A 127,010-nucleotide genomic window follows, 5' to 3' on the forward strand; every position below is an offset into this window, starting at 1 on the left:
AGAGTAAGGCAAGTGGCAGAAGCGGGTTTAGAACCGGGTCTCCTGACTCTAGTCCTGTGCTCTATCTGCTAGGCCACACTGCTTCTCGTGATACTTAACTGCCATACTCACTGTTTAAAATCTGGGTCAGGTCCAAGAAAATCAGATCCCACAAAGTCACTGTCTGAAATGGCTCTCTAGAACAGTGTGAAATTTAGTTCGGGCAATGCAAGGTAAGTATACCTAAGGACAAAAACAAACATCGGCTAGGCACCAGCTGAGGAGAAAATGAGGAGAGATCGTAGCTGGGATTTAGAGGATCTGGGTTCTAATCCCAGTCCCACCCCTTGGCTGTTGTGTGACAACGGGCAAATCACCGAATTTTCCTATGCCTTAGTTTCCTCATCTATAAAAGAGGATTTAAATACCTGTCCTGTTTCCTATCCTACTTAGTGAGCCCTATGCGGAAATGGGACTGAGCCTGGATATCTTAGTACAGGGCATGGTACATAGTAAGTGCCTAACAAATGTTATTATCATTATTATTGTAAGTAGAAGCAACATATGAGCCAGGAGTGAAGGGCAGGAAGGCAAAAAAAATAAACATAAAGGAAACATGGCGATATATGAAAAGGAGCGGGATATGCAAGATGCAGTGTATCATTCTTCCTCTCCACCCAGCCGATCCTTATTAGACTCCTGACTTCAGCAGTGTCATCTCACTTTAGTAGAGACACTAGAATGTGTCCAGAGCAAAATGGGTGGCTTTGATGAAAGAGGCAGCAGGTATTGTAAAAGATGTAAAATTGATTGTGGTTTTGACTTGGGCAAAAGCTATAGGCTAGTTTGGTTTTTCCTGGTCTTTCTTTCAGGGGCTTCGCTTCCTCTCTCCCTGGTTCCATTAAGGAAAAACAAGCCTCCCAATCAATTGTGTTGATCCAGTTTCTTTGGTTAGTGCTGATGTAATGAAGAATGTAAATGCAGATCAGGCACTGCGAGAAATGCTAATGATGAAAGGCTTGCATGCTCTTTCCCGGGAAAATCTGGGTTCACGTTCATTTCTTTAAATCAGTTCCCGTCTTCATGTTTGTAAATTTGACCAACAGTGCTTGCCATCTAGTAAGCACTTAATAGATATGGTCGTTATTATTATTATCAGAAACTCTTGCGAAGAGTAAGGGTTTTTGACCAGGCATCCTCCAGGAGCAATAGAAGCAGCCGGGCCTAGTGGAAAGAACACAGGGCTGGGAGTCAAAAATCTATATATGGTTGTACATATTTATTACTCTATTTATTTATTTATGTATTTTACTTGTACATTTCTATCCTATTTATTTTATTTTGTTGGTATGTTTGGTTCTGTTCTCTGTCTCCCCCTTTTAGACTGTGAGCCCACTGTTGGGTAGGGACTGTCTCTATGTGTTGCCAATTTGTACTTCCCAAGCGCTTAGTACAGTGCTCTGCACGTAGTAAGCGCTCAATAAATACGATTGATTGATTGATTGAGTCAGAGGACCTTGCCCTGCTGTGTGGCTTGGGGCGAGTCACTTAACTCAGCTATTCCTCAGTTCTTTCATCTGTTAAATTCATTCATTCATTCAGTCGTATTTATTGAACACTTAACTGCGTGCAGAGTACTGTACTGAGTGCTTGGGAAAGTACAACACAACAATGAACAGTGACATTCCAGTCCCACAGAGCAAATGAGGATTAAGATTGTGAGTCCCATGTGGGACATGGACTGAGTCCAACCTGATTAGCTAGTGCTTAGTACAGTTCCTGGCACGTAAAAAGTTCTTAAGAAATCCCTTTTTAAAAAAGAAAAAGAGCGAGTGAGAGATCTGGCTCGGGGGGAGGATTCAGGGAGGAGCAGAGGGAGAGATGTGGCCATGGGAGGCTTGCTCCTTCTCTCCCCCCAGGGCTGAGTCTCTTACTTCTTCTATCCCAAACTCCCCTGGTCCATTTTGCTCTGGTTCTTTTTAATAATAATAATAATAATAAAAATAATATTTGTTAAGCACTTAATCAGCACCTGTATATATGTATATATGTTTAATAATAATAATGGTATTTGTTAAGCACTTAATCAGCACCTCTATATATGTATATGTTTGTACGTATTTATTACTCTATTTTATTTGTACATATTTATTCTATTTATTTTATGTTGTTAAAATGTTTTGTTTTGTTCTCTGTCTCCCCCTTCTAGACTGCGAGCCCACTGCTGGGTAGGGACTGTCTCTATATGTTGCCAAATTGTACTTCCCAAGCGCTTAGGACAGTGCTCTGCACACAGTAAGCACTCAATAAATACGATTGAATGAATGAATGAATGCCAAGCACTGTTCTAAGTGCTGGGGGAGATACAAGGTAATCAGGTTGTCCCACGTGGGGCTCTCAGTCTTAATCCCCACTATACAGATGGGGTAACTGAGGCACAGAGAAGTTGTGACTTGCCTGCCTCCTCCTCCTCATTCCTTCTACCCATCTCTTTCTTCCCATTATTCCTTTCCCCTAATAATAACAATAATAATAGCATTTATTAAGCACTTACTATGTGCAAAGCACTGTTCTAAGTACTGGGGAGGTACAAGGTGATCAGATTGTCCCTCGGGGGGCTCACAGTCTTAATCCCCATTTTACAGATGAGGTAACTGAGGCCCAGAGAAGGGCCAGAGAACTCCCCACTGAGGTCCATCCATTAGTGGTATATATTGATCACCTTGCAAGTGTTTGGGCAAATAGAGTACCACCAAGTTGCATCTTTCCTCCCCTCACTGGGTTTACAATCTGATGGACCCTTATGTGTCTATTACAACCTAATGGACTTTATGTGTTTTTTGTCATATTGTACTCTCCCAAGTGCTTGGAACAGTGCTCTGCATACAATAAGCGCTCATTAAATACTATTGAATGAATTAAGTGTCTAATAATAATAATAATAGTGATGGTATTTGTTAAGCGCTTACTATGTGCAAAGCACTGTTCTAAGCACTGGGGTAGATACAAGGTGATCAGGTTGTCCCACGTGGGGCTCACAGTCTTAATCCCCATTTTACAGATGAGTAACTGAGACCTAGAGAAGTTAAATGACCGGCCCAAAGTCACACAGCTGACAAGCGGCGGAGCCGGGATTAGAACCCGTGACCTCTGACAACCAAGCCCGGGTTCTTTCCACTGAGCCACGCTGCTTCTCTGTTGTCCTCTCCCAATGGCTAAGTTTAGTGCTCTGAACACAGTAAGCATTCAAGAAATGTGAGTGACTGATATTTGCTTTGGACCCGGCAGCTGATGAGCACTTAGTACAGTGCTCTGCACACAGTAAGCGCTCAATAAATACGATTGAATGAATGAAAAGGTCAATGGACAGTGGTTTCCAAGGACTACCGATGCCCATTGTTCTTGTACTGCAGGTGGCAGTGCTTCATTGTTTAATCTGCAACTGAAAACTTTTTGATGGGGGGAAAAGTAGGAAAATCCACAATTTGCCGAGTGTAAATTCTGTTTTCCGGTATCATATCTGAGCTGCCGACTCGCACAATTAGCGCAAAGACTGCCATCCTTGCTGCTAACTTGCTTGGTGCCTTGAAAGGAAGCAACGTGGTCTGGTAGAAAGAGCACACGAGGTCAGAGAACCTGGGTTCTACTCCCAGCTCTGCTACTGCCTGTTGTGTGACATTGGGTAAATCACTTAACTTTTCTGTGCCTCAGTTTCCTCATCTTCATTCAATATCTGTTAATAATAATAATAATAATGATGGCATTTATTAAGCGCTTACTATGCGCAAAGCACTGTTCTAAGCACTGGGGAGGTTCCAAGGTGATCAGGTTGTCCCACAGGGGGGCTCACAGGCTTAATCCCCATTTTACAGATGAGGGAACTGAGGCCCAGAGAAGTGAAGTGACTCGCCCAAAGTCACACAGCTGTTCTCCTTCCTACTTAGAGAAGCAGCGTGGCTCAGTGGAAAGAGCCTGGGCTTTGGAGTCAGAGGTCATGGGTTCAAATCCCAGCTCTGCCAATGGTCAGCTGGGTGACTTTGGGCAAGTCACTTCACTTCTCTGGGCCTCAGTTCCCTCATCTGGAAAATGGGGATTAAGACTGTGAGCCCCACATGGGACAACCCGATCACCTTGTATCCTCCCCAGCGCTTAGAACAGTGCTTTGCACATAGTAAGCGCTTAACAAATACCAAAATTATTATTATTATTATTACTTAGACTGTGAGCCCTATGTGGGACAGGGACCTGGTTATCCTGTATCTACCCCAGAATTTAGTACAGTGCTTGGCATATACTAAGTGCTTAAGTTCCAAAATTATTATTATTACTACTATTATTATTATTATTGAATATAGTGTCCAAGACTGTGTGCAAAGCATTGCAATAAGTGCCAGGGAGAGTACAGTGCAACAGAGTTGACAGACCTGTTCCCTACCCATATGTTACAGTCTAGTGGGGGAGACAGACACTAATATAAACAAATAATTTACAGTTCAATCAATCAATCAATCGTATTTATTGAGCGCTTACTGTGTGCAGAGCACTGTACTAAGCGCTTGGGAAGTCCAAGTTGGCAACATATAGAGACTCCCTAACAGTGGGCTCGCAGTCTAAAAGGGGGAGACAGAGAACAAAACCAAACATACTAACAAAATATAATAAATAGAATAGATATGTACAAGTAAAATAAATAGAGTAATAAATATGTACAACCATATATACATATATATATGTATATAAGGGAAGGGGACATTGGATGCATCCATTAGAGGGTAAGTTCCCCGTGGGCAGGGAATGCGCTTTATGCCTCTTTTCTCTCTTTTTCCAAGCTTTTCATGGTAGCAATAGCATTTATGAAGCGCCTTCTGCCTCCAGCGTACTGTACTAAGCACCAGTGAGTGAGAGTTAGACACCGACCCTGGCCTTCCAGGAACTCATAATCTAAAAAATCAGATGGGGAAGGGTTTGGCAACATACCCAATAGGAAAGATGAAATAATAAATACATTTAAAAACAATATAAAAGACAAAGTTTGAGTCCAACCAGTCTGGTGGTAAAGGGGACTTACAGGGTTATCTAGCATCCAGGCACAACCAAATTTCCCACTATTCCTGCTTTTTGAATCCCTCACAGTCCAGGATGCTCAGAGCGTGTCGGGAACGAGCTGCGTACAGTACATTACACCCTGTAAGCACTCAGTAAATACCTTTGCTCCGGGTATGACTACCGGTCAAATCTGGACTCACATCATGCTTCAGTCAGTCTCTTAGCTGAGTCGACCACCCCAAATTCTCCTTCACCACCTTCAAGCCTCAGGAAGGTTGCAGGATTATCCCAAAACCTCATCCCCACAATCCGTTCCTAACTTCCAGCCCCTCCTCTGTCCGATAGACTACCCCGTGGTATTATAAAGGCCTCATGAAATCGCAATTTTAACGAGACGTCCATCTAGAAAAGGCACAGATCCGCCTTTCGGTCCTTAAATCGAATCGTCGGCGGTTAAGATGCTCTTTGTAATGTCGAAAGATGCCTTGGAAATAAGTCTGATGACACCGTCGCAGCTGCTTGTTTTAAAAATAGCTCTGGGATTTGTTCCAGAGAATCCGCAGGGACTTGATTTATCGTTACTGCGGCGGCTGCTGCTCTGTGGATGTGTCCCTCGGCCCAACTGTCTAAAGTCGCTTTGACAAGGAATTTAACGAGGTCGAGGCAGCTGGTTTTCTCAGTTGAAAGCAGGTGTTGGCAGCCTTTAAGCTCCTTGAGGGCAAGAATCACGTCAATCTAATAATAATAATAAAGATGGTATTTGTTAAGCGCATACTATGTGCAAAGCCCTGTTCTAAGCGCTGGGGGAGATACAAGGTGATCAGGTTGTCCCACGGGGAGCTCACAGTCTTCATCCCCATTTTACAGATGTGGTAACAGAGGCACAGAGAAGTTAAGTGACTTGTCCAAAGTCACACAGCTAAGTGGCAGAGCCAGGATTTGATACCAAGCCTTCTGACTCCAAAACCTGTGCTCTTTTCACTGTGCCAAGCTGCTTCTACTCTATTGTACCGCTCTCTCCCAAACACTTAGGTCCTCTGCGCGTAGCAAGCGCTCAATAAATGTAGATGGTAAGTGTCTATCGACTCTGCTATGTTGTCCTCTCCCGAGCGCTTAGTACAGTGCTGTGCACTCGGTGCTCAATAAATACAACTGATTGATCGACTCAGTCCCTGTCCTACATGGGGCTCTCAGTCTAAGTAGGACGAAGATTAGGTCTTGAATCCCCATTTTACAGATGGGGAAGCAAAGGCCAAGAGAAGCTGTGAGTTGCCCAGGATCACAAAGCAGGCAAATGGCGGAACTGGGGCTGGAACCCAGGTCCTCTGACTCCCAGGGCCTTGCTCTTTCTACTAGGCCATGTTGCTTTTCTTGGTATAATAGGGTTTGAATTTGAGCTCAGTCAATGGTATTCACTGAGTGCTAACTGTTTTTGTTAAGCTCTTACCAAGGGCCGAGCACTGAGCTAAGGCGAATAAATAAATCGTTCCGACAGACACTATCCCTGTCCCCCAAGAGCTCAGATCGAAATGAGGGAGGACAGGCACCTAGAAAACAAGGATAAATGACCAACGATGGAGGTAGTTAAAAAATATAACCATCAGAAGCTGAGAATATTAAATAAGTAGAAAAATTGACTTTGGAAGGGCCAGTCTTCAATCACTCACTCATATTGAGCTCTTACTGTGTGCAGGGCACTGTACTGAGCACTCGGACGAATACAGCAGCTAGTTCCTGGCTGCTCCGGCCCTCAGTCCGAAGTAACGGAATAGCGGAGACTTTCCAGAGACTGTGAGAAGCAGCGTGGCTCAGTGGAAAGAGCCTGGGTTTTGGGGTCAGAGGTCATGGGTTCAAATCCCAGCTCCGCCAATTGTCAGCTGGGTGACTTTGGGCAAGTCGCTTAACTTCTCTGGGCCTCAGTTACCTCATCTGTAAAATGGGGATTAAGACTGTGAGGTCCACGTGGGACAACCTGATCACCCTGTAACCTCCCCAATCAATCAATCGTATTTATTGAGCGCTTACTGTGTGCAGAGCACTGTACTAAGCGCTTGGGAAGTGCAAGTTGGCAACATATAGAGACAGTCCCTACCCAACAGTGGGCTCACAGTCTAAAAGGACGTAGAGCAGCTTAGAGCACTTAGAGCAGTGCTTTGCACATAGAAAGCGCTTAATAAATGCCATCATTATTATTTCCAGCATTCTAATGTCCTTGAGCCTCAGAGTGTTGACTTCCTGAAAAGGTAGCTTTGTCTTTTGGTTTGCCTTGAACAGAATTAGGAATTGTTCTTCCAACAACATGAGCCTGACCGGACCCAGTAATGATAATGGCCCTTCTTTAGCGCTGACTATGTGCAAAGCACTGTACGATGGAAGGGTGAGCCCACTGTTGGGTAGGGACTGTCTCTATATGTTGCCAATTTGTGCTTCCCAAGCGCTTAGTACGGTGCTCTGCACATAGTAAGCGCTCAATAAATACGATTGATGATGGCGTTGGGCACGCTGTGTACCAGCACTTTTTTATGGCATTTGTTCAGCGCTTCCTCTGTGCCAAGCACTGTTCTAAGCGCTGGAATAGATACAAGTTAATCAGGCTGAATACAGTCTCTGTCCCATATGGGGCTCACAGTTGAAATAAGAGGGAGAACAGATATTGAACCCCCATTTTGAAGTTGAGGAAACTGAGGCACAGAGAAGTGAAGTGACTTGCCCAGGGTCACACAGAGCACGCAAGTGGTGGAGCTGGGATTCACAGGTCCCCTGGCTCCCAGGCTTGTGCTTTCTCCATTAGAGCATGCTGCTTCTCTGTCCCTTAGCAGAGGGCCCTGCATGCAGTGGGCTTTCAATAAATGACACAACTACAACACTCCCAATTTTCTTTAATCTGGGGGTGGGGATGGCATTCAATCCTGGAAATGGCTGTCTGCTGCAGAAGAAGAGACGGCAACCGCCTGTTCCAATGGATAAGCGTCGTAAAAGCCTTGCGCTGATGCCTCCCGATTCCCTGGGGTGAACGAAAAGCTGGTCAACACATTGTAGGTGAGAGTTGAAACCGCGCGTGTCTCTTTTGGTGCTGCCAAGGTGACAGTCTGCCCCCAAATCCACTATGATAACTAGAGACAGCTTGTTCCCCGTGCTGGCGTTTGACAGCTAATATCACCCGTCCCCATACGAAGCGGCCCCACAGTTAGATTCTGCTGATATTTTAGTCTGGCTCAAGTTAAAACAAACCAGCTCAGAGCTACTTGAATTTTCGATGAAAAAAATCTGTGGGCAGAATCTATTTCTAGCGGTAATTATGAATAATATGTTGTCCTAACATGACAGATTCCATCACTGGAGATAAGAGCAGAGAACAGACGCGCTTATTTGCTAGAAACAAATTCGCTCGCAGTTCTGCGAAAACAAATAAAACACAACCGAAAATCTTTCTTTATAAAGGCAAATTCGAGTCCCTTGTGCTCTTTCATTAATTACAATATTTACAAGGAAAAAAGACTGTTGTGGGAATGTTTAACAAGCTTTTCATTTGAACACAATGGTCCCTTTAGCTGAACAAAGCGGAAATGGAAAGGATTACGTCCTTAATATTTGTGTATTTGTTAAGCACTTACTATGGGCCAAGAACTGTGCTAAGTACTGTGGTAGATACAGTGTAAATAGATCGGACAGAGTCCTTCTCCCAAATGGGGCATCCTTACTGAAAGGTCTCCAATGTTGAGTGGTGTTGTGGTATTTACCAAGTATTTGTGATTAAATGTTCACCAGTCTAGCTTATATCTAGTCTAATCCTGGCTCCGCCATGTGTCTGCTGTGTGACCTTGGGCAAGTCACTTAACTTCTTTGAGCCTCAGTTACCCCATCTGTAAAATGAGGATTAAGACTGTGAGCCCCACGGGGGACAACCTTGTATCACCTTGTATCCCCCCCAGCGCTTAGAACAGTGCTTTGCACATAGTAAGCACTTAACAAATGCTATTATTATTATTATTATTATTATTATTATTGTATGGAGGCAGAGAACAGGTTAGACTATCCATGTTCTAATTTATTGTGAGATAGTCAAGAGATGATTTTCTTCCAGGGGACACCAATTGAAGTTTAAGTATGTTGGAGAAGAATCATGGCCTAGCGGATACGGCATGGGCATGAGAGTCAGAAGGACCAGAGTTCACTTCTCTATGCCTCAGTTTCCTCAACTGTAAAATGGGGATTCAATATCTGTTCTCCCTCTTACTTAGACTGTGAGCCCCGTGTGGGATAGGGACTGTATTCAGCCTGATTAACTTGTATCCATCACAGTGCTTGAAACGGTAAGTGCTGAACAAATGCCATAAAAAAGCACTGGCACACAGATGGCTAAGATCGCTACTCGAACATTCAGGTGGTGGTGTCCATTGTTGTTCTTGAGGAATTTTATAACCATGAAGTCAAAGGCTCCACACAATGCCTCGAGATGGCCCATAATCCTGTAGATGTGCTTTTAGATTCGGGTCAGGCAGGGCAGAATTGGGCAGTTGTTTGTTACCGTTGCACTGAAAAACAAAATTTGGAAGAATGAAAATTAGTTTGACCTTGCCACTGATAGCTATCCAGAAGATCCTATTGAGATTTCTATCTCAGAGTCTAAGATTCCCAAAGCAAACCCCAAATTATCACAAGTGCCAGTGTATAACAAAGAGCAATGAATTTCAGAAGGGTAGGAATAATTGCAAAACTGGAAAACTGGTCATGGGTTCGAATAAGGAGCTTGTACTTCCCAAGCGCTTAGTACAGTGCTCTGCACACAGTAAGCGCTCAATAAATACGATTGATTGATTGAATACCAGCTCTGCCACTTATCAGCTGTGTGACTTTGGGCAAGCCACTTAACTTCTCTGTGCCTGTTACCTCATCTGTAAAATGGGGACTAAGACTGTGAACCCCATGTGGGATAATCTCATAACCTTCTATCCACCCCAGCACTTAGGACAGTGGTTGGCACATAAGTAAGCACTTTTCAAATGCCTTCATCGTCAAAACAACATCCCTTTGAGGGAAAGCTGAAAGGCCTGAAGTGATTTGGTTTGGAAAGAGAGAAGGAAGCCTGGGGAAGTTTGTATTGAGGGGACACCTTTGACATTCTAATAGGTTCTCCACCCTGAGGAAATGAGGAATCTCACACAGTTGGTTTTCTCAAGCCATTAGAAAGACAGAAACCTCAGCGTCCAGAGCCAGCACCTTTCCTAGCTTTATTTTACTTTATAGCTTCTCCATGTACTGATCTTCTCCAACCCCACTTCTTTCCATGCAGAGCCCAGGCACATCCCTTCCCAAACATGACACATCACTGTTCCTGTTGCATCGTTAAACAGACACTTCAACTCAAACCAAGCTGACCTTCTAAAAACAAACTAGTAACCCTCACTAAACACATATAATCAACTTCCAGGTCTGTATGAGTTCACTCTAATCTACTCCGGATCCTCTGAAGCCAACCAGGTCACCTTCATTCAAGAGTTCTGGAGAACAGGAGCCTTGTCTTTCACATCTACTGGGCTCTCCCAAGTACCTAACAGAGCTCTGCACACATTAGGAGCTAAGTGAATATTGGTGGTGAATAGAACCTACACATTAGGTGTATTAAATTATTGACCGATTAGGCTAATCTATTGTTTTGCATTGTGCCTGTTGCTTTAACCCCACAACACCAGTGTATTTATACCCAACTTCAATATTGATACATTTTTGTAGATTCAGTTGTGCATTCAATAATTCTGACATATCATCCTTTCATTCACATTACCTATATGATCCCTTTCTCCCTCCTGTTCCCACTCTTTGAAAATCATTTTTTGTCAGTCTCCCCCATCACATTGTCATCTCTTTGTGGATAGGGGATGAGTGCTTTACTCTGGCTGGACTTTCCTATGTCTTAGCTCAGTGCCTCCCACTCTTTAAGTGCTCAGTGAGTAGCGATTCTCAGTGGTTTAGTGGTGCTTATCCCTCCAGAGGCAGGAAAATGAACAAGGAAAATGAACCAGAACTAGCTCTATAATTTCATGATTCATGTCCTGCAGAGACACGCAATACTCACACTCATTTTACAGCTGTGGTGAAGATGGAAGATAAGGAGGGTCCCTGCAGAGATCTTTTGTAGCAGTGAAGAAAGTAGAGTCCAAAACGAGTCAAGGGAGTTTGAGATATTTCCTAGCAGAAAGAGACCCTGGGGAAAGTCAAAAAGAATCTCCCTGGGCAAACCTGTTCTACCCCAATCTGGAACATCATCCCTGTTCATAACCGACAGACACTCATCCTCCCCACCTTCAAAGCCTTACTGAAGGCACGTCTTCTTCCAAGAGGCCTTCCCTGACTAGGCCCTCATTTCCTCTTTTCCCACTCCCATTTGCATCACCCATGCACTTGGATTTGCACCCTTTATTCATCCCTCTATCCGCTCCACAGCACTTATGTAAATACCCGTAATTTATTTATATTAATGTCTACCTCACCCTCTCACGCTCATTGTGGGCAGGGAACGGGTCTACCAACTCTGTTATATTGTACTCTACCAAGTGCTTAGTACCACACTTAACCCTTAGTACCAAGTGCTCTGCACACAATAAGCGCTCATTAAATATGATTGATCTGTAATTTATTTTAATGTCTGTCTCCCTCACTAGATTTTAAGCTCCTGGAGGGCAGGGGGGAAGCAGCGTGGCTCAGTGGAAAAAGCCCGGGTTTGGGAGTCAGAGGTCGTGGGTTCTAATCCCGGCTCTGACGCTTCTTAGCTGTGTGACTTTGGGCAAGTCACTCAACTTCTCTGGGCCTCAGTTTCTTCATCTGTAAAATGTGGGTTAAGATTGTGAGCCTCACGTGGGGTAACCTTGGTTATCTTATATCCCCCCAGCACTTAGAACAGTGCTTGACACATAGTAAGCGCTTAACAAATACCAACATTATTTTATTATTATTATCATCATCATTACCAACTGTATGGTATTGTTCTTGCCCAAGTCCTTAGAACTGTGCTCTGCTCATAGCGCTCAATAAGTATCATTGATTCCTGCTCCTTGTGTACAGTTGATTGCATTCCCTCTCTGGGTGTGTTGTGTCTGGGCTTGCTACCAAACTTCCTCTTCAATGTCAGGAAAGATAAGAGGAGAGAGACGGGGAGTTCCAGCAGACTTCAAAAAAAAAAATGTTTGGCTTAACAAGGGATTGAAAATTTCCTCCTGCCATTTAGAAGTGAATTAAGAAGTTGCCAGAGGGAATTCCAGTGAATGTGTGACCACTCCAGAAATGGAAGAGCCACATAACTAGATCGAGCAAACTACCGCTTCCGAGACCTCCGAGGCTGCAGGCTCCCGTTAAGATTCTGATGAAGCTCCTAATTAACCCTCTTCCGACTATCACTCGCCAAATTATTGCAGAACCTCTGTCCCAGGAGTGACCTCACCCACTAGGAGATTTTTATCATCTCTCTGAGCCTATGATATAAGGAAACATGATGGCCACGTGGAATAGAGCTATTCCCGTGCAGCTCTTGAACTGGCCTACTCAGAGTCATTAAGAGGTTCCATCTGTCAGGAGAGCTGAGAAAATTGATGTTTTTGAGGAGGTGCCCAATTGAGTACCATTAATCACTCAGATTGATTGAAGCAATGTGGTCTAGTGGATAGAGCATGAGCCCATTTGTCAGAAGGACCTGGGTCCTTAATCTTGGCTCCGCCATTTGTCTCCTGTGTGACCCTTCTAGACTGTGAGCCCACTTTTGGGTAGGGACTGTCTCTATATGTTGCCAACTTGTAATAATAATAATGGCATTTATTAAACGCTTACTATGTGCAAAGCACTGTTCTAAGCGCTGGGGAGGTTACAAGGTGATCAGATTGTCCCATGGGGGGCTCACAGTCTTCATCCCCATTTTACAGATGAGGTCACTGAGGCACAGAGAAATGAAGTGACTTGCCCAAAGTCACACAGCTGACAATTGGCAGAGCCGGAATTTGAACCCATGACCTCTGACTCCAAAGCCTGGGCTCTTTCCACTGAGCCAGGCTCCTTCCCCTACAAGTTCCCCTTGGGAACTTGTACTTCCCAAGCGCTTAGTACAGTGCTCTGCACACAGTAAGTGCTCAATAAATACGATTGATTGATTGATTGACCCTAAGCGAAAGCCACTTCTCCTTGCCTCAGTTACCACACCTGTAAAATATGGATTCAGATTGTGAGTCTCAAGAGGAACAGGGGCAGTATCCAACTTGATTAGCTTGTATCTACCCCGCGCCTAGTACAGTGCCTGGCACATAGTAAGAGTTTAACAAATACCTTAAAAAGATCAATAGAATTTGAATACTTACTCTTTGTAGAGCGCTTAGAGTTAGTAGACATAATCCCTGCCCTCATTTAGCAGTACTGAGCAGGTTAGTTTTTTCCCAACTTCATTTTCCTCCTGTCAGTCAGTCATATTTATTGAGTGCTTACTGTGCGCAGAGCGCTGTGTTAAGCCCTTGATGACAGGACCCCTTGGCCAAATTATCAGGGATGTATTGCCAGCAGGACTCGGCAAGGGTAACCAGCTTTCTAACTCTGTCCCAGCCCAAACACTTGGCCACAGCCTCTGTGAGGTGTTGTGTTGTGGGGGCAACTCTCTCAGGCTGGAGAAACTGGGAACTCGCTGGGAAGCGACTCCCTGAAAATAAACTAAGCCCATCCAGGGGGTCTGTCAGAGCAGTAACTTAGCAATTGTACCTTCCTGACTTGAAAATGTTAGTGGGCTTGCAGTCATGCTTTATTCACACCGAAGGGAGTTTGTTACCTCTCTAATCCCAGCTCTTCCAGTAACCTGCTCTGTGACCAAGGGCAAGTCACTTAATATCACTGTGCCTCAGTTTCCTTATCTGTAAAGGAAACTGTTCTCCCTCCTTCTTAGACTGTGAGCATCATGTAAGTAAAGGGGGCTGTGTCAGACCTGGTTATCTTGTATCTACCCCACCGCTTAGTATTGTACTTGGCACATTGTAAGTGCCTAACAAATATTATTATAAATAGTATGAGATAGTGCCACTGTTTCAAAACCCTCTCCTCCTTCATATATTTTTAACCCCTGAGCCCCAACACCGGTCCAAAAATTATTTTTGAAAACTGATGAAAAATCTGAAACCTCAAGACCCTAACCTCACGATTCCCACTGTTGCAGGGATTCAGGAAAAACAATTTCCTAAGACATGGCATTTTCACAAACATAATTATCGTACTAGCCGTATGGGTTAGCTGTAAGCACAGCATCAGAATGGCTTCAGAAAAACTTATCTATCTAGTGAAAATCATCACTAGAAAGCCAAATGAAAACGGAACGGGAAGCCACTTTAATGATTTCTCTCACGCTTTATTTTATTTGCCAACCACCAGATGGTTTTAAACATTGAGTTTGAATAGCTCTTTTCTGTAAATCATGTGAGCTGAGGCCCTTTTTGATGCAAAGAGCCTCTTAGGAAGGTTGTTATTTCTGAGAAGATTAGGTATAAATACTGTGAGCAGAAATCTTGCATTAGATGAGATGGTCACTAATTTTGTTTGCCGTTTCACCTTCTGCCTCCAGAAAAACTTCCCAAGGAGATGAGCTGGAGGCAGGGAGAAGTGTGAGATGGTAAGGCAGGTGAAAGGTTGGGACTGGTAAGGTAAATCTGAGAGTCTTCCCATAGAGGTGGAAGCTGAGGCCTAGTGAGAGGGTGACTTTCCTGAGAGAATGAGTGTAGAGCGAGAATTGGATATGGAGCCAGAACTGAGCTCTAGGGAACCCTCACAAAGAAAGGACGAAGAAAGCAAAGAAAACTGGCACAAGAGTCTGAGAAGGAGCAGTCACAGAGGTAGGAAAGAGTTCCAGGAGAGAACTGTGTCAGTGAAGCTGAGTCTGGAGAGATTTTCTAGGGGAACGAAGTGGTCACCGGCATCAAAAACACCTGAGAGGTTAGGAGGATTAAGACAGATTGGGACCCTCCTTCGGTCAGAGTGTGGGACTGTGTTCCTCGGAAGAACTTTATGGTATATTTACTCTTCATGAAGAAACAGCTGGCATGGGTACACTTAATGCTCAATTGCTGCACACCCACAGTTTATACAGCGCCTGTTGCTGCGTTTTGTCAGCATTTGGGGGTGGTGTCGGTAAACAAGGTAATTTGCTTAAAAATAAGGCACTGATCGTTTTGATTATAACCTTCTCACCCTTGGAATTGAACAAGAGCCTAAGGGATGATAGGATGCACCATGGCCTAGTGAAAAGAGCACAGGATTGAGCCAGGAGACCCTGGTTTTCATGCTGACTCTGGGCAAATTGCTTAATCTCTATGCGTCTGTAAAATGGGAATAAAATACCTCTTCTCCCTCTCTCTTAAACTGTAAGCCTCACATGGGACAGGGACCGTTTCTGATCTGATTACCCAGTATCTAGACCTCGGAGCTTAGCATAGTGGACAGTTCATAGGGAGTGCTTACCACATTAAGTAATTAACCGAGGAGTAAATTAATTAACTGAGGAGTAACTCCTAGGCTTGGGATCAGGGATTCACCCACCTCCTCAGGAGGACACCCTCCCCATAAAATTCCTTCAGTTGGCCTGATTGAGGACAGAAAAGCAAGTGGCCTGGAGTTTGGAAAAGCAGTTTCTACGTAAATCCAGTTATTCCTTTGATCACAATCCCTCTACAGAGGTTTAGGTCTGAAAGAAAGAAGTAGGAGCTGGGTTTGGCCGGGATATTAACATGTATCCCTAGGGGAGAGGAAAGGAGAAGGATCACTGGAAACCTTTCAGGGTTAAGGAACCCAGTCAGCCCTGCCCAAGCTCCTTCAGCACCTCGTCTCACATTCATTATGCCCAGAACCGGGCAATACTAAGTTCTGGGAGACGAGATGGGATAAAACGGAATTGTTTGAACAGTCACGCCCCATGTAGGTGATACCACATATAACCAGAGATTAGCCTGAACCCCGGAGATCCTGTGCGAGAGCAAAGGAAGGTATGTTTGGGAAAACTGCCACCCAGACCTGGCTGAAGTAGACGGAGAACGATGGAGAAACCATCTAAGGCAAAGTAATGTATCTCCTGCCCCAGGGCCCAGAAAACAGATGAAGGAGGGAGCGGAGAGGAGGGGAAAGGCCACAGAAAGGAAAAAGAAACCTCAGGGATTTTATTTAAAAGTGTTAAGGGTTTTTTTTAATTCATTAATGAAACATTCTTCTTCCCTGGGGAAGGAGAGCCCTCTGCACTGACCTTCTAGACACTGGGACATTTCATTGCAATGAACTACAGACATAGGATTCTCATCACTTACAAGGCTTTGATTTTAAATAAAAGATCTTTCTGTATCCCAAGGACTGCCCTTGCTGATTTGGACATGTGTTTCTCCCTGATTGAGCTGGAGGGTGGATGGTTGGGGGGGCGGTTGCTGGGGCGGGGAGTAGTGGGAAAGATGAAAAGGAGGAGAGAAGGAGAAAGAGAGGATCTGCTATTTAAGGCAAGAAGGACAGAGATTTGATTACATATTATGTATATTTTGGAGTAAATTTAACTTTTGATTTATATTTCCCGGAGGTATGAATCCACCTAGGTTTGTTCCAAAAGAAGGAAGAAGGGGCTTGGGAAAGATTGTGGAGAATTAATGCTTCATCCAGTTCAGCTTTGTATGCAGGGGGAAGGCTTGGGTGTGGTCTCTGGGTTAACCTGTTCCTTGATTTTCTACAGGAATGTTTGAGGCTGCCAGTGATATCTCTGTTTAACCTGACAGACTCCCTTCTGGTTACAATCTTTTTGTTTTTGATCTTTTGGATCCTGGTAGCTAAAAGTATTCAGGACCTTCTGTGCGTTTGCCCAGCTCCCCTAACCCCATGCTGACTATCCAAATCCTTTTCAGAAGAGGATAATGGGCATTTTAATTTGATCTGTTTTTGCATGTTAGATTTAAAGGAAGTTTTTTTTCCAGTGTTGTTTTGTGGCATTTGTTAAGTGCTTACTACATGCCAGGCATTGTACTAAGCTCTGGGGTAGATGCAAACTAATCAGTTTGACACAGTCTCCGTCCCACATGGGGCTCACAGACTTAATCGCCATTTTACAGATGAGGGAACGGAGGCCCAGTGAAGTGACTTGCCCAAGGTCACATGGGAGACACGTGGCAGAGCCAGGATTAGAACACAGGTCCTTCTGTCTCCCAGGCCAGGGGTCTATCCACTAGACCATGCTGTTTCTCTCATCAGTATCCGACTAATTAGAAATGACAGGGTTGTAATGACAGGGATGCTCACTTCTTTCAGTCTGCTTAAAAACTTCCAAGAAGGATGCTGCCTTTAATGAGATGAGAGCTGCTAGTTAAACACACAGCACTTTGACATGTAACTTTATACTCAGTTGCTTCCCGCTACCTGTAACTTATTTAGTGTCTGTCTCTCCCACTAGATTGTAGGGTAGGGATTCATTTATTCATTCATTCAGTCATATTTATTGAGTGCTTACTGTGTGCAGAGCACTGTACTAAGCTCTTGGAAAGTACAATTCAGCAACAAATAGAGAAAATCCCTACCCAGCAACAGGCTCATAGTCTAGAAGGGGGAGACAGCAACAAAACAAGTAAACAGGCATCAATAGCATCAATATAGATGAGTAGAATTATATATACATACACATCAGCTCAGTTCTCTCCCAAGCTTGAAAGTTTTGAGGTGAATTCCTCCAGGTGGGTTTCCCAGGGAGGTGGTTGAATTGTCTTCACTGAAGTCTTTAAAGATGGGACAGAGAGGTGTGAGGAGCAGAAATTGGGGCAAACATAGACTTGATCTTGATTCAACATAAAATGATCAATCAATCAATCAACAGTATTGAGCGATTATTATGTGTGTCACCCTTGCACTTAGTAGTAATAATTATAGTATTAAATGCTTACAATCTGCCAAGTACTGTATTAAGCACTGGGGTGGATACAAGCAAATTGAGTTGGACACAGTCCCTGCCCCACCTGGGGCTCAAATTCTTAATCCCCATTTTACAGATGAGTAACTGAGGTCCAGGAAGTGAAATGACTTTCTTAAGGTCACACAGCAGAGAGGTGGAGGAGCTGGGATTAGAACCCAGGTCCTTTCTGACTCCCAAGCCCATGCTCTATCCCCTAGGTCACATTGCTTCTCTGATTTGGATTTGCCCCCTTTACTCACCTCTCCTTCAGCCCCAAAGCACTTATGTGCACATCTGTAATTTATTTATATTAATGCCTGTCTCCACCTCTAGACTGTAAGCTCATTTTGGTCAGGGAACATGTGTAGTGATTCTGTTAAAATGTACTCTCCAAAGCACTTGGTATAGTGCTCTGCACACAGTAAACTAAATAAATGATTGATTATTTGTGCAGAGCACTGTACTAAGCACTTGGGAGAGTACAATCCCTCAGAGTTGGTAGACTCAGAGCCCCACCTTTTTCTTCTCCTCCTCCTCCCCATCACCCCCTCCACCCTACCTCCATCCCTTCCCCATAGCACTTGTGTATATTTGTACATATTTATTACTCTATTTTATTAATGATGTGTGTGTATACAGCTATAATTCTATTTATTCCGTTGGTATTGATACCTGTCTACTTGCTCTGTTTTGTTGCCTGTCTCCCCCTTCTAGACTGTGAGCCGATTGTTGGGTAGGGATCGTCTCGATATGTTGCCGATTTGTACTTCCCAAGCACTTAGTACAGTGCTCTGCACACAGTAAGCAATTGAATGAATGAATGAATGAATTTCCACAAGGAGTTTACAGTTTAGAGGGAGAGACAGACAAAACTATGAGCTCATTGTGGGCAGGGAATGTATCTATTTATTGTTATATTGTACTCTCCCAAATGCTTAGTACAGTGCTCTGCGCACAGTAAGTGCTCAATAAAAACAATTGCCTGACTGACTGACAATAAATTTCTGCAAGGACCTCACAGTCTAGAGGGAGAAACAGACTAGACTAAATGATGAGTTCATTGTGGGCAGGGAATGTATCTATTTATTGTTATATTGTACTCTCCCAAATGCTTAGTACAGTGCTCTGCACACAGTAAGTGCTCAATAAATACAATTGCCTGACTGACTGACAATAAATTTCTGCAAGGACCTCACAGTCTAGAGGGAGAAACAGACTAGACTAAACTATGAGCTCATTGTGGGCAGGGATTGTATCTGTTTATTGTTATATGGTACTCTCCCAAATGCTTAGTACAGTGCTCTGCACACAGTAAGTGCTCAATAAATGCAATTGCCTGACTGACTGACAATATATTTCTTACCAAAAGGAATCCAGCAGTTGTCAGAGGAAACAGAGCAGCTGGTGGAGTAAATAAATGCAGTGAGCTGGTGGTTTCTGGCTCCTGGGCCCTCCCAGACCTAAATCTACTAAGAGGGAATTGGTAGTTCTGAAACCCTAAAATGCCATTTGGTGGTATCCGCCCCTGGCCTTTGCTTTGTTTGAGAGAGGCTTTGGGGCAGGTGGAATAGTGAGGGGATGGAGGAAGGGTTGCCTTGGACTGTACTTCCCAAGCGCTTAGTACAGTGCTCTGCACACAGTAAGCACTCAATAAATACAATTGATGATGACGATGAAGAAAAAGACAGACTGGTGTAACGTGAGAGATGGGTTATGGTACCCATAGGAAGGCTAAGAGCGAGACATTCTGGGAGGAGATTCCTTGCTCTAGAGCCGAGTTCCCTAGTCCAGAATGTATCCAGGGTTTTCTCGAGTTTTGAATAGTTTTAAGGGAGTGGCTGCAAACCGATATCTGTGGCTGCTGTGAGCCATCTTGCAGTTTGAGCGTAAGATGCTTACTTAGTGACAACAGGCAGTCTGTTGTCCCTCCCACAGTTGAGCAATGGGAGTAACCTCGTATCCTGCTTCAGGTCGGGCAGGGTCCAAGTGAGTATTTTCAGTGTCTGGAGGATAATCCTGGTGATCCCACCTTCTTTCTGGGTGGGGCTAGCTAGGGTGAGAGGGGACTAGAGGAGTGGGCTTTCTAGAAAGTGGCCTGTGTAGCCAAGAGGGGAACAGAGCTTTCTCCCCACTCTTCTTCTCTCTACCCTGATCTGCTGGGACCAAAAGCCTAGCAGCTTCACCAGGCTTGTCAGTCAAGCAATGATATTTATTGAGCACTCTAAGTGTACAGAACACCCTACCAAACGCTTGGGAGAGTACAGTAGAGTAGGGAGACTCAGATCTCCCTGCCCACAGGGAGCTTACAGAATAAAGGGCAATGCCAATTTGAGTGACCACAGGCAGCAGTGACCTTCCCTAACCCCCCAGGCCTGCCTCAACAGAGGATGGGAGGAATGGAGGGCCCCGCTTCCACTCCCTCCCATCTTGCCTCAGCTCTGCAACTGGGGCAGGAAGAATCAATCAATCAATCGTATTTATTGAGCGCTTACTATGTGCAGAGCACTGTACTAAGCGCTTGGGAAGTACAAGTCTGTTTGGATCCACCCTCCTTAAATACATAATCAGCCCAGGTGAGGGGCATTTCCAGAGAATTTTTTTTTAAGTCTTTGCAGTTGATACCGCTCTGAATGTGTGGATCACATTATAAGAGGGAAAACTTCATCCAAGAACACGAGAGGGAGGAGTCAAGGGAATCATTTTCAGGAGAATCTGACTCACAGCTATGATTACGTTAATCTCACTGCTCTCTCTCCTTATAGAAACTGTCCCTTTGCTTTCAATAGCTCCAGGACACAAGTGCTAATAAAATTCTCATTAAGGAACATTTTAAAATTCATAAAAATGAATTTTTATCAGTGGGGACAAAAATCAGTGGGGACAATGAGAATGAGAAGCAGCAGGTGTAGCAGCATGGCTCAGTGGAAAGAGCCCGGGTTTGGGAGTCAGAGGTCATGGGTTCTAATCCCGGCTCCACCACTTGTCAGCTGTGTAACTTTGGGCAAGTAACTTAAAAATAATAATGGCATTTATTAAGCGCTTACTATGTGCAAAGCACTGTTCTAAGCGCTGGGAAGGTTACAAGGTGATCAGGTTGTCCCACGGGGGGCTCACAGTCTTAACCCCCATTTTACAGATGAGGTAACTGAGGCACAGAGAAGTTAAGCGACTTGCCCAAAGTCACACAGCTGACAATTGGCAGAGCCAGGATTTGAACCCATGACCTCTGACTCCAAAGCCCGTGCTCTTTTCCACTGAGCCACGCTGCTTCTCACTTCTCACTTCTCAGATAACTTAACTTCTCTGTGCCTCAGTTCTCTCATCTGTAAAATGGGGATTAAGACTGTGAGCCCCACGTGGGACAATTTTGATTACCTTGTATCCCCTCCAGTGCTTAGAACAGTGCTTGGCACATAGTAAGCACTTAATAAATACCAATATTATTATTATTTGGGATCAAAGTGGAAAGCAGCTCGGAATTGAGTGGAAAGCACAGCCTAGGGTTATTACTGGAAAACAAAGCCTGACATCTTACCTGTTTTTTAACATGTTTTTTTTTTCGGGTGGAGAAGGGGATTATTCCTTATGACTTCAAGATGGAACCTGCTATGAATTTCTTATGAATGACCAATTATAGTTACGTCATTATAAGTACTCAGTGCCATGTCTTTTTATATTGATACTTCACTTGAGTGAGTTTTTACTGTGGTAAATAATGATTATAATCAATTTTGTACTGTAATACACACATGCACACACACACACACACACCCCCATACCCCAGAAAGGTGGCATCATTTTCATTCACAGTAAGTGCTCAATAAGTGCCATGAATCGATGAAGGTCGAACCACTTGTGGACTCTTGGGCCTCCTTTCCTTCCTGCATTGATTTCAGTCAGTCAGTCATATTTATTGAGCACTTACTGTGTGCAGAGCACTGTACTAAGTGCTTGGAAGAGTACAATATAACAGACTCATTGCCTGCCCACAATGACCTTACAGTCTAGAAGGGGAGACAGACAGTCCTCCCACTTTCCAGAGAGCTATTTGAATGAATGCTCTCTTCCTACAGATTTTGCTCCCTTCTTTCTTGTCATATTTCTTGGCCTCTTCTGTATATGTCTAGAGATTTTAATTCATTAGTATTCTATTGTTGTCCTTATCGCTTTCTCGGCAGCTAGGGCATGACTGAAAGCTGCTCAGAATTTCTGATCATTCTCTCATATTCTATTCCACGCTTCAAGAGTCTGAGGTTCAACTATCCTAGGGTGGTCTGCTTGCCTGCTCATTTCTTGGGTCTCTGGGCTGTTGCCCCTCTAAGGGAAAGAAATCGAATGGTTTTCTTTGCAGGTCCTTCAGTTGTCACTGGATTTTCAGGAGAGTTTATTTCCAGTTTCTGACAGCTATTAAGCAAAGGGAGCTGTCTCCCTTCTACATTTAGCTTATCTCCATCAAAGCTGCCCTGAGCACTTCTACATCATGGCTAATGGAAATGGCATAGAATTTGGAGTCAGGAAACCTGGGTTCTAATTGTGGCCCTGCCACTTTTCTGCTCTGTGAACTTGGATAAGTCACAACTTCTCTGGGCCTCAGTTTTCTTGCTGTAAAATGATGATTAAATTATCTCCTCGGCCTCTCGCTTAGCCCACGAGCCCTGTGCCTGACAGGTAGTGTCCCACCTACCTTCAGTGTGTTTACCCCAGCATTCAGTGCAGGACTTGGCACATAGTGAGCGCTTAACAAATACCAGTTATTATTGCAAGAACATGTTTGGGGAGGAAAATCGACTGTGATCTTAAGTCCGGCCAGGACAAAGTTAGGATTGTGACAGTCTGCAGTTGGCAGACAAAAGGATCCTCGTGCAATCCCCTGTTCTCTCACCCAACTTTTTCCATCTCTGGCTCTTTCCCTTCATGACCTTGTCATTGCAGGTAGACTCAGGGAGTCTGCAGCGTTTAGACTAAAGTAGCCCACCAATGCACTCAGTATATCAGACAATTACTCTCCTCCTCTTCAAAACCTTATTGAAGGCACTTCTCCCCCAAGAGGCCTTCCTTAAGCCCCCTGCCCCTCCATTTCTCTTCTCTCACTCCCTTCTACATTGCCCTGACTTGGTCCCTTTATTCATTTCCCCTCCCATCCCCAGAGCATTTATGCACCTATCTGTAATTTATTTATATTAATATCTGTCTCCCCCTCTAGACTATAAACTCATTGTGGGCAGGGATTATGTGTTATATTGTACTACTGGACTCTCCCAAATGCTGAACACAGTGTTCAGTAAATACGATTGACTGTCTGACCTGGGTTATCGTCATCATCATCAATCGTATTTATTGAGCGCTTACTATGTGCAGAGCACTGTACTAAGCGCTTGGGAAGTACAAATTGGCAACGTATAGAGACAGTCCCTACCCAACAGTGGGCTCACAGTCTAAAAGGGGGAGACAGAGAACAAAACCAAACATACTAACAAAATAAAATAAATAGAATAGATATGTTATAATCCTGACTCCCAGTGGGCACTCAACAAATACTATTATTGCTATAGCTACAAAGTCTAGGGTGGCTGCTGTCAGATCAGGGGAGGAAATGCCAAATCACCGTCCCTCTCAGACAGCAGATGTGTACTGAGCAAGACTTCTTGGCCAGTGTAGGAGGTAGCCTCAGAACACGATCTCACAGTAAAAAATAGTACAACTGAAGAAGTTTAGGCTAATGACACATGCTGATAACAAATCCTCCTACCTTTCATCAGCTAGAATTTAGACTTTTTTAAGTGGGTCAGTAGATTCTGAGAATGTTTTTCAGCCCAGTGTACTGTATGTCTCACACAGGCTCAGTCTCAATCTCTCTCTAAGAGAAGCAATGTGGCCTTGTAGAAAGGGCACCCACCTGGGAGCCGGAGGACCTGAGTTCTAATCCCAACTCTGCCACGAGTCTGTTGTGTGACCTTGGGAATGTCACTGCACTTCTCTGTGCCTCAGTTTCCTCATCTGTAAAATGGGGATTCAGTCCTACTCCCTCTTACTTAGGCTGAGCCCCACGTGGGACAGGGACTGTGTCCTACCTGATTAGCTTCTATCTACCCCAGCTCTTAAAACAGTATTTGGCACATACTAAGCACTTAACAAATACCATAATTATTATCATTTTGTTAGGAGAAAGTGACCATGGGCAACCCACTTGATATCCAACTACTCCCATGGACAGGTCGAATGAACATTTTTTTGCTCGTGCTGTCATTGCTAACTCTCTTCATCCTCTTTGCAGAAAGGGAGTGCTCACTGGACTTAAACTGAAGAAGAAGAAGAAGAACAAAGGCGAGAAGGGGTTAACCCTAACAAATAAAGGCGCCCAAGGTAAAGCCCAGTAAATCAACATTTCTCCTGGCCCTGTTGAACAGGGAACAGGGCAAAGTCTTTTGTGTCTCCTTCCCCACCCTTATAGAGAAGGCACAGTAAGTGAGCCTATGATGGGTTATTGACATTAATTAACACTTAATAGAAGCAGGGCTTACACAAGCCTAATGGTCTTGAAATAAAGTACCTGGGATTCAGTTAAGCAGAAAAGAAATGAGTTTTGGTTTAATTCAGCCTGCTACTAGAGTGTATTGGGAAAGAGGACCTGGGTTCTAATTCCGGCTCTGCAACTTGTCTGCTGTGTTGCCTCAGGCAAGTCACTTCATTTCTCTGGGCCTCAGTTACCTCATCTGTAAAATGGGGTTTAAGATATGAGCCCCTTGTGGGACATGGGCTCCGTCTAACCCGATTAGCTTGTATGTAGCCCACTGCTTAGTACAATACTTGGCACATAGTAAGTGCTTAACAAATGCCATAAAAATTTAAACAAATTTATTTTTAAAAAATGAGGAAAAGAAAATGGTTAAAGGTGTGCCAGTCTCTACTGTATCATTGGTTGGGGTTTAATATTGGCTACATTTTGGATTCATGGCGAATGAGTGATTTGGGGGCTGTAATTCTCTTTGGAATTCATAAACCCTGAGGCTAGAGAGGGGGACTAAGTCTGAGAGGGCAACAGTATCAGAATTCAAGAGGTTTCTACTACCAAATTCTTTTCTCTCTCAGCAGCCCCTGACACATCTTATCCACAACTGCTCAATTGGCTTTCAATCCCGGTTGGGTTTCCACCAAATTCCATGCAGGGCCATAGATTAGATGAAGTGCTTCAGCCTTTTTTTTTTAATAGTATTTATTAAGCACTTACTATATGCCAGGCACTTTTCTAAGTACTGGAGCAGATACAAGAGAATCAGGTTGGACACAGTGTCCCACATGGGTCTCAAAATCTTAATCCCATTTTACAGATGAGGTAACTGACCCTCAGAGAAGTGAAGTGAGTTGCCCGAGGTCACACAGCAGACGTGGGGGAGCCAGGATTAGAGCCAAGGTCCTTTTGATTCCCAGTCCCATGGTCTATCCACTAGACCACACTGCTTCCATTTGGGGACGATGTTTGGCACACCCCTGGTCCCTACAAGGCAGGTTAGTGTAATCGGTGCTTGGTTCCACCGTTGGGAAGGGCCACGTTGACATGCCACCAAACAAGAGAGCTATCTCATACTGTGTCCCTCAGGTCCTTGTACATTAGCTTTGTGGGATCGCAGGAGAGTCAACAAGTTCTCTGAGTTTCCCTGTAACAATAGAAACCTACAAAGGAAACCGAAAACTTGGTCTGAGCCCTCAGTGAGCTTGTCATCATCTTAGTGGTATTTATTGAGTGCTTACTGTGTGCAAAGCACAGAACTAAATGCTTGGGAGAGTACAGTACAACAAAATTGGTAGACACATTCCCTGCACATTTAGACTGTGAGCCCACTGTTGGGTAGGGACTGTCTCTATATGTTGCCAATTTGTACTTCCCAAGCGCTTAGTACAGTGCTCTGCACACAGTAAGCGCTCAATAAATACGATTGATGATGATGAGTTTACAGTTTAGAGAGAGAGACAGATATTAATATAAATCTCCTAAATTACCAATGAGCTTTTCCCCTAGATGCACAGAAAGGCCCTCTTGGGAAGAAGCTCTGCCTTTGCTTTCCTGAAACCCCCACCTGGGGATTCATTCATTCATTCAATAGTATTTATTGAGCGCTTACTGTGTGCAGGGCACTCTACTAAGTGCTTGGGAAGTACAAGTTGGTAACATATAGAGACGGTCCCTACCCAACAACGGGCTCACAGCCTAGAAGGGGGAGACAGAGAACAAAACAAAAAGTGGAGACAGGTGTCAAAGTCATCAGAACAAATAGAATTAAAGCTGTATGCACATCATTAACAAAATAAATAGAATTGTAAATATGTACAAGTAAAATAGAGTAATGTATCTGTACAAATATATATACAAGTGCTGTGGGGAGGGGAAGGAGGAAGGGCTGGGGGGATGGGGAGGAGGAGATTAAGATAGGTATTAAATACCTATGGGTCAATCACTGGACTAAGCGCTGGGATAGGGATGGTCGAGCAAGAAGTCCATGGCTAATTGGCATGGAGCCTCCTCAGGACGCAGGGTCGGGGCAATGTCTGTGGAGGTCTGGGTCGAACGTGCTTTGGTTATTAGTTGGTTCCTCCCAGAACTCAGGTCTGCAGAACTCTCCCAGGCCAGAGCCCCTGGACAGCAGCCTCCTCTGGCCCACCTTTGCTGGGACCACAGTTTTGAGGACAAAATAGCACTCTTGTTTGGGGAAATGTCTTTAGTTTGCCATGACAACAGGAGCTGTGTTGATTCAGTTGAAGATTTGGCTTCTTGAGCTCCCTCACGGATTACATAAAGCAGCCAATTGATGAAAGGATTGAGGTCCTTCAGTTTGATTGAATACTTTCCCCCTTGAAGGGGAATCCATTTTCTACTGATCAGAAATGAGTGGAGATTGGGAGTTCCGGCCCCTCAGCAAAAGGCAGGGGTGGGCAGGGAGGGATTTTAAGAGAAACAGAGAAAGTCCCTCTTAGAGATGGGTTAGTGGCTTTGCCAAAGTTCAATGTTTTTTTAAAGATTTTAACACCTTTCCCTTTGCCTAGCTCTTTCTGTTTTCAGCCGCTCAAAGCAAACACAGCAACCCAGAAATCCAGTTCCATTCCCTATAAGTAAACTGGAGCTGAGGAGGGCTTACAGAGTTTGGAGGGGGACGAGGAGAACTGCACCAGCCAAACAGGAAAACCACTGAGCAGGTTGAAACCTGGGCCCACAGACAAGTTCTTTGGCCTGACCCGATCTCAGAAGGACCTGGGTTCTAATCCCGACTCCACCACATGTCTGTTGTCTGACCTAGGGCAAGTCACTTCACTTCTCTAGGCCTCAGTTATCTCATCTTTAAAATGGGGATTAAGAGTGTGAGCCCCGTGTGGGACAGGGATGGTATCCAACCTGATTAACTTGTACATACCCAAGCACTTAGAACAGTGCTTGGCACATAGTAAGTGCTTAACAAGTATCATTATTATCATTATTCTCTGAGCTTCAGTTCCCTCATCTGTAGAATGGGGATTAATACTGTGAGCCGTATGTGGGATAGGGATTGTGTCCAACCCGATTTGCTTGTATCCACCCCATCCTGGTACAGTAAGAGTTAATACAGTACCTGGTACATACTAAGAACTTAACAAATCCCATAATTTTTATTATTATTATTATCAGTGTTGCCTAAATCCCCATGCTGTCTTTGCTTTTGATGCTTTTTAGCATTTCTTATCTTTTTGTGAACCCCCTAAGCAACAGGGACCATGTCTAACTCTGTTCACCGTAAACACTTGGGCAATTTCCCATCCTTCCTGTACTACCACCATCTGCCTGGTCAAAGGGCTCCCGAGCACTGAAATGGCTGCAAGTAGGGAAGCCAGAGGACTGGATAATCCGCAGACTGAATTATCCCTGGCGTCAGAAGGAATCAAGGGTGGGCTGGTGATACCTGTCTGTCTGTCCATTTTCTTCCTTGACTAGAAGGGCCCAAGGAAAATGAAGGCTCCCAGGAGGCAGCCCCTGGACAAGGAGAAGGAGGTGTTGAACCACTCAACAGTAACCCATCCGTGGGATCTCCATCTCTGGGTTATGTGAAGAAAAGGTACAGCCCCAGGATTGCCGAAGATGCAGCCTGATGTGGTGATGTTGTCTGTGAATGAGTGAGCCTGAGTATCAGAGAGACAGTGACTGAGACTCTGCTTTTATCTTTTTCTGTCTTTCTTTCCCTGTCACTTTTTCTCTCCCTTTCCTGCCTTTTCCTCCTGGGCTGAGTTTTGGTTTACTATATCCTTGTCCTTCAGAAGCCCTAGCCACTAATAGCATCACAACATGAAACAAACGGGGATATTTCCGTTGACCAATGACATTCCATTTGATCGATCTGATAAGAACACATGAGTGTTCCAATTATTTTGTGAATGATTTGTTGGTAATCGGCCACCTTTTCAGTTTGGCCCCGCACCCAAGCGTTTAGTCACACGAGCCTTCCGATGGCAGGAACGAATTGGATTTGCCAGGCATAAAAGGTGTCTCTTTACCAAAGCAAATCTCCCTTTCTTATTTTCCACAGATCCAAACTGGTGACCAAGACTCATGACGGGGAAGCCAAGTTCCAGAATTACCAAGTAAGTCCTGTCCCTGTCCCCGCTCCAACAGCCCAACCGTATGTGTAGAGATTAGCACAATAAGACTTTGTCTGTGCTTCGCAGATCAGCATAACCATCATCGAAGCCCGGCATCTGGCGGGCGAAAATATCGATCCCGTTGTGATCATTGAGGTCGGGGATGAGAAGAAGCAGACCTCGGTCAAAGAAGGAACCAACAGCCCATTTTACAATGAAGTAAGACCACCTTGCTCATTTTTTATCATCATATTTATCGTGTTATTATGTGCTTACTAGGTGCCTGGCACGGGGCTAAATGCTACGGTAGATTCAAGTTAATTGCATAGACATAGTCCCTTTCCCAGATCGGGCTCACATACTAAGAGAAAGGGGGATCAGAGATGTTAGTGGAATAGTGGATATTCTAGTGCAAATTAGAATAGTCAAATAGACTTAGGCTCGGTAAGAAATCTGATTTGCCTTCTTAAAAAGTCATCCAGGAGGATATTAATAACAAATTGAAAATCTAGTCTTCGACACCATTCATCTTCAAGCTAGTGATGTTCTTACCATCAGATGTCACAGTGAGGAGCCTCTGGTTAGTGCTCCTGGAGAAAATCTTGGCCTTCTGGCCCAGTGTGACTAACAGAGGTCTTTTGTTCTCACAGTATTTTGTGTTCGACTTCGTCGGGCCCCAAGTACATCTGTTCGACAAAATTATCAAAATCTCGGTAAGTATCTAAAGGTTCTGGATGGTTGGATTGTGGTCAGCCATCTGCCAGATACCTGTCCCTTGTGGAGGGAGACGGGTTGGGGGCACCTGAAAGTTATAGAGAGGAGAGAAAGAAAGTAGAAAGAAAGGGAGAAATGGAGGGGAGAGAGAAAGTAGAAAGAAGGACAGGGAAGAATGAGGGGAGAGAAAGAGAAGTAGGGGAAAGGAAAAGAGAAAATGAAAAGAGTGAAGGGGAAATAATAATTGTGATGCCCTTATGCACTTATGTGCCAAGCATTGCACTAAACGCTGGGGTAGGTACAGGATAATCAGGTTGGACCCAGTCCCTGTCCCCGCCAGGGTTCACAGTCAAAGAGGGTGGGAAAGAGCTGTGGGGAGGAAAGAAGAAACTGAAGAGAAGGAAGGAGGAGAACTGGGGAGAAGGGGAGACAAGCGGGGGACACATTGTATCTGCCGCTTCTGGCAAACACTCCCATCCCCAGGTGAGTGGGAGTGGGACTGGTGGTCTCATCACGCCGTGCTGCGGGTGGCAGGCACCGCCGTGACTCCAGAGGAGAGTGGGCCAGCTCAGGCAGGCTGGGCAGGTTTCATTTGTCCATTCCAGATGTTGGCATGATGTCCTCAGGACTCTCCTTCCCTTGCTTGGATGGTCCAGAAGACAAACTCTCTTAACTTCTTTCCGCCCTGGCACAGGTCATGCACCACAAGCTCATCGGAAGCCTGATGATTGGCTCCTTCAAAGTGGACGTGGGGACAGTTTACAGCCAACCAGGTGGTTTGCTTTCTCTCTTTAGTTTCTTACAGGTGTGTGTGTGTGTGTGTGTGTGTGTGTGCATGTGTGCGTGTGCAGGCATGTCTAAAGCCCAGCTGGACACTCTAGTGTGTTCCTGGTTGGTGGCCTGAAAGTTTGTGGCAGAGGTGAAGATCCGTGAGGGCAGAGGGAGCATCGAACATGGGGCCAAAAGACTGGCAAGTAAGAGAGCCTTCGGGATCCTGTAGTTCCTTACTGAAATGGCACAGTGGAGGCTTCTTCCTGTTGAAGAGAAAACACAACACCTGGTACATAAAAATAATGGTTATGGTATTTGAGTACTTACTATGTGCCAAGCACTGGGGGAGATACAAAATAATCAGGTTGGACACAGTCCCTGCCCCACATGGGGGCCACATTCTAAATAGAAGGGAGAAGAGATATTGGATCCCCATTTTACAGAGGGGGAAACTGAGGCATAGAACAGTAAAAAACTTGCCCAGGGTTACACAACGGGCAAATTGCAAATCTGGGATTGGAACCCAGGTCCTCTGATTCCCAGGCCTGTGCTATTTCCTTCAGTTCAAGTTACATCAGAACCAGGAGAGAGGATTCGGCTATCTCTTTGCTGGCCATTAAATCCTTTCTCTTGACCATAAAAAGCACTCCTATGCTTGGCCCTCTCTCTTTCAAAAAAAAATGGAATTTGTGACATGCCTACTGTGTGCCAGGCACTGTGCTAAGTGTTGGGCTAGGTACATGCTAATCAGGTTAGACACAGTCTCTGTCCTACATTGGGCTCACAGTTTTAATCTCCGTTTTACAGATGAGGTAACTGAAGCACAGAGAAGTTAAGTGACTTGCCCAAGGTCCCCCAGAAGACAAGTGGCAGAGCCGGGATTAGAACTCGGTCCTTCTGATTCCCAGGCCCATGTCCTAGGCCACACTGCTGCTCGCATGGCTCTTGCCAGCTCTGATACACCCCTCTTCTACAAAGGGAGGAAGGATTCTCCCATTAGTTGGAGGTGATAAAATTGTCTGGGCCTGGTTGAGTTGTGAGTTTCTCCCCTAGAACCATATCGTTGGATACAGCTGCGACTGGAGCGGAATTCTCTTACCTCCAGTCACTGGATTCCCAATCATCTATGTTTTCCAGGTCATCAGTTCTGTGACAAATGGGCCCTTCTCACCGACCCCACTGACATTAGAACAGGAGTCAGAGGCTATCTGAAGTGTGACATCAGCGTTGCTGGGAGAGGAGACACAGCACTTACCAGTCAGAAAACATCAGTTGCTGATGAACACATAGAAAAGTGAGATTTGATGGCTATTTCTTGGACCAAGTGAAAACCATTTTGTTCTCTCCTTCCTTCCGTTCACCCATGTCTTTCCAATATGGAGGCTCTCTGAAGGGGGTTTATCTTCTCTTTTCTTGTAGGAACCTTCTGATCCCAAAGGGATTTCCATCGGAGAGGCCTTGGGCCAGATTCTATGTGAGGATCTACAGGGCTGAAGGGCTACCCAAGATGAACTCCAGTATCATGGCCAATGTCACCAAAGCATTTGTAGGAGATGGCAAAGACCTTGTGGATCCGTTTGTGGAGGTCATGTTTGCGGGTCAGACGGTAAGCAGGAAGCAAACTCTCTGGAACAAGCCAAGGCCAGGAGTTTTGCAAAGGCACTAGGGGGGAAGAGCATTAAGAGCGTGAATTACTACTTTTATGCTCTCCCAAGTGTTTAGTACAGTGCCTGGAACTTGGGTGCTCAAGAAACACCATTGATTGATTGACAAGGGGCCATATTAATACTAAGGAATAAGAAGCCTTCTGTTCCTGACCCAAAGCTTGTTGGGAGCAAATATGCTTTAAACCAGAAGTCCAATATATTCATTCAAAGAAAGAAGCCCTATTTTGATCTCTGGGTAGTATACATATATATATATATATATATATATATATATATATATATATATATATATATATATATGCATAATTCAGCTATGCCATAAAGAATAAGTACACACAGAAATATGTATCTTTAAAAATAGCATGGCCATATTTGCTGCTTATCAATCCACGATATTTATTGAGCGCTTACTGTGGGAAAGTAAATACACAGACTTGGTAGACATGATCCCTTGCCCTCAAGGAGCTTACAGTGTACGGAGGCACTTGGACTTTAAACTCCTTTACAGCTGACCACTGAAGCTGGTCCTATGAAATCCACTTCACAGAAGCCAAAAGTTGGCAAATAGAGGTTTGATGAGAGGCCACCATCACAAGCCAACCAGCAACGGGATTAAATTAGATATGAATTAGGTCACCAAACATCTGCTGTGAAGATAAGCCCTTTAATACCAAGATATGCTGCTTCCTATAATGTCGAAACTCAAACATTTAAGATCTTTTATGTTCCTGGTCCTCAAGAAGAGACAAGCTAATCTTAGCTTAAAGTAATTAGACAATCCTCAGTCTCCAACACCCCGAATCTGTCAATCAATCAATAGTAGCAATCAATCAATCAATTGGAGAAGCAGCATGGCTCAGTGGAAAGAGCACGGGCTTGGGAGTCAGAGATCATGAGTTCTAATCCCGGCTCCGCCGCTTGTCAGCTGCGTGACTTTGGGCAAGTCACTAAATTTCTCAGTGCCTCAATTACCTCATCTGTAAAATGGGGATTAAAACTGTGAGCCCCATGTGGGACAACCTGATCACCTTGTATCCCCCCCAGCGCTTAGAACTGCTTTGCATATAGTAAGCGCATAACAAATACCATCATTATTACTATTTATTGAATGCTTACTATCAGCAGAGCACTGTACTAAGCTCTTGGAAGAGTACAGTACAACAGAATTAGCAGTCACATTTCCTACCCATTAACGAGCTTAGTCTAGAGAGGGAAACAGACATTAATATGAATGTAATGAATATAAAGTAATTTATAATATATATATATATATATATAATATGCTGTCCAGAGATCTAAGTGACTGCCTGATGTGCTTATGTTTGCTTCCAAAGCAAAAATACTTTGCTAAAGTTGTTAGCCCATTTGCTCCCAAGAGCAACAGAGCAAAATGATACAGGGACTGTATCTGACCTGATTAACTGTGTCTACCCTAGCACTTAAACGAGTACCTGACACATAGTAAGAGCTTAATAAATATACCATAGTTATAATTACTAAAGGAAAACTGATGGTATTACTCTTTTTGGCTGAGTTGCAGCCAAGTTGCAGTTTCTGAGTTAGTCGAGAGCATCGTGGTCAGTGTGGGGTTCCTGCCCGCTCTTCTCTTGTCCTAGGGTCGAACCACAGTGCAGAAAAATTGTGCAGATCCCATTTGGCACGAACAGATCATCTTCAAAGAGATGTTCCCTCCCTTATGTCGAAGAGTTAAAATCCAGGTGTGGGATGAAGGCAGCGTGAACGATGTGGCTCTGGCCGCACATTTTGTCGACTTGAGGAAAATTTCCAACGAGCAGGATGGAGACAAAGGTAAATGTAACTGGCTTTAGCTCCCAGATAAAACCTAGTTGATGCTGGTGTTTCACAGTAGAAATAGATAAAGTATTGACATTCAAGACCTCTGGACTTCTAGAAGAATTTCATTGGTGGAGACTCAGAGTAGCTGGGAGCTCCTCAACAGCAGCGGGTGGGAGGGAGGGCAAATCTTTTGCTGAACTCTTCCCAAATACTTGGTTTGATGCTGCAGGTATAGTAGGTGCTCATTAAATATTAATGATTCATATGGCACACACGGAATATCGACAAGTCAGTTTCTTCTTTCATTCATTCATTCATTGTTGTATTTATTGAGCACTTACTGTGTGCAGAGCACTATACTAAGCGCTTGGTAAGTACAAGTTGGCAACATATAGAGACGGTCCTAAACCTAGCCAAGTTCTTAGTTCAGGTTTTGAGATGGGAATTTCTTTCTCTGTTGGTGCATTACACTGTCACTTCATTTCTAGGGTGGCTGCTACCTCAGGCCCTAGGCTTTCAGGGAGTCATCTAGAGGAGAAATGGGGGAGGAGAAGACAGCCTCTCCCCCAAATTCTTAACTAATTCAGAGACAAATAAACTAGAGAGAAGGGTCCATAGTAATCCCCTGTTTTCCAATATTTTGGGGTTTTTTTTGAATGGTATTTAAGTGCTTACTATATGTCCAGCACTGTTCTAAATGCTGGAATAGATATGTTAATCAGACTGGACACAGATACTGACTCCCCACTGTACAGATGAGGAAACTGAGGCACAGAGAAGTTACGTGCCTTGCCCAAGGTCACACAGTAAGCAGTTGGCAGAGCCAGAATTAGAAACCAAGTCTTCTGACTCCTAGGCCTGAGTTCTTTCCACTAGGCCGTGCTGCTTCTCTTGGTGTTTGACCTCAATTTTTTTTCTTTTGCATTATGAAAATGTGTTTACAACAGCAGTGGGAGCTTAAAAGCCATGAAGAATAGCAACAGGGTAGCGTGGCCTAAAGAAAAGAGCAAAGCACTGGGAGTCAGGAGACCTGGGTTCTAATCCTGACTCCACTACTTACCTGCTGTGGGATCTTGGGAAAGTCACTCCACTTCTCTGGGCCTCAGTTTCCTCATCTATGAAATGAAAGTGAACCCCATTTGGGATAGGGACTTTGACAAACCTGATTGTATTGTATCTACCCCAGTGCTTAGCACATGGTAAGCACTTAACCAAAAACATTATCATTGAAAATTATAATGAAATCTGGTTCTCCATAGGGTTTCTTCCTACTTTTGGACCAGCTTGGATCAATCTGTATGGCTCTCCCAGGAACCACAGTCTAGCAGACAACCAGGATCTGAATGAAGGTTTTGGGGAAGGAGTCTCTTTCCGGGGCCGGATTCTCCTAGAGATTGCCGTGGAGATCCTGTCAGGGGGATCGCAAGAATCTAAGTTTTCCAAGGTTCTGAAGGCCGCCAAGCTGCCCTCCAAAGACAAGGACTCAAAGTCACCCCGAGGATCGGCGAAGAATGAGGAGGGTAAATCTCACCCCACTTCCGACAAGACCAACACTACTGAGGTCGAAGTTGAGCCTTTCAGTGTGCCTCCTGAGGTTTGTTGGAATCTGTGTTAGAATTCTCTTATGGGAGATGAAGAGTCAAATGAGGCAAATCCTTTCCCAAAATCAGTAGGCCTGAAAAATTCTCTCCAGCCTGCAAAATCCTCGTTGGCCTTCCCCCACAGCCTTCTGCAAATCACACTCTCCTAAAGTCCTCTATGTCAGCAATGGAACCATCTGTCACAAAGCACTACTACTATTACTGTTGTGGTATTTGTTAAGCGCTTACTATGTGCCAGGCATGGTACTAAGCACTGGGGTAGATACAAACTAATCAGGATGGACACAGTCCCTGTCCCACATGGGGCTCACAGCCTTAATCCCCATTTTAAAGATGAGGTAACTGAAACGCAGAAGTTAAGCAATTTGTCCTCACAGTAGACAAGTGGTGGAGCAGGTCCTCTGTCTCCTAAACCTGTATTCCTTCTACTAGGCCACACTGCTTCAAATGCCCCTGGAATTTCCCCTCAGAGCTTCCAAAAGAAATAAAAATCCAGGAAGCAGCAGAGAAAACATTTCAATTAGTACTGAGGCCTGATTTTCATTAGGCCCCCCCGATTTCTTTGAAATCCTAGCCACCAGGGCACATGCTTAGTTTCATGCTGCTGTGGACACTTACCAACATTGTTTCCAAGATCATAAATTTCCGGCACACTCAGTAGGACAGGCTAGAAGCGGTCTGGGGATGAAGGAGTATGGCTTGGGATTCAAGTTACCCAGTTGACACCAGGAATTCTCCAATATGCCTGGTAACCCAAAAGCAAAATCCAGCGGGTTACTACGAGCCTAACAGGACCCACTCCTAAAGCATTCAGGGAGAATTCCCTTCTTTGGGGACTCATCCTCTCTCCTGAGATCGCAATTACTTCCTCAGGTATGAAGCAGCATGGCCTAAGTGGATAGGGCACAGGCCTGGGGGTCAAGAACTGGCTCTGCCACCTGTCTACTGTGTGACCTTGGGTAAGTCACCTCATTTCTCTGTGCCTCATTTACCTCATCTCTTATACGGGGATTTAGACTGTGAGCCCCATGTGGGACAGGGACTGTGTCCAACGCGATTTGTTTGTATACACATCCCAGCCCTTAGTAAAGTGCCTGGCACCTAGTAAGCACTTTAACAAATACCTCCACAATTAGGATGCTAGCACAGTGCCCTGACCCTCCTACCATGCAAGAATCCTTTGCAAGCTTTCCTGAGCATTCCCTTCAGATTGTAAGAGGCCAAAAGGCCAAACATCACCCTCAGGTTTTGACTTAAACGAATCAGGGTAAACAGGCAATTGAAACCAGTTAAATTGTTCATGGTCACCACCACCTACTAGCTGGGGGATGACTACAGATCAATAAAAGCATCTTACTGTTTGAAGGGATTTTTTTCCCTCAGAAAACATGTGCTAGTCACATGATTGTTCCTTGGTTCCATGGCTGGGAGAAGAAATGCTGAAAGTTCACAATTAAGATGGCCACTGAAAGCACTTGAAAATACCAGAAATTAAGACACGTGTTGTTATACGTATCAGGCAGTGTAGCGTGATGGCATCAACTCAGTTTTGCAGAAGACCACTGAGTTTTTCCAAACCTGAGAGAGTTCTCTGGTGGGGTTGGAGGTGTGCTGAACTCTTCCCACCTGCTTTGCCCCACTGGCAAGTTGCAGAACTTGGCAGCAGGAGCCGTGGCAGAGAGATTCTAGGCACTGAAAATATTATTACCAACGTGTCAGACCTAAAGACACGCGGTGCCTTACCCATTCCAGGCAGGGAACAGACCAGCTAAAAAACTGGACTGTCCAGCATTAAACTGGAATTCCGTTCACTGAACTCATCCAAAAAGATGGGAGTCCTCTATTATGCTCAGAACTTTTGCATTATGTGTATCTCTCCTGCCTATAATCCCCACACAGACCAAGGGGGAGAGAGGGCAGAAAGTGTCAGGGAGCAAGCAGCAGGACCATTCTGACCAGAGCTACTTAATTTCCATTATGAATGACCACGTCCCCAACCCTGTAGTCAACCTCAGCACAGTTTCCTATGGCATGCGATAACTGGAACTATAAACCAGGAATTAAAATTCCCTTTGGCTGTGGAGCCATTAGCTATCCCTTCAGTGCAGTGCTTTGTAACGTGGCTGCTCTACTCCCTAAACTGGGATAGAATTTTCTGGCCCTTGTCCTTGGATATCCCCTGGGATTATTCTTTCTTCCCTGTTTCCCAAGGCCAGAGGATGATCTGCTGAAAACCAAATTCCACCAGTGTGTACTTAGAGCACCTGACACCCTGAGGCTCTAGCAGGTTCTCTTGATGATTCTTCTCAGGTTTCCTACCTCCCCTGTCCCTCTGTCCTGGGATGGGTGGGGCTTTGGGCATGTCGAGCGCTCCAGCTTGGCTCTGCTGCCACCATTTTCCCTCTAGCCCAGGTCCTTGTCCTTCTCCGTAGCTGGTGAGATGGACGTCCCAGTGGGCAGCCGGTATGGCCCGGTGATAGTGCTGCCCTCTGCCCTAGGGCCACGTGTGGCCTCTCAACACACCCTCAATGAGCAACTGTGGCCTGATGGGTTTCCATCTCTGCTGCCTGCATTTCTCGACTTCAGAGCAATGCAGTCTCCTGGTGAGAACCCCAGGTCCAGGCTGAAGATCTCTGGGGAGGGAAAAGCCAGGAACATTGCTGTTTTGGAGACTGGAGGAGAACCTTAACCTCCTTAATCTGCTCTGCAGGCAATGAACTTGGGACAGTTAGCCCATTCCACTCCCTCTCCCTTCCCTTCTTCTTTCTCTTCTTCCCCCTCTTCTCAACCTTTGCTACCTCTCTTTCTCTCCCTCTTTTTCCCCTTCTCCCTCCTCCTCCACTTCTTTCTCCTTTCTTCCATTTCTCCCTCCCCTTCCTTCTCCCCATCCACCTCCCTTCCCTCCCTCTTCTACCCACTGATTCCATCAATTTATTTCCTCTACTTTCTCCTTCCCCTTTCCTTCCCTTACCCTCTTTTCTCCCCACCCCACCCCCAACCACTTCCTTCCTTATTTCCTTCCCAACCCCCTTGCTTCTCACTTCTCTTCCCCTCCTCTAACTGGATTCAGAGCCACCAGGGCTGGGTGGGAATGGAGGCCTGTTAGCTTTCTGAGCACAAGCTGCCTGTTGGAGACCCTTATTGAAGCCCTCTTTCAGCTGTAATTGTGTTCTGAAATGGAACAGCAGAACCATCTGATTTGGTCTGGCAATTTGCCTGATATGTTTCTGAGTCATCATGCCATTTGAAACTGAAATAGCGATTTGATTTCCTGTAAATTTCTGTCAGGCAGACATCCCAGGCTTACTGTCTGGATTTAGAAAATGACCCAATTCAGTGTATTATTGTCTGTCTCCATAGATTATACCAGAAAAATATGAAGATTTTCTTCTCTTTGGGGCATTTTTTGAAGCCACTATGATCGACAAGAAGATTGGAGATAAGCCAATTAGTTTTGAAGTTTCTGTGGGTAAGTCTAGCAAAGCATCTGAATGATAAGAAAACTCTTTTCTGCAGTGAGAGTTATTGATATGTGTTGTTGCAACTAACAGTTCCAAGTAATTGCTCAGAGAAAAGGTAAGTCCCCGAAAATTTGCTCCCTGGCTCCAAGCCATATTTGGTAGTCTTGTCTTCACTTTATCCAAATTTCAGTGTTAATTCATTATGGCAATTAATTATAGTATTTGTTAAGCACTCACAATGTGCCAAGCACTGTCCTAAGCACAGGAGTAGATACAAGATCATTAGGTCAGGCATAGTCCCTGCCCCACGTGGAGCTCACAGTCAGAATAGGATTTAATCCCCCATTTTTTAGATGAGGAAATGGAGAGAAGTTGAGTGACTCATCTAGAGTCACACAGCAGACCAGTGACAGATTTGAGATTAGAACCCAGGTCCTCTGACTCAGTCAGTAAATCGTATTTATTGAGCATTTACTGTGTGCTGAGCACTGTACTAAGCACTTGGGAGAGTACAATATAACAATATGGTCTTAGAATGGTATATTATCAGAGGACTGAAAGGGTCCTTGAAGCACCAACCAGTCCATCCCCCTACCTTCAAAAAGTTACTATTCCCCTCTCTCCCCTAGCCCCGCCACCATTCCAGGTGCTGTGTCCAACCTGATTTGCTTGTATCCACCCCAGCATGGGGTGCCTGGCACACAGTAAGTGCTTAATAAATGCCAATTATTATTGTTGTTATTACCATTATTAAGTTTCCTTCCTCTTCCCTCAGGAATCTATTCAGGAAAATCTTCCTAGCATCTACTATCTCATCCTGTGTGTTGAGGTCATGTCCTCTTGTCTGTTCTGTATGAAGATGGATCAATTAATGGAATTTATCAAGCACTTAATTTGTGCAGAGAACTGTACTAAGTTCTTGGGAGAGTACAATGCAACAAGGCTGGTGGACATGGTCGCTGCCCATAACGAGCTTACTAGACCAGTCTAGAAAGGGGGACTGAAATTCGGCAGACGATCTGTGTCTCCTGGATTTTCCAAGGCTGCATGAGTAGTTCCGGGTCATAAGCAGTTCAGCCATTGACCCGCTGATCATCTCTCTATCCCAGAGCTCAGAACAGTGTCCGGCACATAGTAAATGCTTGGCAAAAACCATTAAAAAATGCAGATTTCATTTTCGTGCTGACTTCTGGTCTTGGCTCTGCAAGGGAAGACTAAAAAGAAGAAAATGAGAAAAACATGAAAAGAAATCTGTGCAGATGGATTTACCTGAATTTGTAAAGATCCTTCAGGTTTTTGAGAAAAAGCCATTGATTCTTATTTTACCCAGTCAAAATGACTCTGCTTTAATTAATTCTTGGATTTTCCTCTTGAGAGAATTTTACATTTTCTCTGTAGTCAGATAGCTTTTTTTTGATTAGCAAATGTATATTGATTGTCCTCAGGGTGTACAGTTCTGTTCTAGGCAGGTGGTGGATAACAGTAAGTGGGGTCTGTGAACACTTACATGCCAAGCACTGTGCTAAGCACTGGAATCCAATCAGATGAGACACAGTCCCTGTCCCATACAGGAGAAGGAGGTGATGAGGATGCACATCAAAGGATGCTGACTTTTTTTTTCCTTCACCCCTTTGGGCAGTGTGTGTATTCGTATGGAATTAGTTTATGAGATGAAACAGCCTGAGCTGAGGAGAAGAAGTTTCCTTACAGTTACATTGCAGGGAATCAATACCTGGAAGCCATTAACAATGTTATAAGTAAACCCTTGTCTATGACTTTGTTCCTCTATAGTAGAAGCAGATCATAATGACAAAAATAACTGAGGTATTTAAGTGCTTACGATATGCCAGGAACTGTACTAAGCACTGGGGAAGATACAAGATAATCAGGTTGGACACAGTCCATGTCCCACATAGGGCTCATAGCTTTACAGTTGAGGTAACTGAGGCACAGAGAAGATAAATGACTTGCCCAAGTTCATGCAGTAGACAAGTGATGGAGCTGGGATTAGAAAAGAAAACTCTTTTCTATCCCAGTACCTATAGTAAGCACTTAACAAACATCATTAAAAAATTTAAAATCTTCAGAGAAAAGAGGGTAAATGGTTGTGTCTATCACTATTTGAAATGCGGCTGTTTGGACAGTGCAACAGTGTGACCATGCTGACCTCTTAGGAAAATAATAACAATATTTGTGGTATTCATTAGGAGCCATTCAAAGCCCTGAGTTTTACTGTTTCATGGGTAGAGGTTGGAGAATTGAGTCCTGTTTATGCAGGTGCACTGTTTTTATCACCCAAGGGTGCAGTTCACCACCAAGGAGCCCCCTCTTCACTACCTGAGGGCACATTTCACTGCCTGGCATCCTGTCTTCGGCCTCCACCTCTCAAGCCTCTAACGATGGGTTTTCTTTCTGAAGGCAACTTTGGCAATATCATTGACGGGGGTTCCCACCACGGAAATAGGAAGAAGTCGGCCGATAGCGTTGACGTGGAGAAAACCCCACTGCTTCACGAGGGCCAGGGCGAATCGGCTCACAAGGCCTTGTCGCAGGTCTCCACCACGCAACCGGAGAAGCCGTTGTTGATGGAAGGGAACAGGTGGGTTTAGGGGAAGCAGCGGGGCTTAGTGGGGCCCGGGAGTCAGAAGGATCTGGGGTCTAACCTGACTCTGCCACTGGTCTGCTGTGTGACCTTTGGCAAGTAGCTTCACTTCTCTAGGCCTCAGTTACCTCATCGGTAAAGAGTGGGCGGGTCTGCATCCAACCTGATTAACTTGTATCAACCCCAGCACTAAGAACAATGCTCGGCACATAGTAAGCGCTTAACAACTACCATAATAATAATAGTAATTATTATTATTGTTATCATCATTATTACCCTCTGAAAGGAGCGATCGGCATTGTTCACAATGGGTGCTGACTGCGGGTCGCAGAGCAGTTTCAAACTGTTCTTACCTATTCATGAACACCTTATCATCTCAAGGCACATTCAGGGAATTATTCTTTACTCTCGGATTTGCCCGCTTTCTCCACCACCCCCACCCTCAGCTTCACAGCATTTATGTAATAATAATAATAATGATAGCATTTATTAAGTGCTTACTATGTGCAAAGCACTGTTCTAAGTGCTGGGGAAGTTACAAGGTGATCAGGTTGTCCCACGGGGGGCTCACAGTCTTAATCCCCATTTTACAGATGAGGTAACCGAGGCCCAGAGAAGTGAAGTGACTTGCCCAAAGTCACACAGCTGGCAATTGGCGGAGCCCGGATTTGAACCCATGACCTCTGACTCCAAAGCCCATGCTCTTTCCACTGAGCCACGCTGCTTCCCATTATTTATCTATATTCATGTCTGTATCCCCCTCTAGACTGTAAGCTTGTTGTGGGCAGAGAATATGTCTACCAACTCTGTTATACCGTAAGTAAGCCTATAGTTTTAGAGTGAAAAGAATCAGTGGTATTTATTAAGTGCTTATTGTGTGTAAAGCACTATAAAAAGCACTGAGGGGGAGAGTACATTACAACAGAGTTGGTAGATTGGTAGACAAGTTCCCACCTGGAGCTTACAGTCTAGAGGGGGAAACAGATATTAGTATAAATAAATAAGAGATATGTATGTAAGTGCAGTAGGGCTGAGATTTAAATTATAATCTGATGAATTATAATTCAGTTATATGCAGAAATGCAGTTTCAGAAATGTTCATATAAGGCAATATCCAGAGATCAGTAATCAACCCAATTTGCTATCAAGAAATAGAATTTGTCATTATCAATTCATTAGAGATAAAATTAGAAGCCTTCCTCTCTGAGGTGGATATAATAATAATAATAATAATAATAATTGTGGTATTAGTTAAGTGCTTACTATGTGCCAGGCACCATACTAAGCACCAGGGTGGATACAAGCAAATCGGGTTCGGCACAGTCTCTGTCCTACACAGGGCTCACAGTCTTAATCATTTCTAGCGAAGCAGGATAGCTGCATTCTTCTGGTTCAAGGGCAGTTAAGGAGTTTCCTTGCTCTGGGAAGTCTTTTTGAACATGCTTCATTGATTCAGAAACATTCCTTTCTAGGTTTTTTAACAAAACAATGTTTGCAAACATAGACAATTGAGGTGTAGGTCATTACCTTCTATAAGCACTTAGGTAGTCAGTATATTAAGCCTGCAAGAGCCTTCAGAGAATCTTTTGGACTTCACATTTTAGGGTCTAGTAATAGCAATAATAATTAATAGTTAATAATAAATGTATTTGTTAAGTGCTTACTATGTGCCAAGCACTAGGCGCTGGGGTAGATACAAGATAATCAGGTCTCACACTGGGCTCACGATCTAAGTAGAAGGGAGAACAGGTATTGGATCCCCATTTTGCAGAATGAGGGAACTGAGGCACAGAGAAGTGAAGTGACTTGCCCAAGGTCACATAGACAAGTGGCAGAGCTGGAATTAGATCCCAGGTCCTCTGACTCCATGCTCTATCCACTAGGCATGCTGCTCCTCCTTGTAGTTAACAAATGTGCCTTGTATTTCTCTTGTGCTTTCTCAATTGCTTAGTATTGTGTCTTGCACCCAGTAGGTGCTTCTGTAGGAAAGTGACTGCGTTCAACCGGATTTGTTTGTATCCACCCCAGTGATTAATACCGTGCCTGGCACCTACTAAGCCCTTAACAAATACCACAATTATTATTACGAGAAGTTTACATTCTAAGAGAGGAGGAAGATACTTCCAAGGAGTGGAATCAAAATGCAGTAGTTGAATTTTCATATGTTCCTTGACAAATGCTGAGAATGGATATAAATAAGCCCCCTAGAAGCAGCGTGGCTCAGTGGAAAGGGTACGGGCTTTGGAGTCAGAGGTCATGGGTTCAAATTCCGGCTCCACCAATTGTCAACTGTGTGACTTTGGGCAAGTCTCTTCACTTCTCTGTGCCTCAGTACCCTCATCTGTAAAATGGGGATTAAGATTGTGAGCCCCCCATGGGACAACCTGATCACCTTGTATCCCCCCAGAGCTTAGAACAGTGCTTTGCACATAGTAAGGACTTAACAAATACCACTATTATTATTATTATTATTGTTGTTGTTGTTATTATTTGGACCTATCAATTTCTGGGTTGAACCGAGATCGAGCCTTCTGAAGTTGAAATGGGTTGAGTTTTTGACCAAGTCATCTTCCTGTGCTTCCAAAGCAGACTTAGAGACTTTGTTGAGCATCAGTTTACTTTGACAGTTTAATAAATGGCTCAACACCTCACCAGCTTTAGAAGTCCAGCCTGTAAACTCGTTATGAGCAGGGAACGTGTCTGCTAATTCTGTTGTACTGTACTCTCCCAAGTGCTTATTACAGAGCTCTGCATATAAGCACTCAGTAAATACCACTGATTGAGTCAGGAATCTCTGGATGATTAAATTTGTCTTATCAGTTAGTGGTATTTATTGAGCACTTGCTGTGTACAGACACTGTACTAAGTGTTTGGGAGAGCACAGTACATTAGAATTGGTAACAACTCCCTGACAACAAGGAGCTTAAAATCTAGGGGGAATTAGAGGTGAGAATTTGGCCTAGCATACTTAGCCGAGCGTGAATAAGCCAGAGAGATTCTTTGGGTATGTGGGTGGCCCAACCCTCATTTTAAAACTAATGAAGCCATGGCATGTGTTTCCCCAGGAACTACAACTATTTGCCATTTGAGGCAAAGAAGCCGTGTGTCTACGTGACCAGCTCCTGGGAAGATCAGACCTTCAGGCTCCACTGGTCCAATATGCTGGAAAAAATGGCAGACCACCTGGTACGTGCCTTTGCTTGGCTGTGTTTTTTTCAAATATGAATGTGGGAGGCAGAGATGCAGGGGAGAGGGAGAACACAGCATTGGGGAATCATGGTCTAGTGGAAAGAGTGCAGGCCTGAGGAGCCCACTGTTGGGTAGGGACTGTCTCTATATGTTGCCAACTTGTACTTCCCAAGCACTTAGTACAGTGCTCTGCACACAGTAAGCACTCAATTACAACTGATTGATTGATTGATTAATCAGGGGTCCTAGGTTCCAATCCTGATTCTGACATTTGCCTGCTGTGTGAAGTCAGATAAATCATTTAACTTTTCCGGGCCTCATTTTGGGGTTAAATAGCTATTCTCCCTCCTTCCTAGACTGGGAGCCTGATGTGGGAAGGAACTGTGTCTGATCTGTTCATCTTGTATCCCCCCCCCCCACCCCCCCACCAGCACTTGGAACAGGGCTTGCTATGTAGTAAACACATAAACTTAACAAATATCACAATCCTTCTGCTTTTTATTACTGGGGAATCACTCTTTCCTCCCCCGGGATCCTGATTCCAATTTTCATTTGGGAGAATGAGGGAGTGGTTCTTTGGTTTACATCCTCCTGTCCAGGGTCATGAGAATATCCCAATTTTTTGCAGTGTTAAAACCTGAATGATCTTAAAGGCTCTTCAGTTTAGAGCTGAAGTGCCAGGTTTTTTCCCAGGTTCTCCCCTTTGGGCAAAATGTAAAATTTGGCCTTGGTTTGTTCTATGAATTCCACATGAGATTGTAAGCTTCTGGAGGACAAGGGTCACCTCAGCTGATTCCATTATACTCCTTGCTCTGCATACAGTAGACACTTAGTAAATTGCTACCACTACACCAGAAGGTGTGGAGTAAATACCATCGGTTGGTTAACTACTAAGGCCCTTAGTTTCAGGTTGTTATTACCATTATTATTATTATGGTATTTGTTAAGCTCTTACTATGTGTTAAGCACTATTCTAAGCACTGGTTCTAAGTGGTTTTTTATGGTATATGTTAAGCATTATTTTGTGTCAAACATTGTTCTAAGTGCTGGGGTAGGTACAAGTTAATTAGGTGGGACACGGTCCCCATCCTGCATGGGGCTTACAGTCTAAGTAGGAGGGAGAATAGATATTTAATCCCTATTTTACAGGTGAGGGCACAGAGACGTTAATGACTTGCCCAAGAGAAGGAAAAAAAGGCTCTATACTCTTGAGGTTCAGTGCACTCTGATAGTGGAAGGTGGGACCTTTTAGAAGAGGACAGAAGACACGATCCTTTAGTTAATGAGTTCCAAAATGGCAGCAACCTCCCTGGGAAGCAAAGTAATGCAGAGATCAGACCCGGAGAGAGGATAAGAGAACTTATCTTCTTCATAAGGCAAAATCAGCACAGTGAACGAATAACCTGTGTTGTGGGCAGGTAATGTGTCTGTTATATTGTTATATTGTACTCTCCCAAGCACTTAGTACAGTGCTCTGCACATAGGAAGCACTCAGTAAATGCAATTGATTGACTGACTGTTTTTCTCCATGTTCTGTTTTCAGGAAGAAAGTATAGAAGAAACAAAAGAACTGATCAAATTTTCAGAGGAGGCATCGGAAAAGAAAGTAAAGGCTGCTTTCAATGATTTCATCAATCAAAGCAGGTACCCAAAGAGACAAATGGTTTATTTAATCCTAAGAAGGTAATGTTAAGGCTACTGCAGCATATTGGCTCTAATTATGTGAATTCCTAAGGTTTTAAGAAAAATATTTATTGGGATTACCACACAGATCCATTGTGGATTAATAGGACCTTTGTAATATTCAGATTATATTACACCGAATCATTTTTATTTCACCTTCATTTAACTTAGGAATTCATTTTGTGCCTGTTTGTTGGCTCCTGTCCTTTGAAATTTCTCGGCTGTTAAATTAGTCCCAAATTCTCCTTTGTAGATGCAGTAATCTACAGAGCATATCAAATAGAAGAGCACATCTGAAATACCATTCTGATGTTCTGAGAGTCCTATTGTTTCATTCCCTAACATGGGTGAGGAGTCCTCTTTATCCCGTGCAACCAATGAGCCTGGGCCACAATTATTTCTGTCAATACCTTTGACCTAGTGTTGTCATTGTTACAGAAGATCACTGTAACCATTCAAGGAACTGCATGCTGAACTGACCGGTCTATGTTCCAAACTATACATAGTTCCCCAGAACACATATTCTCACTACATGTTTTGGCTAGATCGCTGTTAGGGAATTAGGGTACAATCACCCAACAATGCAAGCTTGATTGGATGCAGGTCGTCATGGCTTTAGAATAATCATAATGGTATTTGAAAAGTGCTTACTAATGTGTCATGTGCTGTTTTAAGTGCTGGGGTAGATACAAGATAATTAGGTTGGACAGAGTCCCTGTCCCACGTGGGGTTTAGAGTTTTAATCCCCATTTTACAGATGAGGTAACTGAGTTATAGAGATGTTAAGTGACTTGCCCAAAATTACACAGTAGACCAGAGGCAGAGCTGGGATTCCAGCCCATGCTCTATCCACTAGGCCATGCTGCATCCCTTTAAGAGGAACAGCTTGTGTGCTTAAACATTTGTGTGCATAGCATTGGACACAGGTGAGTATCATGACCCGTATTTCCCTTAACGTGAGGTTTTGGGAAAGAATAACCCCTGTGTCTTAGGAGAATTGGGTGTGTATGGAAGCGTTCCAATTTGACACCACTGGTACTGGGATCCCATCCAGTAGCTGCCAAGACTGATGTGAGACTTAGTACAGTGCTCAAGCGCTTAGTACAGTGCTCTGCACACAGTAAGCACTCAATAAATATGATTGAATGAAACATTCTCCACCATGGTAAGGTTAGATCCCTGCCATTCTGGGGGAGAGAAACAAGCCTCATAAAAGGCTTAACCGTAGTTCATTGGAAGACAATGAACTCTATTGTTACTCTATTTATTTATTTATTACTCTATTTATTTATTACTCTATTTATTTATTTTACTTGTACATATCTAGTCTATTTTATTTTGTTAGTATGTTTGGTTTTGTTCTCTGTCTCCCCCTTTTAGACTGTGAGCCCACTGTTGGGTAGGGACTGTCTCTATATGTTGCCAACTTGTACTTCCCAAGCGCTTAGTACAGTGCTCTGCACACAGTAAGCACTCAATAAATATGATTGATAGATTGATTGATTGATTGACAGCAGCAGAAGACACAGCAATCTGGGGGACAGCATCCAGATATGGGGTATTGATTGGGAGCAGGGTCCTTAGGAAAATCACAACTCTGAGTGGGGGAGATAACAATAATAATAATAATAATAATCACATTATTTGTTAACTGCTTACTATGTTCCAAGCACTGTTCTAAGTGCTGAGGGAGGTACAGGGTCATCAGGTTGTCCCTTGTGGGGCTCACAGTCTTAATCCCCATTTTAAAGGTGATGTAACTGAGGCACAGAGAAGTTGTGACCCCCCGGGGGCAGACAAATGTAGTGGTGTGTAGCAAATAATAAAGAGCAGAGTTTTGGTTCTGCATGAGTTTTATCAGCTACATAAGTACCTGTGCCGATAAAAATCCTGTCATCGGTATTTTCATCTTCGAATCAGAATGGCAGCTTTAGGTGTTCCCCATCACTGTGGCTAAAAACAAGTATGTGAAATAGACAAAAAAGCCAAAATGATGGACTCATCAACAACAGTTAATTTTATACTTGAGCAATATTTTGGTTTCTTTTGAAAAGTGCTGCAGAAATTCCCAACTTGAACATCTCGGTTTGGCCAAATATTTAGAAGTCTTTATCAGTCGTGTTTACTGTCCTACTTTACAGAACACTGAACTAAGCATTTGGGAGAGTACTACATAACATGTTTTCCCTGGCCATAAGGAGTTTACAGACCAGAGGAGGAGGGCAGATGCTAAAATACATTACAGATGTGTGCATAAGTGCTGTGGGACTGAGGGTGGAGTGAATAAAGGGTACAAATCCAAGTCAGGGGGACTCAGAACAGAAGAGGGAGTAGGGAAAATGAGAAGGTAGTCGGGGAAGGCCTCTTGAAAGAGATGTGATTTTAATAAGGCTTTGAAGGTGAAGAGAGTGATCGTCTGTCAAATATGAAAAGGGAGGGAGTTCCAGGGAAGAGGCAGGATGTGAGTGAGGGGTCAGCAGTGAGATAGATGAGATCGAAGTGCAGCAAATAGGTTGGCATTTAGAGGAGCAAAGCGAGTGGGTTGGGTTGTAGCAGGAAATAAGTGAGGTAAGATAGGAGGGGGCAAGCTGATTGCAAGTTTAAAACCAGTGGTAAGGAATTACTCTTTGACGTAGAGGTGGTTGGGCAATCACTAGAAGTTCCTGAGGAGTGGAAAAATATGGACTGAATGTTTGGGTTTTTTTTTTTAAAAAAAAGATCCAGCCAGCAGAGTGAAATATGGACTGGAGTGGGGAGAGACAGTAAGCAAAAAGGTTGGTAGATGCAATAGTCTAGGTGGGATAGGATAAATACTTGGATCAATTTAGCAGCAGTTTAGATGGAGAGGGAAAAAAAATGTAAACCTCTAAAATCATGGCCAGTGATTATCACTAACAAAGGACCACAATTACTCCTCTCTGTTCACAGAGTCTTTGTCTCTCAAGCGGAAGAAAGCCCCAAGAATGGAACCACTTTGGACAAGAAAAGACTCACCCTGCGTTGGCAAGAAATGGTACAAGAATAAGGAATAGGGCCTAGGGGCAGCACAAAAAGCACAGTCTTCCTCTGGCATTCTCTCTTGCCACCAATTAATCCGTCATTATTGAGCACTTACTGAGTGCAGAGCACTGTACTAACTGCTTGGGAGAGTTCAATTTTTTTCCTGTGGTATGTGTTAAGCACTTACTATATATATATATACTATATATATACTTACTATATATATATATATATATATATATGCCAGGCACCATACTAGAGGCTGGGGTAGATACATGCTAGTCAGGTTGGACTCAGTCCATGTCTCACATGGGACTCATAGGCTTAGTCCCCATTTTTACAGATGAGGTTATCCCAAGCCCGTGCTCAATCCACCAGGCTATACTGCTTCTATGCTGTAACAGAGTCGGTAGACATGTTTCCTACCCCATAACAGGGAGTCTAGATTGATTATTTTGTGGCCTTAAAGTGTTTATGCAGTTTCTTAGCCTATGGCTAGGTCCATTTACTTGGATTTCATTGTTTTTGATGATTTTTAGACTCTAAAATCTTCAAAGAATCTCTGGATTTGGACAAATTAAGGCATCCTCTCTTCCTTCTTCCTTGTTGTTGTCATCCTCACTGTTATCCTCCCCTCCTCCACTTCTCATCCCTCCTTCTCCTCCTCTTAGTCCTCCTCCTCCTCCACTTCTCCTCCCTCCTTCTCCTCCTCTTTGTCCTCCTCCTCCTCTTCCACTTCTCCTCCCTCCTTCTCCTCCTCTTTGTCCTCCTCCTCTTCCACTACCTTTTGCTATCATCTCTGACTCTCAGGTCCCTCTGAATTTGGGAGCACACACTCCCAATTCAAAAAGCATTACTGGCAAAAACTCTGGTCCACCACACTCCAAGGAAAAAGAAACTCTGAGGGAATCAAACTCAACATATATTCATTTCCACCAGAAGAAAGGTTCTATAAAAGCAAACACTAGACACTTAGGAATCTGCGTCTTATAGCTTGCACAAACTGCTGTCCACATTTACCAAGAACCGTTTCCTGTTTCAGAAGGCAATGGCTACTGAGGCTGAGGGATTTATTCAACAACAGAAGAAGTTGGCTATAGATGAGATGATTGGCGAAGCCCAAAACTATATGGAGAAAATCCGGTTCTTAGTCGATGAGGTAACTCATCCTTAAGAAAACTCATGGCCAGAATTCCAAACCAGTGGAGCAGCGGCAGCGAGGATCGGATGGAGGCGGGAGAGTCTAGCGGGAGGCGCAGAGATAAGTTGAACCTTCCGGTAATTTTCTTTACGTGTGTCCAGCCGCAGCACACGGTTCCCGATGTGTTTATCTGGATGCTGAGCAACAACAAGCGTGTGGCCTATGCGCGGATTCCATCCAAGGACCTGCTCTATTCCCCCACCAGGAAGCAGAGAGGGAAGCACTGTGCCAAGATTAAAACCCACTTCCTGAAGGTAAGTAGGTGACGGTGTCCTTTAGCCAAGGCTGACTTTAGCCATGCCATGGCAGGAAGAGAATTGCTCCCTGCCAACCTCGGGGACCACTCCAGCATGTCTCAGTGGAAAGAGCCCGGGCTTTGGAGTCAGAGGTCATGGGTTCAAATCACGGGTCTGCCAACTGTCAGCTGTGTGACTTTGGGCAAGTCACTTAACTTCTCTGTGCCTCGGTTACCTCAGCTGTAAAACTGTAATACTGTGAGCCCCCGGTGGGACAACCTGATCACCTTGTAACCTCCCCAGCACTTAGAACAGTGTGTTGCACATAGTAAGCGCTTAATAAATGCCTTCATTAGCGCTTAATAAATGCCATCATCATTATTATTATTATGCCAGTGTGCACATCTTGACAGGTCTGTGGTGAAATGTAATGATGTTATCGATCAGTTGTATTTATTGAGCACTCACTACGTGCAAAGCTCTGTACTAAGCGCTTGGGAGAGTACGCTATAACAGAGTTGATAGACATAGTCCCTGCCCACAGTGAGTTTATTCTAGAGGGGGAGACAGAGATTAATATAAATAAATTATGGATAGGTACATTAGTATCATACTTCAGTCAGTCAATCAGGAACCAGGGCAGAAGGAGGCCAGATGCTTTCAAATTTTCACCTGCCACCGCCTCCTAATAATGATGGTATTTGTGCAGTGTTTACTATGTTCCAGGCATTGTTCTAAGCTTTGGGGTAGATACAAGGTAATTGCTTTGGACACAGTCCCTGTCCCACATGGGGTTCACAGCCTTAATCCCCATTTTACAGATAAGGTAACTGAGGCTAGGGAAGTGAAGTGACCTGACCAAGGTCACACAGCAAAAAAGTGGCAGATGTGGGATTAGAACCCAGGTCCTTCTGATTCCCAGGCTCACGCTGTATGCATCAGACCACGCTATTTCCCTGGGAAGCACCGTGGCTTAGTGGAAAGAGCACAGGCCTGGGAATCAGAGGTCATGGGTTCTAATTCTGGCTCTGCCACTGTCAACTGTATGACTTTGGGCAAGTCACTTAACTTCTCTATGCCTTGGTTACCTCATCCATAAAATGGGGATTATGACTGTGAGCCCCACGTGTGCTAACCTGACTGCCTTGTATCTACCCCAGCGTTTAGAACAGTGCTTGGCACATAGTAAGCACTTAACAAATACCATCATTATTATTATTATTATTATTATTATTATTCCCTCCTGAATGTGAGCTCTGAATGCGGTCTCTTGCTTACCGCCTTAAGCCAGCCAGGCCCAAAGTGCTCCATCATTTTAGCAGAACTGTTCCTGATAACAATTCTGGCTTTTGTTCTGCATCTACTATGTGCCAAGCGTTGTAGTAAGCCTTGGAGTAGATGCAGTACAATCAGATCAGATACTTTCCTTGTCCCGCTTGGGGCTCGCATTCTAAAGGGAAGAGAGAATGGGTATTTAACCATCGAGAAGCACCGTGGCTTAGTGGAAAGAGCACGGGCTTGGGAGTGAGGGGTTGTGGGTTCTAATCCCAGCTCTGCTCCTTGTCAGCTGTGTGACTTTGGGCAAGTCACTTAACTTCTCTGTGCCTCAGTTACTGCATCTGTAAAATGGGGATGAAAACTGTGAGCCCCACGTGGGACAACCTGATTGCCTTGTATCTACCCCAGCGCTTAGAACAGTGTTCGGCACATAGTAAGCGCTTAACAAATACCATCATTATTATTTAACCCCCATTTTGCAGATGAGGAAACTGCGGCACAAAGAAGTGAAATGACTATCCCAGGGTCATACAGCAGGCAAGTAACAGAACCAGGATTAGAACCCATGTCTCTAGTGGGGTGGGTTTCTATTCCTTCTCAAAACAGCCAGAGGGGAAGCCTTTCTAATGTTGTGGTCTTGGATACCGTGACTCCATAGCCTCCAGGGAAGCGTCCGGCCGGCTGGTCCGTGCAAGCCAAGGTGGATGTATACCTGTGGCTGGGGCCCACCAAATATTCCAGTGCCATTTTGGAAAATTTACCGGATGGATATGAGACCGAACAGCCAACCAAAACTGATACCTCAGGAAGCCCTCCCGTCAAACTGGTTTACCATGGTAAGAGTCCACTCACCTTAATAGGCCTAAGAAGTAACGATGGCAACAAAAATAAAGTGCCTAATGTTTTCCTCAAACCGATGAAGAAGACATGCTTGAACTTTCGGCAAATGCCCGAATCAAAATTTCTGATTGGATAGAGGTCAATGGGAAGGAAGAGGATTTTGTTTCCTTTCCAGGGAAATCACCCTTCCAGTTTCCAATTTGAAGAAATTTAATGAAAAGTGAATAATGTTCATGCTGTTGAGCATTGAATCAAACAAGAAATAAAATTGAATAATAATCCAGGCCCTGGGGTTTGGGGCTAAAGAGATGCTGGTTTCTGTTTCCAGTAAGGCTGAGATTGAAATAGAAAAATACTGGAGTCCCTTGTGTTCCTCTTGACTGTTTCCCGAATTGCCTCCGTATTAGTAAAATCCCACCTTGAATAAGAAACTGAGAGTTTTTCACCCAATCCTTCCAAACATGCTAATGCTAATGGCTTTTTCCTCTTCTTTTATCCTTGGATATCTTTGAGACTAGAATAGGCATCTATCTGGCAGGCTATAAAGTCATTTCTTTGTGTTCCTAGCACCTTGCGGATCCAACAGTTATTAAAATCCAAGTGTAACAACTGCCTGCTTTATTTTCACTCTCATTTCCCCAAATGGCAATGCTTTCTGACTGCTAATTGTTGGGTTTTCTGGTTGAAATCTCTCTGTCTCTGTCTCTTCTCTGTCTCCCCATCCCTTTTTGTGTCTCTTCTGTCTTCCCCCCCTCCCATCCCTGTCTTTTATCTGTCTCTCCTTCTCCCCCTCTTTGTCTTTCTCTGTGACTCCTGTCTGTCTCTCTGCCTCTGCTGTCTCTCTATCACGCTCACTCTCCAGCCTCTAATCAGGATGGCAGTAACTGCTCCCTTTGTCCTCTTGATTTTGTCTGCAGACAAGCACCTCTTCCAGTTAAGAGCTCACATGTACCAGGCCCGGGGACTCATTGCCGCCGACAGCAACGGACTCTCCGATCCCTTTGCCAAAGTCACGTTTCTCTCTCACTGCCAGACCACAAAGGTAGAAGGGAGAGGCCGTCTGTCCTGCAGGAAAGTCGTTTGTGTTATTGTTGATTTATTCTTGTAACCCAGGAGCTACATTTCATTGCAATTTGGGTGGGGGAAAATATCCATTCGTTCCTTTGGTGAAAATACCTGAAAGTAAATATTTCCATGCCTTAATGGCAAAATGATGTCACTTCCTTTTTCATTTTAATGATGGGCAAACTTGAGTGCAGAATTGATGGAGAGAAGAAGAAGAAGAAGGGGAGGGGGCAAAAGGAAAAATGAGGTTGGGGAAGGGAGTGGAAGGTAAGAAGACTCTCTGGGATCAGTTCCTGTGTGTGGGTTCTCAGTTCTGAAATCTTGCTGGGGTTCAAGACTCTTCTCTTCATTTTTTGAAGGGAAACTCCATACTCATCAACATGCTCAACATCAATCACTCTCCTAAGTGGCTAGTACAGGGCTCTATTCCAATTTCAGGAGTTGGCTTTCCCTACCTGCCTCACTGTTTCCACCTCAGCCTCCTTATTCTCTTATTAGTAATAATAGTAATAATGGTATTTGTTAAGTGCTTACTATGTGCCAGACACTGTTCTAAGCACTGGGGTAGATACAAGTTAAGCAGATTGGACACAGTCCCTGTCCCACATAGGAGTCAGTCTTAATCCTCATTTTACAGATGAGGGAACTGAGGCCCTGAGAAAGGAAGTTACTTGCCCAAGGTCACATAGAAGACATGAGGCGGAGCCGGCCAGGCCTGTGCCCTATCTACTAAGCCGTGCTGGGATAAAGTCACCGAAGCAGACTTGGATGTAATTTCTATTTTCTTTCTTTGCCTTGCTAGATTATCTCTCAGACGCTCTCCCCTACCTGGAACCAGATGCTTCTGTTCAACAACATCGTGCTTCACGGGGATCAGAAGGACATTGCCGATATCACCCCCTTGGTGGTGGTGGAGCTTTACGACTCCGATGCTGTGGTAAAGACCGATCTCCTTCCTTCCCAATGGTAGTGCTCCCTGCTTGTGTAGGGTGGAAAGAGGGTGAGTCTTTGGGAAGGTGGGGGAGAAACAGGATGAGACTTGAGGGCAGCAAGCAGGCCCTGATGACCTCACTGACCAGAAAAACCCAATTTAGGATATTTTTAGCCCTGCTCGGAAGTTCCAGAGTCTTATCAGACTGGGATGAGTGAATCTAGGGGTACTGAGGGGTAAAGTGGGGCTTTCTCTTCCTCCTTACCCCCTCCCTGGAAACCGATGGGTACAGCCCCCACACCCCCACTCCAATCCGTGGAGCATGTGAACATGTCATAGTGCAAAAATTCCACGCTTGAGGATCAAAGAGCATTTAAATACACTGAGACCTAGTTGGCTAATACAATAAAAAATGATTAACATTCCCATTACTCCCCAGGCTTCCGGGACCCTAGTGTCCCATCAGTGAAAACACCCCAAGCCTGGGCATGAGTGCTTCAATATGTGTGTTTTCTGGGCTTTTATATTTCCAATTAGCTGGATTTTACTGTGCTGAAATTGCTAGGTGGGTCTTATCTTCAATTCAGCCTGGCAACTTGATCTGCTTTTCTTGGTAACTCTTTCAGGGGCTAAAAATGCACATTATTCTCTAGTTTCTGGAGTGAGGCATGGCATCTCTACCCCCGGAGAAGGGTTTCTATAGCAAGCTAAAGACTGTTCATTCATTCATTCAATTGTATTTATTGAACACTTACTGTGTGCAGAGCACTGCACTAAGCACTTGGAAGAGTCCAATACAACAATACACAGACACAGGCTTACAACCTGGTGTGGAGGTGTGATAGACATTAATATAAAAAATAAATTACAGATATGTATATAAGTGCTGTGAGGCTGGGTAGGGGGCAGAACAGAGGGACCAAGTCCAGGGTGACGCAGAAGGGAGTGGGAGAAGAGGAAAGGGGGCACTTAAGGAAAAGGAAGAGAAAAGGTCTTAGTACCAAGAAAGAGCAAATGTTTTATTTCTTTCCTCTGAGGTCTTTGGGACCTTTCCAGAAGACTTCAGAAACTCTAGCCTATTCGGCATAACACTTCTGAATAAGCATCAGCACAAAATGAGTTGGAGGCGATTCTGCGGGGCTTTTAGGCATGGGGAAACCAGTTTCTGCTGAGAGTCTGCTGGGCCCGCAGCATCACGTGACAATATCATTTGGAAATAATAATAATAATAATGATGGTATTTGTTAAGCGCTTACTATGTGCAAAGCACAATTCTAAGCGCCAGGGAGGTTACAAGGTGATCAAGTTGTCCCACGGGGGCTCACAGTCTTAATCCCCATTTTCCAGATGAGGGAACTGAAGCACAGAGAAGTTAAGTGACTTGCCCAAAGTCACACAGCTGACAGTGGCGGAGCTGGGATTTGAACCCATGACCTCTGACTCCAAAGCCCGGGCTCTTTCCACTGAGCCACGCTGCTTCTCTTAAGGAAATCTTCCTTAAGTCCTCTCAAACCTATGTCAGGAACAGAACGGTCAAAACAGAGGAGTGTGGCCTAGCGGAAAGAGCCTGGGAGTAAGAGGAGCTGGGTTCTAATCCCAGCTCTGCCAATTGCTGGCTATGTGACCTTGGGCAAGTCACTTCACTCAGTTTCCTCAACTGTAAAATTGGGATTCAATACCTGTTCTCCCTCCTACTTAGACTGGGAGTCGCATGTGGGACAGGTGTCTGGCCTTAATTAATTTGTACTTACCCCAGTGCTTACAACAGTGTTTGACACATAATAAGCACTTTACAAATACTATAAAAAAACAGATGAAAGATGCAATCTGCTAACAATCTTAATTTTGCTGTGAGCAGATCTCAGTGTGGGCAGGTTTCCGAAGTTCTAAATTTCTAAATATGAAATCCTTGCACACTTGTGAAGCCCTACCCGCGACCCCCCTGCAGACAAACCCCTGCTTACATGCCGGAGGGCTGGCGCTGAGGCGAATGGAAATTAGGCAGTAAACTGCTTGTCTTCCTTCTTTCCTCTTTTTGCCTGATTTCCCAGGGGGTGCCTGGGGTTGGGTGGGATCACTCCCTGGATTTCCCGCTGCGGGAAGCCCGGGTTCCCTTCGTGAAGGGATTTGAGGGAGTTGCAGAAGGAGGTATTGGTATGGCTAGAAGAGGGAGAACTAGGATGGGGCAGGTAGCGACAATGCAGGTGGGATTGATGAGCATACGCCAGTACATGAACTACTGGAAAGAGACTGGAAGCCAGGAGACCTGCGTTCCAGTCCCAGCTTGGCCACCATCATGCTGTATGACCGTGGGCAAGTCACACAACCTCTCTGAACCTCGGTTTCCTCATCTGTAAACTGGGGTTAAGATACCTGCCTTCCTTCCCTCTTAGATTGGGAGTCTCATGTGGGGTGGAGACTGTGTCAGAACTGATTATCGTGTAATTGCCTCAGAGCTTAGCACAGCATTAAACAGTTATTAGTCAATACTGTAGTGATTATCATTAGAGCCAAATGGAATTTGGGGGGTAGGATGATTGTAGATGTAGAGCCACAGCAGTGTTTGAAAATGTTTTTGAAGATTCCACTGGGATGAAGTTTGGCTCAAGATGCTGCTCTGCAGGGCTGACTGATGCTTGAACAATTCCTTTTTGTTTGCCCAGGGTAAACCCGAATATCTTGGTGCTACAGTGGCCTCCCCAGTGGTGAAACTAGCCAACCTGGAGTATGAACCTCCCAAACTTTCCTATCATTCAATTTTCTGCGGCAGTCTGTATGGAGGGGATCTCCTGGCTGTGTTTGAACTGCTGCAGGTAAGTGAGGAACAGTTATTAGATGCTACGGAAATGTTATGTTTCTCCCTTGAGACCATTGTTTTTTGTAGGTGGGTTGTTGGGTATTTGTTAAGCATTTACTATGTGTCGGACACTGCTTAGAACTAATTAATTCGGACAGCCACAGTATCCCACATGGGGCTCACAGACTAAGTAGAAGGGAGAACAGGTATCCCCATTTTGCAGTTGTAGAAATTGAGGCACAGAAAAGTGAAGAGACTTGCTCAAGATCACACAGCAAGCAATTGACAGAGATGGGGTTAGAACCCACGACCTTCGGACCTCCAGGCCCGTGCTGTCTCCATGAGGACACACTGCTCCTCTTGGCTGTCTTCCTCTTTATTTTACATTTATTGGCAGGTATCACTTCAGAATCTCATATGTGTAACCCAGACAATAAAATGATAGGTGATCAGACAGCTTCTTGACCCCCCAGATTTAGAGAAATGGAGCGTTTTAAAGTGTGTGTGTGCTTGTGTGTGCATGTGTGTTTTGTTTTTTTAAACAAACATTTACTCAGTATAAAGAATGGTGACCTGGTGAATAGTCAAACCAGTCAGGAGAAATAGACTGTCAAAGAAATGGTCTTAGAACCTCTTCCAACCTTGTAGAAAGTTATCTTTCCTCCTCTCTCTCCCCCTCTGTCTCCTGTCTGTTTTCCCCACTTCTCCTCTCTCTCCTCTCTCCCTCCATTATGTTATTTTTGTGTTTTTTTTGTTTCATCCTTTCTTATGTGTTTGTTGTCTCTCCCCTCTTCCTTCCTCATTCTTAGACTGTGAACTCTCTGAGAGTCAGTGATTATGTAAATCTTTTCCTCCTCTCTCCCCCTCTGTCTCCTGTCTGTTTTCCCCACTTCTCCTCTCTCTCCTCTCTCCCTCCATCCTCCATTATGTTATTTTTGTGTTTTTGTTGTTTCATCCTTTCTTATGTGTTTGTTGTCTCTCCCCTCTTCCTTCCTCATTCTTAGACTGTGAACTCTCTGAGAGTCAGGGATTATGTAAAATTTTCTCAAGTACTTTTCCTCCCAGCACCTAGTATGGTCCTCTGCATGCACTAAGTGCTTATTAAATATCATTACTGCTACTCTCTCTCCCTTCCTTTCTGCCTGCCTTTCTTCGTCTCTGTCCCTCTTCCCACTTCTCCCACTCTCCCATTCCATTTCACCTTCCATCTCTCCTCCTCCTTATAGCCCTCCCTTTTTTTAATTATTTTTTAAGCACTTATTATGTGCCAGGCACTGAACTAAATACTGGGGTAGATGCAAGCTAATCAGGTTGGACACAGTCCAACTCCCACATGGGGCTCACGGTCTTTATCCCCATTTTACAGATAAGGTACATGAGGCCCAGAGAAATTAAGTAACTTGCCCAAGGTCACCCAGCAGACCAGTGATGGACCCAGGATTAGACTACAGGTCCTTCTGACTCCCAAGACCATGGACTGTCCATTAGGTCACACTGCTCTTCTACCTTCTCTCATCATGAATAAAGGACCAAGGAAACAGAAAACCCTGCAATTCAAATTCCTAGAGGGAAAGGTGGGGAAGAGGCCAATGTTTATACATCGGTACTGAGCCATTCCATGATGCCCAGTTGGCTTGTTCTTTGTCCTCACCACTGCTTGAAGTATAAACTGTGTCTCTTCACAGCCATTCCCTGCGGGAGTCTGAGTTGAAATATCCCAGTTCAGCTGATTATGGTGTCATTAGTTCTTCCCTCTCCTTTGATCACTTGTTCAAAGAAGTAATTTGCTAATCAGTGAGCGGCCCTAAGCCTGTCTCTCTCTGTCTCTCTCACACACACAAACACACACACACCACACCACACACCCCCAAGACCTCCCACTATTTCTCATTTGCTCCCTTTCATTTATATAATGATGACACTGTTTAGCTGCATCTATTTGTATGCATTGAAGGAAGATAATCCTACATAATGCCGAGGCTAGAGAATAGTTGTTCTGTTCAGTGCCTTGTTGGTATCCGAGGTTGTCCAATGGCTCATGCTGCCTACTGACTGATGATTCTTCCGTAAAGCAGGAATAGGTTACTGCCCGTAGAAGTGTGGAGTTGTGGTAAAGAACCGTTGGTCACAAAGGTTTTCTTTTAATAGATCCAGAGAGCCAATTCCTTCCCAGAAGTCTTCTCTTGCCAAGGGCTTCATGCTCCTTCTTTCTGGCACTTCCAAGAGGCAGTCAGAGTCACTATCCCCATATTACAGATGGCCAAACTGAGGCCAGGCGATAAGACTCAGGAATCAAGCCATGATTGGAATTCAGATCTCAGTCTCTGAGTCTTGGTCATTGCAACCTCCATGCTGTGTGTCCAGCTCGATTTGCTTGAATCCATCCAGCGCTTAGTACAGTGCCTGGCACATAGTAAGTGCTTAACAAATACCAGCATTATTACTGGCAAATTGGCTCATCAGCCCCAGTCAGAGGAAGCAGATAAAACTGTGACCAAATATAACTGATCCTTTGGTAGGATGTGTCAGCCTCATGACTTCATTTGATCCTTTCTTTTTTGAGGGGTAGTGGGGGGGAAAGAGCCTCATAACCTTAATCTTGCTGTAGAAATTGATTGCATTTTATTATAAACTAGTAGCAATAGCATGATTATGCAAATCATTTATTTAGCATTGAATTCATTTGAGTCTTCATTACTGAATTCATTATACCTTGCCTTCTCTTACTAGCCTATCTTATTATTTTATACATATCCCCTTACAGTGAGGCTTAATATGCCTGCCTCTGCCCAGAATGCTAGTCTTTGTATAAAATAAACTGCAGAAAATTAGCAGTTTGAGGTGACTAGACGTTTAATTAAGCTTCTAGCCTAGCCGGGTGGATTGATAGATTTTCCAGCTCTTCTGTATATGCAGTTATCTTTCATCTTCCATGATGGCAACACGACAGAGAAGTGGGCTTGTGGGAGCTGGTTCTGACCCCAGTGTGCCCACGGAAAGAACCAGTCAGGGATGCTTTCCAAAATCAAATGTAACCTCTGTTCTAGGTCAAGTAAAAAGGGAATAGGGCTTTTAAGTTTCTGAAAATTCAGATTTAAAAGAAAATTAGTTTTTTTCTAGGATTAACTGGGGAATGAAGGGCATGTTTCCTTGAGTGATTACTCATCTCTTTTCCTTTAGAGGCTCCTTCAAGGCCCTGAAGTCTAATCAAGGCTCCTGAGGGAACTGGGAGCATTTGATTAGAAAAGTTGCTGTTTCAAAATGTTCAGTCAAATGTCCTTGGAGAGCGCAGGGTAGCTACCTTCTATGCAGATGAGCAGCATGGATGGCCTAGGGGAGAGAGCACAGGAATGTGAGTCAGGAGGACCTGGGTTCTAATCCCAGCTCTATCACTTCTCTGCTGTGTGACCTTGGGCAAGTAGATTCACTTCTCTGCGCCTCAGTTACCTCATCTGTAAAATGTGGATTTAGACTGTGAGCCTCACATGGGACACAGGCTGTGATCAACCTGATGAGCTCGTATCTACCCCAGGACTTAGTTCAGTGCCTGGCACATAGTAAGGACGTAACAAATAGCATAAAAAAAAATAAGCCTGGTTTTCTGAGGCCTGAGTAAACTTTCTGGAAAGAAATATCTCAGTTCCAATCAGCTGATGGACAGTTGTGTTTGCAGATTCCTTCATCTGGCCCCGAAAACCTGCCTCCTTTCGATCCTCCTGACGTCAACCAGATCTATCCAGTCCCAGCCAACATTCGGCCTGTGCTGAGTAACTACAGAGTGGAGGTATGATCAGCAAAGCACAGTGAAACGGCCCTGAAAACCAAGAGGGGCAGGGACTCTGTCTTACCCAATTATCCCGTATCTATCCAAGTGCTTAGTCCAGTGCTTGGCCCAGAGCAAGCACTAAACAAATACCACCTTTCCTATTGGGACCCACATTTTCAAAGAGGAGTGGGGTATGGGAGAAGGAAGCAGAAGGGGAATGGGGAGATTCCACTTTTATTTCAATCCAAGCAAAGTTTTCAATCCAAGCACAGTAAGAGTGACAGCAATAGGGTGAGGACGAAGGAAGAGGTTTCCTTTAGGTTCTGGCAAAACTAATGGGAGATCTCCCTTGGTGTCCCAATTCAGATCTCAGAGATGACCAGAAGTCAGTCACTTCCATACAAATCTTCACTTTTTTCCTCTATCATTCTCATCACTTTATCAGTTCATTTTTGCTCCTCTCAGGGCTCTGTCAATATCCATTTTGGGTCAGGTTTTATCTTCTCCATGGGTTGTGTATCAAGAGTGTGCCTCAGTCAGCAGATGGCCTACAATTTCAAACAACCTGGATCCTTGAGGCGATCCTAGAAAAACAGATGAACGCTCATTGCCCCTGCAGTCGTCGCATGAACAAAACGCCCTTTGGTGACTCTGAAAATGCTGACGTGGTTTAAAGCCAAGGCTAGTCAGTGCCCTAACTCTTAATAAAAATAATAATAATAATGATGATGTTGGTATTTGTTAAGTGCTTACTATGTGCCAAGCACTGTTCTAAGCGCTGGGGTAAATACAAGGTGATCAGGTTGTCCCACGTGGGGATCACAGTCTTCATCCCCATTTTACAGATGAGGGAACTGAAGCCCAGAGAAGTTAAGTGACTTGCCCAAAGTCACACAGCTGACAAGTGGCAGATCTGGGATTTGAACCCACGACCTCTGACGCCAAAGCCCGGGCTCTTTCCCCTGAGCCACGCTCTACCCTCTCCTCCATCACCTTTTAGACCGTGAGCCCACTATTGGGTAGGGACCGTCTCTATATGCTGCCAACTTGAAAATCCCAAGCGCTTAGTACAGTGCTCTGCACACAGTAAGCGCTCAATAAATACAATTGAAGATGATGATCACCGCAGCCGAGTTGGGGGTGGGGCTGGAGGTGGACGTGTGTACCAGAATTCCAAGTGGGGATAGCAGGGATGGGGCCCATGACAAGTCAGCAGGATGAAAGGCCTATAGGCGGGGAGAAGTAGGACCGGAAACAGAAAATCGCAATAACAGTAGTCGGATTTGTTAAGTGATGTTTGCTGTGTGCCAAGCACTGGAGTAGATGCAGCACAGTAAGCTTGGAGACAGAGAGGAAGGAGACATCACATGGACACACACCCCACTGTCATACACGCGCTTCCGCACGCATGCCCGCAGGCTCAGTGGCCACAGCGGCAGTGGCTGCTTCCTATCCTGCAGCTAGCTGTCGGCTTTGCTTCTCACACGACCTGTCTTCAGCCCCTCCATCCCTCCTTACCGGGCTGCGGCTCTCTGCCGCTGGGTCCGGCCTTCCATCGGGTACTATTACTCTCCCTGCCGTGGTCAAGGAGCCGCGGAGGCAACATCAGGAGGAGAAAGGGCAGGGAAAGCTGTCTGGCCCCAGTACTTCCACTAACCTGGGACCTCGGCTCCTCTTGCCGTGGCTCTTTGCTCCACTCCTCCCTGGCCAACCACCTGCCTACTCCCGCCACCTTCCCCAGCCCTGCCACTCTGGTTAAAATCAAGATTTAAGTAGTCCTCTCTCGTCCGGCACTGATTTCCTCCCCTCCCGGGTTTGCCGCTGTCCCTCAGGTTCTGTTCTGGGGTGTTCGCGAGATGAAGAAGGTCCAGCTCCTTTCCGTAGATCGACCGCAGGTGCTCATCGAGTGCGCGGGGAAAGGCGTCAAGTCGTGTGTGATCCAGAGCTACAAGAACAACCCCAATTTCAACGTCCCAGCAGACTGGTTTGATGTGGTGCGTAGTACCTCGGGGGGTGCTGAGGCTATCTTTGGTCGGCACCCTCCATTGGGAGTCTGGTTTGAGGAAGTACAAGGTACTATCTGGGGCTGGGTCAGCACGGCATTATTCAGACAGAAAGAGTCCATTTTTAAGGTCTGAATTTGTCCAGTGAGGCTGGCCACAATGGTTACAGGAACTGGGGTCTGGTTAATCTCTATTCCCTTTGAGTTTCAGTAGCCACGGTATCCTTGGGACACATTTCCCAAGAGAAGCAGCGTGGCTCAGTGGAAAGAGCACGGGCTTTGGAGTCAGAGGTCATGGGTTCGAATCCTGACTCCACCACATGTCTGTTGTGTGACCTTGGGCAAGTCACTTAACTTCTCTGAGCCTCAGTTACCTCATCTGTAAAATGGGGATTAAGACTGTGAGCCCCATGTGGGACAACTTAATCACCTTGTATCCCCCCGAGTGCTTAGAACAGTGCTTTGCACATAGTAAGTGCTTAACAAATGCCATCATCATTTCCACAGCAGAAGGCCATTGTTCGAACTATTTGGACCAAGGCCACCAGGTTCCTAGTTAGCCAACATTCAGATAATAGGATTCAAGCTTCCTCAGTTTTGTTCAGGTCCTTGTTCAATTTTCTTTGGTAATCAGGGCCTGTTCTTTCATGATTAATAATAATCCTGGCACTTATTAAGCACTTACTATGTGCCAAGCACTGTCCTAAGCACTAGAGTAGATACAAGTTAATCAGGTTGGACACAGTCCCTGTCCCACGTGGGGCTCCCATTCTTAATCCCCATTTTTTTACAGATGAGGTAACTGAGGCCCAGAGAAGTTAGGTATCTTGCCTAAGGTCACACAGGAAACATGTGGTAGGGCTGGGATTAGAACCTAGGTCCTTCAGACTCTCAGGCCTATGCTGCTTCTCCTGGATTATCCAGGGCAGCCTGGGTTCAGACAAGTCAGAAGTTCCTAACATCCCACTGTTGGGTAAGGCCCATCTCTATATGTTGCCAGCTTGTACTTCCCAAGTGCTTAGTACAGTGCTCTGCACACAGTAAGCGCTCAATAAATACGATTGATTGATTTGTCAAAGCCATAGGAAATGCAGTGCTTTCTTCATGGGCAGGGAGGGGCATTCGGAAATGCTGATCTACCCACCAGGGCTTGGTAGAGCTTGCCTCTGCTGGAATGCCGAATTCACCGTGCCAAGTAGAAAGACCATGCCCAACCTTCCCTCCTTTATTGAAGAGGGCGAGGTTCAGTTCAGCATCGCGTCTTACCTGCCCGCTAGCCACCGGGCTGGGAGGTTCGCTGGCAGAGCTTCGCGGGTGCCAGGGAGATCGGGCCCTCTTGGTCAGGAAGGGTTGGCACCAGCAGCCCAGTGCCCGGTCGCAGACATCGCAGCTCTCCAGCAGTGGCAGCGGCTCTGCCGCCGGGCATCAGCTGGTCTCCCCCACAGGAGCTGCCGGAAGATGAACTCCTCCACCCGCCGCTGAGCATCTGCGTGGTGGACTGGAGAGCTTTTGGGCGCAGCACGCTCGTGGGCACCTACACCATCAACTGCCTGAAGCAATATCTGAGTAAACCCAGGGAGCTGCCTGCCCCCGGCTCCCAGGAAGAGGCCGCCCAGGCCTCTCCAGGTGAGTCCCCTTGGGATCTGATGGCAGAAATGGATCTGTCCTGCTGGACCAGGTCATCCCAGCCTAAAGGGAGAGGAAGTCCTGCCAGTTTACAGTGACCCATAATAATGATGGTGATAATTGTGGTATTTGTTATATGCTTACTGCGTGACGGGCACTGCACTAATCACTGGGGTGGATGTAAATTTATCAGGTTGGACACAATCCCACCTGAGGCTGTCTTAATCCCCATTTTACAGATGAAGTAACTGAGTCACAGTGAAATGACTTGCCCAAAGTCATACAGCAGACAAGTGTATGGACTAGAACCAGGACTAGACTAGACTAGAGCCAGGACTAGAACCCATGATCTTCTGACTTCTAGGCCTGAGTTCTATCCACTATAGCCACTATGCCATGAAGCAGCGTGGTCTTTTTCAGCCACTTGTCACCTGTGAGATCTTGGGAAAGTCACTTCACTGTGCCTCAGTTTCCACATCTGTAAAATGGAAATGAAATACCTGTTCTTCCCCCTGGTTAAACTGTGGGACAGGGTCTGCTTCCAACATGATAATCTTGTATCTAAGCACTTAGTCGAGCCCACTGTTGGGTAGGGACTGTCTCTATGTGTTCCCAACTTGTACTTCCCAAGCGCTTAGTACAGTGCTCTGCACACAGTAAGTGCTCAATAAATACAATTGATTGATTGATTGGAACACAGTAAGCACTTAAATGTCATAGTTACTATCAGTATTTATACCTGTGGCACTGACAAACCCTGGGGATGATGATCATTCTTGTCAGTCATTCAATCAAATTTCTTGAGCGCTTACTTTGTGCAGAGCACTGTACTAAGTGCTTGAGAGAGTACAATATAACAATAAACAGACAAATTCCCTGCCCACAGCAAGCTTACTGCCTTCTCCAAGTTCTTAGACCATCTCGGCAGGAACGAGAAACAAGAGAAATGAAAAACTGTAACCCAAACGCTTGAGGCACAGTGGATTTGGTCATTAATCAATCAATGGTATTTATTGTTTACTGTGTGCAGAGCACCGTACTGAGTGCTTAGGATAGTACAATAAAGTTGGTGGATAAGATCCTTTGCCCCAAAGAGTTGTCTACTCTGTGCAGAAAAGACTTTACTAAGTGCTTGGGAGAATAAAATAGTAGAGACCATCCCTCCCCGCAGAGAGCTTACATTCTACTGGGTGCAGAGCCCTGTACGAAGCACCTGGAGAGAGTGCAATAGAGTTAGGAGATGTGATCCCTGACCCCAGGGATCGTTCAGTCTAGCAGGGGAGTCTGCCATTAAAATTAATTTAAGGTTGGGGAAGTCTCGATAAAATTCAACCTATTCTGTCTGGCTCACCTCATCCTGCTGTGCCTCTGGTTTCAGACCCATTTGATGCAACGACGTCATCCACGTCCACTGTGTCCCAGGACCCTCCCCCAGACCACGTCTACGTCGAGGTCGAACCACTGCCCCCTGAAGTGCCCGATCCAGCGCTGGTTCAGACTGCTGCCCCTCCCCACTCGGACGCCCCGTCCGGACTGGCATCCTCAAAGAAGGCTGCCCTCTCAAAGCTGGATAAAGATGGGAAAGCAAAGGTGGGAATTGTGTCTGTCTGTCTGCACCAACCGACCCGTGGAGCAATCAATCACTCAAGAGTATTTTTTGAGCTCTCGCTGTGTGCACAGCACTGTACTAAGTGCTTAGAAGAGCACAATACAATAGAGGTGGTTGACAAGGCACCTGCCGTCAAGGAGCTAGTGGAAGGGAAGGGTCACAGGTGGCACCACCCAGGCAAACCATGCCAAGACATCCTTGTCTCTGTAGGTCTCTGACTCCCCCTGGCACATCCACCTCATTCAGTGAGAGGGCTGCATACATGATTTATCATTCCTACGTGGACCCCAAGTTTTGAAAAACCTAAAAATTACTAATACAATCTCTGTGAGATTGATAACCAGCTACCACAGTGCATTATCAAATGGAATAAAAGGAAATGAAAAGGAAGTGAAGTTACTGACTAGATCTCCATTATGTCCTTGCAATAGAATCCAGTGCTGATGCAGGGTGGCTTCCAAGGGAAAAGGGACTCACAGCCATACCTATTTACATAGAGTTGGAGGAGAGAGAAATGATGCTATGCTATTGATAGCCAAAGTATGGAAGATGAATAGTTGAATAAGGAAGTATAAGTCAATGTAGGATGAGACTCTACGTAGGATGAGACTATACATATGTGAATAAAGAAAATGCCAAGGGCAGCCATTTGGGGGGTGGTATCCGGGAAGTTTAATCAGGGAAGGCCTCCTGGGGGAGGAGAAATTTTTCAGGAGGGCTTGAAGATGGAGAGTGCTCTGGGTTAGCAGCTATGAAGAGGGTTCCAGGAAGGAGAAGAGTGAGGGCAAGGGATAGGCAGCTAAAGGGTCACTGAGAAAAAGATGTCCACACTTATGGTCCTGGATGCTCTGAATCATAGACCTTTTCTGGATCTGTTTCCAGCCCTCTGAAAAGTCATCCTGTACATCCACCAAGAGGAGAAAGAGGATCTTAGCCAATGAGTCAGCCGAAAATGTTATCGATTGGTGGTCTAAATATTATGCATCGATGAATAAAGCCCAGAAGGTATGGACCCCCAGCTCTGTTCCCCAGAAATGACAGAGGAGACAGTTCAGCTCTGACCCTCACCTACATAATAATCATAATGGTGGTATTTGTTAAGCGCTTACTATGTGCAAAGCACTGTTCTAAGCACTGGGGGGGGATATAAGGTGATCAGGTTGTCCCACGTGGGGCTCACAGTCTTCATTCCCATTTTACAGATGAGGTAACTGAGGCTCAGAGAAGTTAAGTGACTTGCCCAAAGTCCCACAGCTGGCAAGTGGCAGAGCTGGGATTAGAACTCACAACCTCTGACTCCCAAGCCCGGGCTCTTTCCACTGAGCCATGCTGCATGGTATTTATTTATTAAGCACTTGGACAAAGTGCTTGGAAGTGTACAATGCAGCGGAGGTGGTAGATGCGTTCCCTGCCCACAGCGAGTTGACAGCCTAGAGGGATGGTCACGCTGATGTTATGGGAGCTAAGGAATTCATGACATCCTTGTCCCAGTGGTGGAGTGCAGGTGCCCAAAGCCATTTACCTGGAGCGATTATTCTTCACTGATTTGTTTTAAGGGGAAGACATACACACAGCAACCATCGGTAGTGCCCCCTCCTCCTCAGAACATTATTTCAAAGAAGACTCCCAAGATCAGAACCTGGTTTGTGAACGGGCAGGTGGCCCTGAATTCCCCACTGTATTGCTTCAGGGAATCCAGGATTCCCAGCACTCGAGGCAGCTGGGTAGATTACATTCCCCATTTCTGGGCACTGGGACACTATGGGAAAATTACCCCACAGCATTCAGTTAACCTGAGGAAATTGCAGCTGCCCTGACTCTACCTCTGCGGAGGGTCTTGATGATGACTGTAATGATCGCCTTGTCTCTACTTTCTATCTAAAGGCAAAAAAAAATCACCAGAAAAGCAGAAAAAGCAACAATGGTGAGTAGGCGCCGAGGCCTCTGTTGGGGTGGGGAAGGTTGTTTTTCTGGTTTTATGCATTTTTGAGTAAGGTCTGGTCCTGGGCAGGCCATTTTTAAGCATCTCAGAAGGATTTGGGGCTTGAGCTCATCTGACTTCTCCTGAGTGCCCAATACAGGAATAGAAAAACCTATGACACTCTACAAATACCTGGGTGTCACAGAAGGAACAGGCTATTTTACATATTCCTTCTGGACTATGATTGTTAATATCTACTTCTCCTGAGGATTAGGCAAGACTCCCTCAAGAAGAACCTTGGGCAAAGTTTCAAGGGGACCCCAGAGACCAAAGGTGCAGAGCTCTGAAAAGCTGGAGGGTTGTAGCAGTGGCAAAAATGGAAGACCAGCCGTCCTTCACCTACTCTGCACTCCTGCTATTTGCCTCAATCATTCATTCATTAATTCAATCATATTTATGGAGCACTTGTGATGTGCAGAGCACTGTACTGAACACTTGGGAGAGTCCCTTTGGGGATGGCAAGAGGTAGTTAAGTCTGGCAGCATGGCCAGTGGAAAAAGCCTGGGAACCCAGCTCCAATCCCAGCTCCTCCACTTGTCTGCTTTGTGATCTTGGGCAAGTCACTTAACGTCTCTGTGCCTCGGTTTCCTCATCTATAAAATGGGGATCAAATCCTATTCCTTCCTACTTAGACTGTACAACGTGATTAACTTTGTTCCTACCGCAATGATTAGTGTCTGACCCTTAGTAAGGGCTTGACAATGCCATAAAAAAAAGTACAGGAAAAGGAGAACTTAATAATAATAATGGCATTTATTAAGCACTTACTATGTGCAAAGCACTGTTCTAAGTGCTGGGGAGGTTACACGGTGATGAGGTTGTCCCACAGGGGGCTCACAGTCTTCATCCCCATTTTACAGATGAGGTCACTGGGGCCCAGAGAAGTTAAGTGACTTGCCCAAAGTCACACAGCTGACAAGTGGCAGAGCTGGGATTTGAACCCTTGACCTCCAACTCCCAAGCCCGGGGCTCTTTCCACTGAGCCATGCTGCATGCTGCTTGCAGGGAAGGGGCTGGGAGAACATGGGTAGTAAGAAATTTAGGGCCCTGAGGCAGGCTGGAGAGTGAGAGAGAGAGAAGAAATAAACTTGTAGTTGGAGAGAGTGAGGGCAAATGAAAGAAGATGAAGTTGGCAGGGAGGGGTTGGGGGTGATGGAGATACTTGTGAGCGATAACTTAAAAATACATTCAGACTTTGGAAGATTTTGTCACCTTTCATGTCCTTATAATCCCGACAAGCATAAATGTTAATCCGTGAATCTCGACAGTTTCCAAGACCAGCCAGGTGGTTATAAATGTGGAAGATGGTCTGAAGAAGAAGAAAGATAAGCAACTAAAGAAGAAACCAAAAGAAGAAATGGAAATACCCAACCTAGCAGTCATGCAGGTATGTGGGGGTGTCTGTAGTGTGTGTGTTGGGGCTGAGGGGAATAAATTAGTAGAAAGTGCAGTGGGGGAAACTAGAAAAATTGTCTGCTGTCTTTTGCTCAACCTAAAACACCACTAGTTCTTCCCACTCTTCGGGTGTAAAATAGATATCTAAAATTACCTAAATTATGTATGTTTCCTATGTATGTTTGTAGGAGTGAGTATACTAACAACTTGTACCCCCAATTGTGTAATTCAATACCTAAACTTATGCAGAGGAAAAAGAGCAATCCAGATGGTGATTGAACACACAAACAGATCTTCTGCCTGCAGTTCCTTTTAGAGTTGTGAATATGCAATTTTAAATTTATTTTAATGAAAGACAACAGAGCCAAAGTAATCGCTACTTTACGCTCATTCACTGGTTCATTATGTGACCTTGCAAGTTCTTGGGAGGTTGAGCCTGTCTGCTAATCCTGTTGTATTGTACTCTCCCAAGCCCATAGTAAGCACTCATTAAATAGCATTGATTGAGTGGGGTTGGGCTAGTTGCCTTCCTCTCTCTCCTCTTGAACAGGAAGCAAAATTGACCCAAAGCAGGCAGACCCACCTGAGGACTCAAGTATCTACGTCTGTCTGTCTCACGCCCAGGCAAAGCACGGGTATTTCTGCCGAGTCCCCTTAACGGCTTTGGATATGACTGTTTTCTCTTTTCCCTAAGATATATGACGGAGAGCTGGAGAACGAATTTAATAATTTTGAAGACTGGGTGAAAACTTTTGAACTCTTCAGAGGCAAGTCCAGTGAAGATGATCACATTATTGATGAGGACAGAGTAATAGGAAAGTTTAAGGTGAGTCTAATGTTTGACTATGTCATTTTTGTAAGGCCAGTTTGCTTAGAAGTAATCCTATTTGTCTGGCTAAGACAAGTGTTGACTGTCATTATAAAGGAGCTCAGTTTAATTCAGTCATTCAATCGTATCTATTGAGTGCTTACTGTGTGCAGAGCACTGTACTAAGTGCTTGGAAAGTACAATTCGGTAACAGATGGAGACAATCCCTACCCAACAGAAGCTAATGGCTGCTAAGTGGAGCATTGGGTGACATCTCCTTACAGTGTTTTTGACTACTATCTTAGTCCCTTTTAACCTCTGGATCCCTTCACAGAAGTTGGAATAAGCAAAAGTTTTCCCCATCCTCCCATCAGGCTTTCATTTCCAGGGATCAAGTGAGGGGGCTGGGGTTTTTTTAATAGTATTTGTTAAGTGATTACTGAATGTCAAGCACTGTTCTAAGCACTGGGGTAGAGAAAATCTGGTGGGACAAAATCCCTACTCACATAGGGCTCTCAGTCCAAGTAGGATCCATTTTTACCTTGAGACTTTCAGTTGCATCAGTACCAGTTCCCATACTGCGTGAAGTTGGTTTGCAAAACACTGCTGTTTGGTTTGAAGAGGATTGTGAGAACCCCTTTTTTTCCCCCTCTATTTCAGTGCTTTGCTCATCTAACCAAAACTCTTGGCATGTAATGTGGTCACCCTGCCTTGAAAAACTTTAAAGTGCCAGTATCCAGAAAATAACTTCTCCTAGGACCCAAAGTTTGAAAACCCCTGCCCCCTTAGACTGTAAGCCCTCAGAGGGACATGGACGTCTAATCCCCATGGGTGTATTCTCTCCCAGCGCTTAGTACACTGCTCTGTTCTCTGTAAATGCTTAATACTATAACTTCTGTAATTTCAATTATAATATTTGCTAAGTTCTACCTATGGTTTCAAGCGCCATTCTAAATGTTGGGGTAGCTACATGTTAATCAAGTTGGACACGGTTTAACTAAAAGCAGGGCTAAGTTTTGTATTGGGAGAGGTGACACGGCACTTGAATCTGGCACTTTTCACATTTCCAGTTCACGATCCAAGGCAGTCGCTATTGAGGATAGTCTAGACCGTCGACTTTGTGCGCCCCGGGGACACTTCATGATAGCTTTCAAATGAGTTGGGTTTTGTCTGTTTCTAGGGTTCCTTCTGCATTTACAAAACTCCCAAAGATCACAGGAGTGAGGATGGAGGGCTGCACCTACGAATTCAGCAAGGAATCCCCTCCAATTCCTCGACTCAGGTCCTCATCAGGGTGTACATAGTGGCTGTAAGTAAGTCCTCCTCTTCCACCTCAAGTGGCTAACGAAGGGCCTGGATGCCCCTTCCCTGACCCAGAAGGAGAGTTGCCTAGTGGAAAGAACATGAATCTGGGAGTCAGGAGACAGGGCTCTAAGACCAAAAGTTGGGGTAATTGGGTTCAGTTTTAGGAGTTCTATTTTAGTTTCCCCTCTTTCCCCCTCCCATAGCTTTTCCCCTGCCACCCTGCCTCTTTAGTTTCAAAAGATGGATGGCAGGGCTTCAAAAGGGCACTTCCCTGTGCTAACCCTTACAAGCACATCATCACTGAACCAGAAGCTGAACATTGCAACAAAACAATGGGTCTATCAATTAGAACTGAATCACATCGGAGCCAGGAGTTGAAGCATTACAAATAGTGTTTTCTACCTAAAAATTTGGAAGATTGAAAATATCTTGTTTTCTTCTCAGGCATTTAACCTCAGCCCAGCTGATGCAGATGGCAAATCCGACCCGTATATTGTACTAAAACTGGGCAATACCGAAATTAAAGACCGGGAAAATTATATCCCCAAACAGCTAAATCCAAAATTTGGAAGGTCAGTGGCTTTAGTTTGGGTTTGTCACACTGTCAATTTTGTGCTTTTGCGGCATTTCCATTTCAGGGGGTTCTAGGAGCAAAAAGCAGGGCAGTCGTCACACCCTGCTGTTCACACATTCTGGGTTAATAATCATTTAATAAAACACCGGCCCAGTTTCCCCAATTGAAGCCCTGGAGGGCAGCTACTACCTCTCTGGAGCTGTGGAGCAGAGAACCCCCTCCTTCCATGGAAGCAGACATGGCCTGCCTAGACCTCTTTTAAGGCTGAATCGGGGGCTGGCAGAAGGATAAGCTCTGCACACAGTAAGCATTCAATAAATACAATTCAATGAACGTGGTGTGGAGAGCAGCATCTGGGAAAGGAGGAATAGTTTCAACAAACACTGCCCTGATAAATGATGCCCTGTAACCAAAGTAGGGGTAACACACTTCATAGGCACCAGTGATTGGGCACTCTAGAGAAAAGATTGGTTAGTGTGCTTGCTTACTTGCTAATAGGGGTGCAGAACCCACCCAGTCAAGCTCATGTATGGGGGTGTAAATCTCTCTGGCCTAGCTCACATAAAGGGGGAGGGTAGGTTCCCCATAGCAAAGCACCCATAACGAGGTACAAAACCTCACCCAGTCCAGCTCGTGCATGGGGGTGCAAAACCCCACAGAGTCTCAACGAGGTGGACCCGTTCTCCATTTGTAGAATCCTCAATGAATAGCCTTGACACACTCCAGCTGAAGAGAAAATCCCAGGAATTTTTCCTTACATACCACCAGCCAGGCAGCGAATTTGTTCAGAGTCATCAGTGAACGGGAAAAGCACTGAACGTTTCTCTCGGGTGTAAATATTCCCTTTGGTTGATGAGGGTGTCTCTCCCCACTGGGCCAGGTCATTCGAGATCCAGGCTACGTTTCCGAAGGAGTCTCTGCTCTCGGTCCTCATCTACGATCACGACCTGATTGGGATAGACGACCTCATTGGAGAGACAAAGATAGATCTGGAGAACCGCTTCTTCAGCAGGCACCGAGGAGCCTGTGGCCTACAGCGCCACTATGAAATGTAAGCCCATATTGGAGTCCATCATTAGCATTCTACCACTGCCTCCAGTGAGCACAGCACTGCTCTAAACACCAGCCCCATTTGTCCAAAGACAGACTGGGGAAGGAGGCTGCAGAGAAGGCTCAGAATATCCAGATATCCAGGGTGTTTCAGGCTGGGGGAAAACATGAAAAATGGGCCTGAGAGGGGAGAATAGAAGGTTTCAGAGGGAAGATTCAGAGTTGAGGTAGAGGTGCCAGCATATCATCCAAGAGGAGCAGCTCGGCATAGTAAAAGAGCATGGGCCTAGGAGTTGGAAGGTCAGGGTTCTGATCCCAGCTCTGCCATTTGTCTGCTGTGTGACCTCAGACAAGTCACTTAGCTTTCCTGGACCTCAGTTTCCTCATCTCTAAAATGGAGATTCAGTACCTGTTCTACCTTCTACTTAGACTGTAAGTTCCGTGTGGGACAGGAACTGTGTCCTACCTGAGTAAAGATGCTCCAAAGGCAGAAGGGAGCCCAAGGGATTAGAAGAGTCAAGAGCTGGAGAGGTGGATTTGGGAATTATCCACACAGAGAAGTAACTGAAAACATGGGAGTGGATGAGCCCTCCCCTCCTCCCAAACCCTTCAAACTCCACCCTGAGAGAATGCTTAGAAAATGAGTGAAATAAAAGGCACACAAATGAAACTGTACAGGGGCTAGAGTGAAGGAAACTGAGAAGAAGCAGTCAAAGAGGGAGGAAGAAAACCAAGTGTGGCACAAACAAGGCCTTCGACGAGGAGGGGGATGGTAGACGAGGTCCAAAGCCAGTGGGAATCCCAGCCCATTGTCATCTTTTTCTCCTCCATTTCAGAGAAGGCTACAATGCTTGGAGAGACACAAGCAAACCCACCGAGATCCTTACCAAGCTCTGTAAAGACAGCCAACTGGAGGGCCCTAGCTTTCAGCCTGGGAAGATCCAGATCGGAAAACAAGTGTTCAAAGGGAAAACAGTCTTTACTGAGGATGGCACTGGTAACTAGTTCAGTTAACTTCGCGAACTTTCTCCCTTCTTCCCCTTTACCCCCATCCTTCCCCTTGTCCGGTCACTTTCTCTCAGACTTTAGGACACGTTCTAAAATGTTAAAATAAATTCCTGGTGCCCTTTCCCAATTAATAAACCACATGGAGCATTTACAAGGAAGCAGAGGAGAGGCAGCCCTTCTTAATCCATTTGTCATCAATGGTATTGATTGAATGCTTACTATGTGCAGAGCACTGCACTAAGCAAGTGGCATAGTACAATAGAGTTGGCAGACATGATCCCTGACCACAATGAGCTTACAGCCTAGAGCAACAGTGAATAGTATCAATGCTTTCTGAGCCCAAGCACTTAGTACAATGCTTTGAACACAGTAAGTGCGCAATAAATACCATAGATTGATTGTGGACCATTTCCAGAACCAAACTTTTCCTCCCCAACTTCCATCTTTTTATATAAGGGGAGGAGGCTGGGTCTTTGTGGTGACATTAGCTCCTTGCAAGTGAAAACTTACAGGGGTGTTTAATGAGAACTTGTTCTGGCAGCAGAGACAGACTCATCAGTGCCACACGCCTAAAAATCCTTTCTATTGTTTCTAGATGAGGTGGTTGAATCATACGAGCACCTGGCCTTGAAGGTTTTACACTCATGGAAAGACCTCACAGAAGTGGGTTGTAAACTGGTCCCAGAACACATTGAAACCCGGCCCCTATACCACAAGGACAAGCCAGGGATGGAACAGGTAGTGTGCTGTAATTATAATTATGCATAACAGTAATAGTAAGTGCTTACTTTGTGTCAAACACCGTTTTAAGTGTTGTGGAAGATACAAGGTAAGCAGGTTGGACACAATTTCTGACCCACATGGGGCTCATAGTCTTCATCCCCATTTTAGAGATGAGGTACAGCTATGATTAGAACCAAGGTCCTCTGACTCGTAGGACTGTGCTCTTTCCACTGGGCCATACTCCTCTAGAATTCTCCTCTCCCCAGTTTATATCCTCCCAACTACACTTCTACACTAACTGTACATTTATGAGCTCAAAGCAACCCCTATCAACTTAGGTACTCTATTACTTAGGGACTTCACTTGTGTTGCGTGTGACTCTCTAGAAAACTCCAGGAGGGGGTCAAAGGGAAGGGCCAGCCACACCCGCAAGAATGAATCCTTATGGTCTTTGTGTCCCCCTCACCTTGTGCGAGGCTGCTAGGATTCCTGGCTGACTGAAAGGGGTTGGGGGCAAGGGGGAGAAACCATGATAGTGTGTTGATGGCAAACATGGCTGGCTGAGTCTCTTCTCTCTCTCATTTTGGAAGGGTCGCCTGCAGATGTGGGTGGACATGTTTCCCAGCGATATGCCTCCACCAGGACCGCCCGTCGACATCTCACCTAGAAAGCCCAAAGGGTAATCTAGCACCATCCAGGTGCTCCGAACTATCTATTCTTGTGAAAGGACCGTTGAGTTGGGTCTTCTAATCCCAGCCATGGGGCAGCTCTGGCACTCGAACCTCACTGTCCAGGAGTTCTTCCCATCGGGGCTGTGTTGACTCGACTCTTATCTGACAGGGTTTGGGGGTTGAGTCGATCTGTTCACCCCTTTGATGCCTAGCACTGGACAATAATTTTTAAAATGGTGATTGCATTGTATGCACTGACTCGATCACTAAACAATCTATGGCATTTACGGAGCACTTACAATATGCAGAGCACTGTACTAAGAACTTGGCAAAGCACAAGAGAACAGAATTAGTAGATACATTCCCTGCCTATAACGAGCTTACAGGTTTGAGGGCAGGGATCTTGTCTACGACCTCTATTGTACTTTCCCAAGTATTTATTACAGTGTTCCACACACAGTAAATGCTCAATAAATGTGATTAATTGACATTAAAACCCCTCGTCTACAGAGGAAGGAGCGGGGTTACAGAGTTGTTTTGTTTACCACCTTATTTTAAAGAATATCTGCCTCTCTGTCATCAAGACAAAAACATTACAGCACCAATTTCCCATAAAGCACCATCTACTAAATAATTCCAAAGTCTTTGGCCGAATTCGGTTTTCAAAATCTTGGCTTCTATCTTTTCAGTTACGAATTAAGAGTAACCATCTGGAATACAGAAGATGTCATTTTGGAGGATGAGAATTTCTTCACTGGGCAAAAATCAAGTGACATCTATGTTAAAGGGTGAGTTCAGGTCAATAGCTCCTTTTTACTTTTTGTTCTTGTCAGAGTTAAAATCCCATTTAAACTTTCTGTGAAAAGCAGCTCGTCCTAGAGGATAGAGCACGATCTGGAAGTTGGAGACCTGGGTTGTAATCTTGGCTCTGCCATTTGCCAACAGTGCGGATCTTGGGCAACTCACATCACTTCTCTGTGCCTCAGTTTCCTCATAAGCAAAATGGGGATTAAATACTTGTTCTCTTTCCCCCTACGGCTGGGAGCCTCATGTAGGAGAGAACTGTATCCGATTATCCTGTATCTAGTCTCACACTTGGCACATAGTAAGGGCAGAACAAATACCACAATTATTTTTCATATTATTCCAGGGGGTTTACTGTATTAATGTGCTTGGATAAGTGTATTTATCCTAGTGAAATGCCTTTTTTCTGAGGGCTAGGATCAGCTTTTCAAAGTCTTTTTCCCCCCAATTCTTTGTACCTCTTATGCTAAGTAATTTCAACATTGCAGACATTATACCACCATTAGGGAGCCCTCCACCCCCTGCCTGCCTGCTGAATAGATTGAAGACACGCTGTGTGATGTTTCATAAAAAGGCAGTGGGCCTGTTAAGATGCCACCAGGCTAAAATTACAATTAGCCAACTAAGCAGACTCCACTTTAACCAATTACTTCCGCAGGTGGTTAAAAGGCTTGGAAGAAGATAGGCAGGAGACGGATGTGCATTACAACTCCCTGACAGGAGAGGGGAACTTCAACTGGCGTTTCCTGTTCCCATTTCAATACCTCCCGGCTGAGAAGCAAATGGTCATCAGCAAGAGAGAAAACATCTTTTCCTTGGAGAAGATGGAGCGCAAGCTTCCAGTCGACCTTGTGCTCCAGGTTTGGGATTTTGAAAGGCTTTCCTCAGATGACTTCCTGGGTATGTAACAACAATAATAATAATAATGGCATTTGTTAAGCACTTAATGTAATGGGAAGAGGGGGCTACATGACCCATCACCTGCTTGGAAAGATGAACTGGAAGTGGCCTTTCACTCAAGATTCCTTTCCTCTCTTGGAAAACGGTGCGCAGGCAAGAGGGCTATTGAAAATCAGAACTGGCTAGCTGGAAAAGGGGAATGGTCTCCTTCCTTGGAGATATAGAAAAGGGGGATAATTTAAGTGTAATTCTACCTGAAGCCAGGAGAACAGACCTAAATAACTGCAATAATAATAATAATGATGGTATTTATTACATGCTCATTGGGGGAACAATGCAAGATCCTCACTTCACATATAGACCCTTTCCCCCATGGTGCTTTCACTTTAAGAGGCAGAGAGAGCAGGTATGTTATCCCCCTTTTACAGATGAGGGAACTACAGCACAGAGAGGTTAAGTGACTGGCCCAAGGCCACACAGCAGGCCAGTGACAGTGTTGGGACTAGAACCCAGGTCCTCCTGATTCCCCCTTCCCCCCAGTCTTGTGTTTGGCCACAGGGGAATCTCTGCCTTCCATTGCTGTTATCCTGTGAACAGTCAATTCATCAGCTTTATTTATTGAGCACTTACTGTGGCACAGCACAGTACTAAGCACCTGGAGAGTACAATACAACTGATACAATGACCCCAAGATCTTCTCTGTCCAAAACTGAGACGAGGAACCAGGAAGGAGGGAGGAGAAGGTGGGTTGAAAGTGCCTATATCAATAGGTTCAAGGAAGGCTTAGATAATTCACAGATGACGAGTCTATGATGAGTTAGTAAAAGGAAAAGTTAGGAGTGTTAGAGCACATATCTGCAGGCAAGTATCAGGCTGAGTATTCCTGTATTTCATGGTCCTTCCAAGTATTCTCTGCAACCCTGTCAGAGATGGAACTTTGGCCTGATCCCTGGACAATTTTTATATCCTCACATAGAGGGGATGGTCGTAGGGGGAACTGAGAAGTCAGCCCGATTCTCCCCCCGTGGTGGCTCCGTGCAGTCTCATTCAACAGAGGCAGCCAGAAAACATAGCACTGGCATTTTAGGGTGAGGTTGCGCTGATCCTTCTTTAAAATTAGGTTTCCAGAGAATCTAAAACAATCCAGGAAATGGGCCAAAAAGCAGGGCCAGTTGAGCCTAATTCCTTCAGCTTCCCCTTCCCCCTGCCAGAAGGCCACAGAGTTCAGCTCCAGCAGGGGAGGCACCACGGCCTAGTGGAAAGAGCGGTGGTCTAAACTTTCGTTGGCCATTGCCTTGCTGTGTGGCCTTAGGCAAATCCCGCTCTGTGCCTCAGTCTCTTCTTAGTAAAATGGGGATAAGCTCCCTGCTCCCCCAATTTTTGTATGTGAATCCACAAAGGATAGGGCCTGGGCCTAAGCTGATTACATTGGATCTGGCCCAGCTTTTAGCACAGCATTTTGGAACAAGGTAAACACTCAAATAAATACTACGATTACAGTATTAGTAGGCAGGTTTATCCTCTGCCTTAGAATTGATATGTTTTTCTCAGCTTCCTGCACTTGCATTTGGCTATGAGAAAAAGAGACCCCAGTGGATCTTACCAATTCTTACCATAGGACCACTGTATTATCCCCATTTGATGGATGAGGAAACTGAGGCCCAGAGAGGTTAAGTGATTTGCCTAAGTGCACTGCTAGGACTCAAACCCAGTTCTCCTGACCCCTAGTCCCAAGATTTTTCCTTTAAGATCTCTCCAAACTATCCAAGTACTTGGTTTGACTTCAGTTATATTATCATGTAACTCTCACCTCCCTTCCCTCATAAGCCATGGTTCTGTCAATGTGATTTGTCTTTTTTAAGTTCCCCTTAAGGATGGACAATAATATGTGGTTTCAAATACTTGGGAATTTTTCAGCCACCGAGGGAGGGATCTCTAGAAAGTAATAGCCGCTATAGTGGCCTTATTTTCCTAATGCTCGAGAGAAGAGGTAAAGCTACAGTGCTGCAATTAGCACTCCCAATTATGCCATGAAAGTAGTGTAAGAGAAAAAGCTGCTAAATAGAATATAGCTGGAAATACTGCAGCATGTATTATTGATGTATTCTCAAGTTCAAAAATAAAAAAATGTCCAAATACTCTCAATCTATTTAGAAACAGTGATGAACAAATGGTAAATAAATATGATCAGATTGCCATGTAAGTATATACCAATTAAGAAGGCAGTCAGCATGGTCTAATGGAAAGTGCATCAGAATTGGTCTGCTATCTGACCTTTGGCAGGTTTCTTAAACCCATCTTACAGCTGAGAAAAATGAAGCCCAGAGAAGTTAGGACAGATTGTGAGCCCAGGTGGAACAGGAACTGTAGCCAATATCATAATCTCGTACTAGCACACAATATCATCATTGATAAAATATTTGTTTTATGCATACATCCAAGAATGATTAATTTTCAAAGTGTTATCTTTCACATCCTACTTAGTAAAATGACTCTTGGTGCCAACATACTGGTGATCTTTCAGTATCTATGCAAATAGATCCGCCTTCATCTAATGCTAAATTGAAATATTATTAATGAAAATACTGACAATTAAGCCCAGTCTTGCCTTGGTGAGAGAGAGCACTAAAACAGGAGATTTATAAAGCATTGGAAATGGCGGTGGGGGGGGCGGGGGGGGTGACTGTGTTTTCAACTCTGTCCAGTTTCTGCAATTTCTCCTCTTCTATTGGAAAGATTTGATGCCCAAGAACCAATCAAGAAGTCCTTAATTCATTCAACTGCAATGGACTCCTCCCTCTCCCATGCCTGCAACTCATGGATTTGGCCTCCGGAGCTTTAATCATGTGACTTTCAAACTTTCCATGATTCAAAGCCTCCTAACCCTGGAATCCCGCTTTGGGGGGAAAAAAAAAAACATTGTCAGATGAAGGGGACTATCACCTCAGTTTTCCCTCAGCCGAAACTGATCACCCCATTAGGCTGGGATCTGAGATGTGAGGGAATGGGGGGGCTCTGCCTGGCCTGGGGGCCAGAGCCCCACTCTACCTGCCCAGCCCCCAAACAGACTATGTTTTTCTCTCTCCAGGCTCCCTGGAAATGAACCTCAACGGATTCCCACGAGCAGCGAAATCTGCCAAAGCCTGTGACCTCAGCAAGTTTACCAACCTAAGCGCAGAAAACAAAATCTCCATCTTCCAGCAAAAACGTGTGAGGGGTTGGTGGCCTTTTGCCAAAGCTGGAGAACTCACTGTAAGTAATGTTGGGCTGAAGCTGGGACCCCTCCCACACCCCCCAAGCCTCATTATGTCAATTAATTTCCTTGGCCTGGAGGGTCACCCTCAAGAACATTTTCCCCCCACACTGTTGGATTTTTACTGATATTTTTACTGATCATCAGTTCTAGGGTTTTAGTGTTACTCCCATTTGAATAGGGCTTAATCTCCCTACTGTCTCTAGGAATACCTCATTGGCTGGTGGATATTTATGGCTGCCACTTGGCGACTTAAGGAAGAAACTGAAGGCACATTTTTGCTGCTCGGCCCGTGGCTTGTCACCCCATCTAGATTCATTGTGGGCAAGGGAACATGTCTACCAACTCTGTTGTATTCCCCCAAGTGCCCAATAATAATAATGGTATTTAAGTGCTTACTATGTGCAAAGCATTGTTCTAAGCACTGGGGAGGTTCCAAAGTGATCAGGTTGTCCCAAGGGCGCTCACAGTTTTAATCCCCATTTTACAGCTGTGGTAACTGAGGCACAGAGAAGTTAAGTGACTTGCCCAAAGTCACACAGCTGACGGCAGAGCTGGGATTTGAACCCATGACCTCTGACTCCAAAGCCTGGACTCTTTCCACTGAGCCACACTGCTTCTCAGTAAATACCGCTGATTGAGCATAATCACCTGAATCATCTCTTTGGGCTATTTGCAGGCCAGGAGATTAATTGAATGACCTTTCAGCATCCTTTCCAGACTGCAATTTCATTTCCCTAAGCAGGACTTACTCTCTTGCCACATAAGAAGCAGCGTGGCTCAGTGGAAAAGAGCACGGGCTTTGGAGTCAGGGGCTGTGGGTTCAAATCCCAGATCTGCCAACTGTCTGCTGTGTGACTTTGAGCAAGTCATTTAACTTCTCTGTGCCAGTTACCTCATCTGTAAAATGGGGATTAAGACTGTGAGCCCCCCGTGGGACAACCTGATCACCCTGTAACCTCCCCAGTGCTCAGAACAGTGCTTTGCACATAGTAAGCGCTTAATAAATGTGATTATTATTATAAGGCATCTCACAAATCCAACAACTCCCAGCCTCGGAACAGTTTCTGGGTCTGCTGTGTGGGTATTAAACTGTAAGCTCCTTGCAGGTAGGGATCGTGTCTACTAATCTATTGTACCTCCCAAGTGCTTAGTACAGTGTTCTGTGCTCAATACATACCACCAATTGATTTGTTCCCTATTAATCAATTCATTCATTTAATCGTATTTATTGAGCGCTTACTGTGTGCTGTGCACAGCACTGTACTAAGCCCTTGGAAGAGCACAACAGTAACAATGGTCTGTATTAGGGATTTACCATGTACAAAACACTGTACTAAGCACTTGGGAAAGTATAATACAGCAGAGTTGGTAGACACCATCTCTGCCCCAAAGGAGCTTACATTCTACAGGGGGGGACCAACATTCAAATAGATGAACGATTGGGGAAATAGTAAGAAACCTCTGTGAATTAAAGGTTCCTCTTTGTGATGCAGGGCAAAGTAGAAGCAGAGTTCCATCTAGTGACTGCGGAAGAAGCTGAGAAAAACCCCGTCGGAAAAGCCCGAAAAGAGCCTGAGCCCCTGGAAAAGCCCAAGTGAGTAGACTGCAACCCGCCCCCCGACCCCCGCTGTAGGGCAGGTGCTGAGCGCCCTGGACCCTTGGGCTAGACTGTGAGCTGGTTGTTGGGTAGGGACCATCTCTATATGTCACCAACTTGTACTTCCCAAGCGCTTAGTACAGTGCTCTGCACACAGTAAGCGCTCAATAAATACGATTAAATAAAGGCTACAGTGTACCTTAGTGGATAGACCAAAGGCCCGGGAGTTAGAAGGACCTGAGTTCTAAGCCTGACTCTGCCACTTGTCTGCTGTGTGCCCTTAGGCAGTCACTTCACTTCTCTGAGCCTCAGTTCCTTCATCTGGAAAACAACCCAAGGGGCAGTTTTTAAAATTGGTTTCTTCATCAATATTTACTGAGTGCCTACTATATGCAGACCAATCAATCAATCATATTTATTGAGCGCTTACTGTGTGCAGAGCACTGTACTAAGTGCTTGGAAAGTACAAGTTGGCAACATAGAGAGACGGTCCCTACCCAACAGTGGGCTCACAGTCTAGAAGGGGGAGACAGAGAACAAAACATATTAACAAAAAGTAAATAAAATAGATATGTACAAGTAAAATAAATAGAGTAATAAATACATACAAACATATATACAGGTGCTGTGGGGAAGGGAAGGAGGTAAGGTGGGGGGGGGATGGAGAGGGGGAGGAGGGGAAGGAGGGGAGACCACCATTTTAAGCACTTGGGAGAGGACAAGAGAGGAAAAAGAAGGCATCAAGTAGATTACAAGCTCACCCAATTGTTTTTCCAATATTTGGTTCCTGCTGAAGAAATTGTTCTCTACTGCAAGCATAAAATCCAGCATCTTCCCCACTTCTTCCTCTAAGCCAAGATTCCAGGATTGAGTTGAGAGAAGGGATTTGAGCAAGGTAGACATTTTGGGGAGAAACTCTTTAAAACACCAGTGAGTGCTGAGGGAGACAGCACATGGGACACGGACTGCATCTAACCCGATTACCTCGGATCTATCCCAGAACTTAGAATAGTGTGGAGCACATAGTAAGTGCCTAACAAATAGCACAATTATTATTATTAAAGGAAGATACCTTTGTCCAAGGACCTGAGAAGCAACGTGGCCAAGTAGATAAAGCACAGGGCTGGGAGTCAGAACGACCTGGGTTCTAACCCTGCCTCTGCCACTTGTCTGCTGCGTGGCCTTAGGGAAGTCACTTCACTTTTCTGTGCCTCAGTTGCCTCATCTGTGAAATGGGAATTAAGGCTGTGAGTCCCATGTGGGACATGGACTGTGACCATCCCGATTAGCTTGTATTTACCCCATCGCTAAATACAGTGCCTAGAACTTATATATAAAAAATCCAACTATTGTTTACTCAGATACAATAATAATAATAATGGCATTTATTAAGCACTTACTATGTGCAAAGCACTGTTCTAAGCACAGGGGAGGTTACAGGTTGTCCCATGGGGGAGGCTCACAGTCTTAATCTCCATTTTACAGATGAGGTCACTGAGGCCCAGAGAAGTTAAGTGACTTGCCCAAAGTCACACAGCTGACAATTGGCGGAGCTGGGGTTTGAACCCATGACCTCTGACTCCAAATACAAGTTAATCAGACCAGACACCGGCCCTAACTCTACCCATTCGGCTTGACTCTTGCCTTGCCCCAAGCAAGTACGGAGCATACGGAGCCAGACAGACCCAGTAGAGGAGTGTGTCTCCCCTCACTCCCAGGGATTTTGGCCCACTTTCGATTTTCAAGTGTATCCACCTGCAATGGCCCCGCTGACTCTGTCTCCTCCCTCTCCTCTCAGCCGCCCAGACACATCCTTCTCCTGGATTGTGAGTCCTTTCAAGTGCCTCTACCACCTCATCTGGAGGAACTACAAGAAGTACATCATCATCGGGCTGATCCTGCTCATTCTGATCATCTTCCTCGTGCTCTTCATCTACACCCTCCCCGGAGCCATCAGCCAGAAGATTGTCATAGGACGCTAAGGGGCTGTGAGGATCCATTTGAATTCACCACCGATGTGAACGGCGGGAAGGAGTGAGAGACTTTGTCCAACTCCAGCGAATGATACAGATTAGCTCGCATGTGACTGGAGAGTCCGCTCGGCTCTAGCTGCATAACGATAATAATAGGAGCAATCAATCAATCGTATTTATTGAGCACTTACTGTGTGCAGATAGTAAGCGCTCAATAAATACGATTGATGACGCTTAGTACAGTGCTCTGCATATGGTAAGCGCTCAATAAATACGATTGATGATGATGATGATGTAGAGCACTGTACTAAGTGCTTGGGAAGTACAGCACTTACTATGTTTCAAGCACTGTTCTAAGCACTGGGATAGGTACAAGTTAATCAGATTGCACCCTATTCCCTGTCCTATGTGGGGTTCACAGTCCAAGTAGGAGGGCGAACAGGTAACTAATCCCCATTTTACAGATGAGGGAACTGAGGCATAGGGAAGTTAAATGACTTGCCCAAGGTGTCTCATGAGGCAGAGGCAGGATTGGAACCCAGGTCCTCTGACTCCCGGGCTCATGTTCTTTTCCACTACGCTACACGTTTCCCTTCCTTAAGATGAAGCCACTTTATCATCAATCGTATTTATTTATTGAGCGCTTACTGTGGGCAGAGCACTGTACTAAGCGCTTGGGAAGTACAAGTTGGCAACACATATTAGTTTAAAAGTCAGGAGTTGAATCCATTTCTCTTTTCAGGATGGGGAGGGATTAATTCTTGGTCTAAATTATACCAACACACAGGCTGTGTAGGATTAACTTGGAACTTCATCAGGACCACCTTTCCCGTTCAAGCAATTTGGCTTTTGTCACAAGATGCAATTTGCATTTCAGAGGAGATCAATAGTGTTTACTGAGTGCTTATTCTGAGAAGGGCATTGTACTAAGCACTAGGGAGTGAACCCTAGGGGTAGTTTTTAAAATTGGTTTCTTCATCAATATTTACTGAGGGCCTACTATATGCAGACCACCATTTTAAGCACTTGGGAGAATACAACAGAGGGCAAAGAAGCCATCAAGTAGATTACAAACTCACCCAATTGTTTTTACAATATTTGGTCCCTGCTGAAGAAATTGTTCTCTACTGCCAGCATAAAATCTAGCATCTTCCCCACTTCTTCCTCTAAGCCAAGATTCCAGGATTGAGCTGAGAGAAGGGATTTGAGCAAGGTAGACATTTTGGGGGAGAAACTCTTTAAAACACCAGTGGGTGCTGAGGGAGGCATTGCTACCAGGCTAACACTTATTTTGTGGCTTTGACAGGCACCTTTCATTGCAGAGAATGATTTCATTTGAAATGCACATAGCTGCCTGGTACCTCTCCAGAATCCTAGCTGGAGGCAAGGACAGAATTAAGTGAATTCACCAGTTAATTCAAGCAAAAACCTACTACAATGTTTACTACCAACACTTCTTTTTGCATTCATGCCATAACTGGGCTCTGGAAAGGGGCATTTTCTCAACAGTTTCCATTGACTAGTTGCCAAAATTACTGTTAATTACTACGCTGAGAAGCAGCGTGGCTCAGTGGAAAAAGCACAGGCTTGGGAGTCAGAGGTCACGGGTTCTAATCCCAGCTCCGCTACTTGTTGGCTGTGTGACTTTGGGCAAGTCACTTAACTTCTCTGTGCCTGTTACCTCATCTGTAAAATGGGGATTAAGACTGTGAGCCCCATGTGGGACAACCTGATTACCTTGTATCCCCCCCATGCTTAGAACAGTGCTTGGCACATAGTAAGTGCTTAACAAATACCATTATTATTATTAAGCCAGGACATGAATCCAGGAAGGGAATCCTAACTCCATCTCTTCGCCTGCTCTTTGAACATTTATCTAGCCCGTTTAGATTTTCCCCATTTTTACCTTACTTCCAGAAATTCTACAATAAAAAAATCCTACCAGTGGTTTTAAAAATGTGTTTCTTCATCAATATTTACTCAGGACCTGCTGTGTGCAAAGCACTGTACTAAGCACTTGGGAAAGTACAATGCAACTGAGCTGGTGGACACATTACCTGCCCACAAGGAGTTTACAATCTAAAGGTGGAGACACACCTTAACAAAAATTCATCAAAGGCTAATGCAAATAAACTATTTTTCCCTGATAGTTCAATGGCAGATTGCACTGATTTTTGAAGTCTATCATGACTGGATGATACGGTTAACTAAGCAAAACGATTCTAATTAAAACATGTTCTTAAAGCTTGGGATGAATCACTTCCTCGACCAAATAGCAGTAGGAGGTTCCAGTGAGAATACTATTAAGTGCACTCATCCCCTTAGGCCTTTGCTTGTTTGTTTGTTTCGCCAGGGGACATTATGGGAGTGATGCAGAAAGCCCTGCAGACAATAAATGCAAATGCAGCAGATAGCAGAAATCAGGTCCCCCCAACTCTCCACCCAAAGCCAGAGATGAGGATGAATACAGAGGCAGAAATTACAAGTCAGTCATCAAAAAAAAAAAAAAAATCCGAAAACAAGTGAAAAATGAGGCCTCAGGGGCAGATGAACAACAGAGCAATCAGTACCTTTCTCTGCTCTCATCAAGGTTATTTACTGGTGGGATGCCGTCTAACAGCCTGTGAGGAAAAATATGTCTAATACTCCAGAAATTGCCAAACTCTCAACGGTATTGGGAATGAAGCAGGAAAGACTGAGCACTGTCTTGTCACAAAACTTCTTGAAAGAAGCCTAGTAGAAAGAACATGGACTTCAGAGTCAAAGGACCTGTGTTCTAATTCCACCTCTGTCGCTAGCCTGCTAAGTATCCTTGGACAAATCACTTTTCTGTGTTTCAATTTCACTGCTGTAAAATGGGGATTAAAATCCATTCTCTCTTTCCCTTAGCCTGTGAACCCCATATGGGACAGGGACTATGTCCAAGTTGATTATCTTATATCCACCTCAGAACCTAGTACAGTGTTTGGCACATAGTAAACAGTTAAATACCATAATTATTAATCCTCAGAGGAGGAGTTCCAAAGGCACTTGGGACAGAATCAAGCAATGGCCCTCTGGCAGTTCCACTTGACCACAACAATGATTGCCCAGCCAATCACTGGTATTTATTGAGCACTCATCATGTGCAGAGCACCGAACTAAGCGCTTGGGAGAGTACAGTGCAAAGAGGCAGCAGACACATGCCCTGTTCACAAGGAGTTTACAGTCTAGAGGGGTAGACAGACATTAATATAAACTACAGATCTGTACATATGTGCTGTGGGGTTGAGGGTAGATATCAGGGGGCCAAATGCCCATACGATTGGGTAGACACTAGTAATAATAATAATTAGAATAATAATAATAATAATGATGGCATTTGTTAAGCGCTTACCATGTGCAAAGCACTGTTCTAAGTGCTGGGGGGGATACAATGTGAGCAAGTTGTCCCACGTGGGGCTCACAGTCTTAATCCCCATTTTTACAGATGAGGGAACTGAGGCTCAGAGAAGTGAAGTGACTTGCCCAAGGTCACACAGCAGACTTGTGGGGGAGCTGGGATTCGAACCCACGACCTCTGACTCCAAAGCCTGAGCTCTTTCGACAAAGATGAAATGGGAGAAAGTTTTGGGACTTCTATTCTCAGGGTTCCCATTTCTTGGCCAAGTAGCTTCACTGCAGCCTAGTCCTATAAATGGGATAAAGGTGATCATCTAATGGACATTTGGATGTATAATTCTTCTCTGTGCCTCAGTTTTCATATTTATAAAATGGGGATTAGAGAGTGAGTCCCAAGTGAGATAAGGATTGGGTCTGATCTGATGGTACTGTATCTACCCCAATGCTTAGTAATAATAATAATGATGGTAGTAAGCCCTTACTATGTGCCAAGCACTGTTCTAAGTGGTGGGATAGATATGAGGTAATTGGGTTGTCCCATGTGGGGCTCACAGTCTTCATCCCCATTTTACAGATGAGTTAACTGTGGCACAGAGAAGTGAAGTGACTGACCCAAAGTCACTTCTTCATTAGAACCCATGACCTCTGACTCCAAAGCTCGTGCTCGTTCCACTGAGGCATGATGGTGATGCCTAACAAATACTACAGTTATTATTATTATGCTGCTTAAAGATGCCTAGATGAGGAGGAACTCCACGGGTTTTGGAGTCAGAGGTCATGGGTTCAAATCCCGGCTCCGCCACTTGTCAGCTGTGTGACTTTGGGCAAGTCACTTAACTTCTCTGTGCCTCATTCCCTCATCTGTAAAATGGGGATGAAGACTGTGAGCCCCATGTGGGACAACCTGATCACCTTGTATCCCCCCCAGGACTTAGAACAGTGCTTTGCACATAGTAAGCGCTTAATAAATACCATTATTATTATTATTATTATTTATTGAGCACTTACTGAGTGCAGACCACTGTATTAAGCACTCCAGCGCTTAGAACAGTGCTTTGCACATAGTAAGCACTTAACAAATGCCATCATTATTATTACAATGTAACAATAGACACATTCCCTTCCTACCTCTCCCCCTCGTCCCCCTCTCCATCCCCCCATCTTACCTCCTTCCCTTCCCCACAGCACCTGTATATATGTATATATGTTTGTACATATTTTTTTACTCTATTTATTTTATTTGTACATATCTATTCTATTTATTTTATTTTGTTAGTATGTTTGGTTTTGTTCTCTGTCTCCCCCTTTTAGACTGTGAGCCCACTGTTGGGTAGGGACTGTCTCTATATGTTGCCAATTTGTACTTCCCAAGCGCTTAGTACAGTGCTCTGCACATAGTAAGTGCTAAATAAATACGATTGATGATGATGATTCCCTGCCTATAACTAGCTTACAGTCTAGAGGGGGAGTCCAGAGCAGAGGGGAAAGGGAGATGACAATGAACTCCTCTTCCAGAGTCTCAGACTTTCCCTTTCCCGCTACCTTTGCTCCTTTGATCTTGGTCCACTGCTCCCAAGACAGCCTGCTCATTAAGCAGTAACCACGAGAAATCGGTGAATTAAACAATCTATACCAATTTCACTTTACTTCTATTCAATAGTAACGGATCCGGTCATTAATTAGATTGCAAATAGTTGAACTTAACTTCTCTGTGCCTCAGTTACCTCATCTGTAAAATGGGGATTAAGACTGTGAGCCCCCCGTGGGACAACCTGATCACCTTGTAACTTCCCCAGTGCTTAGAACAGTGCTTTGCACATAGTAAGCGCTTAATAAATGCCATTATTATTATTATTATTTGCAATCTGCAACTTTAAGGTGTTCAAATGAATAACGGTACAAGCAATCCATCCATAGGAATGAGTTTGATAGGTCTGCAAAGTGCTAATGAGCAACAGGGCAAGACATCTTGTCTTTCCTCGGTTGTATAGAATTATCTTTTGGGCCTTCCTTCCGTCTGAGGAGGAAAGGAACATTTGAAAGGAAGTCTTCAAATAGAGAGTTGTGTGGGAAGGCTCCATAGAACACAGCCTGCCATTGCCTGGCCCAAGCCTTTGTTTAGCTAATAGTTAAGGGGCAGAATCAATCTAATCCTCAATGTTTGGTGGCAATGCAGAGATGGAGAGAAGCGAGAGATCAGTGAAGTTCTAAAATTCAAACTGAAGAAATATCAGCCTTTATCATCATCATCAATCGTATTTACTGAGCGCTTACTGTGTGCAGAGCACTGTACTAAGTGCTTGGGAACTACAAATTGGCAACATATAGAGACAGTCCCTACCCAAAAGTGGGCTCACAGTCTAAAATGGGGAGACAAAACCAAACATACTAACAAAATAAAATAAATAGAATAGATATGTACAAGTAAAATAAATAAATAGAGTAATAAGCATGTACAAACATATATACAGTTGCTGTGGGAAAGGGAAGGAGGTAAGATGGGGGGATGGAGAGGGGGATGAGGGGGAGAGGAAGGAAGGGGCTCAGTCTGGGAAGGCCTCCTGGAGGAGGTGAGCTCTCAGTAGGCCTTGAAGGGAATCCTCTAGGACTCCCAAGCCCCTAGTACAGTGCTCTGCACACAGTAAGCACTCAATACAATTGACTGACCGCGCCTATTATCTTGCCATCTGCCCCAGTGCTTAGCACATAGCACTTTTTTTTTCCAGTGGTAGTTGTTAAGCACTTACTGTGTGCCAAGCACTGTTCTAAGTGCTGGGGTAGATACAAGAGAGATTGGACGAGTCAATGTCCCACATGGGGCTCAGAGTTAATCCCCATTTTACAGATGAGGTAACTGAGGTACAGAGAAGTTAAGAAGAAAAGTAGCGGAGCTGGGATTAGAACTCAGGTCCTTCTGACTCTCTATCTGCTAGGTCATGCTGCTTCTCTGAAAGACCTCAGTTATTATTAATGTTGCAAAATATGAGTTTATGAATAACCTAATACCTTTTTTGGGGTGCTGAATGGCATTTTATTCCTGGAAGCAGTTTTCTCCTGAGCTTCTCCGATAGTGTGTAGGGGAATTCCTCCCCGTGGCTTTCAGGTGAAGTTCAAACAAGGGAGAATGTGGTCTTGAAGTGTTAAAAGACTCAACAAAAGCTCATGAGGTTTTGAAAGACTAAGGGTAGCAGGCAAAAGACAAATATCAGCAGGGAGTCTGGGTTTTAGAAGAGTCCATTATCTAATAGACTAATGGAAAGAGCAAGGGCTTGGAAATCAAAGACATTTTTAGTTGTTGTTTTTTTTTTTAAGAACTGTGTTCTAATCCCCACTCCACCACTTGTCTGCTGTGTGTTTTGTTTTGTTTTCCTAATGGTATTTGTTAAGTGCTTACTACATTCATTCAATCAATCATATTTCTTGAGATTTTACTGTGTGCAGAGCACTGTACTAAGCGCTTGGGAAGTACAAGATGGCAACATATAGATACGGTCCCTACCCAACAACGGGCTTTAGAAGGGGGAGACAGGCAACAAAACACGTAGACAGGTGTCAAAACTGTCAGAATAAATAGAATTATAGCTATATAGCTACATGACAGGCACTGTACTAAGCACTGTGACAGACAAACTAATCAGATTGGACACAGTCCCTGTCCCACATAGGGCTCACAATCTTAACCCCCATTTTACAGAGGAGGTTACCAAGTCCCAGAGAAATTTAGTGACTTGTCCAAGGTCATGAGCCCCACGTGGGATGTGGATTGTGCTCTGCACACAGTAAGCGCTCAATAAATACGATTGAATGAATGAATTGTGTCCAACTTGATTATCTTGTATCCACCCCGGTGCTTAGTACAGTGCCTGGCACATCGTAAGTGCTTAACAAGTACCATCATTATAATAATAATGGGGTGGATATAAGCAAGTTGGGTTGGACACAGTCCCTGTCCCATGTGGGGCTCACAGTTTCAATCCCCATTTTACAGATGAGGGACTGAGGCCCAGAGGAGTGAAGTGACTTGCCTAAGGTCACACACAGCAGACAACTGGAGGAGTCGGGATTAGAACCCATGACTTTCTGACCCCCAGGCCCACGCTCTAGCCACTACGCCCTACCGTCTACCAAAGCACTTAATACCATTAAAAAACCATTGAACTGTGATAATTGCACTTTCAGAGCAGGGTTTCAAATTGCACCTGTTGCCTGATCACTTCAGTTGGTAGCTTTTCACTGTTGCTTCAGTTTAGAATAGAGAGGACACCATGGCTCAGTGGAAAGAGCCCGGGCTTTAGAGTCAGAGGTCACGGGTTCAAATCCCAGCTCCGCCAATTGTCAGCTGTGTGACTTTGGGCAAGCCACTTAACTTCTCTGGGCCTCAGTTACCTCATCTGTAAAATGGGGATTGACTGTGAGCCCCACGTGGGACAACCTGATCCCCCCAGTGCTTAGAACAGTGCTTTGCACATAGTAAGCGCTTAACAAATACCATCATTATAATAGAGAGGGGCAGATGTGTTAAGGCCCAGATTTCACCTTTGAAAGGTTTTGGTGTGGGCAGAATGACATGCTAACCTCTAAGCAATCCCCAAAACCAAATACAGAAATGGAAATTATTTGGGAGTTTTCCCTATCCCTTTTCCTTCTCTCCCTACCCTGCAAACCGCTCCCTTTCCACACTGGCCACAGTTGGAATGTGAGCCTGGGCTAGCTTCGTGTTTGTTACCCAGGGGCAGGACCTCTGCGTGACAGTAGGCGACCTTCGTTCAACAGGTGGAAAAGCTTGGATGCAGCTAAGATGGCTTGATCCAAGGTCATTCAGCCAATGAGAGCAAGAGCCAGGAATGGGAGCCAAATTTTCCAATTCCCAGGGACCTACTAAGCCGTGACTGCTCGCTCTCGCCCCAAAATATCAATAACAACAGTCCACATTTACTGAGTTTTAAGAGGACTATGCCTGACCACCCAGCCCTGGGAGTTTATAAATCATTGACAAGGAAATGCATCACCCTAAAGAACTACCAGGAGGCAAGTGGATTTGGAGTATCTGTGTTATGGATGCAGAGATCTGGGTTTTTTTCCCCCCCTCACTGGCTTGGAAGTCACAAGTGCTATAAGCTTGCCTGCCTAGCCTGAAAAGTGAGATGAAGTGCAATGAGAAAGGAGATCCTTAGGAGTGGCCACCTTTCCTCAACCCCAAGATCCCTAGACCTCATGGATCGGGGACCCCAGGTCATTTCTCCTGGCAACCCCGGCCTCAGTCAGTCAACAGAATTTAGAGAGCGCTTACTGTGTGCACAGCACTGTACTAAGTGGTTAGAAGAGTACAATATAATGGAGTTGGCAGACACGTACCCTGCCCAAAATGAGTTTTCACCCTGGAATAACAGCCTTGGAACAATCTGAAATAGAGAGTCCAACTCTAGGTACCACACGAGCTACGTATTTAGAAGAAAAACACTCCCTGTTGTTTTTTAAGTAGCCATTCATTCTGATTTGCTATCAGCCATCCATCCTCACTGACAGTCTTTAAGCTTTCCTTCATGACTGTAAGCTCCTCCTCTAGGCTGTAGGCAGGGGTTGTATCTACCACCTGGTTTACTGCACTCTCTCAAGAGTTAGTACAGTGCTCTGCACACAGTGCTCTGCTCAATAAATAACAATGATTGATTTGAGTGTTAAAACACTCCACTACGCCTTAAAACAGTGATTTGTCACGACTTAAAACTTAAAACAGTCCATACTACGTGTCAAACACTGTTTGACACGTAGTAAGTGCTTAACAAATATCATTAAAAAAAATACAATATCTAAGCACAATGTGGGTCGTTTTTCCTGCATCTCGGAGTCTCTCTTAACTTACCCATGTGGATGGTTGGAAAATCCACTAAAATAGCTGAGCTGTTCCTCGCAGCAAAAACATTTCCTGCAGCTGATAACGGATGAAGCGCATAAAAACCAGCTTTCCCCCATCCTTCAGCTTAACAAGGTTAGTACAGTATGACAGGGGAAAAGAAATGAGCCAATCCTTCATTCAGTCGTATTTATTGAGCGCTTACTGTGTGCAGAGCACTGTACTAAGCACTTGGGAAGTACAAGCCGGCAATATATAGAGACGATCCCTACCCAACAACGGGCTCACAGTCTAGAAGGGGGAGACAGATAGACAATCAGATCATGAACTTTCCAGAAAGCCTGCAACCACCAGTTTTGTGTGTGTGGTGGTGTGGTGTGGTGCGGAGCGTGTATGTGTTGCATGCACCCATGGTTAGGCACACTGTCCCTCATAGCTGTGTGTGTAAGTGTGAAAGACCTACTGACTTGGTAAACTTGCTAGTGATCCACCCAAGATGTTCTGCTTTGGTTTCTGGCTTCCACAGAATCCCTTCCACCCTGAATTCACCCGAAAATACAGCTGACTCAGGAGCGGTAATTACAAATTTCCAAAGCTAAACCCGCAATCTTACGATCCAAGCAACTTGGTGGAGAAGCAGAGTGCCCAGAAATTATGATAGGAGATAGATGAGAAGCAGCGTGACCTAGTGAATCGATAGATCCTGGGTCTGGAGGCCAGAAGAACCTTGGTACTAACCCCAGCTCTGCCACTGTGTGCTGTGTGACCTTGAGCAAGTCACTTCACTACTCTGTGCCCCAGTTACCTCATCTGTAAAGTGGGGATTTAAAGCTGCAAGCCCTTTGGGGGGACATCAACTGTGCCCAGCCTGCTTACCTTGTATCTACCCCAGCAGTAAGTACAGTGCCAGCCAGGCAAACAGTCAGCACTTAACAAATGCCTTAAAAACAAAGAAAAAAAATGGGAAAACTTCAGCCATTTCGCATCTCCAAGAGGAATGCCGAATGTCTGAACTGTACAGAGCCCTTTACTGTAGACATTACTGGAATATTGACCCACATATGGATTCTGTGAAGGGAGAGCTCAGAGCAATCATAGGCAGCATTCAAGTCCAACAAATACCTGGGCCAATCGGGAGATGCAAACAAGGACGTCCCCTTCCTCATTAGAAACAAATCTGGCAGCCCTGTCCTGACGGCTTTGTCAGTCCTTCCTTGCTGAACCCAGCAAATAGTACAAGAAGGAAAAAAAATCAATCAATAGTATTTATTGAGCACTTACTGTGTGCAGAGCACTACACTAAGTGCTTGGGAGGGTACAATACAATCCATCTTCCCCCACGGCAGAAATAAATGAGAGAACATGCCCTTCGCCTCAAAGTCACACCTAGTTACGATGAATCAGACATAGTTAATGCCAGCCTTCCGTGACCATCCTGCAGCCTGTTCTGCTAACTACACTCTGCCAGCTTTCCAAACCCTGCACTGGTAACGATTCCCATCCCTTGCACCAGTATTCCTGAATGGGAAGTGCCTAGTCTTTGCAGGAATTCAGGTTCAGGGGCAGATGCTATAATGCCTTTAAAAGTCAGAAAAGAGCCAAGGAAGTTGGAACAGCACACTCCATTTTGGAGTTGCTTTTTGCTTGTCATTAATCCATCATGTTTCCTGTACATCCTGTTAAATCTCTGGCCACAGCACTACTCAAAGGTGGCTCAGATCTGGCTCTGCTGAGGCCCAAATTAGAATGCTAATTAACTGTTAGAAAATGGCCCCGAACTCCAGTGGCCGGCCTACATTATTCACAGCCATCTGGCTCCCCGTCGCATTTTGCCACTCCACGAAGTAGCAAAAAAAGAGCGTTGGACAACCGAAGCTGAAGTCGTCAGGTTTCAAAAATCTCATTCTTAAGGAGAACTGGAGGGGATGGAGAAATGTTAGGGGTTTGTGAAGCTTCAGATCTCAATATGTCAGGCACCGACACTGAGGGAAAAGATGATAAGCAGTGCTGCCACTGGGTCAAACCCACAGTCCATCTGGACCAGCATTCTGATTGATTGGTCCTGATGGATTGATATTGACTCTGGTAGTGGGTGGCTGTCCAATCAATCATATTTATTGAGCGCTTACTCTGTGTAGAGCACTGTACTGTGTCTGGGAGAGTACACTATAACAGAGCTGGTAGACGTTCCCTGCCCACAGTGAGCTTACAGTCTAGAGTTTACAGTCCTATCTACTATCTCTAGCTTTGCCTTCCCCATCACTAGTCTGCCCCTGAATAGTCCATTAGAGACCCCTTGTCCACAAATGTATCCAAACGCTTTGTGACTCTGCTGATATCAGCCTACAAAACTTCCTTAGTTTAAAAGCTGTACATGCTAGCCACCCACTGAGTGTAAATGATTTGTCTGTTGAGTATTTTCCTACTTTCAAACTTCTTTTAAAAAATGGTATTTGTTAGCAGCCAAATGGATTTGACCTGAATTTCACCTTCCTTCTTTGCGGAGGCATAAAACAGGGGTGGCTAGATCAGAGGTCTAGACCATCCACAGAGCAGATCACCTCCACCTCGAAAAAACAAGGCCAAACAGAATTCTCACATTGGCGTTGAAAGCATTTTGCAGCAGTAGCTGTTCGGTGCAGAATGGGCTGAAGAAAAATGAATGGGTCACTGAGCGGTGATGTGTTTCTTTCCCGGTTAGAAGTGCAGGCTCAGCCAACTGGGAAAAGTTCCGGTTTTCAAAGTTACAAGGGAACAAATGGCTAAAGCAAAGACCGCTGAGGGGACCCCAGTGGAGTAAAACCCAGGTAAGTTCATCAATGAGATGTAAATTAATTAGGCAAAGACGACGGGGCGTCTGCATCGAACATATGATGTAGGGCTAAAATAGCTCCTATTTCTGAAAAATTAATTTTAATGCATACTTTAGCGTACTTTAAATCCAACTACCACATGGAACTTTGTTTTCATAAATGCCATACAATTGTGATATGAAACCAGGGCTGATGGCAGACTAAAATGAAGCATTTCAAGGAATAATAATAATAATAATAACAATAATAATAGTATTTGTTTAGCGCTTACTATGCACCAAGCGCTGTTCTAAGAGCTGGGGTAGATACAAGGTAATCAGGTTGAGGCTCACTGTCTGAATCCCCATTTTACAGATGAGGTGACTGAGGCCCAGAGAATTTAAGTCACTTGCCCAAAGACACACAGCTGACAAGTGGTGGAGCCAGGATTAGAGCCCATGACCTCTGAATCCCAAGCCTGGGCTCTTTCCACTGAGCCACGTTGCTTCTCTAGGAATGACCTCACACTTTTGCAGGGATATGTACAAAAAAAAAAGCAGTTTAACCGGAGGATGCCACAGCGGTACATTTCTCAGCTTCCCAGTGCCTTAGAGCTTTGCACCACAGCCTGTCTCCCAGGCTCCTGCCCTCGAGGAGCTCAAAGAGAAGCAGCATGACCTATTGGAAAGAGTATGGGCCTAAAAGCCAGAGGATCTGAATTCTAATCCTGCCTCTACCACCTCTTTTTGACCATGGACAAGTCACTTGCCTTCCCTCAGTTTCCCCATCTGTAAAATGGGAAACAAATACCTGTTCCCCTTCCAGCTTAGCCTGTGAGCACCATGTGGCAGAAGGACACTGTCGGGCCTAATTATCTTGTAACTACTCCAGTGCTTCATACAGTGCATAGTACATAATAAGGGCTTTAAGAAATACCACTAATATTACTATTAGGAGATAGGAAGATGTTTCAAACATTATTTTATGCCCATTAATCTGGCATTATAAATAAGTTACTAATGATGCAATAGTCTAGGTATTTAATTGTGTCTACCATCTCTACTGTATTGTATTCCCCCAAATGCTTAGTACAGGGCTCTGCACACAGTAGATGCTCAGTACACACCATTGCTTAATGTTCAGATGCGGCATTTTTCATCAGAGTACTTTGAATCTAGGACTCGGCCTCATTAATTTCCCACCGCCAAAGGTTGTCAGCTGCTGGGAAAGTCATTTCTATTCACGCTGCGGGTAAATATCAAACTTTCAAACTTTAGGGAGAAATACAAGGCAGCAGAGAGCAGACACCCCGTGGGTCATGGTAGGGATGTCTGTTCCCCAGGGAGCAGCTGGCGGAATCACAATGAACTCCATACCCAGGCACATGTCATAGCTGAGGCCTAGTCAGCGCTTAGATCAGTGCTTGGCACACAGTAAGCACTTAAATACCATTATTATTATAGTGGAATGAGGCCAGGACTGGAAATCAGGAGACCTGGTTCTAATCCCAGCTCTGCTACTTGCTTGCTGTGTGACTTTGGGCAAGTCGCTTAACTTCTCTGTGCATAGTAAGCACTCCATAAATACCATTGATTGATTCTCTGTACCTCAGTTTCCTCATCTGGAAAATAGGGATTAAATCCTACTCCCTCCTATTTAGATACTGAGCCCCATGTAGAGCCGGAGTGTGTCTGAACTGATTAACTTGTATATAACCCATCACTTAGGACAGTGCTTGTCACAGAACAAGCGCCCAACAAGCACCATAATGTCGGCCAAGCTCTCCTTGAACACAAAGAACAATTTAAAATCGCATATTCACAGTCTCCTCTCTTCTCCTTCCACATCCCAGATCTAGTTTTATCTCAGCCATGAATCAACTATTTCAGGCTTCCCCAATGTACAAGACATGAAAATAAAAACCCATCCAAATGCTCAAATGTCAAACGGCTCCAGCCCGTGCCCCTCCTGGCTTGAAGAGCCAGTTTTGCCGCACTGATGTTTCTGGCACTGTCGAAGTAGAGTATGAAAGCGACTTCCGAGGTGTTCGAAAGCCCTTTCATGTTTTCTAGTTTAGATGAACCACGGTTGGACAGATGCACACCCCAAACCCGGATCCCAAGCAGAAGAGAGGCTCCTTCTAGCTTTCCTTAAGAACTCCTAGCTGAGTTTCTATCCCTGCGGAGGCACAGCCGTGAACCCGGTTGACAAAAATAGATGAAAGACCCAGTTCTCGTTAGGGAAGTTGGCATGCGGGGCCGGAGGTGGAGGGGAAGCTCTCGGCACAAGACGTAGGTTGGATCCAACTGCCAGTGATCGGAGGAGCAAAAAACCCCTTCCAACAGCACATCCCAAACTTTCTCCATTGTATGGCTCTGCTCCCTCCTGCCCTCCACTGCGGGAGCTCCCACAGACGCTCTGCCATTAAGGAGAGGAAATGATAAAAGCTACTTTTTGAGCGCTCCCTGTAGACACAGCACTGAACTGGGCACGTGGGAGAGTACAGTAGAGTTGGTAGACACGATGACATCTTTGCTTCAACCAGAGATGATCACCCCCGAACTTTGTTCTACCGCCTTTATCAATGAATGAATCGGTGGTATTTACTGAGCGTAAAATGCCATACTAAATGCTTTGAAAGAGTAACTGTTCCCTGGTTTCAGTTTAATAGAGAAGCTTACGAGCTATTGGTTGGGGTGAGATAGCAACAGGGCTGAATTTTAGAATTTAACAGGGCTGAATTTAACAGAACTGATAGCCACAGGGCTGAACAAGGCCTCAGAGAGCACACGGGTCATGGTGAGGAGCTGCAGTAATCAATCAATGGAATTTAATGAACGCTTACTGAAGAGGTCTTCCCTAAGCCTTCATTTTCTCTTTTCCCACTCCTGCATCGCCCAGCCCCACAGCACTTACGTACAAATGCAACATTTATTATTTATATTAATGCCTGTCTCCTCTTCTCAAATGTAGGCTTGCTGTGAGCAGGGAATGTGCCTGTTATATTGTGTTGTAGTCTCCCAAGGGCTTAGTGCAGTGCCCTGCACACAGTAAGTGCTCATTATATGATTGATTGATAACTATGTGCAGAACACTGTCCTAAGCCCTTGGGAGAGTACAACACAATAAAGTTAGTGGACACGATCCCTGATCTCAAGGAGTTGACAGTCCAGTGGGAGAGACAGACACTTAAATGGATTACAGATGTGGAGGCAGTAGAGTATAAGTGTCTCCTCCTTCTCGACTGTGAGCCCATGGTTGGGTAGGGACCGTCTCTATGTGTTGCCGACTTGTACTTCCCAAGCGCTTCGTACAGTGCTCCGCACACAGTAAGCGCACAATAAATACAATTGAATGAATGAATGATCTCTACATTCACACATGCTTATTGGTTAGATTGGGGGCTAGTTTCGGCGCAGCAGAGGAAAGGGGGCTAGCTAGTGTGGCCAATGACAGCACTAAACAATTCTCGACAACTCTTTGCCCCCGCCCCATTCTCTGCTCAAGCATCACACATACATTCGGCCGTGTACGTTAGGAAGAAAAGGCCATCACCAGGACACCCACCAAAGAGTTTCCTTGTGAAATTTACAGCACTCTTATAGTTGCCGAGTGTGTTGGTGGCTGGTCCACGTCAAACATCCTTACTTTAAAAGTATTTAATCAGCTCGTCCCCTTGTATTTTACCTCAGTGACCTCCTACTACAGCCCAGCCGGCACATTTTGCTTCTCTGGCACCAGTTTGGTCACTGGGCCCCATCTTGTCTATCTCATCACCGATCCCCTTCCCACGTCCTCCCTCCCTCTCCCTCCCCCTCCATATACACCAGACCACCACTTTTCTACCTTCAAAGCCTTGTTGTTAAGGTTATACCTCATCCAAAAGGCTTTCTCTGATTAAACCCACCTTTCCCCAACTCCCTCTCTCTTCTGCATCATCTTTGCTTACTGCACACAGTAAGCGCTCAATAAATACGATTGATGATTGATGATGGATCCATGTGAGCCCCAGGTGGGACAACCCAATCACCTTGTAACCTCCCCAGCACTTAGAACAGTGCTTTGCACACAATAAGGGCTTAATAAATGCCATCATTATTTTTATTATTATCCAAACCCTTGGGTACTAGGTATTCACCCCATCCTCAAGCAGCGTGCCTCAGTGGAAAGAGCCCGGGCTTGGGAGTCAGAGGTCATGGGTTCTAATCCCGACTTGGCCACATGTCTGCTGTGTGACCTTGGGCAAGTCACTTCATTTCTCTGAGCCTCAGTTACCTCATCTGTAAAATGGGGATTAAGATTGTGAGCCCCACCTGGGACAACCTGATCACCTTGCATCCCCCTCAGCGCTTAGAACAGTGCTTTGCACATAGTAAGTGCTTAACAAGTGCCATCATTATTATTATTTTTATTATCCTCAGCCCTCTGCCACTTATGTACATATCCATAATTGATTTATATTAACGTCTGTCTAGACTAAATTCGTTGTGGGCAGGGAACGTGTCTACCAACATTATTGTATTGCACTCTCCCAAGCGCTTAGTACAGTGTTCTGCACACAATAAGTGCTCAATAAATCCCACTCCCTCTCCTCTTGAGTCCCTATAAGACAGACACCACTTAGGTGCTGCAGGACGCAGTGGCTGAACCAAGACTTGGCACTGAAAATAAAAACCAGACATAAAAGCAACTGGTGCCATAGTCTTATCAGACAGGGGACAGACCAGCTGAAAAACACTGTCCAGTGGCCTTGGGCAAGGCCTTAACTTCCCTGTGCCTCAGTTACCTCATCTGTAAAATGGGGATTAAGATTGTGAGCCCCACCTGGGACAACCTGATCACCTTGCATCCCCCTCAGCGCTTAGAACAGTGCTTTGCACATAGTAAGTGCTTAACAAGTGCCATCATTATTATTATTTTTATTATCCTCAGCCCTCTGCCACTTATGTACATATCCATAATTGATTTATATTAACGTCTGTCTAGACTAAATTCGTTGTGGGCAGGGAACGTGTCTACCAACATTATTGTATTGCACTCTCCCAAGCGCTTAGTACAGTGTTCTGCACACAATAAGTGCTCAATAAATCCCACTCCCTCTCCTCTTGAGTCCCTATAAGACAGACACCACTTAGGTGCTGCAGGACGCAGTGGCTGAACCAAGACTTGGCACTGAAAATAAAAACCAGACATAAAAGCAACTGGTGCCATAGTCTTATCAGACAGGGGACAGACCAGCTGAAAAACACTGTCCAGTGGCCTTGGGCAAGGCCTTAACTTCCCTGTACCTCAGTTGCCCCATCTGTAAAACGGGGATTTAGACTGAGAGCCCTATGTGGGACAGGGACTGGGTCTAACCCAATTATCTTGTATCTACCCCAACACTCAGTACAGTGCCTGGCAATAGTAAACACTTAATGCCCTAAAAAAAAATAAGAAACAAGAAAAACAGCCTGTCCCCTCCCCAGCCTGTCACAACCCTCCTCACTCCAACCCTGCACCAAGACAATCTTCTCTCAAAGCTCATTTCCTTTGGGAATTCTCTTCCTTAACTGTCCATCCAAAATGGCTTCCCCACCGCCAAACAGTGGCCCGCAGGACTGGCCAGAGAGGAATTTCAGATGCCTCCAGACAAAACAAAGAGAGGCCCACTGCCTCCTGCTTTCCATTGGCATGATTTTGTCTCACTGTACTTGGGCAGGGACTGCTTTTGTCTTTATTTCATCTGGTGGTTTCTGGGCTTAGGAGCTACTGGCTCTCAAACTATAAATAATGGCTCCTAATTTGGGCTCTGTTTTCTCTGACTATAAAAAGCCCCAAAATACCAATTGGAACAGATAGATCCTTTAGCAATCTTAATTGACCACTCTACGGTTAGCCTAAGTGATTTTCCTATGTCGGGGAGGCTAAAAAAGAAGGAAAATATTAGCAATAATAATGTTAATGGCCATAATGATAGCCCTAATTTAAGTAGTGCCTTTGCTCCAGGCTCTAGAAAGGAATTACAGGCCACGATCCAAACCCTCCATGCCTTGATTTCCAATGACTGAATTTCATCACGTTTGTGACCGCACAGAGCTTGTAAAGCTCTCCTGAAGGATGCCTGGCCAAGGGGACTGAGCGTCTGACCTCCGACCCCTTGCTCAAACCATTTCCCCACCTGGAATGCTCTCCCTGCTTCAAATCCACCGGACCACAACTCCCCATATTTCCACATTCCCCCTAAAATCCCTGGACACTGGAGACATTACCTAATTAATTTCCATCACCCCCAAATATTTCCTTGATATGTTTCTACCCCTCAGCATTTCTATTTACTCATTTATTCATTCCTATTTATTGAGCACTTACTGTGTGCAAACCACTGCACTAAGGTCTTAGGAGAGTACAATATAGCAATAAACAGACATTCATCATAATGCTGGCATTTATATAATAATAATAATAATAATAATTTTAGTATTTGTTAAGCACTTACTATGTGCCAAGCACTGTTCTAAGCACTGGGGGAGATACAAGGTGATCAGGTTGTCCCAGGTGGGGCTCACAGTCTTCATCCCCATTTTCCAGATGAGGGAACTGAGGCCCAGAGAAGTGAAGTGACTTGCCCAAAGTCACACAGCTGATAAGTGGTGGAGGCGGGATTAGAACCCATGACCTCTGACTCCCAAGCCCGTGCTCTTCCCACAGAGCCACGCTGCTTCTCTAATACTCTTCTCTTATATTTTCTTACTAGGTGCCAAGCACTGTACTAAGTGCTGGGGTAGGTACAAGCTAATCAGGTTGGACACTGTCCATGTCCCACATGGGGCTCACAGTCTTCATCCCCATTTTACAAATGAGGTAACTGAGGCACAGAGAAGTGGCTCGCCCAAGGCTCCAAAGCAGACAAGTGGTGGAGCTGGGATTCGAACCCAGGTCCCAGTCCACGTTCTATTATTTTGCCCTCGGAACTGGGCAATAATTTTTAGACTGTGAGCCCACTGTTGGGTAGGGACTGTCTCTATATGTTGCCAATTTGTACTTCCCAAGCACTTAGTACAGTGCTCTGCACATAGTAAGCGCTCAATAAATACGATTGATTGATGGTGATAATTCTGAAGTGCCTCTCTGCTCTAGAAAATTCCCTTATAAACAACAACAACAACAACAACATTTAGCCCTTCCTGACTTTTTACTGGTCCTGTTTTTTGATTTTTTTTTTTCCAAGAGAATATCTTTTCTAGTCTCTCAGAAGAGCAATCAGTTTGCTGCAACAGCTGAAGCCCAGGCAACTCCTGCTAATTATGACAATGTAGAAAATATATTGCTCTTACTACTGAACATGAGTGCTAATCATCTCTCAATCTGTCTCATAAATAATAAGCCACACTGGGCCTGGATGGCCAAAGCAGTCAACCAAGCTGTCAGCGGCTGGAAGGAGCCTCTAAGGGCCAGACGCAATCAGATGGCAGAGTCCTGCTTTAATGGATCTGCTGTTAGAATTGCAAAGCGCTTACAGGGACTGTGTCCGCCCAATTTGCTTGTATTCATCAGAGTGCTTAGCACAGTACCTGACACATAGTAAGCGCTTAACAAATATCATTATTACTATTATTTCACCCAAGATTCAGTATTGAGAAGCAGCCTGGCTCAGTGGCTTGGGAGTCAGAGGTTCTAGTCCCGGATCCGCCGCATGTCAGCTGTGTGACCTTGGGCAAGTCACTTATCTTCTTTGGTACTCACTTCCCTCCTCTGTAAAATGGGGATGAAGACTATGAGCCCCATGTGGGACAACGTGATGATCTTGTATCTCCCCCAGCGCTTAGACAAGTGCTTGGCACAGAGTAAGCACTTAACAGATACTAACATTATCTCCTTCAGTGCTTAGAACAGTGCTTTACACATAGTAAGCCCTTAATAAATGCCGTCATTATTATTATTATTATTATTATTTAAAAGCATCCCTTTGAGAGGGTTGAACAGCTCAGTTTGACAAGTTTGTTAGGAGGAGCACTGTGGCCTACTGGAAAGAGCACAGGCATGGGAGTCGGAGGATCCGGGTTCTAATCAATCCCAGCTCTGCCACTTGCCTGCTGTGTGACCTTGGGTAAATCACTTAACTTCTCTGGGCCTCAGTTGTCTCAACTGTAAAATGGGATTCAATGACTGTTCTCCCTTCCATTTAGATTGTGGGACAGGGACTGTGTCCAACCTGATTAACTTGTATCTATCCCAGCAGTTAAAACAGTGCCTGACAAATAGTAAGTGCTTAATACCATAATTATCATTTTCTTAGAAAAAAAAATCTACTTTCATCCACCCTGAGTAAAATAAAAACAAAAATCAGAAAAATGATTGACACTTCCATAGACTTCTTTTAGTTCTTCACATATGCCAGCATCTGCAAACAGTAGGTGAACATAAGTAGCCTGAAGACTATAGCCTGAAAGCTGATTTTGGGCAAGGAACATGACAACTCTGTTGTATTGTACTCTCCCAAGTGCTTAATACAGCACACAGTAAAACACTCAAATACAACTGACTGATTTAAGACTAAAAACAGCAACAACAAAATATAGGCTCTCCTTCCATTTTTATTAGAATAATTCCTTGAATGCTGCCTGATTTCTTTAAGATCTAGCCTTGTTTCTTTCAGGCATTGGTCCTGCTAGCTCCTGTTCACCTGTAACGTTACTAAGCAACCACTTGGGCAAGTCACAACCTTTTTGCGCATCAGTTTCCTCATCTGTAAAATGGGAATAAAATATCGGTTCTCCTCCCCTCAGACTGAGTCCCATGTGAGATGACTAAATCCAAGCAATGGGGCAATCTGATTAACACAATGCTTGCCACATAGTACCAGCATTATTAGTTATTCCATGACCCTGTAACCTCCGCTCAATATTAATGGGTGGCTTAAACTAGTGTGAGGTCCAGAGAAGTTAAGTGACTTGCCCAAGGTCACACAGCAGGCAAGTGGCGGAGCTGGGATTGATTAGAACCCAGGCCCTCTGACTCCCATGCCTTCGTCTTAGGCCCACTGAAAGCCTCTTTTCCAGCTGGAAAAGTGAACTTGCTGTAGTCATTACCCACGAGGCAATTCTTTCAAATGAAGTTGATTCTTTTTTGCCCAGAAGCATCCAGACAATAAAGGTTTTCCTAATCAATTTTTATCTGAAAATCCCATTCACACATGAACCTTTTCACTGAAAGGCCCACCAGTGTTGGGCTCACTGCTCGGAAAACCCCACTGACCCGCTGACCTTACCAAAAAAGCTGGCAGGACATTGAGTTTCTCCTGAACCTTTTCTCCTAAGGGCTCAAGATCCTCTCACAGATATCTGTCACACATCATCATCATCATCAATCGTATTTATTGAGCGCTTACTATGTGCAGAGCACTGTACTAAGCGCTTGGGAAGTACAAATTGGCAACATATAGAGACAGTCCCTACCCAACAGTGGGCTCACAGTCTAAAAGGGGGAGACAGAGAACAAAACCAAACATACTAACAAAATAAAATAAATAGAATAGATATGTAATCTGCCACATTCCTCTCCATAACATTTTGACAAAGGAGGCAGGAGAAGGAAATGTCAAAGTCTACTTTCTACGTGGAGAAGCAGAGATGCAAAGAAAAGATGTGAGTTCCCTGCAATAACTGAGAGGTAAAGGCAGGATTGGAACCCGTGTCTTCTAACCTAGGACCCAGTTCTCCGGCCCCTCAGCTGTGCCAGCCTGAGACCAGGTCAAAAACTGGAACTTCGTACCAGGTGTTTCTGTGAGAAAGTCCCAACCAGAGTCTCCGATATGGGCCGCTTTGCACTGTGAGATATCAATTGTATTTATTGAGCGCTTACTGGGTGCAGAGCACTGTACTAAGCGCTTGGGAAGTACAAGTTGGCAACATATAGAGACAATCCCTACCCAACAGTGGGCAGTGGCCTGTGGCTTCTCCCCCATCGGCCCGCCACGGCCCGTAGTTGACGTTGCTTTCCTCGGCCGTTGCCGGGATGAAGGCCCATCCCGCAGGAGCAGGTGGGCAGAATCCTGGCCAGCCAACATTTGGAGAGTTAGAAGGGCCCAAAAGAGGCAGTCCTATCGGGAGAGGCAAGAGCCTGAAAACTTCCTTTCAGCAGAAAAGTCTTGCGGCTTGTTGTTGATTGATTGTTTCTGCTGAATTTACCTTGTTATTTTTTTCCCTGGGCATCTGTTGCCAGGCTCCCAGCCAGCTTTGAGAATGTTAGCCACAATGAGCCGAAATCACGTTGGAAATCTGGTCCGTGTACCTCTCACCAGAGCAAGCTCTTAAAAAAAAAACCTAATAAATAACTCCTCTTACTTTTGAAATTATAAAGCAATGTTAAGGAATACCATGGCAATCCCTAAGAATTCGCATAAGAAGTCACCATCTGGAGAAACATTCATATTCTTAATTTTCCTGGCACCTAAAGCAGAACTGTGTCTTTCACATGTTCTGTGAAGTGTGAAGACAATCTGGAATCAGCTCAACAAACAATGTGAAATGCATGTTGGCTACTGGGGGCTGGAGGGAGACTGAGGCAGGTTCATTCATTCAATCGTATTTATTGAGCGCTTACTGTGTGCAGAGCACTGTACTAAACGCTTGGGAAGTACAAATCGGCAACATACAGAGACAGTCCCTACCCAACAACGGGCTCAGCTGGCAGATGGAACAGTTCCAGGCTACTCAGAGGGCAACTGAGACCCTCCTTTTGGCTCCTCTTTGTCCCCCAAGAACTCTCCTCCAGGCCTGTGGATGTGGGAGCAGCCTCAGAAGGTGAACACCTAAGGAGGGAACAGTATGGCCTAATGGAAAGAGCACAGGGCGGGAGTCAGAGGACTTGGGTTCTAATCCCAGCTGTGCCACTTGTCTGCTCTGTGACTTGGGGCAGGTGACAGCTTCTCTGGGCCTCAGTTTCCTCATCTGTAAAATGGGGATTAAATCCTACTCCCACCTACTCAGGCTAAGCACCCCATGAGGGACAGGGACTGTATCCAACTGGAATGCCCTCCCTCTGCCCATCCGCCAAGCTAGCTCTCTTCCTCCCTTCAAGGCCCTACTGAGAGCTCACCTCCTCCAAGAGACCATCCCAGACTGAGCCCCTTCCTTCCTCTCCCCCTCGCCCCCCTCTCCATCCCCCCATCTTACCTCCTTCCCTTCCCCACATCACCTGTATATATGGATATATGTTTGTACATATTTATTACTCTATTTATTTATTTATTTTACTTGTACATATCTATTCTATTTATTTTATTTTGTGAGTATGTTTGGTTTTGTTCTCTGTCTCCCCCTTTTAGACTGTGAGCCCACTGTTGGGTAGGGACTGTCTCTATATGTTGCCAATTTGTACTTCCCAAGCGCTTAGTACAGTGCTCTGCACATAGTAAGCGCTCAATAAATACGATTGATGATGATGATTATTATTATTTTGTATTTACCCAAGCACTTAGTACAATGCTTGGCATACAGTAAGTGCTTAATAATTACCATATTTAACTGATAATACCTCAAGGGATACATAATTAACTGATAGTACCTCAAGGAGTACACTAAGAGTAATCAGCATGGCTAAATTAACGGCCAACCCTTTCTGTTCTGTTCAAGTGCTTAAAACAGTGCTCTACACACAGTAAACACACAATATTATATATTCATCAATCCCTGAAGAAAGCAGGAGTTAGGGTGACAGAAACTGCACAACAGCCAAAGTGTTCACGGCCAATGGACTAATTCCAATAAAACAAACCAGGCCTGAAAGCAGTATCTTTACAACTATTTTCCTTCAAGACTTTCCACCTAATTAAACAAGGCAAATGGAGGTCATAGTCAAAAATCAGTCCCACAAAATGCAACTTGAATGCCATTTCTTTTCCAAGACCTCAAGCACTGTAATCTTCAGACATTTTACTGAAAATTTGAGAACTACAGATCCTATAAAAGGTGTGGGGGATGGAGAGAAGTTTGATAGAAAAGATCATATGTGAACTAGGAGAGCTAAGCAGGGGAAAGGTCAGCAAAGGACTTGGAGAAGTCAGAAAACAGGTGGAGGAAACAGGAGAAATGTGTCAGTGATACAGTGACAATCACATCACCTTTGGGAGATGAAAAGATAGTAAGATGGATAGAAGATGCTAATGGGTCACCACACTAGGAGTTAGTAATGAGGGTTCTTATTCTGTATTCTCTATATTCTGGTATCTCAGAATCATAGAATTCCACAGAGAGTTCATCTAATCCACCCCCCTGCTTTCAAGCAGGATCAAGGCCAAACCACTGACCTTTCTCTTAAAACTGAGGAACGAAATTTGTTAAACTCCTCAGATAAAAGACCCCACTGATGAATCACAACCCAACAGAAAATAGGAAGACCCTTAAGTTCAGTTCTCCTGTTCTGTACTCAGTGGAGAATGAGGGTAGCTAGCAACAATTCAGCAATTTAGTCATATCCTGGAAAGCTGTTGTGAAATCCTCCTTCAACCTTCTCTTGTTCTGGCTAATTAATCTCAATTCCCTTAGCCTGCCCTCATAGCCCATCTCATAGTTCTGTCTTTTTTTTAAGGTATTTGTTGGGCACTTACTATGTGCCAGGCACTGTACTAAGAGGTGGGGTAGATACAAGTAAATCAGGTTCGACACAGTCTCTGTCACTCATTCAATTGTATTTATTGAGCTCTTACTGTGTGCAAAGCACTGTATGGGTTCACGTCTTAATCCCCATTTTACAGATGAGGTAACAAGCACAAAAAAGTTAAATGACTTGACCAAGGTCACAGCAAGTAAGTGAAGGAGCCAAGATTACAACCCAGGTCCTTCTGTCTTCCAGGCCCATACTCTATCTGCCAGGCCAAACTGCTTCTCTCTTGCTCACTGTTTCAGTTCCTTAAGGAGGAAATTCACATTCTCTACAAAGGTTTTTTAAGGCAACTGAATTTGTAATCCTCCTTGAAGAACATCCTTCAGAGATATATTGTCTCCCGTAACCAAGTCACCAAAGGTTTGTTACCATCTGTAGTAGTGAGACTTCTAGACTGTGAGCCCACTGCTGGGTAGGGACCGTCTCTATATGTTGCCAACTTGTACTTCCCAAGCGCTTAGTACAGTGCTCTGCACACAGTAAGCGCTCAATAAATACGATTGATTGATTGAGATAACCTGGTATAGGCCAGCTCAGTACATGCTACAAATGCCAGAAAACAAACTCCTCCACGTAGAGGTCCAGCAGTGAGTCTGGAGGACTCTCAAGAGACCAGAGAGAGCTAGGCAGCTAACAGCCCTGGAGCGGGACAATAAGATCTGGCTACCTCACCTCCAGGGAGAAGTGGAGGAGCCCATTAGATAATGCTCCGTCTCTCCCAGCTGGTCAGCTGAGACATTTCAGAGCCCACGAAAAGCAAGCCAACTGCACAGTGGCCTACAGCAGGCCAAGAGATATCGCAGAAGGGATTCATCCGATTCACACTGGGACTCATCTGAGGTTCCGTCCGTTCGATGGACTGTGAGTTCACCTTGACGCATCCCATCTCAACGTTTGATCTTCAAGCGTGGCTTACTCCCAAGCCCTTGGTGAAAGCAGAGTGACCCAATGGAAAAAGGACCTGAGAGTTCGAGGACCTGGTTTTTATCCTGGCTCTGCCAATTGCCTGCTGGATGATCTTGGGCAAGTCACTTAAATTGTTATAATGTACTCTCCCAAGTGCAAAGTACAGCTCTCTGCACCCAGAAAGTGCTCAATAAATTTGATTGACTGAGCCTGTTTCCTCCTCTGTAAAATAGGGATTTGCTACTTTTTCTTCCTCCTACTTATACTGTAAGTCTCTTCTAAGACAGCCTCTTCTATCTACCCCAACGTTTAGCACACAATAAGCACTAAAGAAACACCAAAATTAGTAGTACTGAATGAAAGCTGCAGGGCTGATACTGAAGTGAAGTTCTCTCACCTGGACTCTCAAAGCATCCTAGCGCTTAGTCCAGTGCTCTGCACACAGTAAGCGCTCAATAAATACGATTGATTGATGATGATGATCCTAGGAGAATTTCAGTACAAAAAGAATGTTATGTGCAAGACTCACACAATGATATGCAGAATGAAAGGGCCTGAGGTGAACAACTAGCTAAGACTCCTGCCATCTGTGCACCCTCACTTGGGCGGAATTTCTGCTTCCCAAACGATCATAGATTGCACATTTGGATGAGAGGAAAACAGAATCTAGATCCCTCCTTTTGAGGGTGGATTATTGAGACCTGCAGGCTCTGATTTGTCCCCAACAGTGAACCTAGGTAAATCTCCACACGGTCCCTTGGAAATGACAGGGTGGCCTTTGGGTTCCCACACAGACACAGCCAGGCTATCCTGGATTAATCAATCATATTTCTTGAGCTCTTACTGTGTGCAGAGCACTGAATTAAGCTCTTGGGAGAGTACAACAAGAGTTTGTAGACACAATCCCTGCCCACAACAAGCTTACAGTCTAGAGGGGGAGATAGACATAAATAGAAATTACAGATATGTAAATACATGCTCTGGGGCTGGTTGAATAAAGGGAGAAAGTCAGGGTGACTCAAAAGGGAGTGAGAGAAGAGGAAAGGAGGCCTTAGTCAGGGAAGACCTCTTGGAAGGGATGAGCCTTCAATAAGGCTTTGAAGGACAGGGAGGAAAGTAACTGCCTGTTGAATATGAGGAGAGAAGGTGTTAACAAATACTACGTTTATTATTTTTAGCTGTCACACTCTTTGTATCACCCTGATGGTCAAGCGTGCCCCCCTACCAATACACATTCCACTCTATCATTCTGAAATTGACCTCATCTAAAGGATCTAACAGCTATCTATCCACCTGTGAGCAGCTGAACTTCTAAAAGGTGAGTGGTGATTCATTCAACCTGACATTAATGTCCTTTTTAGACTTTATTCCATTGAGAAATGATCTTGAATCCTTCCTATTTGAGGATGACACTACCAAAGGGATCATTTTCATCGTGCACTCAAGTGACTAGTTAGGGTGCCAGGTGACCCACGAAAGAGTCCGCCCCCAATCCCAGGGGAGATGGGAAGATGAGCCGCGCATTCGTGATTGTTCTTGCAGTAGCTCTGCCTTCCAACCTTTCAAGCTATGCTTTCCTGTCTCGTAATAATGAGGCAATAATGCAACTGAGGCCCTCTTGGACACTAGGGCCACATACAAGGAAAAGATACCAACCCTGCCCTCGGGGGCTTACAGTCCAAGGGGGCAGACAGGTGAGCGCATATTACTTAATATATCAATAAATAGTACTTGAGATCTTACTCTGTGTGGAAACTACAGAGAATTTGGGAGACTAACATAAACACAATGCTTGACCTTAGGAATCGGGCAATCTAGTGGGAGAATAAGACACTAAAGTAAATTGCAAGTAAGGGGAAGTGACCAAGTTTAAAGATTTGCAGTGCTCTGCACACAGAAAGTGCTCAATAAATACGATTGAATAAATTTGCATATAATTGCTACCAGGTTGGGGGCCGAGGGAGAATACCCCAGTGCTAGGATTGGCAAAGTCATTAGAAGAACTAAAGTCTCTTCATGGTGAGCTTTTTCCACCTCCATTTTGTTCCACTAACTCTCTTGCTACAAATCAGGAGACAGATTGTGGTTTCTTCATCATTTGCAGCTGTTCCAGAAAGTGTCATCAATAGGACTGATGGACAGTTTGGTTTTTCCAAGAATCGGGAACCACCTTACGAGCTGTTATAACAAGAGGAGCTAGGAAATGGAACTTTCTTGGCATTGCCTGGGAAGGAGTTGGGATACACGTGTCTGCCAGCCTGATGGGACAGGAGAGGCGCCAAGCCTAATATTTTTTTTTCTTTTTCACTCTTCTGCCAAATGGTCACTAGGGAGTTAGGTAAAGGTCAGTTCCAGGAAAAGACTCTTGGTCTTAGTCAAACTGCTAAAACTCACTGATGCAGCAATCTGCTTTTATGATGCAACAGGAATGAATATGGGGGACAGTAATGATGATTAAAAGACTCAATACCAGAACAATATCCTCATCAATCCAACTGCCCTGCAGTTTTATTTTTATACTGCAGTCACTACAACCTCTGCTTCCTCCCAGCCTTTTAACACAACACAGAAATCAACTAGTGCCTGTAAAACCAGACTACAAGCCCTCTGGCCACCCATGCAACAGAAACCTTTGGATTCACTCACATTAGTTAATGATTAAAAAGCCAGATGGCTTACCTCAGCTCTGAAACGAGGAGCCCCTTCCAAACTTGCAACTTAAGGAAGCCACTGTTTCCCCTCTAAGGCAGCAGGTCTGCTCAACCTTTCTCTGTGCCAACCGGAGGCACTATGCTCCGAGTGGCATCAGCTGGGCAGGCAACAGGAGTGAATGAGCTCTCTCTGTAGGTTAATGACTCCCTTCACCTGAAGCTGATTTGTTTGTTAGTTATAACATTTGTTAAGCACTTACTATATGCCCACTGTACTAGGCGCTGGGGTAGATACAAGCTAATCAGGTTGGATACAGTCCCTGTCCCACATGAGGCTCACAGTCTTAATCCCCATTTTACAGATGAGCGAACTGAGACCCAGAGATGTGCAGCGATTTATATATACATATATATATATATATATATACACATAAATATATACATATACATATATTTTATACATTACATATATATTGTATATATGCATACATATATACATATATATACATGTATATTATACATTACATATATATACACATATGTATATATTTATAGGGTTAGGGCATATATGTATGTATGTATATATGTATATATCCTGTATATATGTATATATGTTTGTACATATTTTTTACTCTATTTATTTATTTTACTTGTACATACCTATTCTATTTATTTTATTTTGTTAGTATGTTTGGTTTTGTTTGGTTTTGTTCTCCGTCTCCCCCTTTTAGACTGTGAGCCCACTGTTGGGTAGGGACTTTCTCTATATGTTGCCAGCTTGTACTTCCCAAGCGCTTAGTACAGTGCTCTGCACACAGTAAGCGCTCAATAAATACGATTGATTGATTTGTGCTATTTTTTTTAATATGGTATCTAAGCACTTACTGTGTGCCAAGTGCTGTACTAAGCACTGGGGTAGATACAAGCTAATTAGGTTGGACACAAGCCCTCACAGTCTTAATCCCCATTTTACAGATGAGGCAACTGAGGTACAGAGAAGCTAAGTGATTTGCCCACGGTCACACAGCAGATAAGTGGCAGAGCTGGAATTAGAACCCAGGTCCTTCTGACTCAAAGGTCCATGCTCTTTCCACTAGGCCACACTACTTCTCCAATTCCCAGCATCTTTCTTCTCCAAAGGAGCAGCTTGTTGGGCAGAGAATGTGTCTACCAGCTCTGTTATGATGTACTCTCCTAAGCGCTTAGTACAGTACGCACAGCAGTGCTAAATAAATATAATAGATTGACTCTACAGGAAATTTGGAGGGCAAACCGCTCCTCTCCTGAAGATTTAGCACATCTAGACCACAAGCTCATTGTGGGTATCTGTGCTATCGTCGTGTTGTACTCTCCCAAGTGTAGTACAGTGCTCTGCACTCATTAAACACCCGATATAGACGATTGATTCATCCAGGAAAGCTCTGAAGTGATTTGAGGGCTTGGTTCTATTCCTTGACCTGCTGCCTAGCCAAGGTAAAAGTTCTGGGAATCTTGGGACTGTAAGTGCTAACTTTTGATTTATTTAGTGCAGGAGTGAAAGTGGGTGGGGAGTGTAAAGGGGAGCAGCTTGGCCTAGTGGAAAGTGCACAGGCCTGGGAATCAGGGGACCTGGGTTCTAATCACAGCTCTGCCACTTGCCTGCTGAGTGACCGTGGGCAAGTCACTTACCTTCTCTGTTCCTCAATTCCTTCATTTGCATTCCTTCAAGACTGTGAGCCCGTTGTTGGGTAGGGACCGTCTCTATATGTTCCCGACTTGTGCTTCCCAAGTGCTTAGTACAGTGCTCCGCACACAGTAAGCACTCAATAAATATGAATGAATGAATGAATGCAAAAACTGAACTGTCCATTCTGTTATAACATGTTTTCCCATTACATGACTTGGATATAACACAGTGGAAGAATTGAGAAATATTCCAAACAGATTAAACAAGTCTGTTCTTGGGACTCCACCATTCACATGTTGCTGCAAGTTTACGTGGTTTAAGAAGAGATAATTGTGTCCTCCCCAAGCCTGGGCTGTTAGTTGGGGTGTGATGATGCTAGCCTTCCCAGCTGCTGGCACACTGTCTTTAATGATGGCATTTATTAAGCACTTACTAGGTACAAAGCACTGTTCTAAGCGCTGGGGAGGTTACAAGGTGATAAAGTTGTCCCACGGGGGGCTCACAGTCTGAATCCCCATTTTACAGATGAGGTAACTGAGGCACAGAGAAGTTAAGTGACTTGCCCAAAGTCACACTGCTGACAATTGGCGGAGCTGGGATTTGAACCCATGACCTCTGACTCCAAAGCTCCGGCTCTTTCCACTGAGCCACGATGCTTCTCTTCCTTTGTGTTCTGTACAACACAGGACTCTGTGTTTCTTTTTGATTTTGCAACTTTACCTTATTTAAAACAGAAGCAGGATAGCCTCGTGGAAAGGGCACAGGAACGAGTCAGGAGGCCAGGGTTCCAATCCCAGCACCCCCACTTGCTTGCTGTGTGACCTCGGGGAAGCCACTTAACCTCTCTGACACCCAATCCCCTGCTCTTTCCATTATGCCATGTTGCTTCTCAGCACTTTTTTATGGTATTTGTTAAGTGCTTACTATGCGCCAAACATTGTTCTAAGAGCTGGGGAAGATACAAGGTAATTAGGGTTGGACACAGTCCCTGTCTCATATGGGGCTCACAATCTAGCAACTACAATTACTTGACAGAATGGAATCTCTTTGAGGGCAGAGTGCTGAGGTATTAAACTCTGCTGCTACACTCACTCTCATACCAGGCCCTAACAAGAAAGAGTTGCACGTTTTATTTCCTTCAGGGTTCCCTTTCCCCACCTTTTAAACTCATATGGGAAGAAAATTTTGTCCTCTGCAGAGATATAATGATGGAGCACTGCAGACATGATGGATATAATAATTATTCTTGTTTATTTTATGGTTAGGTTGTGCATTGTCCCTAATAATCCCTCCTCTTTAGCCCTACAGCAGCCCCAAAAATCCCCTGGTTCCCTTCTCTCTGCTCTGAATATGGTTGAGGGCTTCTGAACAACAGGCCAGAATCCCTTCACGACTTTCTGAAATGGAAAATTACACCATATGTCCTTGGAAAGATCACTTCCCCCTACACTGGGAACAACAAACTCAAACAATGAAGTCTTGGTTTTGACAGATTTGCCAGTCAGATCCATTAATGAAACTCATTAATTTCTCAGATTTGCTTGTAAGAAATCACCCACACCTGTTCTCCACCCAGGTAGCTTCTCTCAAATGACATCTTTAGCCCTTAACAAGTGTAACTTCTCAGGATTTAGGGGAAAAAAGATACCATTTCCAATTTATTTCCAGTGAAGCATGTACTGCCCGGGGTTATTTTTCTAAGATAATGTTGATTTTAGAGTCTTGCTTCCATTGAGAGGAGCATGGGGATGGCTTTCGGTGTGACCTTGGGCAAGTCACTGCACTTCTCTTGGCTTCAGTTACCTCATCTGTAAATTGGGGATGGACATTATGAACCCCATGTGGGACAGACTGTGTCTGACCTGATTAGTTTGTGCCTACCTCCAGGTCTTAGAACAGTGCCTGGCACGTAGTAAGTACTAAATGAGTACCATAAAAACTAAACAAACAAAAAACTAGAAGACATGACCCCTACCTTTAAAGACCCTAGTGGAGACACCACTTCTTTTTCCATGGCAGACCTACATGAAGGAGTTGAATCAGACTCTGGGGAGTACACACTTAATAAATACCATCATTATTACTATATGCAACTCAAGACAACTTTCGATCAAATATCGGAAAAAGGTCTCAGATATAACATCCTATAAGATTATACCACATAGTGTCCTGAATCTTTGGGAGGATTAAAGGTATCATTCTTTGCTACCTGGTTCTAATTGGCTAGCCGGTGAAAAACTCTTATATTCATTTTTCATGTGCTCTGTTTATCTTTTGGGTCTCAATTATATTGAGAAAAACTGACAAGTGAGCAGTGATTCATCCGGTCACTTCACTGCTATTTATAATTTTGCTCACAGTGATTACTCTTTTAGATCCAAGGAGACTGATAAAAATAATTAATTTGTAAGAACTGAACCACGTAAGCAGAGGATTAGTTTGCTAACAAAATAACTAGGCTAATGATTTATTCCTTACCCAAACTTGATAGTCTTTTCTTTATAGCGAGGTTGCATTCCAACAATCAACATATCCCTTCTGATGAAAGAGGTATTCACGCACTGAGGCATGGGGTCAACCCAAATTGTCATTCATTTAAAGACATGACTATCCTGCCCAATGTCATCATCATAATAATCATGGTATTTGTTAGGAGCTTACTATGTGCAGGGCACTGTACTAAGCGCTGACATAGATGAGTGCGGCTTGACCACTGCCAACTGTACGACCATTCCCATTGCCCACTCTCCAGCATAGAGTCCAAATGATCATGGTGGAGGGAGACAAGAACTCCCTCTTCCAAGTGGCGGACATATACTCGGTCCCAACTTAACTGGTCGAGTTGGACTACAAGCTCATTGTGGGCAGGGAATGTTTCTACCAAACTCTGTCATATTAAACTCTCCCAACCCCTCAGTACAGTGGTCTACACACAGTAAGCATTCAACAAATACCATTGATTGATGGACTGAAAAAGTTGGTTGGAGAAGATCATTATAATAATAATAATAATGATAGTCATGGTATTTGTTAAGTGCTTACTATGTGCCAAGCTCCATACTAAACACTGGGGTAGATAAAAGATAATCAGATCCCACAAGGGGCTCACAATCAAATAACAATAATAACAGTAATAATGGCATTTGCTGAACACTATGTGCATAGCACTATACTAAGCTAATGGAGAAGCACCGTGGCTCAGTGGAAAGATCATGGGCTTGAGAGTCAGAGGTCATGGGTTCTAATCCCAGCTCTGCCACTTGTCAGCTGTGTGACTTTGGGCAAGTGACTTAAATTCTCTGTGCCTCAGTTACCTCATCTGTAAAATGGGGATTAAGACTGTGAGCCCCATCTGGGACAATCTGATTACTTTGTATCCCCCCCATCCAGCACTTACAACAGTGCTTAGCACTTAACAAACGTCATTATTATAATTATTATTATTAATGGTAGCCAGAAGATAATCAAGTTGGACACAGTTTCTGCCCCACATGGGGCTCACCCTCTAGAGGATAATTAATTATGGTATTTACTAAGCATTTACTATGTGTCAAGCACTGTTCTAAGCATTGGGGTAGATACAAGCTAATCAGGTCAGACAGAGTCCCACATTGGGCTCATAGTCTAAGCAGGGGGGAGAACAGGTATTGAATCCCCATTTTACAGTTGAGGAAAGTGAGGACCAGAAATATGAAGAAACATAGCAGAACATGTGACAGAGCTGGGATTAAAACCCAGGTCCTTTGATTCCCAGGCTTGAGCTCTTTCTACTAAGCCATGCTGTTTCCCAGGGATGCCAGGGAAATGTGACCGAGCTGGTGGTAGGAGAGAGAGGTAAGGAGGAGTTCCATGCCCTTTCCCTATTTTGGGGAGGGTTCATTCATTCATTTATTTATTCATTCAGTCATCATATTTATTGAACGCTTACCATGGAGTAGCTATGAATCGGAAATGACTCGACAGCACTTAATAATTACTGTGTGCAGAGCACTATAGTAAGCGTTTGGAAAGTACAATTCAGCAACAAATAAGGTTGCAGGGTGGTTTCGGGTGTGCTAAAAGACAGCAGGAGAGAGACTTCCAAGGTCTCCCAAGGAATTGTATATGTATATGCACATTGTATATGTATTGTATATGTATATATGTGCATATAGCTATAATTCTATTTATTCTGATGGTATTGACACCTGTCTACTTGTTTTGTTTTCTGTCTCCCCCTTCTAGACTGTGAGCCTGTTGTTGGGTAGGGACCGTCTCTATATGTTGCCAATTTGTACAATGCTCTGCACACAATAAGTGCTCAATAAATACGATTGAATGAATGAACAAATAGAGACAATCCCTGCCCATAACAGGCTCAGTCTTCCCACCTCCAGACTGAAGAGTTGGTAGGAGATTGCCGGACCATCTCCCCAACCTCTAGGAGCATCCAGTCCAGGTACCTTCTCAATGCAGTGCCCAGGCCTAAATGCTTGGGAAATACAGCGCTTTCTTCTCCACCACTTTACCCTCACAGCAGCAAGGTGATAGCTCCCAAAAGCGTTAAACAGAAGCCAGACCCCTGGGGGAACTATTTTATCTCCATTTCCAGATCTGGCTGCCGTTAAGAGCATTTGGAGGAAGTGAATTGATTCTGAGAATTTCCAGTGTGCCTATTTCTCAAAGGCCCCCGGGCATGGATACAGGATCATAAACTAGAGCACCTTTTCTTGTCATCGCTTGGAAAGGGATGACGGACAGCAGGGCAGGAGATGTTTTCCTTAAGCGCTTAGCACAGTGGTCTGCGCACAGTAAGTGCTCAGTAAATACCATTGATTAATTGACTGATCCTAGAGCAGAAGGTGCCAAATTGCTAACTGGGAGTAGCAGCCGAACTGCACAGGTCTCCGAGAGGCATCACTTCTACCCTCCAGCTCTTTGAACCATCTGTGCTGGAGTTTCAGCCCTACCTCTGGCTTAAAGAAAGCATCCGACAGCTCTCTGCTTCACTTTCCTCGTCTGTAATAGTAGAGATCGCTGAAAGGTTTGGAAATCATAAGCCTCTCGAGGGCAGAGGACTGGTGATTTGCTACTTTTGTACACTCCAGAGGCTGTAGTTCAGCACCGGGCACTTAGTAGATGCTCAATAAATACCGCTGATGGATTGATTCAGAGGGATTGCACTGTGTAGGAAATGCCTGTAATCTATTTTGAGCCTGAGGAGAGTTAGCCACGTGCGGAGAGCTATTTTCAGATTTGTTTATCACTGGCTGATGCCTTTAGTGTATCAAAGGAGGTGGCAGAGCCTCTGTAGGGCTTTTAACAGCTCTATGGATATTTTTAAATAAATAAACTCGGCAAATAAACAAAAGATCCCCTGCAGAAGCAAAAAAGGGGATTTCCTTTGAGGAAACTCTCTTTGACATTCCCAGAGGGTGAGAACTGTGGCCATCTGACTTGCTTTGTCCTCTCCTCCGCACAGCATTAAGTGTTGCAAACAGTCATTTGATGTGGATGATGAAGAGGAAAATTTCCTTAAAAAGGGTCTGGGGTGCTGGGAAAAGACCCCATTAAGAGGGAGGAGTGAAATGGGGCAGACCAGGAATGTCCCAAAGGAGCCAAAGAAATCTATGGGTGGGTTGGGGTTTGCAAGGAAAAAGCCAAGCCAGAGATCAAAGAGGCTACTGCTTGTTGGTTACCATGGAAACACATTGCCCTCAAAATGGCTCCGATTAAAATACTTTAATTTTAATCGGATGCTTGCCAGATGCTTTAATTTGTTCAATGGTATTTACTGAGCGCTTACTGTGTGCAGAGCACTGTACTAAGCGCTTGGGAAGTACAAGGTGGCAACATACAGAGACAGTCCCTACCCAACAACGGGCTTTAAACAGAGAAGCAGCATGGCTCAGTGGAAAGACCACGGGCTTGGGAGTCAGAGGTCATGGGTTCAAATCCCAGCTCCACCAGTTGTCAGCTGTGTGACTTTGGGCAAGTCACTTAACTTCTCTGTGCCTCAGTTACCTCATCTGTAAAATGGGGATTAAGACTGTGAGCCCCACGTGGGATAATCTGATTGCCTTATATCCTCCCCACTGCTTAGAACTGTGGTTTGCACATAGTAAGAACTTACAAATGCCATCATTATTATTTATTATACTTTATAAGAAAGAAGACCTCTGGGTTTCCTTTAATTTTGCTTGAGCATTTTCCCACCCCTGGCTCTCTGCAAGTGTTTACTTCATTTTGACATATATAATGATATTTATTAAGGGCTTACTATATGCCAAGCACTACGCTAAGAGAAGCAGCATGGTCCAGTGGATAAAGTACAGGCTGGGAGTCAGAAAGACCTGCGTTCTAATCCCAGCTGTGTGACCTTGTGACAGTCACTTCCCTTCTCTATACCTCAATTTGACTTGTCTGTAAAATGAGGATTAAGACTGTGAGCCCCACGAGAGACATGGACTGTGCCTAACCTTACTAGCTTGTATCTACCCCAGTACTCCGTAAAGTGCCTGGTACATAGTAAGCTCTTAACAAATGCCATAAAAAAAATGCACCAGCAACTGAGTCAACCAAACATATTGTCATGAAGCAGACTGGTGAACTTTTCAGGGCAATAGAATTCACCTAGCAATTGCCAGAGCCTTGGTCTATGAATGATGTCATGTTTTTGTACAGTCAGCAAAAAGGGTATAGAAGTTTTGGCTCTCTGCACTTTCCTGAATCTACCAAGCTGCAAAAGTCCTGTCTGTAGTGCTGTGATTTGCTCTGAAGTCGTAGTATTCATTTATTCATTCTATCGTATTTATTGAGCGCTTACTGCGTGCAGAGCACCGTACTAAATGCTTGGGAAGCACAAGTTGGCAACATAAGTTGGTACACTTCAGGGAGTGTATGCTTGTAGCTCTACTCTTCAGTAACTGGTCCAAGAAGATTCTGACCTTTGCCAGCAGTGGACAACAGTGAGAAGTCTAGACTGTGAGCTCCTTGTGGGTAAGGAAGGGTCCTATTAACTCGAAGTGTTCTCTCCCAAGCACCTATTACAGTGTTCAGTATCCAGTGAGCGTTTAATAAATACCAATGATTGATGGATCGAGAGGCTCTGGCTCTGATCATAGTTCTCTCCCCTCCTTGCAGATGGTACTTAAGGTGGCATCTTTGAAGTCTTATGGCAGTTCACCTTTTAATCTCCAAGTCTTGATGATATCTCCTTGTCACACCCTCAATCTTTAAGGCTGCCCAACATATGAAAAGCCCATTCACTGTACATATGGCCACCTGTAACTGGAATTCATTGTCCGAGACAGGAGAAACACTTGGTTTGTTATTTCCACCAAACATTGTGCAAGGTAAATGGATATGGAAGAAGCCAGCCCTCCTCAGGAACGAATACTGGCCAAGCGCTTAGTAAAGTGCTCTGCACATAAGTGCTCAATAAGTACCATTAATTGATTGATTTCAGGCGTGTGGAGGTGTTCTGCTGTGTTTTTGCCCTTCCAAATTCATACCAGTTTGTGCTTTTAGACTGTGAGCCCACTGTTGGGTAGGGACTGTCTCTATATGTTGCCAACTTGTACTTCCCAAGTGCTTAGTACAGTGCTCTGCACACAGTAAGCGCTCAATAAATACGATTGATTGACTGACTGATTGCAAAGAGCTGAATAAGTTAAAGAAAAAGGTAGCATTTCTTGTCTTTCTGAAAGATTGGCAAGTATCTAGCGAAGTCACCCAGTCTATCTCTCTGCCTCCTGGCAAAACCTCATTTACGAACCTTCCCATGTGGAGCTATTTGCCATAAAAAGACAGAGGGGAGTCCACTTAACATATAGGAGCCCTTCATTTGCAAATTTCAACCAATTTATTGGTTGTTCTCCAAAATCCTGGAGGTAGAGGCGGATGGGTTCAATGAAATGATGGCTCAGAGAAGTTTAGTGACTTTCCCAAGATCACAGAGGAACTGGATAACAGAGCCGGATGAGAAATTTCACTGTTTGGCCTGCTTGCGTCTGTGCTGATTTCCTGTGCTGTCAGGCTGTGCTTTCTCAAGTGTATCGTTATACTTATCGCTGTCATCCTCAGTGTTTTTCCTGTAATACTCACTGACCCCACGACCGAAAACCGAGCAAGCCCCTGCCCTGATGATCGCCCATGGCAACCCCCTCTGCTAATCACCTGCCTGTCCATTAGTATGATTAATTTCATCGGGACACCGGTTCCTAGGTTCCCTGCAGAAAAGGCCAGCCACTTTTCTCACAGACCAGGAGAAGGGGAAGACTAGCTTGCTCATTTTGAGGCTGGTTTTCTTTTTTTGTGGTATTTGTGGGGCCCTTACTATGTGCCAGGCACTGTAGCTACAAGCTAATCAGGTTGGACAAAATCCCTGTCTCACAAGGGGCTCACACTCTTAATCCCCATTTTACAGAGGACATATCTGACCTGCCTGGCTATATTTTCCTGACCAATTCTCCAATTTGCTCACGACCCACCTGATCAGTAATATTCCTCAAGGCCTTCTTGGGGCCAGAAAATAAAGCCTCTGAAATCCTCCCAGAAAGATGCCTCGCCAGAGCAATAATGACAGGGATTATTGCTTTGTTCCAGATTCAGAAAATCTATGCTGCTGGAAGGAAAGAAAATTGAAGGTGATTGAGAAGCCCTCAATCACGTAGTCACAAAATCGGACCCCAAATTAGGCTTGGGTTTTTCCTCTAGGTCTTGTTTCTCTAAATATAGTTAAAGCAGCACTCCTCGATATATTACTATTAGAATTCATTAAGCACTTTGTTAAGCACTGAAGAAGATACAATTGATCAGATCAGATACAGTTCCTGCCCCTCTTTGGGCTCCCAATCTAAGAGTAGACAGGATGAGTGCAATCCTGGGAACTGCCCTCAAAGGAAAATTCCATGGCTTTGATCCTATTTGCTCACTTTCTCATCACTATCATCACTGTAGTATTTGTTAAGCACTTACTATGTGCCCAGCACTGAACTAAGGGCTGGGGGAGAAACAAAAATGGTGGAGCTCTGAACATCCTGGAGCCCACTTGAAAGATCTTTGATCATAGCACACAGCCTTAGCCCTGGATGGGAAGCTCTGGTCTGGAAAACTGAAGTTTTCACTGGGACCAAATCTGTTCTTTTCATTGCCTTAAACGAGCCCCTTCATCACACCACCTCCATGACCTCATCTGGAAAATGGGGGATAATAGTCAGGGATGGCTGAACACAGAACAGTCAGAACACCAAATTATTCTAGAACAGTCAGGGTCACTGTGTCCCAAAAGTCAATTAATTAGTGGTATTTACTGAGTGCTGTCACTGTGTGCAGAGCACCGTCCTAAGTGCTTGGGACAGTACAGAGCTAGTAGACACAATCCCTTCCCACAAGGAGTTTACAGTCTAAAGAAGACAGACAGTAGTATAAATGACTAAATTAAGGATATGGAGATAAGTGCCCGGGGCTGAGGGTGGGGTGGATACCAAATGCTAGCTTTAATATTCAAAAGCTGAATGGACTATTTGATAGAATTGTGTAAGAATGGTAAACTATGACTAAAGCCCATCCAGAGAGTTGCTACTGTCAGCAAACCAGGCTGACCTTTAAAAAAAAACACAATTTCCCAGTCCTACCCTCCTCCCATTCTCCCTGTAGGATAATTAGATATGATTTTGCTCGTTTGGATGGATCATCCATAAAATTATAATTTCTCTGCCAGGCACCAAACCCACCTCGTCTTATACAGCCCAAGACAAAACTCTTATCAGACAAAAGATTCTGAGATAAACTGATAAAACAGTAATATATACTAACTTCCAACTGCTTTCTTGCAGACAGTGGAATTTTAATATAATATGCTACAGTGCTTTTTATCTGTTGGAGTTACTCTGGTGGAAAAATTGCTGAGAAATTGAACCCTGCAATTAATTTTCTTGTTCTTTCTTGCAGACATGATAGCGCCTAAATCGAATGCTTGTTTTCTCATCAGAGCTTTTCAATTATGAGCTACTTCTGTGTATTTCTGAACACTGGGGCTTCCAAGGGAAGTTCCCCCAGATTTGGAGGGTTTGACCTTTAACCCTGGGTCCTTTTCAGGCATTTTGCTCTTTTAGAATGGCTGTCGTTCCTGGGGATTTAGCTTACAGCCTTTCTGGAGTCCTCCAACTTGTACTTCCCAAGTGCTTGGTACAGTGCTCCGCACACAGTAAGCGCTCAATAAATACGATTGAATGAATGAATGACAATGCTCAAGTCCTTTTTCAGACGGATTAGGTGCAGTGTGTCTTCTGTTTCAGAGCTGAAATCAACTTCAATCCCTCCAGTTTGTTGTGAAAAAAAGAAGGGACGTGACTGTTCATCAGGCAGGTTGTAGGGTTGGTATTTCCCCCCAACTTAATTGATTTCTCTTCCATTGCAGTGGCAGCTACAAAGAATGAAAGGCCAAGGCACTGAAGGCCTGTCCTCCACTAAAAACCATCCTCACCTGTAATCGCGGACCACCCCCTGCCACCAAAGAGCGTGACAGAAGTGAGCAGTATGGGTTAGCAGATAAAGCACAGGCCTGGAAGACAGAAGGACCTGGGTTCTAAACCAGGCTCTGCCACTTGTCTGCTGGGTGACCTTGGGCAAGTCGCTTCATTTCTCTGTGCCTCAGCTACCTCATCTGGAAAGTGGGGATAAAGACTGTGAGCACCACGTGGGGCATGGACAATGTCCAACCTGATTAGCTTGTATCTATCCCAGTGCTTAGTACACTGCCTGGCACATAGTAAGTGCTTAAGAAATACCATAAAAAAATTCAAAGATTAAAAAAAAAATTGAGGAGGAGAGAGCACACGCTTCCTCCTTGAACCAAACCGGGCAGGTCCAGAAGCTGCTGAATGGGTATGCGCTTTGGACAAGGACTGCAGGAGAGAAAGTTGAATTCTGTCCACCCCTGACACAAATGCCCCCACCAATAACATGTCACTCACATTCAGCATTTCCAAAGCTGGGAGAAAAGAGACAGGTCCTGAAAACATAGATCCACCATCCCCCGAACAGCTCAAAAAAAAAAAAAAGATGGTATCTGTTAAGTGCTTACTACGTGCAAGCACTGTTCTAAGCGTTGGGATAGACACAAGGTAATTAGGTTGTCCCATGTGGGGCTCACAGTCTTCATCCCCATTTTACAGATGAGGGAACTGAGCCACAGAAGTCAGAAGTCACACAGCTGACAAGTGGCGTAATCAGGATTAGAACTCATGACCTCTGACTCCCATGCCTGGGCTCTGTCCCTCTCCTGAAGGGAAGGACCTCATATTAGAATGAGAAGAAACAGTGTCTTTGGTAGGACTGACAAGTCTGTCACGATGCCAGGACCAATGGCAGATGGCTAGCACCAGCAAGGCAAAGCAGTACATAATAATAATAATAGTAATAATAATAATATTAATAATGATGATGATGGCATTTGTTAAGCGCTTACTATGTGCAAAGCACTGTTCTACCAGTCCTGTCCTTCCAACAACCATCCACAGGGACAAACTCAAAGAGGTCAGAAAGGTCAGAGGTGAGGAGATCAGGGGAGCAGGGTGGAGCACTAGTGAGAGCGGAGTTAAGGAAAACTCGATGGGGCCAAACTCGGATCAAATCAAGACGAGTCAGAAGGGAGGAGTTTAGGCTAAAGGAAAAATTACCAGAACAGGAGATGGGAAAGCGAGCTGGGAGCTCTACACCTTCCTTCCTTTCCTGGATTCCTGTAACCAAGCCCCTTTACAGCAATTACACAAAGGACCTAGAAACACTGCGCTCGTAATAAAAGTTCAATATTACAGTAAATCACATCTGGTTGTTAGGATATTTTAATTTTCAATTAACAGAGCACTGCTCGTGGGACGAGCAATGAGACACTGGAAGATGCTCACATTATTTTCTAAATGCTTGGACTGTGAGCCCCATGTGGGACAGGGACTGTGTCTGACGTGATTACCTTGTATCTATGCCAGCGCTTAGAACAGTGCTTGACACATAGTATGCACTTCCACTGATCTGTTCCCTGACAAATATGCAGACGTTAACATCTCCTGCAAATATTCCCCTAGAGAACAAGCTGATAGCTTCAGTTCTGAAGAGGATTTAAAGAGACACCAGAGTCCCCCTTCCCGCAACTAGAAAGGCAGATTGACTTTGGGCATGATTTCAATTTTACAGCAGATACAGATGCATCAACTCTTCCACCAAGAGTGGATTCTGGCCTGTTGCTGACTAGGCGATTTAGAAACTTGTTTTGTGAATGCTCCCAAACTAAGACTGAAATAGGATTCCGGTTCCTCGCTAATTGGAAGTTCTCCAGTTCATGGACGATTCTGGACTGGCCCTGCTGGAAGTCTCCTGTGACTATGCAGTTAAATCACTAGGGGTAGTTCCTATTAAATTTGAACCTATTTTCCCCCATTTCTTATTCCCCCAAATCCCTCATCATTTGCTCCCACACTCACAGTAAGTTGGCACCTATGTCTGAGTTCATTTAAAATGCTCTTCTATTTCAAAAGAGCACGCTTCGCTATATCCTAATCCCCAAATTGACAACACCCTTCACCACCGTATCTCGGGCACTGAACCTTTTCTTGTTCATCTGTATTACGCAGGCCTCTCCGTCCATTCTCTTTGAATATTTCATCAGGAAATTTGTGAAATGGCATGGAGGAGGCTTTGTTTT

At 44.6% G+C, this 127,010-nt stretch overlaps 1 protein-coding gene across 1 annotated transcript; it reads left to right on the forward strand.

The window, feature by feature from the left end:
- Positions 1–14,755: 14,755 nt before the first annotated feature.
- Positions 14,756–84,628, forward strand: FER1L6 (fer-1 like family member 6). Its single transcript, XM_038760685.1, has 43 exons — positions 14,756–14,876; positions 15,154–15,281; positions 16,748–16,863; positions 24,225–24,313; positions 27,909–28,029; positions 28,498–28,552; positions 28,637–28,768; positions 29,200–29,262; positions 29,958–30,036; positions 31,172–31,328; positions 31,454–31,640; positions 33,318–33,510; positions 34,758–35,092; positions 38,460–38,568; positions 40,979–41,159; positions 44,228–44,348; positions 45,895–45,995; positions 48,963–49,047; positions 50,077–50,193; positions 50,337–50,489; positions 52,408–52,585; positions 53,507–53,631; positions 54,457–54,591; positions 57,249–57,398; positions 61,056–61,166; positions 62,981–63,142; positions 64,596–64,776; positions 66,155–66,366; positions 67,268–67,390; positions 68,270–68,309; positions 69,635–69,753; positions 70,456–70,587; positions 71,750–71,878; positions 72,319–72,446; positions 73,329–73,499; positions 74,335–74,495; positions 75,102–75,244; positions 75,820–75,908; positions 76,590–76,688; positions 77,363–77,604; positions 80,693–80,856; positions 82,354–82,454; positions 84,256–84,628. Exons 1-43 carry the CDS (start codon positions 14,756–14,758, stop codon positions 84,437–84,439), a joined length of 5,922 nt encoding a protein of 1,973 aa, XP_038616613.1. The 3' UTR covers positions 84,440–84,628.
- Positions 84,629–127,010: the final 42,382 nt, after the last annotated feature.

Source organism: Tachyglossus aculeatus, chromosome 18 (assembly GCF_015852505.1).
Source record: "Tachyglossus aculeatus isolate mTacAcu1 chromosome 18, mTacAcu1.pri, whole genome shotgun sequence".
Taxonomy (NCBI): domain Eukaryota; kingdom Metazoa; phylum Chordata; class Mammalia; order Monotremata; family Tachyglossidae; genus Tachyglossus; species Tachyglossus aculeatus.

Bases quoted from the DNA above. Each gene is read 5' to 3' on its own strand.
- FER1L6 (XM_038760685.1), top strand. From the start codon at position 14,756: ATGAGTGTAGAGCGAGAATTGGATATGGAGCCAGAACTGAGCTCTAGG. The intron at 50,490-52,407 runs GTAAGTAGGTGA...GTGACTCCATAG, and splicing joins TTAAAACCCACTTCCTGAAG to CCTCCAGGGAAGCGTCCGGC. The intron at 57,399-61,055 runs GTAAGTGAGGAA...TTGTGTTTGCAG, and splicing joins CTGTGTTTGAACTGCTGCAG to ATTCCTTCATCTGGCCCCGA.